The sequence below is a fragment of the Stegostoma tigrinum genome, chromosome 19, assembly GCF_030684315.1.
Source record: "Stegostoma tigrinum isolate sSteTig4 chromosome 19, sSteTig4.hap1, whole genome shotgun sequence".
Lineage (NCBI taxonomy): Eukaryota > Metazoa > Chordata > Chondrichthyes > Orectolobiformes > Stegostomatidae > Stegostoma > Stegostoma tigrinum.
Window position 1 is genome coordinate 60994881 of NC_081372.1, and position 144179 is coordinate 61139059.

Genomic DNA, 144179 nt, shown 5'->3' on the forward strand with positions numbered 1-144179 from the left:
CCAAGACAAAGTATAAATAATGCTTCTGGACCATTCCCCCACGGTAAACCATCGAGGTCTAGCTGTCATTCTTGCATAAAGCAGACCATTACATACATCTGTCACCCACATGACCAACTGAAACCTTCTCATGTAAAGACACTCCTTCAATGCATTTAGCAATGATTATTGCAATAGGTCAAGCTATAGAGATCTCTGTAGACCCTCCTTCAGTCAGCCCCATTCCCTAGGTCTGTAGTCCTGAAAGTGTTTTCTTTTCAATCTGTTTAGTCCTGACTCAACTCATCCTTCATAGTCCTGTCCCTCAGATTCTGTGAACTTGGAATCATTCCAAACTCTGTTGCCAGTATCTTCTCTTCCATCAAATCCTGTTCAGTCACTGCTCCTGTATTCAAACAGAGTTGGAGAAACTCAGGTCTGGCAACATCTGAACAGGCAGGAAAAAAGTTAACATTTTGCCTTTTCTAGCGTTTTGTGATTGTTTCAAAGTTCCCACAGCCTCCCTTTCAACTTTATTAGTCCTGTATTTCACTAATCTATAATAGTTCCCATTCAAGCAATGCTGGGTTGGGGCGGGGGGGCAGGCACTGTTGTCACAGATGAGGAGGAATTTCTTTACAGGGACAGAGAGGGACAACTGAGAACTCTCCGCCTTTGGAAACTGTGCAGGCCAAAATACTGAAGGCCTTTCAAGAAATACGTAGCTGAAGCTCAGGTGAAAAGGGATAAAAGGTTATTGAGAGAAAGCAAGAACTGCATGGTGGCGGAAAGTTGAAGGCTGAATGGCCCACCTCTGCTCCAGTTTTCTGTTTCTATATAACTCCACTGTCTGCGGAAGGGCTGGGAGGGTACATGGAATAGATACCTAAAAAGAGAGCCCACACTGTTTTGAATGTACAGCTAAGAGTTTCAATCTGGTATCACAGTCACTTCGTTGGCACCTGGTGTCTCGATTGTACATTACAGCTCGATTGAAAAATCTTGGAAACAGCTATTTTCCAGGAGTTTTTATATAAAACAGATCAAGCCAAACAGTATTCCAAAAACAATTAAAACATTCTGGTGAAAGGTTATCAACCTGAAGCAATAAAATCAAAAAAACTTCAGATGTCAGATATTTGAAATACAAAACAGAAAATTCTGAACAGTTAGTTCTATTTCAAGTCATTGAGTCATACAGCAAGGAAACAGGTCCTTTGGTCCAACTGATACTATAACTCAACCTGGATCTACCACTTTCTCTGGCAGTTCATTTAACATACAAATATCCGTCTATGAAAAAAAGTTGTCCCTCAGATCCCTCAAATTTTTCTCCTCTCACCTTAAAAATATGCTCCATAAGTCACACTGAATTCGATGATAACTCACTTGCTCTCTCCAAAAATGCTGCTTGACCGAATCAGTCTCTCCAAAAACTTATTTTTATTTCTAAAACATTTTTAGTTTAATTATGCAAATCTAGATGAATATTGTTAAGGAACAGCAGATCAATGAATTGGTGTTCAGATTTTCTGAAATGGAGCTTTTATCAATGAACATTCAAAAGGTTGCTGGCCAAGTGTGACTTAGATATACATACGGCTGCCCTGGAGGACAGCATTATTGACCATCTTCTCCACATCTTGAACAGTATATGTCACAAACATCAAAGATTAAGGAAAGATTCAAAAGGAAAGATAGCCAAATCCATAAGAACTTATTGCAATATTGTGAATGTTGTACAGCACAATTTCAAATCACAGAAAAAAATTTATTGTCATGAAGAACAGACTCAAATGAGAAAATGTGGAAGAAGTAAAAAGATTTTTCTTTCACTGGGTTTATGAAAAGTCTCTGTGCCCCACATCCAGTTTTGACCTTGAAAACCCCCTTAAAAACGAGGATCACTGTATTCACGAAGGACACTAACCTTGAATGGAGAGACATTTCCTTAGTTTCAAACACCGAGTTAACTGAACGAGGCAAGTGGTTGAAGTAGAAACATATTTGAGAAGAAAAAAGCCAAAATATAATATTTTGCATAAAAACGGTTTGCTATGGCCAATTTTAAAAGTCATGTGGAAAGTCATCTCTCAAAACCTAATGGAGAACAAGCCTTTTGAGTACTGACTGAGTTGCAGCTAAAACCACTAGCATCATTGAGCAGGTAATACACAGATGATTAAAAAATGCTTTGACAATTACAAAGTTAGTCAATACAATCTTCTGGCCATTTCATCTGACTTAGAAAGCTCCACTTTCCTCTTTTGGGACCTTTGTATTGCTCCAGACTCAAACCTGGTATAGCAGACCGCCAGCCAATTAATCCTTGGGTTGTCTTTGGAACAGGAGGTGATGCTCCTACCTGTGGAAAGCCAGATCCAAAACAGGTCAGGAGTCGAGACAATATTAGACTTCATACTGAAATAGAAATCAAGAACGAGAGACAGCCCCAGGTAGGCAGCAACAAGCACTGTGTTCAGGTTCTGGTCATCTCACTTCAGAAAGGATATTAACATATTTAAGTGGCTGCATTATGTGCAGTTCAGTTATAAGGAGAGATTATACAAATTAGATATGTTTTCTCCAGAATTTCGAAGGTTAAGGGCTAATTTTTTAAAAAATTAATTCATAGGATTCACAGGGCAGCGCAGTGGTTAGCACTGTTGCCTCAGAGTGCCGGGAACCCGAGTTTATTAGATTAGATTAGATTCCTTACAGTGTGCAAACAGTTCCTTCCGCCCAACAAGTCCACACCGACACACAAAGCATCCCACCCAGACCCATCCCCCTATAACCCATACACCCCTGAACACTACGGGCAATTTAGCATGGCCGATCCACCTAGCCTGCAAATCTTTGGACTGCGAGGGGAAACCGGAGCACTGGGAGAAAACCTATGCAGACACTGGGGGAATGTGCAAACTCCACACAGACCGTTGCCTGAGACTCGAATCAACCCTGGGTCCCTGGCGGTTCAATTCCGCCCTCGGGCGACTGTCTGTGCGGAGTTCACACATTCTCCTTGTGTCTGTGAGGGTTTCCTCTGGGCGCTCAGGTTTCCTCCTACAGTCCAAAGGTAGGCAGGTTAGTTTGATTGGCCTTGCTAAATTGCCCATGGTGTTCAGGGATGTGTAGGTTAGGTGGGTTATAGGGGGATGGGTTTGGGTGGGTTCTCTGCGGGTTTGTGTGGACTTGTTGGCCGAAGGGCCTGTTTTCACACTGTTGAGATTCCATGAATGATCTACGAAAAGGGGGGAGGTGGGGGGTGCGTGCCTCTTTGCCCAGAGGGCAGAGGTTAAGAGTCAACCACGTTGCTGTGGATTTAGAATCACACGTAGGCCAGACCTGGTAAGGATTGGAGTTTTCTTCCCTAAAGGACATTAGTGAATCAGATGAATTTCTCTGACAATGGATACATGATCATCAGACTCTTAATTCTAGATTTTTACTGAATTCAAATTCAACATCTGTCACAGCAGGATTTGAACCCAGGCCCCCAGAACATTATCTGGATTTCTGGATTAAAAGTCGTGATAATATCACTAGGCCATCACTTCTGATCAAAGGCTTCAAGATATTAACAGGAAAAGATAGGGGAGATAAAGATAAACTATTTCCACAGGTTGGGGATTCTAGAACTAGGCTACATAGGGTATAGAGAGAAATAGGCACTGACCATTCAGAAGAGATGTTAGGAAGCACATCTACACAGAATGAACGGCAGATGTTTGGAAATCTCCTCCACAATGGCAGTGGATGCAGGATCTAATTTAAAACCTAATAGACACTTTTTTGCTAAGCAAAGAGATTAATGGACATGGGCCAAAGGAAGGTACATGGGTTACAAATCTGCCATGATCTCACTGAATGATGGAGCAGACGTAAGGGACTGAATGGCCTACTCGTGTTCCTACATTCCCAACAGAACCAGTGTAGGCTCAATGGGTGGAATAGCCTTCTTCTGCAATGTAACAATTCTACATTGTTCTCCATACCCAAGAAAAGTTATACTTGCCCTAAGTTCACTCAGCTAATACTGTGGCTAGCAGGAGAGACTGGATCAATTGGGTCTGTACTCACTAGCGTTCAGCGAAATCTGATTAAAACATAAAATTCTAACAGGGCTGGACAGATTTGATGCAAGGAGGATGTTTTCCCAGGTTGGTAAGTCTAGAACTGGGCACACAGACTCAGGATACAGGATTGATCCGTTAGGACTGAGTTGAGGAAAAGCTTCTTCACTTAAAAGGATAGTGAACGAGTGGAACCTCCTTTGCAACCACAGGAGGCCATGTCATTGAATATGTTTGAGAAAGAGAGATAAATTTTTAGACTTTAAAGGCAATGGGAGAAAGGCATGGAGCTGAAGATCAACCATGATCCTACTGAATGGCAAGCCACTTGAAAGGCTGAATGACCTACTCCTGATTTTTATGTTTCAATGTGAAGATCCTGGGCAAGATGCAGAGGAAAGTTACCTGCTCAATTCCAAGAATGAGGGATTTCAGGGACAGGACTTGGTTGGAAATTATTCTCACTGGCAGATCTGATGGAGCTGTTACAAGATTGTGAAAGGTTTAGATAAGGTGAACAAAAAACCTTGTCCAGTGAATTGATGGTATAATGACGAGGGATCATAGAGTTTTTGTTTGAGCAAGAGATACTGCAGGTATTGGAGGAAGAACTGGAGTCCTTGAACTTTCTGCCTGTGGTGGTGGTAGTGGTGGTAGAAGTGGAAGTGGTGACAATAATTCAAAATAAAGTTGGATGGAACAAACTGAATAAAATGAGCAGGACTCCGGCCAAATGAGACTGACTGTTTTATTGAACAGAGAGCTGGGCTGAACTGCCTGGGTCAAATGGCCTTCTTCCCTGCTAGAATGCCCCTCTGTCTGCAACATTGATTAGATTGAGAGATGAAGATGGTTAGAGATAAAGGATAGAGAAATCAATCACAAATGCACAGGTGATGTAAACAGATAAAAACGGTAAAACACAAGTATCTGTACACATGGTACAACTGCAGGGATAGAGAGTTACAGACATAAAATAATGAGGCTTTAGAGTGATACAGGGATGACAGCATTATGGAAATGAGGAGCAGGCATTGTTGTACTGTCAGATTGGTAAGAAGAGCTGGGTTTAGTGCATGGGGCTTGGAGCAAGATATGGTGCAGGTGGCAGGAATTTGACTTGTTTGCCACTGGGTGCATTGTGCAATGAGAATGACAAATTCAAACTCTTGCATAAGTAAACCACAGCATTAATGTAAATTTGTAGTCATTCACACCCTTTCATATTTCATTGCCACATGTTCTTTGTTTCGCCTCAAAGAAAGTGCTCTTTTTATTTGTGATCTCAGGGTACAGCTGGCATTCACCGGATGTAATCTGTATCCCCAGAGTTGGGAGTATATCCTTACAGTGTAGTAGTTATGGGCAGGGTGCACTCTGCCAGCTCTGGATTAATTCTCACTTTACAGGATTGCCACCTGCACAACTCCACCTTCCTTAACCCAGTTTTTGTGACTTTACCTCTCTAGAAGAGATATATATGGAATGGGCTAGGAATCACAGATGATACAATAATGGAGAAGGATACATTAATATTACAACAGGCTACAGATGGGATGGCCAAATGTACTGAGCAGTGGGAAATGGAATTCAATCTGGATAACTGAAATAGTGCACTTCAATACAACAAACAGGCAAGGAAATACATCATGAATAGTAGGATCCTCAGTATGCATGTAGACAAGTCCCTTAAGTTATTAGGACACGTTGATAAAAAAGTGAAGAGGGCATTTGGGATTCTTACCTTTATCAACTGAAGAATAGGGTTTAAGAACAGGGAGGTTATGCAGGAACTGTAATAACAGTTGGTTATGCCAAAACTAGAGTACTGTATGCAGTTCCCAGAGGGTGGGTGGGAATCCGGAACTCGGTTTGTAAAAGGTGATAAAGGCAGAAAGCCTCAAATAGTGAAGTAGTATTTAAGAAGTACACTTGCGATGCCAAGCATAAAGGGCTATGGGCTAAGTGCTGGAAAAAGGGATTAGAATAGTTCGGTGGTTGGTTTTGAATGGCGAGGAAACAATGGGCTGAAGAGCCTTTTTCTGTGCCATGACTTTATAGCAAGGCAACATTATATGTAACAGGTGCTCATGGGAGTGGATTAGGCAACTGCCTCATTGTCCAGCCCCTAGTGGAGATTGTAGCACTGTAGGTCAGACCTGCCTTCAGGTTGCCTTTTGGATCCACTGCAATCTGTATGGAAAAGATACTCATGGGATTTCTAGGATTTTAACCCACTGACATGACGAATGGCTTTTAACAGAAGTGTGGTGAAGAAGCTGTAATCTGCATGACAAAGATACTGTTTATCAACATAGCAGATCCAAAACTCATTGTTTGAATAAAAGGCACTTTTAACCTGGATATACTTGCTGATGGGTGATGCAGGTCGAACCTTCAGGTGATCTGGTGTATGCAGTCGACATTTATTTCTCAATTTTTCCTGATCAGCCTCAATCTGAAAGGAAAGTAAAAAAAAGTGTTCATTATGGTTAGTGTCTTAAAATTTTAGATTTTAAAAAAGTTAACATCCTCAGAGTTAGGTCGTGCATGCAAGGCAAGTTTGGCCAGTTTTCATCCCCATCCTTCTTGCTCCTTGGCTATCCTGATCTAATGGAGCATTTGTCAAGTCTGAACTAGTGTGGCATGTTGATAGACTATTTATTCACAGAGGGGTTAGGTGGGGCAGCACAGCACAATGCCACAATGGCCACCCTCTTACATATTTCCAAGCAGGAGGCCAATGGATGGTCAGGAGAGAAATACAGATCAGTTTCCTGTTCCTGTGGAAACGGGGAGACCAACCATGACATCCTAGCAAATCCCTGTCTGTAACAGAGCTGAACATCCTATGAATTCAGAAGGCACACAACACCAGGTTATAGTCTAACAGGCTTATTTGAAGTCACAACTTTAAGGAGCAGTGCTCCAAAAGCTTGTGATTCCAAGTAAGCCTGTTAAGACTACAACCTGGTGTTGTGCAACTTCTAAATTTGTCCTCTGCAGCCCAATACCAGCACCTCCACATCCTATGAATGTCACTTCTAAGTGGAACAAAGAGCAGAAAGAAAGTTGATGCCATTTCCAAGTGACAGAAAGCAGTTGTCTAAAGCTGCACCTGTAAGGAGTAAAACAAAAGTTGCCTACAAAACAGAGTTTACTTTCAGGCAGCCCCCTCTCTCTACCATTCCCCCTGCAGCCTTCCAATCTCCTGCCTTAACCTTCCCTCACTCGCACACAGAAAGAAGGCAAGCTCCCGATTGATGCCTCACACCTGCTCCCAGTGCAACAGACATTGTAACTGCTTCACCCTCCCTGTGTCGGCTGCCCTCTGCTAGAGCAGGCCATCACCACCTACTCCTTCCAGGGCGTTACGACCTATTTCCACTCACATACCCACTTCTCCCAGCCTGTGAGCTGAGGCATCCACCCACCTCTTCTCTTTCTGCTTTTAACCCTGCTCCTGCTGGGGTCCCAGCCTTTTCACTTCTGAAGCCTCCTCAGCAGCATTTCTGCTGATGATTATTAGAGCAAGCATTTTTTGCACTGTCAGAGTCATAGAGACCTTAAAAAAAGCCCTTCAGCCCATTGCATCTGCATCAAAAACTGCCTTTCTATCCTAATCCAATCTTCCTGCACCTGGCCCATTGCCTTGAAATTTTTGGAATCTCAAGTACACATTAAATATTTCTTCAAACATATGAGAATTTCTGCCTCCATCACCCTTACAGGCATAGTTCAGTTGAGGAAGGGTCACCAGACCGAAAACATTAACTATGATTTTCTATTCACAGACGCTGCCAGACCTGCTGAGCTTTTCCAGCAACTTGTTTTTTTGTTCCTGGTTTACAGCATCGGTTGTTCTTTTGGTTTTTAATAAGGAACCCAATGCTGATCCCTGTGGAACTGAACACAGGCTTCCAGTCAGTCATCGAAGCACCCATTTGACCATTATCCTACTTCCTGCCACACAGCTAACTGTGGATCCAGTTGGTTCTTGCTTTCAAAATCAGCATCCCATACAGGACCTTATCGAAAGCCTTCCTGAAGAAGGCTATGTCAAATGCATTGCCCTCGTCTACACACCTGGTCACCTCTTCGAAAAATTCAACCAAGTTGGTGAGGTGTGATCTTAACAAAACCATGCTGCCTGTTTTTGAATAATCCCCGTCTCTCCAAATGCAAATTCTGTCCCTCAGAACTGCATTCAATAACTTCCTCACCACTCACTATCGTCTCTTGGTTTATCCCTTCCTCCCTTTGTGAAAAGTGGTACCATGCTGGCTTTCCTCCAGTGCTGTCGCCTGATGAGAATTGAAAGTTATTGCCAAGTAGTTCTTCCCTTGCCTTGTTCAACAATCTAGGTCACACTTCATTCAGCCCTGATTTTTTTATCCACTTCTAAGCCTGCCAGACTGCTCAGAACATCCTCTCTCTATGCTAAATTTCTTAATTATAACAATTATAACAATCCTTCTTCTCCCTGACTTCTATACCTATATTGCCCCTGTCACTGGTGAGCACCAACACACTGTATTAATTTAAAACCCTACCTACATCGTCTGGCTCCATGTACAAATTGTCACTGAGGTCCTTAATGGGCCCTACACTTTCCTGTAATTTACTTGTAAAATAGCTTAGGATTTTACCTGCCATTATCCTTTTGCTTTTTCCAAATTCCTTCTTGCATATTCTGTACTTCTGCCGTTTTAAACCTTTGGTATCTGCCAGAAGCCTCCTCTTTTCTCTTTAATCAATCCTGTATATCACTTGGTATCCAGAGTTCACAGGATTTGTTGTACCCATCCTCCTCCTTTATTTGACGATGTTGTTCTATACTCTTCCTATTTCGTTCTTAAATGTTACCCACTGCCCTGATACAGATTTACCTAAAAGTGAAACAAAGAACTACGAAAGGTGGTAATCTAAACAAAGTGTTGAAGAAACTCAGCAGGTCTGATAGCATCTGTAGAGAAAAAAATAAGTTAATATTTTGACCCTAGTGACCAGTGATCCATTCTAGTGAATGCTGAGGTTCCACTTTTGTGAACCTAAAAAGCATTACTCCTAGACCACTCTGGCCAAATCATATCTGCTCTTATTAAGATTAGCTTTCCTCTAGTTTAGAACATGGATTTCAGGCCCATGATCACTATTTGCAAAATGGGCCCCGCACGGATACTTCAACCACTTGTCTGGTTTCATTACCTGCAGCTAAGACCAGGACTGCTCTTCTCTTGTAAGGCCTTTTCACAGACTAGCTAAAAAAGCTGCCCAGGATGCAGTTTGAGAATGCCATTCTCTAAACCTTTCACACTACGACCACCCCAGTTTATACTTGTCTGAAACTTACCTGCATGTCTGCCTTTCCATTTCTCTGGAATGTTAAGGGGTCTACGGTACACTCCTCCAGCAATGTCTTTGCTTCTTTTTGGTTTAAGTTCTACAGATTTATCACAGCCAAAGATGCCACTAACTGCCAATGTGGTCATATTGCAGAGTGAAAGTGATCTTTCCCTGCTGGAGTCGGAATAATCAAAACTGGGATCTCATAACTAACCAGTAGGTAATGCAATCTCAGCAGGTTGCAGTAAGAAGTCAGTTCTACCACCAGCTAGATCATGGTCAATCAATCCAATTTACCCTTATTTCCACACCCGGCTCTGAAAAATCCATCAATTGCAGATTTGAGATTTTCATTTGACCTTACCCAGCAGTTTTAGAAGAATATTCCTTCCACTCCTTTTGGCGGAAAGAAATCTCCCAAAACTATTTTTTGTGTAGATATCACAAGATCACCTGATAATGGTCCATTTACCACATCTGCTGAGAGATACCAATTATTTCTGAAATAATCCCTGGGTTTATTGTCCATTACTCCATTCAGCAGTTTGAACAATTAGCTGAGTTTACACATGTTTAGATCAGAACATTCTTGTCAACTCATTATGTCTATACCGACCAACAAAGCAGCACATCGGACAATGGGTCGACCCATTGTCTCAGCCTGTTCCTGCCCCACCGAACTCATCTCCACCTATCTGAACTCCATTTTCTCCCCTTTGGTCCAGGACCTCCCCACCTACGTCCGTGACACCACCCACGCCCTCCACCTCCTCCAGGACTTCCAATTCCCCGGTCCCCAACACCTCATTTTCACCATGGACGTCCAGTCCCTATACACCTGTATTCCTCGTGCAGATGGCCTCAAGGCCCTCCGCTTCTTTCTGTCACGCAGGCCCGACCAATCCCCCTCCACTGACACCCTCATCCGCCTAGCCGAACTCGTCCTCACCCTCAACAACTTCTCTTTTGATTCCTCCCACTTCCTACAGACCGGGGTGGGGGGGGGGCATGAGTACTCGCATGGGTCCAAGCTATGCCTGCCTCTTTGTCGGTTACGTGGAACAGTCCCTCTTCTGCACCTACACAGGCACCAAACCCCACCTCTTCCTCCGTTACATTGATGACTGTATTGGTGCCACCTCTTGCTCCCCAGAGGAGCTTGAATAGTTCATCCACTTTACCAACACCTTCCATTCCAACCTCAAGTTCACCTGGGCCATCTCCAACGCATCCCTCACCTTCCTGGACCTCTCAGTCTCCAGCTCAGGTAACCAGCTAGAAACTGATATCCATTTCAAGCCCACTGACTCCCACAGCTACCTAGGATACACCTCCTCCCACCCACCCTCCTGCAAAAACTCTATCCCCTGTTTCCAATTCCTCCGCCTTCACCGCATCTGCTCCCAGGATGAGGCATTCCACTCCCGCACATCCCAGATGTCCATGCTCTTCCAGGACCGCAACTTTCCCACCGCAGTGGTCAAGAACGCCCTTGACCGCGTCTCCAGCATTTCCCGCAGTACATCCCTCACACCCCGCCCCTGCCACAGCCACCCCCAGAGGATCCCCCTTGTCCTCACATACCACCCCACCAACCTCCGGACACAACGTATCATCCTCCGACACTTCCGCCATCTACAATCTGACCCCACCACCCAAGACATTTTTCCATCCCCACCATTGTCTGCCTTCTAGAGAGACCACTCTCTCCGCGACTCCCTTGTCCACTCCACACTCCCCTCCAACCCCACCACACCCGGCACCTTCCCCTGCAACCGCAGAAGTGCTACACTTGCCCTCACCCCCATCCCAGGCCCCAGGATGACCCTCCATATCAAAAAGATGTTCACCTGCACATCTGCCAATGTGGTATATTGTATCCAATGCACCCGGTGTGGCTTCCTCTACATTGGGGAAACCAAGCGGAGGCTTGGGGACCGCTTTGCAGAACACCTCCGCTCGGTTCGCAACAAACAACTGCACCTCCCAGTTGCGAACCATTTCAACTCCCCCTCCCATTCCTCAGACAACATGTATATCATGGGCCTCCTGCAGTGCCACAATGATGCCACCTGAAGGTTGCAGGAACAGCAACTCATATTTCGCTTGGGAACCCTGCAGCCCAATGGTATCAACGTGAACTTCACAAGCTTCAAAATCTCCCCTTCCCCTACTGCATCCCAAAACCAGCCCAGATCTTCCCCTCCCCCCACTGCATCCCAAAACCAGCCCAGCCTGTCTCTGCTTCCCTAACCTGTTCTTCCTCTCAGCCATCCCTTCCTCCCATCTCAAGCCGCACCTCCATTTCCTACCTACCACCTCATCCCGCCTCCTTGACCTGTCCATCTTCCCTGGACTGACCTATCCCCTCCCTACCTCCCCACCTATCTTGTTTTCTCTCCATCTTCGGTCCGCCTCCCCCTCTCTCCCTATTTATTCCAGTTCCCTCTCCCCATCCCCATCTCTGAAGAAGGGTCTTGGCCCGAAACGTCAGCTTTTGTGCTCCTGAGATGCTGCTTGACCTGCTGTGTTCGTCCAGCTCCACACTTCGTTATCTTGGATTCTCCAGCATCTGCAGTTCCCATTATCACTAAAGCAGCACATCCTTCTGAGTGAGGCGACCAGAATTGCACATGGTATTCCGTCTGTGGCCTAACCAATATTTCACAGTTATAAAAAGACTTCCTTGTGCCTAAATTCTCCACCCCAACTAAAGGAAGCAAGCATCTCATATGCCTTCTTCACCACTTTGTCTACCTGTACTGACACCTTAGCAATCTGTGGACTTGTACACTTAGGTCCCTTTGTTTCTCAGTGTTTCCTGGGACCTACCATCCATTGTGTATGTTCTTCCCATATTACACCTCCCTAAATACATCACTTCACACTTACCAGGATTAACTTCTATCTGTCATTTCTCTGTCCAATTTACCCGATCAACATCAGACTATTGCCAGAGATCATCCTCCTCACTATAAACATCAATTTTTGTGTCATCTGCAAACTTACTCATTAAACCTTCTACATTCACATACAAATTGTTAATGTACATAATAGTAGTGATGGCCCCAGCATCAACCCCTGCAGTATATCACTGGTCACAGGCTTCCAATCACAAAAACAACCCTTCAACATCACCCTTTGCCTCCTATTTGTAACCAGTTTGCTAACTTGCCTTGGCTCCCATTGGCCTAGGCTTTTGGACCAGCCTTCCATGTGAGACCTTGTCAAATGTCTTAGTGAAGTCCATTAAATCTCATCAGTTCCTCAAGCCTCATCAATAAATTTAGTCACTTTTTCAAAAACTCAATTAGTCAGGCAGGATCTCCCTCTAACAAAATTTACATGCTGGCTATCTCTGATAAATTCCTGCCTTTCCAAGTCTTACTTAATCCTGTCCATTAGAATTTTTTTCCAATAATAATTTCCCTAATACTGATGTCAGACTAACTAGTCTCTAATTACCTGGACAATTCCTGCTGACCTTTTCTGAACAAAAAAAAACCACAATAGCTATTCTCCAGTCTGACACTTCACCTACAACCAGCAAATATTAAATATCTCCACCAGGGCCCCAGAAATCTCTTCCCTTGTTCCCCCATAGCATCCAGTTATATATCTCATCAGGCACTGGCGATTTATGCACCTTAATTCCTGCTAAAAATCTTAGCATGTTCTAGAACTACTTCATCCCAGATGAAAATCCCAGCTACAAATGTCTTTCTCCTCTGTGAATACAGATGAGAAATATTAAGACCACACCCACATCTCTGGCTCCACGTGCAATTGCTCTTCTTCTGGTGTCTAATAGGCTGCACTCCTTCCACTTAACATATTTATAAAATGCTTTGAGAGAGTTTTCCTTAACCCTATCTGCCAAAGATAGTGGCCGCACTTTGCCCTCTACATTTTTTTTTTACAAGCGCTCCCTACACACTTTTTTAAAACAAAAAGGGCCCACCCTATTTATGATGCTCTTTACCCAACACTACCTTCCTTCCCTTTTTTTTCATCAAACTCTCGGTATCCCTTGACATCCAGGGTTCTCTGGACTTGCTGCCTTCAACTTTCACTCTGAGGAGGAGGCACGCGGCCCTGAATTCTTACTAAACCACTTTCCAAATTAACATTACTTGCAACGAACTGCTCCCAGTCTAATGTTTGCCAGATCCTGTCTAATGATATTGAAATTGGCCTTCCCCCAGTTTAGACAACTTCTGCACTGTCCTTGTCCTTTTTCACATTGGCTTTGAACCTTAGAATCATGGTCACTAGCCCCAAAAATGTTCACCCACAAACTTCAAACATTTGACTGGCTTCATTCCCTAGGATTAGGTCTAGCACTGCCCCATTTCTAACAGGGCTATGTACTGGCACAAATAGGTCCACTGATGTACTTTAAAAATTCCACCCTATCAAATCCTTTTCACATTCAGTTTTTTCCCCCCAGCTAATGTAAGCAAAACTAAAAATCCCTACAACTATAGCCCAACTCCTCTCACACCTTTCTATAATTTGCTTACATATCTGCTCTTCTATCACCCTTTGACTCTTGGGAGGCCTGTGGTAGAATCCCTGTAAAGTACTCCATATAAGAATTGTGTAAAATTATCCTACATTTGAAAAAGTAATTGCTAAAACTGATCCTAAAAATACTTGCCCCTCACTAGTTTTATCCAAGGTCCCAATGTCCCTATCTTGCAATTTAATGTGTATCAATATTTCAATCACCGCCCTAACAATTCCTGCACACATCTCTTCCACGTTCCCATTCAAGGCTGAAGAGGTCAAGATTCTCAAAACTCAATTCAAAATCCTTAACACCAGACGCTATCGGGGCTGCAGTGGTAATGTCACTGGGAGAGGAACCTGGATCCCCAGGCTAATGCTCAAATCCTAGGACAGTCACCTGTGGAACTAAAATTTAAATGAATTAGTTTGTAATATAAAGACAATTATTAAACTCTAATTGTTGTATTTTTCTTTAATTAGTTCACATGTGTCCTATCAGGGCACTAAGACAACATTCCATATGTAGTACTGAAGACGTTTGCTCCAGAACACCCCTAGCCAAGCTATTCCAGTACTAGCCATTTCAACACTGGTAGCTATCAGACAATGTGGAAAATTGCTCAGGTTTGTCATGTACACAAAAAGCAAGACAAATCCAACCGACTAATTACTACCCCAGTAAAGTGATCGAAAGTATCATCAACAGTGCTATTAAACAGCACATGCTTAGCTACAACCCACTCACTGGTGCTCAGTTTGAATTCAGCCAGGGCTTCTCAGCTTCTGACCTCATTTTAGCCTTGGTTTTAACATGGACAAAAGAGCTGAATTCCAGAGATGATGACAAAGTGACAGCCCATAACATCAAGACAAGGTTCAACAGAGTGTGGTATCAGGGAATCCTAGCAAAACTAGAGTCAATGGGAATCAGGAGGAAACTTCTCCACTGGTTGGGAGGCAAACCTGGCACATATGAAGATGGTTGTGGTTGCTGGAGGCCAGTCATCTCAGCTCCAGGGCATCTCTACAGGAATTCCTCAGGGCAGTGTCCAAGGCCCAATGATCTACAGCGATGATCTTCCCTCCAACACAAGGTCAAAAGTGGGGATGTTCAATGATGATTGCATAATTCAAAATGCTCAGTACCATTTACTACTCCACAGACACCAAAGCAGTCCATGTCCAAATGTAACAAGACCCAGACAATATCCAGGCTTGGGCTGAAAAATGGCTACTAACCTTCACACTACACAAATGTCAGGCGATGACCATCTCCAATAAGAGGTAAATCTAACCACCACCTCCTGACATTCAATAGCATTACCATCACTGAATTTCCACTATCAAAATCCTGGGGATCTGACTGGCCAGAAAATGACTGGACTCATCATACAAATACAGTGGCTGTAAGACCAGGTCAGAGGCCAAGAATACTGCAGCAAGTAATTCACCTGTCTCTCCAAAGCCTGTCCATCATCTACAAAGGCACAAGTCAGGAATGTGATGGAATAGTCCCCATTTATCTGGATAAGTGTAGCTCCAACTACATAAACAGCTCAACACCAACAAGTACAAAGCAGCCAGCTTGATTGACACCACATTCCCAAACATTCACTCCCTTCACCAGTGGCTGTCAGTAGCAAGTGTGTACAATCTACAGGAAGCATGACAGAAATTCAAAGATCCTTCGTCAGCATCTTCCAAACTCACAACCACTTCCCTCTAGAAGGGCAACAGCAACAGATACGTGGTACCACATCACTTGGAAGTTTTCCAAGTCATTGCCACCATGACTTGGAATTACATCACCATTCCTTAACTGTTGCTGGGTCAAAATCCTTCCTAACAGTATGGTGGGTTTACCTACAGCACATGGACTGCAATGGTTCAAGAAGCCAACTCATTACCATCTTCTCAATGACAACTAGGGATGGGCAATAAGCTCCAGTGCAGCCAGCGACACTCATGTCCCACAAACCGATTTTAAAAAGTAAATCTACCATCCTCACCCAGTCTGATTCATGTGGCTCTAGGCCCACACCAATGTGGTTGACTCTTAACTGGTTGAGAAGTGGCCCTAACAGTGATACTGATACCCCACAGAGAAAGAGAAAAAAAGTGAACCCTTCTTTGTTACGTGGTCATGAATTACATGAATGTTAGGAAAAGAAAAATCACAGATCCTTTACGCACTTCTTACAGGTCCCACTGACTTATCCTCTGCACCACTTCATGTCCTAAAAGGTGTCTCTCCACACTAAGATGCCACCTTTTTCCTTTAAATTGGTCTGGACATAGCATGTTAGCATGGTTTTCAATTTAGGGTTGTGTGTTGCTGTTAAATCCAGCATTACTGTTCAATACTAATTGCCCCCAAGGGAAAAATGGGAGGGAGACACCTTGAAGTGTCTAGTCTATAGGGTCTAAGTATGCCCAGAATCCTGCTGGCCTTGGAAGTCTCAGGATTTTAACCTACTGGCAGTGAAGGAGTGATCATACAAGTTCAAGTTTGGTTGGTGTGAGGTCTTAGTCATCAGAAGTGCAAGACATTCAGGCAACCTGTTCGTCGTGTAGCTATGTTCTCACATAGACAAGCCCTAGTAGTGAAGCAAATCTGAGAAACCCATCCAACCCAGAAAGGTGTCAACTTATCAAAAGCCAGAAACAGCAGCACACCACCAGGGAGGTAATGGCTGATGCTACCAATGCACCAGTGGAAGACAAGGATCATCAGCGTATCCCAGGCCAGGGTTAAGTGAGGGTAGGAGAGCAATCACAAGGTCAGGAGGAGAGTCACAGGAGAAAAGTGAGTGAAAAGTGAAACAGCTAGGCCAGTAGTGTGGCTTTCAACACGTTCTTTATTCCAAATATCACACTGCTTGATCAGGCCTTTTTATGTGGGACCTTTTTCCCCCATCCTCAATCCCCTCCCCCAGGGTAGCCTGTGTTTTCCCATCTTGGTGGGACCCTGTCCACTGCTGGGTTAATATCAGAGCAGTCATGAGGGGCATAGATAAGGTGAATAGCAAAGGTCTTGTCCCGAGAGTGAGGGAGCTCAAAACTAGCGACCATATGAAGGTGAGAGGAGAGAGATTTAAAAGAGACCTTTTCACGCAGAGGATGGTTCATATCTGAAATGAACTACGAGGAGTTGTAGATGCAGGTACAATTACAACACTTATAAGTCATTTGGACATGTACATGAATAGGAAAGGTTGAGAGGAATATAGGCCAAATGCAGCAATTGGGACTAGCTTAGTTTGGGAAATGTGGTTGGCATGGATGAGTTGGGCTGAAATGTCTGTTTCCTCTGACTCTACCCAGCTAAGCACTTCAATTGTTGGCAGATTGGGAAAGTGTGGAAGTGGAAGTGAGAGAAGATACCCACCTGCTGCCCTATGACCAAGCTTGCCATTGTGGGCAAGGCATAAATTTTGCCCGTTCACCCAAATTCCAATCCAATGGTCACACATGCGGGAGGGGCCGGGCCTCTGATTGTTCCAGCAGACAGGGGGAAAACAGCACTTCTCGATAATTAATAACCAATTGCCCCTCAATAGCTGCAGAGTCCCTAGTGGTGTCCCCACGTAAGCACTTTCGCAGGCTGGGAGAGGGGACAAACTGGGGCTACTCTGACCCCACCAAAAATAGTTTTATTTCTCCACCTTACTTTTAAGGACACTGACCACCTTGTAAAAATGTGTATAAACAATTCAAATCTCTAGACCTCTGGTAGCAAAGCCTAAATCTCTCAAATGTAACTCTAAAAATAATGAACAAAGTATTCACCTTCTAAACATAGTACAAAATATAAACTAAAAAGGTACATATTGTTCTCAACATCTTTACATCCCATTTGTCTCAGATTCCAGAGATTGGGAATGGCATTACCTTATCACGTTCAGTTACCAGAAATCCCCATCTGTTTACCCACTTTTTTGCTGCATCAGCTTCCAATAAAATTGCATTTGTCCTGAAACAAAATAGATTGAGATTTTCAGTCATTCCACTGCTAAACATTAAACATGGTTTTCTTTAACTTTGTTCTAAAACTTATTTATTTTTTCCCTGTGTAACTCCCAATCTGCACTATATATTTCTAAAGTGCTCTGCATTTTTGTTTTTTATACTGTCATTTGAGTGACACACACACACTGCAGTTATTCCCAATTTATGCTTTAGTTTACGTGTGGCTCCTTATATCGTACTCTGCACATTCATTCAACCATGTACATTGGTTATCAAATCCACTGCATCGGAGCCTGGCAAAATGAATTCAATGGGAATCAAGGGCAAATGCTCCATAAGTTGCAGTCATATCTAGCACAAAGGAAAACAGATAGAGGACAAATATCTCTGTCGTAGTCCCCAGAGTAGATACCTTCTAATCAATCTATTTATAGGTGTTATTGCACACCTCTGAGCAGGTAGGACTTGAATCTAGGCCACCTAGTCTGAAGGTAGGGACATCATCACTACATCACAAGAGCCCTCAAGTTCCTCAGGACAGCGTAGGCCCAATTATCGTCCCTCCATCATAAAAGGGGAGGATGTTGAATGATTATGCAATATTCAGCTCCATTCACAACTGCTTAGATACTTACGCAATATCCATTAGAGTCAAAGTCCCACAGCACATGAGGCCCTTGGGCCGATCAAATGCCTTTGACAAGTTGCTGCACAGGAGGCTGCAAAATACAAACCCGTGTGTTTGGGCAAGGCACTGGCATGGATACAGAATTGGCTCACTGGCAGAAGGCAGTGTCTGGGGATAAAGCGGTCTTTTACAGGATTGCAGCCGGTGACTAAGAGAGTTCTGCAAGGGTTATTTGCCGCCAGAGGCATGGACAAGAACAAGAACAAGATTTTTCTACTAGTAGGAAACACTAGGCCCCAAGGGCACAGCCTCAGAGTGATAAGATGGCCCTTTAGACAATGAGGGGGAGAAATTTCATCACAAAGAGGATGGTTAATTAGGGGAACTCATTATTGCAGAGGTCTGTTGAGACCAAGTCATCAAGTGCATTTAAGACAGAGATAGACAGATTCTAAAGGGATCAAGTGTTATGGGGAGAAGACAGGAGAACAGGGTTGAGAAACAAGTCTGCCAGGATCAAATGGTAGAGCGGATCTGATGGGTAAATGGCCTAATTCTGTTCCTATATCTTATAGGATGTGGACCTATCTATATTATTCCCACTTTCCAGCACTTGGCTGATTGTCTTGAATGTTAAGACATTTCAAATGCTCATCCACAAAAGATTTAAGTTCATTGTCCACAAATGCAGCACTGCACAAGCACATGGAATTCAGCATACTTTTGAAATTGGGCTCAGCAAAATGACTGAGTGGGGATGTGCAGGAACACTGGTCAGGGGCTACTCTCCCGAGGGAGGAGGGGAAAAGAAAGGTGGGGGGGGGGGGGGGGGGCCAGGCCCATCTGATCAATCTTCCATTTCAAGACCAGATCACCCCTTCTACCCCATGGATATGGGCCATGTCACTCAAAATACGCTTGCATTCACACACTTAAGACACACACGGTGGAGTCAGCAAACATGGCCTTCTTTTTCATTCTTTGATGGAAATGTCGGTGCATTTCTTGCCCTGAAATTAGATCTACCCTCTGTCAAGGATAGTACATCTGCAATGTGCAACAGTGCACCCACGATTAGGATGTCTTGCACAAGGCATCTACCTACAGGAATTTAACCACCCCCAATGACATACACAACACAAGCCCTGTGGTGAGTGACAAGCGGTGACAGGGACAGAGTTGAGAGAGTCTTAGATTGAGCTCACTGTTTTCAGACCAGCACATAGGCAGTAGTGTTTGATTCAGTTGTTTCACTCTTGGAACAAGAACAAGAATGGTCAGTGGCAGCTTTCTTCATGACCAAACAGCCCTCTTCAGCAACCACTATCCAATCTGCTCAGCTCACATGGGGAAGGAGCTTGAAAAGGTACCCTAAAAATAGCGTGCTTCATCTCCAACCCATTTGAAAAACCTCATCAGACAGTCTGCAAACAAAAAATTGAACCCAATCTCAGAACCCTCATGTACAACGAGCCAAACAGTCTTCCAGGATGAAGAACTGCCTTTGTTCCCTGAACTCAGACACTTCACACTGACATTGCTGCCTTGCAGGAGACTTAAGAGCAGGTGAAGGGTAGCTAAGGGAAGACAGCGGTGGTTGCATGCAAAGATCAACCCAGGATTCATAGAATGGGATTTACCATCATGAACAAACTTGCCAACCGACTCTGAGCTCCATACTGGTATGAACAGATTCTCTTTCTGCAAACTGCCAAGAGCCAACATGCAATGGTCATGAGTTCCTAAGCTCCAACCCTTGATTAGTCCAAGGTAGGCTTCTACTCTACCTTGGACACCATACACACCAATATCCTCCTTGGAGACTTCAACACCAGGTTGGAAAGGATTCCCAACTCTAGAAAGAAAACATTAAAAAAGGAAGGAGTTGGGGAATTGCAACATCATTGGAATTCTTCTGCTCATAAAATGTATGGAACACCAGCTAGTCGCCAGCAACACACTGTTTCACCAAAAAGATAAATTCAAGACTTCATGGAGGCATCCACGATCAAAGCACTGGCACATGATCGACGATACCACTGTTTGATCCCGAGGCCGAGAGGATGTTCCCTTATTACCAAAGTGATGACCAATGCAAACAACTGCTGGAGAGTCCACAGCCTCATCCTTCCCTCAACGTCTATCAAATTCCACCAGAAGCATGTGAAGACAAAGAAACAGTTCAGAAAAAGATTCAACAATGGGAAGCTTCAAAAGCAAGGCAGACTAGTGAACTTGCAAAGAAATCTTCACTAAATTTCCAAAGAGCTCATTTTAATGGTGTGAAGGAAATCTGGAAAGAGCTGAAGACATCAGTATCTCATGCTGTGAGGAAACCATTAACTACAACATCAGGAAACACCAAAAACTGATTCAATGAAAATGACCACAACATCCAAGATCTAAAAATACAGTCTGTGCCTGGCAAAGCATCACAACCATCGAGGCAGAGGTGAACTCATCAAGTAGCAAAGATGGAGTTACAAAGAAAAACTAGGGAAATCAAGAACCAATGGTGGACTGCACAAGGTAATGAGCTGCAAGTCCTTACTGAAAAGCACAATTTCAACATTTCTTCAGTGTCACCAAGGCAATATACAGACATGTTGAGTAAGGACAGCACCCTTTTGAGAGACAGAAAATGTCAAAGAACTCCTAAACCACAATAAAATCAGAAATCTTCTTGGTCATCAAAGATGATCTCAGACTCCCGTCTAGTGTGGCAGAAGTTAAAGGCAAGATTAGACAAACCAAGAGTGGAAAAATGGTAGGAGTAGACAAAATTCCAGAGATTTTCAAACTTGGACGAACAGAGCACTTGAGGTTGGAGGACTGGTTAGGGAAGTAGGGACTAGCTGGGCTGGTTTTGGGATGTGGTCGGGAGAGGGGAGATTTTGAAGCTTGTGAAGTCCATATTTATAACATTGGGCTGCAGGGTTCCCAAGCGACATATGGGATGCTGTTCCTGAATCTTTCGGTGGTGTCATCGTGGCAATGCAGGAGGCCCAGGATGGACACGTTGTCTGAGGTGTGTATGTGTACGTACGTGTGTCTGTGTCTGTGTGCATGCGTGGGTGTGGGGGAGGAGGAGTTGAAATGGCTCGCGATTGGGAGATGTAGTTGATTGTTGCGAATTGAGCATAGGTGTTCCCGCAAGGTGGTCCCCAAGCTGCAGCTTGGTTTCCCCGATGTAGAGGAGGCCACAACAGGAACAGTGAATACAGTATATCACATTAGCAGATGTGCAGGGGAACATCTGTTTGATGTGGAAGGTCTTCTTAGGGACTGGGATGGGGATTGGTGGTGGGTGGGGGATGGAGGCACAGTGGCAGGTGTAACAGTTGCTTCGGTTTGCAGGGAAAAGGGCCCGGGGTGGTGGGGCAGGAGGGGAGCGTGGAGGGAATAAGGGAGTCATGGAGAGATGGGTCCCTCCGGAAATCACTTAAGGGTGGGGAGGGAAAAATGTCTTTCAAAGACACCCTTAAGTGCTTTCTAGAGGGACCACTCTCTCCATGACTCCCTTGTCCGCTCCACACTCCCCTCCAGCCTCACCACCCCGGCACTTTTCCCTGCAACTGAAGCAAGTGCCAAACCTGCCCCTATACCTGCCATCTCACCCCCATCCCAGGCCCACGAAGAGCTTCCACATCAAACAGATGTTCACCAGCACATCTGCTAATGTGATATACTGTATCCACTGTTCCCATGTGGCCTCTACATTAGGGAAGCCAAGCGGAGGTTTGGGGACTGCTTTGCGGAACACCTACGCTCAGTTTGCAACAAACTACATCTCCCAGTCGTGAACCACTTCAATTCCCCCCCACCACCCCTCGAATGACACGTCCATCCTGGGCCTTCTGCATTGCCACAACGACACCACCCGAAAGATGCAGGAACAGCATCTCATATTTTGCTTGGGAACCCTGCCGCCCAAGAGCTTGTGGGCTTCACAAGCTTCAAAATCTCCCCTCCCCAGACCGCATTCCAAAACCAGCCCACCTAGTCCCCCCCTCCCTAACTATTCCTCCTCCCTCAGGCCCCACCCCCATCTCCTACCCACTAACTGCATCTCGCCTCCTTGACCTGTCCTTCCTCCCTGGACTGACCTATCCCCTCCCTACATTCACCTTCACTGGCTCTAACCCCGGTTCTTTGACCTGTCTGTCTCCTCTCACCCTATCTTCTCCTTTACCCATCTGCTATCCGCATCTCCCCCTCTCCCTATTTATTTCAGAATCCCCTTCCCCTCCCCCATTTCTGAAAAAGGGTCTCGACCCGAAACGTCAGCTTTCCTGCTCTTCTGATGCTGCTTGGCCTGCTGTGTTCATCCAACTTCACACCATGTTATCTAATACTCATATAGCCTTGCCTTGGACAATCAAAACCCCGTCCAAGTCAGAGATGGTAGGAACTGCAGATGCTGGACAATCTGAGATGACAAGGTGTAGGGCTGGATGAACAGAGCAGGCCAAGCAGCAGAGGAGAAAGAAAGAAGGGTATAGGCCTGAAACGTCAGCTTTCCTGCTCCTCTAATGCTGCTTGACCTGCTTTATTCATCCAGCTCTACACCTTGTTACCCCCGTCAAAGTCAAACAGGCCTGGGACCGTCTGGCCAGGTGCTAATGGACACGTCGTATATACCTGCAGTGAACCTACATTGCTAGAAAAACAGCAGTTGGCAGTTAAAAGCTCAAACAATGATTTGTGACCTCTAAATACAGAAGTATTCACCTCATTGGGTCTTCCTGCCCCTGCACAACGCTAGAACTGGACACTGACCATAACAACTTTCAGAAGTACATGAAGAGACGGATAAAACAGGCAACCTAGAGCTCCAGTTCTCATTTCTCCAAAAAGAGCATCTTGAACAGTCAGCTGAGCTGCACAGCATCTTTGGTTCCTTGTACCCCGTTGCATCATTAGATTCAGAAGATGACCACAGGGAGATGACCAGAACAATCCCAAGACAAGAGAAGGCCAGACTGATGATTCAGATCCCGAAACATCAGCCAACCTTCAAAGACAGAGGAACAGAATGGCACAGCCTTACTGAATGGTCATTACCAGTCTTTTTGGACAAACAGTTCACATACTGTGATGGGGGGGCGCAGGGGGGAGAAGAAGAGAAGAACCTTTGGACAGGATGTAGTGAATCCTCAGAAGCACACATCAGAGGTAGATAGCTAGTGTAGATTTAAGACTATTTAATGAAGAGTCCTTCAAAGGAATTGATGGAGTTTAACTGAAGTACAATGATAGATTGCTTTTGCTTTATGAAAAAGTCCCCTTGACTCGTCCCTTTTGTCAATCTCACTGCGTAACACATTTAAACTAAAAGATTATTGTAAACTGGTCGAGGCTAGTCAGGGCAGATTTAGCCATCTTAGACTTTACAACAATGGCCTTTGCCAATCTGACTAAAGTTTTTGACTCATTCTGGAAGTGCTATGGAAGACCTTGTCAAAGGCCAGCTGTCCAGAAATATTCGTCAACATCTTCAGTCTCCCCAATGAAGAGATGTTGGCGATGGTCATCCCCAATGCTAATGTGGCAGAATCTTTTGTGGTCAAGGCAGGAGTCAGCAGTGGTGTATCATCGCACTCACCCTTTTCTCCACTGTCATTGCCACCATTCTTCACTTTATCAGGAACAGGCTTCCCAGTGGTGTGGGCATTGTCTGCAAGACGGAAGGAAAATTTTTCATCCTGAACTGCATGAAATCAAAGACGAAAATGACACCCAACTTGTTTCTGGAACTTCAGTCTGCAGATGACAATATGGTCTCTGCTCTCTAAGGAGAATCTTCAAGCCTTGCTTAATGCCTTTGCAGAAGCATACTGAACAATCAGTCTCAGCTTCAAGCTCAAAACACAAGTCAACCTGTCCAAAACATGAAACATCTCCCCTACGTGGGGAGCCAACTCATATTTAAGGCTGACATGGATGTGGAGATCCAACACTCCATCCAATGTGCAAGTGCCACTTTGAAGACTGTCATCCTTGGGCATCCAATGGCCGTGTCAACCATGCTGTTTACCAAGAACCTTGTGTATAAAGCAGTCATCTTTCTGGCTCTTCTATATGGCTCCAGAGCTGAACTGTATAGACACTTGAAGGCCATGGAGATATACCATCTACGCTCCTCATCAGCTGGTACATCAGTACTAATATCCGCATCCGAACATAAAAGCCACTAAACATCTTAAACCAATTCTGCTGGACCAGCAACGTGCTTAGGATGTCCAAGTTCCAGCTACCAAAGCAAAGCTTCTTTACCCAGCTTAAGGAAGACACTTGAACAAGAGGAGTACTTCACAGACTCCCTGAAGACTTACCTCAAGAAATGCAATATAGACATCAATACCTAGGAGATCCTCATCCAGTTTTTGAAGGATCTCAATGTTCTGAATGCAGACACTGTCTCTGACACTGCCCACCCACCGAGGAGGGTCTAGGCCCGAAATGTCAGCCTTCCCGCTCCTCTGATGCTGCTTGGCCTACAGCTCTACACCTGTTATCTCAGATTCTCCAGCAACTGCAGTTCCTACTATCGCTAAAGGAATTTAGATTTCCTTCCCTGAAGGACAGTAGTGAAGAAGATGGTATCAATTGTAGTTGAAACTCTCACCATTTATTAAGTGAATTTAAATTTTACCAGCTACTGTAGCAAGATTTCATTCCATATCCTCAGAACACAAGCCTGATTTCTGATGAACTCATTTTTCCCCCAGACACTAAGGTTTGAAGAAGGGCCACTGGACTTAAGTTAACTCTTCTCTATCTAAAGCTGCTGCCGGACCTGCTGAGCTTCTTCAGCAAGCTGTGGTTTTGTTTCAGATTTCCAACATCCATTTTTTTCCGTTTTACTCTGGTTTACTAGTCTAGAAACATTACCATTTGGCCACTGTTTCCCCAAAACTAGTATGTCACCTACAAGGCGCAAGTCAGGAGTGGGATGTTACACCACCATCTGCACAATCTCCTCCACAGAACATATCACCATGACTTGGAACTATAGCAGCATTCAGTGTTGCTGGATCAAACTCCTGGAAGTCCCTCTCAGAAAGCATTGTGGATCTACCTACAGGACACAGGCCGCAGCAGGTTATGAAGGCACCACTTTCTCATGGGCATCAAATGCTGACCAGGTAGAAATACCCACATCCCATAAATTAGTCAAAATCAGCTCATTATGTTAGAAGTACCACCCTACACAGTCATCCACTCCTATTCCAACATTGGACTCCAAATCCATTGTGTTTTTCCTAACAGCTCTACATTTCCACACTTTTACCCTACACTGTCATTCACACAAGTGCATCTGCTCCAAATCCACACTACAATTCTGACTCTAAATTCAATGAAAGGTATTGTTATTCAAGGAACAAGAAACAGTACAGCACAGGACCAAGCCCTTCAGTCCTCCAAGCCTGCGCTGATACATTTTGCGCTTCCATACTAAAACTGTCCTTCTTGCATGCTGCTATTATGATTGCTGGAGGAGCTGGTAGAAACAATGTACTCCACACACCCACCAGCCTTTGTGTATCAAAAATTTGCTTAGCAGATCTCTTTTAAACCCCCCTCCCACCCCATCAACACTTTGAACTTGTGTCCCCTAGCAACTGACCCCTCCACTCTGGGGGGGGAAAAAACCTCATACTTTCCACTCTATTCATGCATTCATAATCTCAAACCTCTATCAGGTTGCCACTCAACCTCCCGCATTCCAGTAAAAACAAACCCAGTCTATCCAGCTAACAAAGTGTGAAGGTGGATGAACACAGCAGGCCAAGCAGCATCTCAGGAGTACAAAAGCTGACGTTTCAGGCCTAGACCCTTCATCAGAGAGGGGGATGGGGAGAGGGTTCTGGAATAAATAGGGAGAGAGGGGAGGCGGACCGAAGATGGAGAGAAAAGATGACTGGTGGAGAGGAGAGTATAGGTGGGGAGGTAGGGAGGGGATAGGTCAGTTCAGGGAAGACGGACAGGTCAAGGAGGCGGGATGAGGTAGTAGGTAGGAAATGGAGGTGCAGCTTGAGGTGGGAGGAAGGGATGGGTAAGAGGAAGAACAGGTTAGGAAAGCGGAGACAGGCTGGGCTGGTTTTGGGATGCAGTGGAGGGAGGGGACGAGCTGGGCTGGTTGTGTGGTGCAGTGGGGGAAGGGGAGATTTTGAAGCTGGTGAAGTCCACATTGATACCATTGGGCTGCAGGGTTCCCAAGCGAAATATGAGTTGCTGTTCCTGCAACCTTCGGGTGGCATCATTGTGGCACTGCAGGAGGCCCATGATGGACATGTCGTCTGAGGAATGGGAGGAGGAGTTAAAATGGTTCGCGACTGGGAGGTGCAGTTGTTTGTTGCGAACTGAGCGGAGGTGTTCTGCAAAGCGGTCCCCAGCCTCCGCTTGGTTTCCCCAATGTAGAGGAAGCCTCACCGGGTACAATGGATGCAATATACCACATTGGCAGATGTGCAGGTGAACAACTGCTTAATATGGAAAGTCATCTTGGGGCCTGGGATGGGGGTGAGGGAGGAGGTTTGCGGGCAAGTGTAGCACTTCCTGTGGTTGCAGGGGAAGGTGCCGGGTGTGATGGGGTTGGAGGGGAGTGTGGAGCAGACAAGGGAGTCACGGAGAGAGTGATCTCTCCGGAAGGCAGACAAGGGTGGGGATGGAAAAATGTCTTGGGCGGTGGGATCAGATTGTAGATGGCGGAAGTGTCGGAGGATAATGTGTTATATCCAGGGGTTGGTGGGGTGGTATGTGAGAACGAGGGGGATCCATTTGGGGCGGATGTGGCCGGGGTGCGGTGTGAAGAATGTGTTGCGGGAAACGCGGGAGACACAGTCAAGGGCGTTCTCGACCACTGCAGGGGGAAAGTTGCAGTCCTTGAAGAACGTGGACATCTGGGATGTGCGGGAGTGGAATGCCTCATCCTGGGAGCAGATGCGGTGGAGGCGGAGGAATTGGGAATAGGGGATGGAATTTTTGCAGGAGGGTGGGTGGGAGGAGGTGATTCCTAGGTAGCTGTGGGAGTCAGTGGACTTGAAATGGACATCAGTTTCTAGCTGTTTACCTGAGATGGAGACTGAGAGGTCCAGGAAGGTGAGGGATGTGTTGGAGATGGCCCAGGTGAACTGAAGGTTGGGGTGGAAGATGTTGGTGAAGTGGATGAACTGTTCGAGCTCCTCTTGCGAGCAAGAGGCAGCGCCGATACAGTCATCAATGTAACGGAGGAAGAGGTGGGGTTTGGGGCCTGTGTAGGTGCGTAAGAGGGACTGTTCCACGTAACCTACAAAGAGGCAGGCATAGCTTTGGCCCATGCGGGTACCCATGGCCACCCACTTAGTCTGTAGGAAGTGGGAGGAATCGAAAGAGAAGTTGTTGAGGGTGAGGACGAGTTCAGCTAGGCGGATGAGGGTGTCGGTGGAGGGGGATTGGTCGGGCCTGCGGGACAGCAAGAAGCGAAGGGCCTTGAGGCCATCTGCAGGTGCATAGGGACTGGACGTCCATGGTGAAAATGAGGTATTGGGGGCTGGGGAATTGGAAGTCCTGGAGGAGGTGGAGGGCGTGGGTGGTGTCACGGATGTAGGTAGGGAGTTCCTGGACCGAAGGGGGAAAAAAATGGAGTCCAGATGGGTGGAGATGAGTTCGGTGGGGCAGGAACAGGCTGAGACAATGGGTTGACCAGGGTAGGCAGGTTTGCGGATTTTGGGAAGGAGATAGAAACGGGCCGTGTGGGGTTGGGGAACAATGAGGTTGGAGACTATGGGTGGGAGGTCCCCTGAGGTGATGAGATCATGGATGGTGTTGGAGATGATGGTTTGGTGCTCGGGGTGGGGTCATGATCTAGGGCGCGGTAGGAGGTGGTGTCGGAGAGTTGGCGTTTGGCCTCGGCGATGTAGAGGTCAGTGCGCCATACTACCACTGCGCCACCCTTGTCTGCAGGTTTGATGGTGAGGTTGGGGTTGGAGCGGAGGGCTGCCCGTTCTGCAAGGGAGAGGTTGGAGTGGGTGAGAGGGGTGGAGAGGTTGAGGCAGTTGATGTCTCGACGGCAGTTAGAGATGAAGAGGTCAAGGGAGGGTAGGAGGCCTGGGGGTGGTGTCCAGGAAGAGGACTTGTGTTGGAGGCGGGCGAAGGGGTCAGTGGAGGGAGGGTTAGGCTCCCGGTTAAAGAAACCTTTCCCCCCGCAGTGGTCGAGAACGCCCTTGACCGTGTCTCCCGCGTTTCCCACAACACACCCCTCGCACCGCACCCCCGCCACAACCGCCCCCAGAGGATCCCCCTCGTTCTCACATACCACCCCACCAACCTCCGGATACAACGCATCATCCTCCGACACTTCCGCCATCTACAATCCGACCCCACCACCCAAGACATTTTTCCATCCCCACCCTTGTCTGCCTTCTGGAGACCACTCTCTCCGCGACTCCCTTGTCTGCTCCACACTCCCGTCCAACCCCACCACACCCGGCACCTTCCCCTGCAACCGCAGGAAGTGCTAGACTTGCCCCCAAACCTCCTCCCTCACCCCTATCCCAGGCCCAAGATGACCTTCCATATCAAGCAGATGTTCACCTGCACATCTGCCAATGTGGTATATTGCATCCATTGTACCCAGTGAGGCTTCCTCTACATTGGGGAAACCAAGCGGAGGCTTGGGGACCGCTTTGCAGAACACCACCTCTTGCTTCGCAATAAACAACTGCACCTCCCAGTCGCAAACCATTTTAACTCCTCCACCCATTCCTCAGACGACATGTCCATCATGGGTCTCCTGCAGTGCCACAATGATGCCACCCGAAGGTTGCAGGAACAGCAACTCATATTCCACTTGGGAACCCGGCAGCCCAATGGTAGCAATGTGGACTTCACAAACTTCAAAATCTCCCCTCCCCCCCACTGCATCACAGAACCAGCCCAGCCCAGCCCGTCCCCTCCACTGCCACCCGAAGGTTGCAGGAACAGCAACTCATATTCCGCCTGGGAACCCTGCAGCCTAATGGTATCAACGTGAACTTCACCAGTTTCAAAATCTCCCCTTCCCCTACTGCATCCCTAAACCAGCCCAGTTCGTCCCTTCCCCCCACTGCACCACACAACCAGCCCAGCTCTTCCCCTCCACCCACTGCATCCCAAAACCAGTCCAACCTGTCTCTGCCTCCCTACCCTGTTCTTCCTCTCACCCATCCCTTCCTCCCACCCCAAGCCGCACCCCCATCTACCTACTAACCTCATCCCACCTCCTTGACCTGTCCGTCTTCCCTGGACTGACCTATCCCCTCCCCAATCTTCTTTTCTCTCCATCTTCGGTCCGCCTCCCCCTCTCTCCCTATTTATTCCAGAACCCTCAACCCATCCCCCTCTCTGATGAAGGGTCTAGGCCCGAAACGTCAGCTTTTGTGCTCCTGAGATGCTGCTGGGCCTGCTGTGTTCATCCAGCCTCACATTTTATTATCTTGGATTCTCCAGCATCTGCAGTTCCCATTATCTCTAGTCCTCTGTAATCTGCGTTTGCCCTTGTGGTTACTCTTCTGTAAACTCAGCTCAGCCCTTTTGGGTTCAAACTGCGGGCTCACCCCTCACTAACTCAGGTTTGCCCTGTGTTTTAACCCTCTCTAACCCAGATTTCTCCTCTCTCACTCAGGTTACCCTTAACAGTTACCTCTGCAGGATTACACCTGGGTTTACATTAATGGGTTACCCCCGTGGGCTTATCCCCTCACCAAACCAAGGTCTCTCCCCCCACCCCCCCCCAAAGAGTACCCCCTTTCCAAACCAAGGTGTTTCCCCCCCCCCGGTTCCCCCTTTCCAAACCAAGGTGTTCCCCCCCCCCCCCCCGCCACCCCGGTTCCCCCTTTCCAAACCAAGGTCTCCCCCACCCCCCCGCCAAAGGGTTCCCCCTTTCCAAACCAAGGTCTCCCCCACCCCCTGCCAAGGCTTCCCCCTTTCCAAACCAAGGTATCCCCTCCCCCCTCAAGGGTTCCCCCTTTCCAAACCAAGGTCTCCCCTCCCCGGCCAAGGCTTCCCCCTTTCCAAACCTAGGTCTTCTTCCCCCCCCCCGCCTCCATCCCAGGGTTCCCCCTTTACAAACCAAGGTCTGCCCCCTGGGTTACCACTCTTTACCATGTCTTTGCCAATTTCTAACCTGATTGCCCATCTCTAACTAGAGTTTCCCTTCTGGATCTGTCCCTCTGGGCACCACTCCTATATTTACCAACCTCTCCTCTATGGTTATCCTCAAGGTTTCCATCTCCCAACTCCTCTGGGTTTTCCCCCTATACTTACCCCATTTTCTCCCTTGGGTTTACCCCTTATAATTACTCCCAAATTAACCACATCAAGTTTACTCCCAGCATTTCCCAAACCTGTTTAACCTCTTTTTGTCTACACCTTGGGTTTACCATCACTGTATTTGCTTCATTTACATTCTGCAGTTACCAGCTTGTTTTTACCCCATGGATTAACCCCCCTGAATACTAACCCACTTGTATTTACCCCACTGTAATTATTGCCTATTTTGTCTCCTATGTAACTTCCACATTTAAGTCCAGTATAATCATACCAAGGAATGATTACAATGTAATCATTCCTTGGTATGATTATCTTATGCAATTATCCCCTGAATTTACCCCTTGTGTATTTACCCAATTTACCTTGTGTAATCACCCGAACATAATTAACACCCATTATTTCTCCATGTAATTACACCCAGGTGCTTAGTACTTAGATAATTACCCACTTTATCTACATCCTGTATCTTACCCCAAGTATTTAGTCCTCTTTATATTTACACTGCCTTACACCCGGCATCTACCCCGAATGTAGTTAGCCTTGTTACTTGTATATTGAGTCTACCACAGCTATATTTACCCGCTGTACGTTCACACCCTGCACTAATACCGTGTATTCACCCCAATTATTTTTATTACCACTGTCTGTCGAGTGCCACAAAATCCACATCAGAACCACGGCCGGTCATGTTGCTGTGGCAAACCCTGCGCCTGCGCCTCGCGGTCCCGGCGCTAATAACCGCCCATTGTCCGTCGCACGTGACCTCGCGCCGTTCCCATGGCAACGGGACACTCACCCACGCACCATTATCCCCATCCCCGCGCGCACACCCCATCCCCCCACATGGACATCCCCATCCCCAAACACACAACCCACCCCCACACAAACCTTCACACACGCATCAACATCCCCACTCCCACCCCACACATACACACATCCCATCTCCACACTAACACCCACCACACATGGACATCCCCATACACACACATCCCACCTCCACTCTAACACCCACCACACACACATCCTACCTCCACACTAACACCCCCCACACATGGACATTCCCACACACACACATCCCACCTCCACACTAACACCCCCCACACACACATCCTACCTCCACACTAACACCCCCCACACATGGACATTCCCACACACACACATCCCACCTCCACACTAACACCCCCCACACATACATCCTACCTCCACACTAACACCCCCCACACATGGACATCCCCACACACACACATCCCACCTCCACACTAACACTCCCCACCTCCACACTAATACCACACGCACGGACATCCCCCCACACACACATCCCACCTCCACACTAACACCCAACACACACACCCCACCCCCACACTAACCGGCCCGCCCACTGACATCCCCTCCCCCATGCACCAACATCCCCCCAATTCACCAACACCCTGCCCTCCCCACACAAAGTTGTACACAATCCTCTCCCATCTCTGTCCCGCCACACCCTTTCCCATGACCAGTTTCTGCCCCAAATGTAACAGAGCCTGTGGAATGCACCTTGGTCTGTGCAATCACCTACAGACTCACCCAAAGTTCTGACACCTAGTTCTCAAGAATGTTCACTGGACCCAAAACTTGAACTCAGTTCTGTCTCCACAGATGCTGCCAGACCTGCTGTGTTTCTCCAGCAATTTCTGTTTTTGTTTCAGGCTGAGGAGAGTCCTTGGGTGAATAAGATTATGAGGGGCATGGACAGGGAAGAAAGGAAGTAGCTGCTTCCCTTACTTGAAAGATCATCAATATCAATAATTTTAATTTGAAAGCAGGAGGTTTAGAACAGACTTGAGGAAAAGTATTTTCACCCACAGGATGTTGGGGTTCTGGAATGCGCTGCCTGGGAGGGTAGTTTAGGTACTTGGACGAGCACTCGAAATACTGTAACATCCAAGGCTGTGGGCCAAGTATTGGAAATTAATCTCAATTAATTTCACCTGGGTAGATAGGTCAGCACAGACCCAATGCTCCAAAGAACCTCCCCTATGTTGTGTGTCACTAAATTAGCCCCTCACCTTCAGACCAAGTCCCTGTGTTTTAGATTTACCTATGTGCGGAAGCAATCTTTCACTGTGTTGATTATTGTTGGAACGGAAGGGGGAGTTAGCTCCTTTGGGTGACCCTCCTACCCATTGTTGGCATTTAACCTTAGATCAGATCACTCACCATGAACGCTCTCCCACCCTCTAAATCACATCCCCACGCCATCATCCTCTACATTGTTTAGTCTGCCAGGCAGGCCCATACAAAATCCCAGATTCACTCGAAGCACATGCTCCAACTTCCTTCAGGACTGTTTCCAATCCCAGCTGTGGCACTACATGATTCCGGCACTGCTAAGGCTACAGAACCACCAGCCACAGATTATCTGTTCATTTCATTTGTAGTTTTTGCATTGTCTACTCTGAACTCCCCATTCACTTTCTGTAAGGACCAACACCCTACTTACAAAATCCCTTTTTAAATCCCTACAGAAACTTCTGTCAGATAAAGGAAAAGTGAATGCTGTCTGAAAACTATACTTGGTGGTACAGAACTGTTACGGTGCAGAAAGAGGTCATTAGGCCCCATCATACCTGCACTTCTTCTGTTCCATTGTGCCAATATCCTGCCTTTTCCCCATATCCCTGTGCACCATTTTAACCAAATCCCTCTTAAATGCCTCAAATGAACATGCCTTCACCACAATTCCAGGCAGTGCAATCTGTACCCTCACTACTCCATGTGTGAGAAGAACTTTTTCTCTCACATCTGCCTTGGTTCATTTACAGACCACTTTGAATTTATGCCTTGGAGATCGTTTTTTTTTAACGAGTGGGAACAGTTTCTCCCTATTTACTCTGTCCAACCTACTCATGATTTTGCAAACCTCTCCCAAGTCTCCTATCAGTCTTCCTTCCAAGGTGAACAATCCCAATTTCTTTGATGTTTCCTCATAGCTTAAGTTTCTAATTGCTGGAACCATTCTTGTAAATTGCTTCTGTGATTTTCTGGTTGCAGTATTCAATGATTTTATTGATGATGTTAACTGTTTCTCTGATCAATGTAACTTCTTCATTGCTTAAGCCGGTGGGTGAAGCTAGAGAGCTAATAAACCAGCTAAGCTTCTAGAAAAGGCCTGGATTCTAGCTGAGACCATGTGTGTACACAAAATCCTATTCTTTCTCAGAAATTTGTAAATATTGTGATTTAACCTCTTGCAGATACGGAACTAGTGACATCCCTGCATTGCTTTGATATAAATCAAGAATCTAAAATATATAGTGAATATAAAATAGTAGGAAAATGACATATAAGTGAAGAAAGACAAAATTTGATTGTGCTGGTCAGTGAAAGTGTGACGCTGTTAAGTGTGCAGTGAATTGAGGATGATTTATTAATTTATTCATGGTAGGGGATTGGAACCTATGCAAAGAATCAGAAGAAGGGGAACCAAAGACAAAAACAAAAGGCAGAAAGGAGAATAAGAAGAGACGAGCAGGGAATCAAAGGCCAAGATCAAACAGATTTGCCGTGAAAAACAAGGGGAACAGGGCAAGTAATGTAAAAAGGTAAGTCTTAGGGCAGTGTTCCTTAATGAGTGGAGGTATTGCATTAGAGTGCATATATTAATTGTGTAAAATAGATGAAAACAGGTCTGATACAGTTGAAATTACAGAGACATGACTGCAGGGTGACGAGGGATAAGATCTGGATATCCAGGAGTATTCAGTATTTAGGAATTTGTGTTGTTGGTTAAAGAGGAAATTAACATAATAGTGATAAAAGGATATCACCTTTGACAATGTATAATCTGAAATAGGAACAGCTGAGAAACACCAAGGGGGAAAGAAAAATCATTAGTGGGAGCTGTATACAGATTCCAAACTCTGGGGCTGATGTTGGGAATGACATGAAACAGGAACTTAGAAATATATGCAATAAAGGAACATCTGTAATTATGGGTGACTTTAATTTGCATATAGGTTAGGCAAATCAAATTAGTAACAATAGAGAAGGAATTCCTGGAGTGTAGACGGGATTGTTTTCTGGACCAATAAGTTAAGGAACCAACTCAAGAACAGGCCATCCTAGACTGGGTATTGTGTAATCGGATAGCAATAATTGGTAATCTAGTTGCAACAGACCCCTTGGGGATAAGTGACGAGAATATGAAAGAATTCCTAAACAAGCTAGAGAGCGATGTAGTTGATTCTGAGGCTAGGGTCCTGAGTCTAAATAAAGGAAACAATGATGGTACGATCTGGCTACAGTAGATCGGGGAACATTAACTAAAGAGATGGTGGTGGAAAGGCAATGGCAAACATTCAAAGCGCACTTGGGTGAGCCGCAACAATCATTCTTTCTGTCTGGTGCAAGGTGGCTGAACAGGGGAAGTTAGATATAGTATTAGATCCAAGGGAGTAGCATACAAATTGGCCAGAAAAAAAACAGACCTGAGGAATGAGAGCAGTTTAGAATTCAGCAAAGGAGGATGAAGGAATTGATTAAGAAAGGGAAAATAGAGTATAAGAGCAAGCTTGCAGGGAATATAAGACTGCCAAAGTTTTTATGGCTATGTAAAGACTAAAAGCTTGGTGAGACAAATGCAGGCCCTTACAAGTTGAAATAGGGAATTTATAACAGGAAACAAAAAAAATCGCTGACCAATTCAATACATACTTTTGTTCTGTGTTCAGGATCAGCAGGAACAGTTGGATGATAAGCATGATGTAATGAGTGATGGACTAGTTCGAAGGCTGAATGGCCTACTCCTGGTTCCATATTCTACATTTCCATGTCATGGGATGACAAATCTGATATGATTTGATTTGATTTATTTATTGTCATGTGCACCAAAGAACAGTGAAAAGCTTTGTTTGCAAGCAGTACAGGCAGATCACAGTAAGCAAGAACATACAGATCATAGGTCTTCATAAAAAAGATACCTCTCTTGAGATGTTAATGTGATAACATCCCATTGATTTCTATTCTTCTAGAAATTAAAGTCTTTTATCTACCGACACATAGGTATGCAGGCACTGCCCTGAAGCTTCCTGCCCAGCTAGGAATTCAGTGTAGCTAGTGTAAAACTTTTGTAACTCCTTATCTTCCCACACATTGGTATGCAGACACTGTCTTAAGCTTCCTGACTGAATAAAATTAGAATTAAACTGTTTCAAATAGGGTTAGTTGGGGAACATTTGTAAAGGTGTGAGACCTCTAAAGCATGTAACTTCTGTCGCTGACAAAGGGGCCAGGGCACTGACTTTGTTCTAGCCAGACACATTGGCAACTTGAAATCACAATCTGTCCCAATAACAACTTGAAATCGCCTCCTGCCATTAGCAGCCACTTCACTAGCAATTGATACCATATCCTGGTCTTTTATGTTCTGGATGTAATAATTGTTTGGTATCCTGTCTTTGTCTGTTGTAGTAATTATTTTATGTATCATGTCATTGTAATGTGTGAAATCGTTTTATGTACCATGTCTTTTGTAAAGTATAAAAAGTGGGGTCCGCTGCTCGGGAAGAATTACTTGTGAGACTCTGCACTCTGTGCCGGGTTAAGTACAGTGATTCTCCACAGCTTGTACTTGCTTGGTAATAAAAGGATTTGTGTTTTTTTAAGCAGGTCAGTGTCTTGTTATTGCATCAGTCCGTGAGGGTCTCCGAAAACGAACCTGACACTCTCACCCAGAAGATGTGCCAGGCTCAAATGCATTTGGAACAGCAAATTGCCACAGAACAAGGGCATTATAATTGCTGCTGGGACACTGAACATTGAACTTTCTGACTTCTGAAATGGCTACTCTCCTGCATCCCCCTCACCTGCAACCAGACTCACTTTGAGGGAGGGCATTTGATTCTGATTGCTGAGTGCAAAGACTGTGGAAAACTGCAGCACAGAGGGATTTGAGAGTCCTTGTGCATGAATTATGAAAAGCTAAGCAGCCAAGTTCAGCTGGTATTCAGTGATTGAGGATCATTGGATTAGTCATGATCTCATGAATGGCAGAGCAGCCTTAATGGTCTGAACAGCCTACTTCTGCTCCTATATCTTCCAGCCTTAAAAACAGAAAGTACTCAGCAGATTTGGCAATATCTGAAGAAAATATGAGTTTATGCACCTTGGCAGGAAGAATAGAGGAGCTGAACATTATTTAAATGCAGAAAACTACAGTGCAGAGGAATCTGGGATCCCTGCCCATGAATCACAAAAAGCTAGCATCTAGTTCAATGGGCAATAGGAAAGACAAATGGACTTTATTTCAAAAAGAATGGAGTACAAAAGCTAAAACTGAACAAGGCAATAGTTAGACCACAGCTGAAATACTATAAACTGTTTTGGTTGCCATATCTAAAGAAAGATATACTGGCATTGAATGCAGACCAGGTATGGAGGGGCTGTCTTATGAAGAGGATAAGTAGGTTCATTCCAGTATCCATGGAATTTAGAAGAATGAGAGGTGAGTTTATTGAAACAAGCAAACTTCTTAGGGAACCTGACAAGTTAGATGTGGTAAGGAATAAAAACAAAGTTGCTGGAGAAGCTTACCAGGTCTAGCAGCACCTGTGAAGGAAAAAACAGACTTAACATTTTGGGTCCGGTGATCCTTTCTTTCTGAGGAAGGGTCATCGGACCCAAAACGTTAACTCTGTTTTTTACTTCACAAATGCTGCCAGACCTGCTGAGCTCTTCCAGCAACTTTGTTTTTGGTCCTGATTTACAGCATCCCTAGTTCTTTTGGTTTTTATTTAGATGTGGTAAGATTGTTTCCCCTTGTAGGGCATGATCTCAGAATAAAAGGGTCACACATTTATGATAGAGGTGAGGAGGAATTCCTCTCAGGGGATGGTGAATCTGTGGAATTTTCTACTGCAAAGGTCTGTCAAGGTTGGGGTCAGTAAGTATATTCAAGGCTGAGATAGATTTTTAATCAGTAAGGGAATCATGTGTCATGGGGAAAAGTCAGGAACGTGGACCCAAGGATGTTCAAAGCAGCTATGATCTAATTGAATGGTGGAGCAGACAAAATGGGCTGAATGGCCTGCTTCTGCTCTGATGTCATATGGTCTTAAAGGATTCAAAGTGACCCTGATGCTTAGTGAGATCAGAATAGACTTTATCATTGACCATGAAGTTATCTCCACAGCGTTGAATATTTCAGTGCTACATGTGTTTGATTGGCAATTATTGTAGTAGGCATTCCTGAAAGTAGGTGACACAGAGATGTCCTTGACTCTCCAGCCTGAGACCCTGGTCGTCTAAATTAAATAGTGGCCTACATTTTCAGACAACGCCCACCAAGACCTGAAGTCAAGACCTGACCATTGGGGCTAATCTTTTTCTGGTTACACCCTCTCTTTATAATCTCAATGCTGAAATCTTAGAAATCTGGAGCCAAGCTGTGGGTAAAGGAAAGAATGAAGTGATATGGTCTGACTTGTCGTGTGTGGCCACAGTGCAGCCGTCTGTTTCTCAGACTGAATCTCCTGTAAAACTCAACAATCTTGACAGAGCAGTCAAGCTAAGATTATTTGTTCTAGCAAATGCTTCAGCCATTTTCTGTCTCAGACTTATTGCTTTATTTAATGTCACTAAACAGATGTCTGGTTAGGTGCTTTAGATCCTTCAGTGAATGTAAATTTGCACAGTCTATCACAATAAGGATAATGGGATGTGCTCCAATTTGGCGCGATTTGACCAGTGATATTCCTCAGGGATCAGTTCTGGAGCCTTAGCCTCTGACTGTATTTATTGATTCTTTACATGAAGGAATCCTGAATGATGTAGAAATTTTTTTTGCTCATTCTCATGGTTGGATTTTTGTTACCAAGCAAGGGAGCTCAAGTTGGGAAATTACCTGACATGACATACCCAGTTTGGTTTAAAGCCCCCTTTTACACCTATTTTTCAGAGTTTAAATAGGGTGAGGCCCATCGACTCCAGAAGCAGACTGCAGGCAGCAATAAGAGTGGTTGGTTGGAAGCCCTGGCATGGTTCTCCTTATCACAGTTGTATGGTAAAACAGAACTTGAGTATTGCTGAGTATGTCAAACTTTGTCAAAGCATTTCATCTTGCACTCATCAGGGCAGTTCACAAGAATACGAATGTAAGGGGAAATGAACATTTATATTGCAGGAGGGGTGAGTATTGATTGATTGCAAAGTGGACTCTCAATTGGTAGATGTGTTGCCATAAGTCTGCTTGCCATTAAAGCTCACTTTCTGACCAATCTGTACTCTCCTCTCATTCAGTAAATATGTTGTTATCCCTTTCCAAATTCTGTCATGTTATGAATCGTAGAATCGTAGAATCCCTACAGTGTGGAAACAGGCCTTTCGGCCCAACAAGTCCACACCGACCCTCAAAGCATCCCACCCAGACCCAGCCCCCTATAACCCAACTAATCTATGCATCCCTGAAACACCACAGGCAATTTCCCATGGTCTATCCACCTAACCTGCATATCTTTGGACTGTGGGAGGAAACCAGAGCACCCGGAGGAAACCCATGCAGACACGGTGAGAATGTGCAATCTCCACACAGACAGTCACTCAAGGCTGGAATCGAACCTTGGTGCTTGGTGCTGTGATCACTACTACCCATGGAATCTTTTACTATGAGGCCATTAATTGATTGGGCTCATTTTACATTACCAGGTCAAAAGTAGCCAGCCTCCTGGTTGGTTCGAGGACATATTGTTCTAGAAACTGTCTCAAATACACTCTATCAACACATCCTTCAAGCTATCTTTACAGTAAAGATTTGTACACTCTGTACGAAGATTAAAATCTCCTGGTATTATCGTATTACCAATCAAATTCCCTTTTGTTAAAAATTATCTTCTCACCTACTGTGTTGCTACAGTCAGAGCGTCTATTAATTATCCATATTGGTGATCTCACTTCTTTGCTATGTCCTAACTCTCTTCAAACAGATCCTACATCATGATCCTTTAAACCATACCATACTAACAGAGACATGTTAACTACTTTGCCTTTTTATCAATCATAGAGTCACACAGCACGGAAACAGACCTTTCAATCAAACTTGTTCATGGTGACCAAGTTTCCCAAACTCATTTAGTCCCACTTGCCTACATATGGCACGTATCCCTTTTTTATTTGTGTAAATTCTCTTAAATGTTGTAACTGTACCTGCGTCTACTACTTCATCTCGTAGACCATTTTACACACGACCCGCCCTCTGTAAAAATGTGGCCTCTCAGATCCCATTTAAATTTTTCTCCTCTCACCTTAAAAATATGCTCCCTTGTTTTGAACTACCCCATCCTAGTGAAAAGGCTTTTGCTATTTACATGATTTATGTCCTATATGATTTTATAAGCCTCTATAAGGTCTCTCCTCAACTTCCTACACTCCAGTGAAAGAAATCCCAGACTGCCCAGTCTCTCCTTATGACTCAAACATTCAAGTCCCTGCAATATCTGGATAAAGCTTTTCTGAACCTTCTCCAATTTAAAAATATCCTTCCTATAGCAAGGTGACCAGGACTGGACACAATACCCCAAAAGTGGCCTCACTAATGTCCTGTACAACCTCAACATGATGTCCCAACTCCTAAATTCAGTGATCTGAGCAATGAAGGCAAGTGTGCTAAATGCTTTCTTAACCAACTTGTCTACCTGTGATGCAACTTTCTAAAGAACTATGTAGGGGCGGCACGGTGGCTCAGTGGTTAGCACTGCAGCCTCATGGCACCAGGGGCCCAGGTTCAATTCCAGCCTCAGGTGACTGTCTGTGTGGAGTTTGCACATTCTCCCCGTGTCTGCGTGGGTTTGCTCCGGTTGCCTCCCACAGTCCAAAGATGTGCAGGCTAGGTGGATTGGCCATGTTAAATTGCCCATAGTGTTCAGGGGTGTGTGGGTTGTGCGGGAATGGGTCTGGGTGGGATGCGTCACGGGGCGGTGTGGACTTGTTGTACCGAAGGGCCTGTTTCAACACTGTAGGGAATCTAAACTGAACTCCTAGGTCTCTCTCTGTTTGACAAGACTATGCAGGGCCCTACCATTAACTGTCTAAGTCCTGCCCTTGATCATTTTACCAAAATGCAAAACTTCATAGTTATCCAAACTAAATGCCATCTGCCACTCCTCAGCCCATCGCCCCAATTGATCAAGATCTCCCGGTCATCTTAGATAACCTTCTTCAGTGAGAATAGACCAGAATTTTGGTGTCATCCACAAACATACTAACCAAATTCTTATCCAAATCATTTACATAAATGACAAACAACAGTGGACCCAGCACTGATCCCTGTGGAACACCGCTGGTCTAAGGCAGCTCATCCGAGAAACAACCCCCCACTGCTACTCTGTTTCCTTCCGTCAATCCAATTTTGTATCTGTTGGCAGTCTCTCCATGAACCCCGTGTGATCTAACTTTACTAATTAGTCTACTATGAGGAACCTTGTCAAAGGCTTTATCATAGTCCATGTAGATAATGCCTACTGCTCCTCCCTCATCAATCTTTCTGGTTACATCCTCAAAAAGCTTGTCAAGTTTGTGAAACTCGGTTTCCCATGCACAAAGCCATGCTGACTGTCCCTAATTAGTCCTTGCCTCTCCAAATGCATGTAAATCCGATCTCTCAGAATCCCTGCCAACCACTTAACCCCTATTGATGTCAGACTAACTGATTTATAGTTCCCAGCCTTCTTCTTACTGCCTTTCTTAAATAAGGGACAAGAGTAGCCACTGTCCAGTCCTCTGGCACCTCATCCATGGCTTTAGATGGTACAAATATTTGCTAGGGGCCCTGTACTTTCTTTCCTAACTTTCTATAATGTCCTTGGCCATTCACCTTTATGTTTTTTAAGACCCAAGCACCTCGTCTTTTGTCATGTGGACTGTTTTAAATTCCCCAAGTTTCCTAGTTTCCATGTCTTTATCCACTGTAAACCTGACCTGAAATATTTATTTAGTATCTTTCTATCTCCTTGATTCCATGCATACATGCCTTTGTTGATTTTTAAGGGGCTGTATTCATTCTGAAGAAGGTTTAGGCCCGAAACGTTAGCTTTCCTGCTCCTCTGATGATGCTTGGCCTACTGTGTTCATTCAGCTCTCTCCCTTGTTAACTCAGATTCTCCGACATCTGTAGTTCCTACTATCTCTGTATTCATTCCCTAGTTGCTCTTTTGCTCTCAATGCACTTGTAGAATCTCTTTGGATTATCCTTAACCTTATCTGTGAAGGCTATCTCATTATCACCTTTTTGCCCCTGATTGCTCTCTTAAAAATGCCCCTACATCTCTTATGCACTTCAAGAGATCCTTCTGAAGTGTCAAGCATCCTTGAATATTTAGATGCCAGTCATGGCTAGCTTACAAGGTATAGCAGGTAATCAAGAAAGCCAATGGGGGTTGGAGTATAAGAGTAGGAAAGTCTTTCTGCAACTGTAAAGGTGTTGATCAGACCACATCTGGAGTACTGTGAGCAGTCTTTGCCCTCTTACTTAAGGAAAAATACTGTTTCACTGGAGGCAGTTCAGAGAAGCTTCACTATGACCAAATGCTGAACAGGTTGGAACTCTACTCTCCGGAGTTCAGAAGACTGAGAGGTGATCTTGTTGAATTATATAGGATTATCAAGTGTCTTTGCAGACTGAAAGCTGAGGAGATGTTTCCCCTCATAGGAAAGTCTAGGATTAGAGGGCTTAGCCTCAGAATAAAGAGTGCCTATTTATGACTGAGATGAGGAGAAATTTCTTCTTGTCACAGAAAGTTGTGGGGCTGAGTCCTTGAATATATTTAAGGCTGCGATAGATAGATTCTTGATCAGTAGGGGGATAAAGAATTCTCGGAAAATGGCAGGATAATGGATGACGAGTGTTGGATAGTAAAGCAGTTTCAAGGGGCCAAACAACCTACTCCTGTTCTGATTTCTTATGATCTTATTGCAAACATGTCTATGTAGCGACTATCGTATATTCATTTATTTCTATTTGTGGTGGAACTGCCTTTCTAACAGTACTAAGGGTGTTCCTACCCACTGTAGACCGCACTTGTTCAAGAAGGTAGTCTAATATTGCTTTCTTCAGCAAAATTAGGGATGGACAATAATTATTGGCCTAGCCAGTGATGCCAATATCCTGTGAATGAGTTTTTTAAAAAGTTTAACTTGCTGCAAATGTTGAGAGCATTCAGAGAAAGAAACCTAATTCCATCTTTTTGCTGTTCTTGGCTACTTTTTAAAAACTCATTCATGGGACATGACCATTGCTGACTGACCAGCATTTATTGCCCATCCCTAGTTGCCCTTGAGAAAATGGTGGTAAGCTGCCATCTCAAAATGCCATGGTCCACATGTGGTAGGTTGACTCACAATATCCTTAGATTTTGACCCTGCAAACGGGAAAGAGGAGCGATATATTTCCAAGTCAGGATGATGAGTGGCTCGGAGGGAAACTTGCAGTTGGTGGTGCTCCTATGTGTTTGCTGCCCTTGTCCTTCTAGATAGATGTGGTTGTGGATATGAAGGAGCTGTCTAAGGATCTTTGGTGAAATTCTGCAGTGCCATCTTATAGATCATACACATTACTGCTGCAGAGTGTGAATGGTAGAAGGAGTTTGTGGATGTGTGCCAATCTATTGGACTGTTTTGTCCTGAATGGCATCAAGCTTTTTGAATGTTGTTGGAGCTGTGCCCATTCAGGCAAGTAGGAAATATTTCATTACACTTCTAACTTGTGTCACTGTGCCTCCACCTCTGCTGAGACATTGTAAGAGGCACAGCAGTATACAGTAGGAGGGAGTTAGCTAGGGAGTCCTTAACATTGACTGATGGTTTCAGGTTAAACATGGGCAAGGAAATCTCCTGCTGATGAATCAGTAAGGTATGATTCGTGAATATGACTGTGTCAAGCTGTTGCTTGGCTAATCTTTTAGGAAGCTCTCCCAATTTTTGCACTAACCGCCTGATGTTGGTAAGGAGGACTTTGCAGGGTTGACAGGGTTGAACCTGCTATTCCCTTTTCTAGTGCCTAGGTTGAAGCCTTGTGGTCCACCCAGTTTTATTTATTTGTTGAAACTTTGTTGCGATTGATACAACTGAATAGCTTGCTAGGCCATTTCAGAGGGCAGTTGAGAGTCAACCACATTGCTGTGGGTTTGGAACCACATGTAGGCTAGGCTAGGTGAGACTGCAGACTTTCGTGAGCCAGAGGTTTCTTTTCTTACCATTGACAATGTTTTCATGGTTATCAAGAGATTCTTAATTCCAGATTTTTTTTATTGAATTCAAATTCCACTATCTGCCGTGGCAGGATTCAAAATTCATACATCTATGATTTATGATGATTCAAAATTCTCCAGAACATTAGTGATAATACCAGTTGGTAATTGCCTCCTCATTACTCCAATGTTATTTCCTGCTACAATCTTTGGTTTTTACACTCTATCTCTTTTGACACATTTCTACATCCCTATCCGTTCTACTGCCTTATCGTTTTTGTTTAACTTTCCAATCTCACATCAAGTTAACCCATCTTCCTCCCCTCTCCTTCTATTTACTTTAAATTCTCACTATAACCCTAGCTATGTGACTCACCAGTTCATTGATCCCAGCTTAGTTCAGGTGAAGCCCATCCCAAGTATACGGCTCCTTACCACACCAGTGTTTGAATCAGACATCGAAATCTGTGAACTAAAAAAACCAAAGGATTTCAAATGCTGGAAATTAGAAACAAAACCTTCTTTTGATAGAAGAAGCCATTCTGAGGAGGGTCACTGGACTGAAAATGTTAACTTTGCTTTCTCTCCACAGATGCTGCCAGATCTGCTGAGATTTTCCAACAATTTCTGATTTTGTATCTAACTTACTGTTCTTCATGACTCATGACAATTTGCATGTCGTTTTGATAGTAACCCAGAGATTACTGCCTTTCAGGACGACATTGACTACAACACTATACAACGCTGTTATGGTAACCTCTGCAAGACATGTCATATCTTCGACATGGGCATTACCATCGCACGTGGGAACACCACCCACCATGTGCATGGCAAATACTCATGTGACTCAGCCAATGTTGTCTATCTCGTACACTGCAGGCAGGATGCCCCGAGACATGATATATTGGTGACACCATGCAGACGGTACAACAATGGATGAATGGAGGCTGTGCAACAATTGCCAAAGAGGGATGTTCCCTCCAAGGGGGTGCACTTCGGTGATATTTGGCCTCAGATCTTCAGGTAAACATCGCCTAAGGCGGACTCTGGGATATAAAATAGTGCAGAGTCACTGGGCAGAGGCTGAGAGCAAAGCTCAGTATTCACAATGGTGGCCTCAAACGGGATGTCACACAACAAGTGACCCCATCACACAATATACACACACACACACTCACGTACACACACACATTCACTCGCCCACACACACACATTCACTCACACACTGTCTCTCACATATACAGACACATTCACACACATTCACTCACACACTCACATACACACACTCACAATCACACACACTAACTCTCACACACTCACTCAGACACACGCAAACACACACACACTCACTCAGACACACACACACATTCACTCACACACACTAACAGACACACTCATTCAAACATATACACTCACACACACACATACACGCACACATTTACTCCCATACACTCACTCACACACATACACACATTCACTCACACACACATACTCACAACACATTCACTCAGACACACTCACATACACACACACACAAAACACACACACACACTCACACACACACATTCACTCAAACGCACTCACACATACACACTCACACACATACTCACTTACACATATTCACTCAAACACACTGACATATACTCACACATATACACACACACTCACTCACATACATTCATTCACACACACACTCACCTACACACTCACTCATACACACACACTCATTTACACACACTCTCACACACACTCACACACATTCATTGACACACATTCACTTGCATACATTCACTCGCACACACTCACTCAGACATACAGACACATTTACTCACACACACTAACATACACACTCACTCTCATACAAACACACTCACTCACACACGCACACACACATTCATTCATTCACACACACTCACACACAAACCCACTCACTCACACACATTCACTCACATGTACTGACATACACACACACTCACTCACACATACATTCATTCACACACTCACCCACACACACTCACTCGCATACACACATTCACCCACATACATTCATTCGCACACACTCACTCACACACACATTCATTCATACACTCTCTCTCACATACACACACGCTTCACTATCACACACTCATACACACACTCACAATCATACACAATAACTCTCACACACTCACTCAGACACAAACACACACATTCACTCATACACACTAACTCACACCCAGTCACACACATACAGTTACACATTCACTCACACAGTCTCACACGCACTCACTCTCTCACACACACATACACACACACACTCTCTCTCACACATATACTCTCTCCCTCACACACTCACACACATACAGACTCACACATACACATACACATTCACTCACACACACATACACATTCAGTCACACACACTCTCTCTCACAAACATGCACGCACTCACAACACATTCACTCACACACACACTCAGACACACACACACACACACGCACTTACTCTCACACACACACTGAGGCTGAAAGCAAAGTTCAGTACCCACAATGGCAGCCTCAAACGGGATGTTGCATGACAAATGACCCGACCACACAATAGACACACACACACACACACACACACACACACACACACTCACTCTCACACAAACACACTCACTCACACACACACACACATTCATTCACACACACTCACACACAAACCCACTCACTCACACACATTCACTCACACATACTGACACACACACACTCACTCACACATACATTCATTCACACACTCACCCACACACACTCACTCGCATACATACACAAACACTCACATACACACACATTCATTCACACACACTCACTTACACATGTACACACACACTCTCTCTCTTCCCACCCCACACTCACACACACAGACACACACACTCTCTCTCTGTCTCACACACACTCTCTCTCTCACACACACACACACACACACACACACACACACACACACACACACAGTTACACATACATATGTGAATCTATGGGGTGAATTTTTATTTGCAGATATGTTCTTTTTTTTCAAAAAGCTCACAATTTATAGACAGTCAGTCAATGTGGTGTTTTATGAATTCCTACTTTAGACATAAAACCAGTCTGACTCTAAACCAAAACACCAAACAGATTCTAAACAAGGCCTCATACCTAAAATGTATTGTCTGACCTAAAATGTCACCTCTTCTTTACACTGATAAAACCTTTAGTTCGCTCAGGACAGGACTCTGGATTGAAAGAAATTTGGGGATTTACGTATACAAATTAATCAATTAAAACCTTGTAACTGATTAAAGTTTTAACAGCATCTTAGGTTAGTTTAATACATCCTCATCAGTTGTGTGACCCTTTGACCTTTCAGCTATAAATTCAGTGTCTGAAATTTCTTCTCTCACTAACACCTTAAGAAGGAGTAATACTCTGAAAGCTTGTGTTTCCAAATAAACTTGTTGGACTATAGCTCTCTGATGAAGGGTCTGGGCCCGAAACGTCAGCTTTTGTGCTCCTGAGATGCTGCTTGGCCTGCTGTGTTCATCCAGCCTCACATTTTATTATATTGTTGGACTATAACTTGGGGCTGTGTGATTTCTGACCTTGTCCACCCGAGTGCAACACCAGCACCTCCACATCAAGTGAAAGAAGAAGTACATGAGAGGCTAATATACAAAAAACCAGTTATTAATCTTTGGTATTTGCTCCAGAGGAGGAAATGGTTCCTGTGAAATTTGCGGGAATACATAGAGGAATACACGGATATAGCATATTGAAGAGGGATAGAAAAAAACAAGAAAGGAGAAAACAGCTCAATATTCATTAAAGTAGCAACTTGTGCGGTACAGTGGGAGATTTAGATAAAGTGAACAACAGAGAGTGGGAGATCAAAGTGTTCTGTTATTAGTGTGCAGGAAGGAAATCTGCGATTAGATCAACGAGGGAATAGAGGTAAAGGTTAAAGTCTGCAATGAAGGAAGAAATTACCACTTACCTGTATAACAAAGAAAATGTTTAACAGGTTTTTTTAGGAATGCTTGTGTTGCACAAAACCGACAGAATTAATTCTTTCAAGGTACAACACTGACCTACATAAACCGGGAGGGAGAGTTTAAGGACACAAACTGTGAAACAAGACCTCTATTTTAGCTAATAAAATGTGAGGCTGGATGAACACATTTTATTTTATTATCTTGGAATCTCCAGCATCTGCAGTTCCCATTACCTCTATTTTAGCCTCCATTTGAAATAAAGGGCATGGTCAACTGAAGGACACGCTCCTTGGAGAACGCATGAGATATCAAAAGGCAGCCTGATCCTTGAAGAATATTAAACAACGGAAATCAAACGTAAGGATTTAAAAGTTCAAGAGGGGTGTTGTGTCTGGTCCTGTAGTTCAGCAAGAGGGAACTGATGATCCTGTGGGAAAGAGTAGGGATTCCCACACTAATATCACACAAACAGCAAGTCTGACAGGGAAGTTAGGAGCTGGGATGAGACATTAGTCGCAGAAGAATGAACCAACTGATTAAACAGGATCACGTTGGAACTGAGGACTCTGAAGAAAGCAGAAACCAGAGTCGGACCTCGCAGTTGAAACGAGGCATTCTCCAAAAACACAGCAGGTGATTCTGGGAATGCAGTTTCATGGGATTGTCCATGATGTTCAGAGTTGAAGAAGTTAAGAGAATCTGACCGTAGCCTCTGAGTGACAACATCCAAAATTGCAACACCAACTTCCATACCTGGAGTGGGCATGTCTTCAGTAGCTCTCCTCTAAACTCAACACTCTCCAATTTGTCAGACTGCTTATCTGACATCCAGTATTGGATAAACAGATACTTTGGAATATTTGCAGCCCAATCTTTAATACAAATGGTGTTCACCACCTAACAACTTCACCTTAATCTCCAAAAGTAAGTGACGTTGAACCAACTTGTTCACAACTTCAGTGTCAGAGCTGACTCTGAGGTGAACTTTTGATTGCGTATCTACACCATCACAAAGGCTATCTATTTCCACCCTGATAACGCCATTGATTTTGCTCAAACTTGACACTAATGGGTTGCTGAAACCCTCACTCATGCCTTTCTTACCTCCAGTCTTCACTATTCCAACACACTCCTGGCCACTGTCCATATTATGCTTCCGTAAATTTCAGCTCATCCAAAACTGCTGATCTTGTTCTGACTCATCCCATCCACGTATCCCATCCACCTATCACTCACGTGTGTTCACTGATTAATGGACCCCAGTCTAACAAAATCTCTCATTCTTGTTTTAAATTCCCTCCATGTCCTCCTGGTAACAAGACAAAGAAGTATGTAGTGAATGGGAAGTTCAAAGGAACATAGGGATTTTGAGGAGCACGTCCACTGATCCCGGAACATGTAAATAGGGTGGTTAAAAAGGAATGTGTAGATTACAACAGCAGGAAGGTTATGTTGGAACTTAGGAAATAGAAAAATCCCATTTTGGTTAGAAAATAGGTGCAGGAGGAGACCATTCAGCCCTTTGAACCTGCACCACCACTCAACATGATCATGGCTGATAATGCAATTTCAGTATTTCACTCCCTCTTACTCTTCATAGCCCTTAATCCCTTTCACCACAAAAGCCACGTCCAACTCCCATTTGAACATATTTAACAAACTGGCCCCAACAAATTTCCGTGGCAATGAATTCCACAGGTTCACAACTCTCTGAAAGAAGAAATTCTTCCCCATCTTTTTGAGCCACGGTTGAGCCAATTTTCCTGTTCAATTTTATGTCAGATTGGAATTTATGTGCACATTCCTCAAATATTAGCCACTGCCTATCCACTGTCCACCTTTTTAGTAAGGTTCCCCAATCCAGTATTGCTAACTCACACCTCATATCTCCTTCTATGTAGATTCAGGGCTCTAGTTTTGGATTCAATTTCTTTATTATCCATCTTAATGAAAAATTCTAGCATTTCGTGGTTACTGTTCTCCTACGGGCCCTACGCAACAAGATTGCTAATTCTTTATCATCACACAATATCTACTCTAGTACTATCTGTTCTCTCTAGTTGGTTCCTCAACATATTGGTCTAAAGAAAATCAAGTATACACTCCAGGAACTCCTCCTCCACGGTGTTACTGCTAGTTTGGTTTGTCCAATCTATGCCAAGATTGAAGTAATCCGTGTTTACAGTTACACACTAAATGCACGCGTCTGTAATTTCCTATTTAATGCCTTAAAGCCTGACATCTCATTTACTGTTTGAGGGCCCATAAACAAAACCACCAACATTTTCTGCCCCTTGGTGGTGCTTCTCTCCATCCATACAGATTCCATATCATAATTGTCCAAGCTAATATCTTCCATCACTATTGCATTTATTTACTCCTAAACTAACAGTGCTACCCCACCACCTTTTCGTATTTGTCTGTCCTTCTCAAATATTAAATACTGCTGGATGTTCAGTTCCCATTTCACCAATCAGCTACGTCTCCATAATCACAACTATACCATAACTGTGTATGTCTATTTTCACAGTTCCATGCATTATGACAGAATGTTTTTAGACTTGTCCTTTAATTAACCATCTTATTAGTCATTTTAGCTTTATTTTGCATTATGGTCCCAATCATTTCTCATCCATGCTTTTTCTTCTGCCTTCCAGTTTTGCTTCTTATTTTTCTATTTTTAGTTTCTGTGCTTGTTTCCTGCTCAGGTGCCCATCAGTCTACCACTCTAGTCAAAACCTCATGTGCACTTTGGCATCAGACCTCGTCAAACTCATCAGATGTAGTTGTCCCTCAAACTCTTCTCTTCGAAGTCCTGGCAGAGGACAGGCATTTCCTTCGCCAGACTGCTTTTTATGTCCACAGTGTAGAGATGTAAATAACAGGAGATAGTTCTGGTTCATGCATCGTATATATTCCTTTGAGGGGGTTCTGTGAAATTCCTTGTCATCCTTCCAAGTGCAATATTCTATGGTCTCTCTGGCTTCTATGTTTTCTCTTTATAATGAAATCCTGCCATACATAAAGTTTTATATCTCTGTAAGAAATTCAGGGCTATGATCTATTCTGATAAGAATATATTGTTATGAAATCTGTTTTCTGTCATATTTATCTATGCTGTGTAAGCTTGTGAGCTTTGAGTATGTTAACATTTAGGTAACTTTGTGTTCCAGTATACAATCTGAAATACAGTCTTAAATGTTAAATCTGTTTCTTAACAGTCTTAAATGTTAATTCTGTTTCTCTCGCTACAGATACTGCCAGACCTGAGTTTCTCCTGCGTTTCCATAATCCATTGTAATTTGTTTTTATATTAGTTACAATCTGCCTTGCAATTGGAGTGGAGCTTGTTGTAAGATTTTCAATAGGTCACAAAAATATTCCTCAAAACTGAACAGTTCATGGGTTAGAATCAAGAGTTGGAAAGACAACAGAAGATATGGGATAAGAGACAAAAGAATAAGCTCCATACAGGAAAGCTCTGGGAATCACTGAGGACTAGAGGGACTTTGGGTGTATATGTATAGTAGTCTCTTGTTATCAGAACAGATGGATAGAATTGTGAAGCAAGCATATGGAATACTTATCATCATTAGTCTGAAGACAAAGCAACCCTCTAGAGCTATGGTGACTTTACCTTTAATGATAAAACCAGCTTTGTATTCTGAACTCCGGCTAACTGAATTTAAATTACACCAGCCACTATAGTGGAATTTGAACCACATTGCTTTAAACACAGAATTAGCCTTCGCCTCTGGATTACTGATCCAGTAACATTACCATTCTGGCATGCTTCCACGTAGCAACAAACATTCATACTTGGGCACCCACCCCTTGCAACTCTGAGAAAAGAAATTCCTCCTCATCTTGGTCTTAAATTAGTGTCACTTTATTCTGAGATTATGCCCTCTGGTCCTAGACACTTCCAGGAGAGGAAGCATCTTCTTAGCATTTACCTTGTCAAGCCTCTTAAGAATATTTCAATGAGAAGTTGCATTCCAGCTCTGATCCCTGTGGAATCCCTCTGGTTACAGGTTGCCAACCTGAAAAGGAACCCCTTATTCCCAACAACTGTTTCCTGCCCATTAGCCAATTCTTTATCCATGCCATTATTCTACTTCTAACACCGTGGGCTCTTGTCTTATTATTTAACCCATTTGTGAGGTATCTTGTTAAATGCCTCCTGGAAGTCCAAACACAATATATCTTCTGGCTCGCCTTTAACCACCTTTAGTTGAGACTTCCTCAAAAAACAACACTGTCTGTGTTTGAGTGATAATGGGAACTGCAGATGCTGGAGACTCCAAGATAACAAAGTGTGGAGCTGGATGAACACAGCAGGCCAAGCAGCATCTCTGGAGCACAAAAGCTGACATTTCGTGGCCTAGACCCTTCATCAGAGAGGAGGATGGGGCGAGGGAACTGGAATAAATAGGGAGGGGGAGGCGGACCGAAGATGGAGAGAAAAGAAGATAAGTGGAGAGGAGAGTAGAGGTGGGGAGGGAGGGAGGGGACAGGTCAAGGAGGCGGGATGAGGTGGTAGGTAGGAAATGGAGGTGCTGCTTGAGGTAACACTGTCTGTGTTTGATTAGATTATGACTTCCCCAATATGTTATTACTTTCTTAATTAATGATTCCAATACTAATCCATCAAAAGATGTTAGGTTAATTGGTTTACAGTTCTCCACTTCTTGCCTCCCTCTCTTTCAATTTGGGGTTGTTGGCCATTGTTCAATCCTCAACTTCTCCAGAATTCAAAGATTTTTGGAAAATTATAATTAATGCATCATAGCTACTTCCTCTAGACCATAGGATGCATGTCATCAGAGCTTGGGGGTCTATCTGCCTTTCACCCTATCAGTCTGTTTAATATTACTTCTCTAGCGATGGTGATGGTATTTAATTCTTTCCCCCTATTCTTTAGTATTAATGAGATATTCAAAGTATCTTCTACCATAAAAACTGCTGCAGCATATATGTAAGAATTGGGCATTGGATGCACCATCTGAAAGAAACAAATTCAGTTGCTGGCTTTGCTTTTGCTGTGAAACTGACATAGTTATCTTGTACTGGACATAAAGCATTGCATATTTGAGACATTGGACTAGGTTTGGGACTCAGCCAGTTATTAATTTCAGGCTACAGTAATTTGTAAATTTGTGCTGGTTGTATCATGTTTTGTTCATCAAGTACTGTTCAGAGATTTGCCACCTTGCTCTTTATATAAAGTTTGAAGGAGTCTTTGAGTGCATAATATTCAGCATTTATATTAACACATTGTAAGAAGTAAATTTTTCTGTAAAGGCAGGCAATTATACTTGGGCAGCACAGTCGCTCAGTGGTTAGCACTGTTACCTCACAGCACCAGGAGCCTTTACTGGTGTCAATATCCTATGACTTTAAACCCATCTCTTGCACACCAATCTTTGAGCCACATGTTTATCTATTTAATCTTGTTGACTCTGCTGCAAATAGCATGTGGCTCAGGTAGTAATCAGACATTATAACTGTAATGATAGCAAGCTCAGCCCACTGGAACTCATGGAATACAAGTTTCCTGGTTGAGGCTGTTAATCTGATCCAAATCAAGTGATAAAGAAAGGTTAGGTTGGGACATTTTTCATTGGAGTGTAGGAGGTTGAGAGGTGACCTATATTAGTTTATAATGAGGGGTATAGGTATAGTTAATGATAGTTTTCCATTCCTTAGGATGAGGAATTTCAAGACTAGGGACCCTATTTTTAATGGGAGAGAAGGAAGATTTTTAAAAAGACAGGAGTAAATTTTTTTTTTTTTTACACACAAGGCGGTTCACACGTGGAATAACTTCCTGAGGAAGTGGTGGATGTGGGTGCAATTATCATGTTTAAAAGACATTTGGATAAGTACATGATTAGGAAAGGTTTGGAGGGATATGGGCCAGGAACAGGCAGATGGGAGTAGTTTAACTTAGGACTAATTTTGGCATGGGCTGGTTGGGCTGAAGGGTCTGTTTCCACACTGTATGACTATGACCTGGCTGATAGATAAGGATAAATGTCAGGGATATTAAGTCTTTCAAAGCCTGAGTCAGTGAGAGGTAGTGCTAACGTCAAGAGCTATACATTTGTAAATAAAGCACGAGTGGGACAGGACACTCGACTCTGACGAGTTATTGCAATTACTTTTTCGGTTCTGCCAAAGTTAGCCCCCGGCAGCTTGTATTCTCTCAGTATAACATCTTTTCTTGTTCTATCTATTTTGTTGTTACTTATGTGGTCAACAGCTGGATCCTTCCCCTCCCAGTCCGTGTTCCTCTGCTGCCCAGATGTGATACGCTGAACTCATGCACCAGGCAGGCATGTAGCCTTTTAGACTCTCGTTCCTGGCCACAAAATACAGTGTCTATTCCCCTGGCTATACTATCCTGGATTACTACTACATTTCTTTTTTGCCCTAAATGGCTCTCTTCCATGGTGCTGTTTTCAGTTTGCTCATCTTCCCTACAGGCCCCACTGTCTTACAAAGTTCCTGCAGCACTACCTTCAGGATCCCTCTACCCGCCAATCTCATAGTCACATCCTTCTGTCCCTGATGATGGTCTGAATTTGAGGTAGATAATCTAAAAAGAGACTGCCGCATGAAATATGACATCCAATTAGATGGCCCCTTTTTTCAAATTTTGAACATGTATTTTATTCATAGGAGAACATCTCTTTGTATATATACACACATTGACACAAAAACAGTTTGGTTTTCCACAATTGCCTATCAGGTAAATACACGAAACACTGGTGTGTAACTATCCAAAAAACCAAAGACCTCTCTTATACCAACAATACAGGGCATCACAGCAATTCGCATCTTGGACTCCAGCTCATCAACTCTGAGATGGATTTCCTTAAGCCAAGTTTCTCAAGCTCAAGGAACTTACTACAGATGTGGTTACTACAAACCACAATGGAGACGACCAGTTCCCATTGCCTGACATTGGATTTTATTTGATTAGTATTTTGTTTCTTTTTTAAAAAAATTCCCTACCGATCTTTTCATTTTTAATCTGTAAAATATTTGTGCTATATACCTTTAATCAGAAAGCAACTTAGAATAGATAGTCAATTTAGTAGCTATATCAACCAATGGATTTATGGTTTTACTGTGATGTCACTCTTTGTTTTCTGCTGGGCCCCCAAACCTGCTCCTCAACTTATCCTGTTAAAGAGACCTTAGAAACTATGAACCAAAAAATTAAGCACAAAGGACCTGTTGCCCTCCGCACTGAATTCCCACGCTGCTTTAAAATACCAGAAATATATACTCATTTGAACTGTGTCTCTCTCCAGAAATGATCTCCTCTTCCTTTTTGTGCCAAGCTCACTGATCCTGCTTAAGGAGGCAGTAAAGGTCATTGAGAAAGCCACAATATAATCAGGGAGCAACAACACAGTATTGTGAAAAGGGTAATCATGTTTGACAAATTTATTAATATTATTTGAGGATACAATAAGCAGGGAGACAAAGCAGAACCAGGAGATGTAGTGCATTTTCATTTTCAAAAGACTTTCAATAAGGTCCCACAAAAAGAAAAAAAAATCACTGCACAGGATAAGAGTTCATGATATTGGACTGGAGCTCGGATAGAGGACTAGACAACTAACAGGAAACAGAGAGCTGGAAAAAATGGATCAGTATCAGATTGGCAAACTAGTGTACTGCTGCATGTACCTGTACTAGTCTTTAACATTTACGATCTATATTAATGATTTGTAGCCAAATTTGCTGATGTTACAAAGATGGGTAGTAAAGCAAACTGTGAAGACGATACGAAGAGTCTACAACGGAACACAGAATGGTTAAGTGTGCAGGCAAAATTTGGCAGATGGAATGTGTGAAAATATGAGGCTGTCCGATTTGTCAGGAAGAATTCAAAATGCTGCAGTACAGAGGGCTTGGGTGTCTTTGCACATGAAACACTGGAGGCTAGTAGGCTGGCAAGGGAAGTAACGACAAAGGCAACTGAAATCCTGGCCTTTGTTTGCAAGGGAAACGGAAGATAAAAGTCAGGAAGTCTTGGTCCAACTGCACACGTTATTGATTAGATCACACCTGGAATACTGTGTACAGTTTTGGCTTCCTGTTTAAAGGATAAACTTGGTATGAAGGCAGTTCAAAGAAGTCTTGCTTCATGAAATCCTGAGATGAAAAAGTTTATTTTCTTGAATCTTTCATGCAATGTGAGCATTGTCAACAAGGTCAGTATTTGTTCCCACATCTAGCGGCCTTTGAACTGTGCGATTTGCTAGGTCCATTTCAGAGGTCAGTTAAAAGTCAACTACATTGCTGTGGGTCAGGCAACACATGTAGCCCAGGCCAGGTAAGGACAGCAGATTTCCTTACCAAAAAGGACAGCAGCGAACCTAATTAGTTTTTACAACAATAAATGATAGTTGTCACAGTCACCATTACAGAGCCTAACTTTCAATTCCACCAGCTCCCACGTGCCGAGAGCAGCCTGGGCCTCCAATTATCCAGTAACATTACCACTATACCATCATCTCGAAGTACGAAGGTTGGCCGAAACTCACTGGAGATTAGAAGAATGAAATGTGCTATTTTTAAGAAAAAGAGGCTTGACAGGAGGGATGCTAAGAGGATTCTAGAACTAGGGATGCAGTTTGAGAATAAGTCTTCTATTTAAGGGGTTTTTCTTCTCCGAGGGTTGTTTCTCCCCCAACAGAGCAGTAGTGGCTGAGTCACTGAAAATATTCAAAACTAAGGTACACAGACTTTTGACCACAATGCAGTAAAGCATCTTGGGCCTCAAACAGGAAAGGTAAGGTCATTATTAAATCAACCAATGATCAAGGTGCCAAATGACCTCTTAATCGTGTCCCCAGGATAGGAGTGAGTTTTGGATTTTTAAACAAAAGAGTAATTCTGGTTTTTCTTTTTCCAATCACCAGGTCCTCAGTGAGTTTAGGTATGAATAGCTTAGAGTTCGGAATAGAACAGGCTGTATCTCAGCTGGAATAGCCCTTGTGTGAGCAGAATGCACACATTCTCCAGAGCTGAGATGTGTTCTTTACTCGATCGTGTATAAGGCATGACTGCTGCCAATTAATGGGTCTAGAAATTTGATTAACGTTATCACATAAGCTCAGTAGAAAACTGCAAGGCTTCTACAGAGACTGCAGCTCAACAGAGAATCACCAGGCAAGCAGAGGCTGAGGCCTGACAGAGGCTTAATGCTGCCAGTTACTGATTATGTCACCAGCTGCATTATCATGTGTCTGATAATGGTGCTTTGATTGGGGTGGGGTGGGGCACACTTAATAACAATGCACATAAATTTAATAGGTACTTCTCTTGGAATTCCATCTTATCGGAGATTAACCAGAAGTATATATATCTGAGAAAGAAAGGATATTTCACTGTGAACACAGCTACTGTTGGTGATCCTTACATTAAGTGATCATGGGCTCAAAATTATGATGTCACAATTTTTCCACCAGCCATCATGGTATTCAAATCCAAATAGCCACCACCTCACTTTGATTTTCTCATGGATTCCACACTTTCTGAAATAAAGCAACACAAAAACAGTCAGAATTACAGAAAGTATTTGCACTAGAGAGGCTAGGATCTAAATCATACACAATAGGTTACATATAAAGTTTCCTCAAAACTGTCCCATCAAACATTACCAGGACAAGTCCAATGTAAGATTAGATAGAGTAGAGCTTCCTTGAAACTTTTAAACTGAAAATAAAATTCTTTCTATAGTGTCACCATTAAACACTCTCAAGGACAGATACAGCATGGAGATAGGTAAGGGCTGAAGCTCTCTCTACATCCCCATCAAATGCAGCTAGGACAAATCAGCACAGAGTTAGATACAGAGTAAAAGGTACCTGTACTCTTCTGAACAAAGTAAACAAAAAGCTTCCTCAACACTGTCCGCAAAGAACCCCGGGACAGGGACAGCATGGGATTAAAATAAAGTAAGTCTCTCTCTACTCTTTTAAACTGAAAGTTCTTGTCTATGTTGTCCCCCAAAGATTCCCAGGACACTCAAAAGGAGCAGGTGACAAAGAATACAGAATCTCTCTCTCTCTATTCTTTTACACTGCAAGTGAAGTTCCCTCAACACTGACCCCATCAAACAGTCCCTGGACAGTGGCTGCATGGGATTACACACAGAGTAAAGCTCCCTTGACACTGTGTCTCCAACAAACACTACCAGGACAGGTATTTCACAGAACTAGAGTACAGCTCCAGCTAATCTTTTAAACAGAAAGCAAAGCCATCATGACACTGTCCCCACCAAATACACCCAGGACAGGGACTGCATGGGGCCAGACACAAAGCAAAGCTCCCTCCAGTCTTTCCAAACTGAATGTAAAAGGTGCTTCTCCCCTTTTAAAATGAAATTAATGCTTTCTCAACACTGTCCCCAACAAACACTTCCACAACAGGATCAGCACTGGATTAGATAAAAAGTGAGGCTTCTTTTATGCTTTTACTACTTCCTTGACACTGCTTCCTTCAAACAATTCCAGGACAGGTACAGCATGGTAACAGAAACACAGTAAAGCTCTCGCTATTCTTTTAAACTGAAAATAAAACTCCCTTGATTCTTTTGAACAGGAAGTTCCTTCCACACCAAATAATCCGAGGACAGGTGCAGCACAGGGTGAGACTACACAATCCTAAATATTACTCTACACTCACAGGAACGTAAGCAATGCGACTGACTCTTCTTGTTTGTGAAAATCCAACTAAGTGCTGTGGTATAAGTTACAATTAAGTAATGTCAAACAACATTGTCATGGGTGTAAAATCTTCTTTACTGACAGCTAGGGGTTGACATTTCACTTAAGCTGCTTGCAGGTGTCTGTGCACCAGGAATCTGGAGTTTGTGCAAACCCTGTAACAGTCTCGCAGTGGACAGATGCACACATACAGGCAATGAAGGAATCCTCCAGACCTCCATGCAACACCTTCCTGACAGCTATGAAGAGGTGGCCAATGGAGGATTCTCAGATTCAACGTACCATAACAAACCCAAGCCTTCCGAATTTCTACTCGGACACACACCCACTCCCAGCTTCAGACTAATTGTAAAAACTTTTGATCGTCAAAGCAGGCACTGGGAAGGTGAAGAAGACAGGTCACATCATTTACAGTCAGGGACTGGGGTCAAAAACTGTAAAATGGGTGAGAAGCTCCTGGTATGTTCAGCCTTCCCAGCAGTGACTAGGGAGTTTCGGTACAAGATCTGTGAAGCAGCAGCCATTCCCTTAAGGATGTAAAATGTGATGCAAACATCAAGTAATTTAGCTTTCATATTTTAAAGCTTTTTTTTCTTGACATGTCTAAAATATATCCAAAGCTAAAGGAAATGAGTCATCAAACACCAAAACCACCAGGGTATTGAGAGATGAAGGTGATATACAGACAGCACAAAAGACCAATCCCAACATGGTGAAACTTCTCATTGCTAATGTCATTCTTGCAGCAAAGACGAAGGTGTCTATGCTTTAAGTGCAAGACATTCATGATCCTGTGGTGAAGTAATCAACAACTACTGAGGGCTGGCACAGCAAGCATTACACCGCGTAGAATGCATTGGGTTGGTCATACAGGGACAGTTGTTAGATGAATTCTGCAAGTCAATACTTACACTTTGAGAGTGGACAAAAGGTATGGACATTTCAGTACAAAAAATTACTTTGTGCATCAACATTTTGTTTTTCAACCAGAATCTGAATTTGTTTACAAGACTGTCCTTGCAGAAACCTTGAACTACTTGCAACAGTTCCTCCTTTGTGGCAACAATCAAGCAATTTTATGTTAACAGTCACCCTGATTTATAGAAGATGATGCTTATATCAAATGGAGTTTGTTATATTGGGAAAGAAAAAGAGTTGTGTGACAAAATTATGTTGATCACAGGAAAATCTGGGAATATTTATCTAACATACCAAAATACTTCCAAGAATAATTTATGCAACTTGCAGCAGATCATCACTGAAGATTGGAGAATTTGAAAATTTTGCAAATGTCACAGCATATGATTTGGTGGCATTTCAACCCCAGAATGAAGTGTGTTGACTATCAAGATGTTTTAGAGCATTAAACAAATATTGCATGAAAATATTGTGGCTTTGTGAACGTTATGTTGCATTGATATCTCTGAATGGTGCTCAGTGAACTGGCAAATTCTTACAGAGAAGCTGTTCAACAAATGATTTAAGCTATGCAATTCACAATGGCCAAGAATGAATAAACTGAAGACTCAGTATCTAGGTGAACAGATTTGAGGGATACAGTTAAGGTGGTTATGGTTGCTCTCAATTGTGACATGGACGACTGCAGCAGTCATCCAATTTATTCAACTATGATGTACCCACCTGGAAACCAGATTTCCAGATCAGGAATTACAAGAAAAGCTTGCAATTGATGAAGATGCAACCACCAAGATAACTGATCGTGAATTTGGAAAAGACAGTATTGTGCAATCAGTATCAAAAATACCAAGCTATGACAAAAGTCAAGACAGGTTTTAGTCAAACATTAAGTGATTTAGTGACATATGCTCTAAAAGAGAAGCAACTTCAAAAAAAAGTCCATTCTCCTGGATATTTGTACAACATTTCAGGCATCAAGTGCTGACTGAATGTGGATTTAGCCTCAAACTTGATTGAGTATATCCAGAAACAGATCAACTGGACAACTTGATGCAAATTAAATCATAAATTTCACCTGGACAAAATATCAAGCTAAACATAGCATGCCATCATTTGGCAGCAATTAAAGATGTGTGCAAAGGAATGAATAAATTACTCGTGCCCTCTTTTGGTCACATAGCTAATTTGGTGTTCAACCATGAAACAGGGCCAAGGCTTTTGAGTCCAGCAAAAGTTTGCTTATTTTAGCAGGATGAATATCTGTCACAGTAAAATAATACATGTGCACCTAACAGTAAACAGTGGAAGAAAAACTGCAATACATCTCTCAATGGATGCAATATGCTGCTCAGACTATCCGGGATTCAACACAGACCCTGGAAACAACAGGAAATACTGTTGGGGGTGAGTATCAAAACTGAGGGCTGCCCCATAGACAAGCAACAGCCTGTCATAGTCACTTACATGGAATCAGATCAAACATCAACATCATTGGAGACATCCTGAGGTGGCAGCACACAAAAAAGGAGCAATTACCCTGGGAGTTTTGAGGAAGTGGCACTTGATGCAAAACGTTAACTGATTTCATTCAACGGGTGTTGCCATACTTGCTGAGCTTTTCCAGCAATTTGTTTTTGTTATCCTGGAACTTCTCAACTTTTGTTACAGGAGCCACAAAATCTCCTGAACCAAGTCAACATGGAACAATAAACTTGGTAGTTCCACTATCAGAGGATTGTGTCCTAGAAGACTGCAAGAGGCAGGTAGTGAGAACCAAAAAAAAGGAAAACCTTGGTGACCTTGTCTTCAAACTACCTGCCACAGATGAGTATATCCATGACAGGATTAATTGGATTGATCACCACAAAGTCATTGCTGTGCAAAGTCCTGCCTAGCAACTCAACAGGGCATCCGAGACACAACATGGACCATCAACAACAGCACTGCGTTCAACCACAAACTGTAACTTCAATCTAGCATATCCACACTCTACCATTTCCATCAAACCAGGAGATCAGCCTGGTTCAATGAGTACAGGAGGTTACGCTAGGAGTAATGTCTGGTGCACTAAATATGAGGTGCCAACTTCTGAAGTTATGACAAACTAGTTATTTGCAAGTTGAACAGTGGAAGCAGCATGCAACAGACAGGGCTATGCAACCTTTCAACCATATTTAAGCTCTGATCTGGTGGATAATTAACCAACTCACTGGAGGTGGAGACTCCACAAATATTCCTATCCCTTATGAACAGGAGCCTAGAACAGGAATGCCAAAGTCAAGGCTGAAATATTTGTATCCAACCTCAGGCGGAAGTGCTGAATTGATGAAACATCTCACCGTTCTTCAGAAATCCCCAGGGACAAAGATATCAGTTTTCAACCAATTCAATTCAGTCCATGCAGTATCTAGAAATGGCAGAGAGCTCTGACAATATTCTGGCAAACGCATGGCAGACTTCTGCTTCCCAACTAGCCAAGCTGTTCAACTGCAGCAATAACCCTGACAAAATGTCCTGGGCACAAAAAGCAAAAAATCTGGCCAATTACTGCCTTATCAGTCTACTCTTGACCAAAGTGACAGAAGGGGTGGTCAACAGTACTATCTAGTGACATTTGCAAAGAAGTAATCTACTCAGTAATGGGCAGTTTGCATTCTGTCAGGGCCAATCAGCCATTCCTGAACGCACTGTAGCCTTGAAATCAATTGGGAACAGAACAGTTGGACTCTCAGGAAGTGAGCCAAGAATGATAACACTTGACATTAAAGCCGCATTTGGTTGGGTGTGGCATCAAGAAGTCCCAGCAAAACAGGTAATGATTGGAATCAATAGAAAATACTCTGCATAAAATATTCCCTCAGGACAAATTAGATCCCTAGCTGTGACTGATGTTTCAACATCACTTATTGTCGGTATGGGAAGATCTGGTGCTCAGATAGAATCCCCTCTACAATGAGCCAATGTATTAAACACAGAAATGAAGTTTTAAAAGATGTTGTGTTGCTGATCATTTTATTTCAAAGTTTTACAACTTTTAAAAATAAAGAAGTGCAAACTTTTCCCTGTGGCAGCTGCTGACTTGACACAAACAGTAAATGCAACTCGAACAACATAGGACCAAGAGCTTGGATACATGTTCCTGGGGAATGCTGCCCACACCATTAACCGCAAAATTCACCATGCCTGAGTGAACACAGCACTATTTTGGGAAAATTTGTATCCTTTGGAACTTCATCTCAAACATTCAAAAGCAGATTGCTGCTGAGAACTGGAGCAGGGCAATGGTTACGGACCTTCCACGTGTGCGGACAGTGCGCTGGTAGGCCAGGACTGTTACAGGGGTTCCTTAGGATTTCAGCTCGCTGTGCAGTCTCAGTAAGTTCCAGTCTGGGCTGTCAGCTTTCAGGAAAGTAAAGGAAACACATTTGTCTTTGAAAGTTCAGTTTTAATCAATTTAAACTTGAATCCCAATGAAGGCAGGCAGGCAAAGATTATTTCCCTTCCTTGAGCAAAGAAGCTGACAAGTGTTGAAACAACTTCTCTTCCTCCACGGTCAGGATGACATATTTGTGACCCACTGCCCCAGTCGAGGACAGTCGTGATGCCTTCTCTTTTGGAGTCGCGTATACTCAGTATCACACCATCAGCATCACTGAGTCACTAACTCTGGCTATATCAAGTTATCAGCATTTCCCAGCTCCAAACATCATTCCTTGTTTACACATCTCAAATATCCTTTTAACTAATGAAGAATTGCTGTAATGAATTTTTCCTATGGTTGAAACTGCAGCCAAAAACAAAAAGCACAGTCTGCAGTCATGGACAGGTCTAGGCCTTATCTCACTGATCAGAAACAGCAAACCTGAATGAATCCTCACCCCACATCCCTCTCCTCCACTCCACAATCACCCCCCTGCACCCCCGACCCAAACTCACTCACTCCCCAACCCCCAAATTATCTGGTGGTGCTAAGGTCAATTTGTACCTTTCAGTGAGACATCACAGATTGGGAATCAAGCTGGAAGATCCCTGTCCTGCCTGTTTCAGTTCCACACTTGATACTGCATTTACTCCTGAACTCACTGAGGAGGTAGGTTTCATTGTCCTTCGGAGACTGGGCAGCTGACTTTTTAAGGGGAGGCGAACAGGTTTTTGATAGTCAATCTCTTTTTGAGTGTCGGTGTCCAGCTCAGGGTCCCCAGAGGGGTCAATGGTTGACTCACTCTGTTCAGGAGTGGATGGCTTTGCTCTGTGACTAACTGTAGCGGGAGACGGACAGTGAATCACAGGAACAGATGGCTCGGCCTGGATGAGAGGCAGTGCGCTCAAACTCTGGGCAATATTTCCCATTAGGTCAATCATCTGGTCCAGCTTTACTGCCAAATGTTCAAACCCCTCCTTTTGAAGATCTAGAAGCTTCTGCTGGAAAGGGTCTGGGAATGGGGTGGGATTCCCACAGGACTCCGAGACAGTTGGTGCAGTGGATGGAGATGCAGAGTGAGGAATGTCAGGATTGCTGTGTTTCTCACTTGCAGCCTTGCCGGCCGAGTTCAACCTGCACTCTTGTGACGGATCTCGATCAAAGTAGCAAGATTTCTTCCCACACTGATCCGGGAGACCTGTTGATATATAATTCAACTTTACCAATAAACATCTGTAGCAGTTCATAAAAAAGCTGATGAAACAGATACCAACACACTCTCACCGTTTCAGACTGATCTTGTACACAACACTGACTAATCAGACAAATGGTCACTATTGCGGTCTTTATCTAGAAGGAACTAATGTCTACTTGTATTTAACAAACTTTCAGTTGATGAGCATTTTGGGGATAGTAACCATGACAAACTTTCAAAGTCGTTATGGAAAGGGATAAGGATAGTGAAAAAGTCAAGTGTCTAAATTGAAGGTTGGGGGCAATTTCAATATCGTTAGACAGGATCTGGCAAACGTAGACTGGAGCAGTACCTTTTGGAAGGCTGGAGTCTTTTTAAAGTAGTAGAGTGAAAATTCAGAGCCAACGTGTCCCTCTAAGGGAGAAGGCAAGGACATAAAGTCCAATGAACCCTGGTTGTCAAGGGAGAGAGAGTTTGATAAAGAAAAAGAAGGAAGCATATGTTAAGTAGTGCATTACAAACAGGGGAGGTATTTCAGAAGTATACAGGATAGGAGGTTGCCTAAAAAACAAATTAAGAGGGCAAAACAGTACCATGAAATATCTTTGGCAGATGAGTTCAAGGAAAACCCTAAGGCTCCTTATAATTATATTAAGAGTAAGAGGATTACCAAAGAAATAATGGGACCTAATAGAAAATAAAGGGGCAATCTACACACGGACCGAGTGGACTTGGGTAAGATCTTAAATGAATACTTGCATGCATTCACGAAGGAGAAAGACATCGTAGTTGGGGATATTAGTTGTGATGGTGAGGTTCTAGAACACTGAGGAAATCATCAGATGTTTTAGCAGACATAAGATGCATAAAGCCCCAGGACATGACGAGATGAATCCCAGGTTGCTACGGGAAGCAAGGAAGGAGATTGCTGGGGCCTCTCGGTGATATATTCAATACTTCACTGGCCATAGTTGAGGAACCAGATGACTGGAGGTTAGCTAATATGGCTCCTCTGTTCAAAAAGGGTATCAGGGATGAGTTGGGTAATTACCGATCAGTTAGTTTGACGTCAATGGTAGGGAAATTATTGCAAAATTCTGAAGGACAGGATTATTCAACACTTGAAAGGCAGGGGTGGATCAGATATAGTCAACATGGATTTGTTAAGAGGGAGATCCTGTCTGACTATATTAAGATTTTTGAGAAAAATGACTAAATATATTGATGGGGGTATTGCAGTTGGTGTGATTGATATGGACTTAGAAAGGCCTTTTGACAAGGTTCCATATGGGGGGTTGGTCCAAAAAAAAAACAGCACATGGGATCTAAGGTAAATTGGCAAACTGGGTCCTAAAACAGGCCCACAAATAGAAGGTAAAAGGTTATTGAGGAGTGTTATTTTCTAAGTGGAAGCCTATAACCGGCAGTACCACAGGGATCAATGCTGGGAACCCTGCTATTTTGTTATGTAGGTTAATGACTCGGTGTGAATTTACAACATTTAATTATTAAGTTTCCAGATGATAAAAATTAGTGGTGTTTGAAAGAGAGGCTGATGTCTCAGGCTTCAGTCTGAAATCGATCAGGTGGTAAATTGGGCAGAGTAATGACAACTGGAATTTAATCCTGATAAGTACAAGGCAATGCTATTTGAGGTCTAATTAGGGTATACACAATGAATGGTAGGTCCCGAGCCCTGATGAACACCTTGGTGTCAGAGTCCCTTCGATCCCTGAAGGTGTCAGCACAGGTCAACAGGGTGGTGAATAATTTGTACAGAATACTTGCCTTCATTAGCCAGGAAAGAAAACACTGGTTAGGCTACAGATGGAATATTGTGTGGCGTTCTGGTCACCACACTATCAGCACCATTGGAAAAGGCGCTGAGGCGATTCAGCAGGATGTTGCCTGGGATGAAAAGTTTCAGTTATGAGGGAATCTGGACAGGCAAAGTTTGTTTTCCTTCGAACAAAGGCAGCAGAGGGTGCGAGGAATCTGATTCAGATATACAAAACTGACAGGTTTCGATCATAAGAATCTCTTCCTCATGGCAGGCATGTCTAAGACCAGAGGGCATAACTTTAGAGTGAGGAGAAAATGGTTTATAGGAGATATGAAAAAATACGTTTCACCCAGAGGGTGGTAGCAACATTTAAGCAGCACCTGGATCAGCGTTTAAGATACCAGGGCACAGACGACTGTGGACCAAGTGTGCGCAAATGTGATCACTGCGGCTTGGTGTTTGTTAGTCAGCACAGACATGGTGGACCAAATGGTTTGTTTCTTTGCTGTATGATTCTGATTGGTTCCCTGGCTTCACTTCTGCATGATCCAGTAACTATCCAAGTCACATGACTCCCCCAGTCACACACCTCATTCGTGGACCCTTGGCCCTCTGCCCCCACATTCCCTGAACGCCAGCTACATGCTCCTCATGCCCAATCCTCAACATCCATGGTGTTCAATCGTGTTGCTTGTTGTTGACCTGAATACTGACACAGGTCATGCCAAGTTAGCGATGGGCAGTTGGGAAAGCTTCTCAGCCAATGTCTGCATTCAGAGGATAGAAGTGGACTCCTCCAAATCACCTGGCTTGTGACTCTTCACTCCCCTTCCGCCACAGCCCACAGCAACTCTGATCTTTACCACAGCCTCCCCATCACCAACGTAATTCCCCTGCTCCCCAAATATCCTGGCAGTCAGAGCACAACACAGATACTTAGGTAATCACACACTGTGCCACAGAACATAAATACTGATGGCAGAGTACTGGAAGATTAGTAGATCCTGCTGGGACCATTACAGACATGTGCAAATTCAGACAGCACAGCACAAACAAAATCAGGGTTAGCATGAATATGGGATTGGGTGGAGATCAGAGAGAGAGGAGAGGGGTCAGATAGGTGCTTACCTTGACTGGAGTTGCTTGTTGCAAGCATGGCTGGCTGCACACCAGATTCTGCAGTGCTGCTAACTCTTATTCAGGCTGACAGGACACATTCACAATCTGTGTCACAAATAAGCTCAGCACGAAAGCACATTTTCTACAATAAGCAGCAAGAGCAATTAGCAGAACTGATGAGAGAGCAGAGATCACTGAGTAACAAAAACTATACGGAATCCCCACAGCATCACCGGGTACCTGCCAAAACTCAGTACTGAGGGCTTAGAGAATCACTTCCCCAGTCCACTTGCCTCTTTCTGAAACTCGCTCATCCATTTCCGTAAATGAAAACTATACTGAGAATGCCAATATACTGGAGTCTGGTTGAGTCGTGACTGCTCACATATGGTCTTCCTTTTAAAAAAAAAAGTGTCTCCATGTCAATCTACATTATATCACAATCTCAGAGCTACACACCTCGCAGTTGAACACAGAACAGTAAATCACAGGAGTGGCCCACAATGTTATGCCGAACATAATGCTAAATTAAACTAATCCCTTCTGCCCTTGGTCTATATCCCTCCATTCCTTGCATATTCATGTGTTTATTTAAAAGTATCATATCACACTCCACTGCCAACCCTGGAAGCGCATTCTAGACTCCTACCACTAAAAACAAACCTTGCCCCTCACATCACCTCTGAATTTCATACCTTCTCCTCAAATGCATGCCCCCTAGTTTTGGATATTTCATCTCTGGGAAAAAGATTCTGACCCTAACCGTAACCCTATGCATCTCAATTTTATACACTTATATCAAGTCTCTTCTTTGTCTACACTGCTCCAGAGAAAACAACCTGAGTTTTCATTATTGTTCAAACACTTTTCCAGGATTTGACTGAGTAGGCTTCTTCTGCACCCTTTCCAAAACCTCCACACCCTACCTGCAACATGGCAGCCAAAGTGAACACAATACTCTAGGTGTGGCCTACCCAAAGTCTTATAAAGCTGCAACATGACATCCTGATTCTTGTACTCAATTCCCTGACCAATAAAGGCAAGTATGCCTGACTCTTTCTTCACCACTCTATCTACTTGCGGGAATAGAGGGAGCTATGGACTTGAAACCCAAGATTCGTCTGTACATTAATGCTATGCCAGAGACCAGAGACCAGAGACCACTACAGGGCAGTACAGGACCTTCAGCCTTCGACGTTGTGCCGACCTGTGAAACCAAACTGAAGCCCATCTAACCTACACTATTCCATTATTATCCATATGTTTATCCAATGACCATTTAAATGCCCTTGAACTTGGTGAGTCTCTTCAGGATCCTGCCATTAACTGTATACTTTTCCTCAAAATTAGATCTCCCAGGTGCCTCACATTTACCCAGATTAAACTCCATTCATCATTTCTGCACCCATATCCGCAACGGATCTCTATCCCCCTCTAACCTTTGACAACCTTTTACACTATCCACAACACCCCTGATCTAAGTATCATCTGCAAACTTATTAACACCGCACCTATATTTTCATCCAGGTCATTTATATGTGGATGAGTGTTTGCTCGCTGAGCTAGAAGGTTCGTTTTCAGACGTTTCGTCACCATTCTAGGTAACACCATCAGTGAGCCTCCGGTGAAGCGCCGGTGTTGTCACCAACCCAAGGAAACCTAAACAGATAAATAGAAAGCAGGACATAACACCACCGCTTCTCCGGAGGCTCAGTGATGATGTTACCTAGAATGGTGACAAAACGTCTGAAAACGAACCTTCCAGCTCAGCGAGCAAACTCACATCCAGAACCTCAACCTGAGCTACAAATCTTCTCAAAACTCATTTACATGTGTCATAAGCAGATGTCCAAGTATGAATCCCTGTGGAACATCACTAGTCATGGACCTCCAGCTTGAAAAAAAACAACCTTCCACTTGGTGCCTTCTATGGGCAGACCAATTCGGAATCCACATGGCCAAATCACTGTGGATTCCATGCATCTTAATCTTCTGGATGAGCCTACCAGGCCTTACTAAAATTCACATAGACAACATCCAATGCTCCAACCTCAATCGATCACCTTCGCCACCTCCTCAAACAATTCAAGTGAGCTTGTAAGACATGACCTGTCCTGCACAATGCTGACTGTCCCTAACTAGGCTGTGCTTTTCCAAATGTGGAAAAATCATATCCCCAAGAATTGTCTCCACTAGCTTCCCAACAGACAAAGACTCATTAGTCTACAGTTTCCTGGATTATCCTTATTTCCCTTCTTGGGGTTGAGGTTTAATCTCGAACATCGAGCCTCCTTAGAGTAGCACACACTCATTAACCAACAGTTGTGCCTAGTACCAATTTTTATTCCTGCTTTCTCTCGATGGAATGTAAAGTTTACCTTCTTGCATACCCATATACTAAAATAGTGCTGCACAGCCCTGCGAGTGTATAATGGTAAAGTGCGGAGGTAGCTTTATTTTCAATTGAGGAGAGTAGAAGGAACTGTACTCTGTACCTAACGTTAGGTCCCAATCCAATAGGTGGTTTTAAATAATAACAGTACAATAGATAATAAAAAAGTTTGATGAGCACTTCTACTGATAGCAACACAGCATTTTATAAATCAGATTATATATCATAAAGTGAGATGCGCAGACAATGCAGAGAAACCAGTGTCACAGAGGGTAATGGATGTGTCTGGATTTGTGCACCGAGACAGATGGTTGAGATTGAAACAAGGGTAAAATCTGCTATTGAATTTGTGTGAAAATGAGAGAGATAGAAACTCTGCCCTCCTGCCATCAACATTCCAGCATTGACAGTCACATCATCTTTCACGATTACTCTCAATTATTGAAATCTCAGCTTCGAGACCCACAAGCAAATCATTGCTTAGGAGATCCACTTGATTGTCAGTTCTGAGATCAAGCTAGGTCATGGAGAAATAATTCAGTAAAATTGTTTACTTTGAACATGAATTTCAATTTAATTTTTGGAGCAAATCCACAACCTCAAACTAACCACACCCAGAATGACCACCTAAGCCCTCTCTTTTTGCCTTTTCCTATATTTGAATAATAACAGGCTCAGTGGTTAGCACTGCTGCCTCAGAGCACCAGGGACCCGGGTTCAATTCCACCCTGTGCAACTGTCTGTGTGGAGTTTGCACATTCTCCCCATGTACTGCGGTTTCCTTCGGGTGCTCCAGTCCCCTCCCACAGTCCAAAGATGTGCAGGCTAGGTGGATTGGCCATGCCAAATTGCCCGTGCTCAGGGATGTGTAGATTAGGTGAGTTTTCGGTGGCAGGTCTGGGTGGGATGTTCGGACGGTCAGTGTGGACTTGTTGGGTCAAAGGGCCTGTTTCCATACTCTAGGGATTTTATGATTCAGTTGCTTAGGGCAAACAGTTACACTTTCACATGAATACAAATAGGAGATCAACACGAGGCCCAAATAAGTCAGTGTGTACAGAGTTTGCACTGGGGTTGAATAAGGACAGGGCTCTGCTCAGTTGAGCTGGACTTACCCCATTTCCAGCGATGCAGTTTCTCACCAACAACATACAAACAGACAGTTACAAGGACAGCTGCTGTCAGGAAGATACACAGGCCAATGGGACTGAGCGCCTCCAGAATGGGGTAGACCCAAATAGACGACCTGTGCCGAATCCAAAGTACCCTGAGGGAAAAGAAAATGATAGCGAAACTTATGCACTTTTTGTACTCATTATATGGTATCACATGGAAGGTGAAATAAGAATACACACAACCCCTCCCAAAGGAGGAAGGGAGATGGTATGTGAGAAGAGGTCAGGTGGGGGGGGGACCACAGGAGGGAAGGGAGGTAGGGCAACGCAAGACAGGGGAAATAAAAGAGACGGAGGTCACAGGTTCGTGCATTGGTCAGTCAGACAGCAGGGGGAAAAGAAAGACTGGATCAACATCGACAGGGTATGGAGCGTTGTCCAATGGAATGTGTTTGAAGTTGGCACCTGTTAGTGCATAATCCCAATTCCTGGAAATCTGAAAGGAACTCACCAGAGCAAATAGGAACTGCAGAAGGTGACAAGAACAACCAGACATCCTTTGCGATTGGGCCAGCGATGTTGCACCACAAACAGCTCCAACATGAGCAGCACCAAGACCACTGTGTGCTGCAAAGAACAGAAATACAGTGTGAGCAGTTCAGACTGGAGGGTGGGGGATTGGGTGCAGAGTATGGGTGTGTCACAGGTAGTCAGTGGGAGAGGCAAGGCAAAGCACAGATTGGTCAGGAGCACAAAGTGCAAGGGCACCCAGTCTGACTGCAAGAGGCCAAAAAATGGCAAAGCATACTGATTTCACCTGGCAGTATCAAGCTGAGGGTTTCAGACACACTCTCACTCACCATTGCATGATTCAGCCAGGTTGGGATGATTTTGTCAAGTTGCTCTGGGTAAACAAGTTCCCGGTCATAGGCATAAAGAATCCAGAAACTCACAACGACAAACTGACAGAGAAAGAAGAGGATCAGTCAGCAATCCAACACAATCCATTTGAATTAGTCAGTGCTAGGGATCCCCGCACATCCCAGTACCAGTGACATATCTTCGTGTCAATGAACGCTGTACTTACAAAGCCAATGGGAAGGGCTAGAGCTGAGAACAGCCAGTCCTGGAGAGCATTCATCCTCAACAACAATCGCTGCATACGTTTATCAGCCTGAGAAAGGCGCCACACTAGGTCTGTGAGGACACACACTCCAAAAAATGTAGTCTGCAGGACCTAGAGAGGAATGAGATCAATAACACCATCTTTCTACATGGATCCAACAACCACCTGACTGGGGAGAACTGGACAGTGCTGAAGCAACAAGCCCAGTAGACAAAGTGTGCAAAACAGAGTGACAGCAATTCTGGTACAACATGGCAACCAGAGAGACAACATTACAGGTGCTGGGGTGAGGAGAAAAGGAGCCTGGGAATATCCATTCCGATTGGAGCCAAGTGCACAAACCTGTTGCTGCTAATTTATTGCAGATTCAATGACAGGATATTGTAGTGTTACGAACATTGCATGAAATGAAAACAGAGTTACATTTGCAATTATATAACTCCACTAATTACCTCAAAATACCCAAAGCACAACAGCCAGAGATATTTTGGAAACAATCATTATAAAGAGTCATTTACAGCATGAGGGCCATTCAGCCCCTTAAATGCGCGTCAATTTGCTGCAAAGCAATCCATTAGTCCCTTTCCCCTGCTTGATTCCCAGAGTCCTGCAAGGTTATTTGCTTTAAAATTGCCTCCAATTTCCTTTTGAAATCATTGATCATCTCCACTTTCCACTAATCTCATGAAAAGCAGCAGGTTCCATTTTATTATCACGATGCTTAAAAAAAAATCTTGATCACCTGTGCAAACCTTACCCAAAACCTTAAGTGTCATTTTTATACTATCAGCTAATGGGAGGAGTTTTTCCTCTTTCTACTTCTCTTATATGTACTTAACATAACCATATACAGCTTTATCAAATTACTCATTGATCAGGAGAGCAACCCCAGCCTTTCCAACCTAGCCCTGCAACGAAATTGATAATCACAAAAACAATTTCTGCACTCTCTTAAGGTTACAATGCAAGAAACAATCACAGAATAGTAACAGCACTGTAAAATTATTAGGTTAATTCAGAATATTAGTTGACAAAATAATTAAAGCAATCTACATGTTAAATCCTTAACAACACAGAGAGCTGGAAGAACACAGCAGGCCAAGCATCATCTTAGGATCAGGAAAGCTTAGCCTGCTTTCCAGCTCTACACATTGCTATCTCGGATTCTCCAGCATCCAGTTCCTATTATCTCTGACTAAATCCTTGAAACAGTTTTATTAAAAAAAACCTTGTTAAACAGCAAAGCTGTAAATCTTTGAAGTAGGACACAATATAGAAACATGCCAAAGTAGATGGGTTTTGGGAGTTTGTGACAAGTTGTGAAAAAGCAAAGACTTCAAGATTGTCTGAGAAACTGGTTGCGTGCAAGAAACCACAGAATTGGAATGACTCCACCCTCCAGGAGATAACGTTTTGACATCAAGACAACAGACAGAGCAAGTTGTGAAAACCATTGTGCAATGTGTGACAAAATTATTTTCATTTCACGCACTTTTTTTAATCATTACTCATTCATGGGATATGGGCACTGTTAGCTAGGCTGAAAACAATTGCCCAGAGGATCATTAACAGTCAATCATTTTGCTGTGGATCTGGATTCACATGTAGATGCTGAGCGTAGGTGTTCTGCAAAGCCGTCCCCAAGCCTCCGCTCGGTTTCTTTGCAGAGCACTTATGCTTGGTTTGCCCTAAACAATGGCACCTACCAGTTGTGAACCATTTCAACTCCCCCCTCCCATTCCTCAGACATGTCCATCCTGGGCCTCCTGCAGTGCCACAACGATGCTACCCGAAGGTTACAGGAACAGCAACTCATATTCCGCTTGGGAACCCTGCAGCCCAATGGTATCAAAGTGGACTTCACAAGCTTCAAAATCTCCCCTCTCCCAACTGCATCCTAAAACCAGCCCAGCTCATCCCCTCCTCCCCAATCTGTCCTTCCTCCCATCTCAAGGCCCACCCCCATCTCCTACCGACAAACCACATTCCACCCCCTCAGCCTGTCCATCCTCCCTGGACTGACCTACCTCCTCCCTAACTCCCCATATACACTCACTTTTACTGGCTCCATCCCTGCTTCTTTGACCTGTCTGTCTCCTCGCCACTTATCTTCTCCTCTATTCATCTTCTATCCACCTCCCACTCTCTCTCCTATTTATTTCAGAACACCCTTCTCCTCCGCCATTTCTGAAGAAGGGTCTAGGCCCCTAAATGTCAGCCTTCCTGCTTGGCTTGCTGTGCTCATCCAGCTCTACACCATGTTTTCTCCTTAGAACTTGAGCTGGTGTACTCAATTAGTAATCCACCGATTCTTCACACTACATTTGATTCCAGCTTAGCATCTGGGTGCTGTTTGTTGCAACGATTAAAAAGATCATCCATAAAAGTTCAAGGGTCACCAAAAGATAGTCCATCAGAGAAGACAGGAGCAAGTCTCATGCAGAAAATAAGTTATGCTGTTTTATTTATACGACATTTGAATTGCCTTGGTTCTAAGCATTTCAGACTTAATATAAACAATTGGATGAACAGTTAGGATTCAGGAAGTAGTTCTAGGAGTGAAAAGATATGAAAGTGTTCAAGTTTAGGTCTGAAAAGAGCGAGGGAATTGGGATGGGGAGGTGTGTGTAGAAACTGTCAAGTAATAATTGCTTGGTACAACTGAACCAGATTAAAACTCCAGAAACAAACAAGGACAGTGCTGCCTTGGTGTCTACAAAAAGCTGTAGTTGTGCTACAAGTAAATGGAGGAATGCAATTTCTAGAATCCAGGGAACTGTAGTCCAAGGAAGGGATAGTAAACTAGCAGTAGCTCAAGGAAGTTTCAAATTTTCTTGCAGCCTTTGAAGCTTCAATGAGATTTGGTTACCCATAGCATCAATTTTTTTTATACCCGGACCAGACGGTATCACTAAAGTCTGGAGGAGGGGCACAAGTGAGAAACCCACAAGATCTTTCTAACTGCAACTGATTTTTGCTGTGTTCTGTCGAGTCTTTGGCCAGGGTTAGTCATTCACCCACATTTGCCCTGTGTTAACTCCGGCATGTAAGAACACAAGTCATACCTATGTTGTTAGAGTTCAAATCTGTTGTTAATCTTTCCATGTGTATCTGTCTAAGTTTTTTTTATAACAAAAAGTTGTTTCACTTTGTTAAAAACCTTGGCTAACTTGTTTGTAAACCAGAAAGTCTACAGCTGTTTCTAATTGGCACCCTGGTTAAATTTTAAAATGTGATCAGTGGAGGTGTGGGATCAGTTCATCTCCCCTCCCCGCGTTAAGTCATAACAAGTAATTCACACGAAAAAAACCTTGGTGACAAGGGAAAATAGCTGTATAGAGATAAAGACAGATGTAGGTGGGCTGGCAAGCAAAGGGTTGGAGGTTGGTCAAGAGAACAGCGCAGGTGCATGAGAGGTGACAGCAAGAAAGCATTAGAAACACAACGGCTCCGATTACTCATGGCAGCAGACAATTTGTACACACCAAGTTTCCAAAAACGGCACTGAAAAACGACTAGATGATCTGTTTATATACGGGAGGAGAATTCTCCTGCCCTTCAGTCAGGGTCCGATTGTTCAAGTTCCCACAGTACCCAGAAACACCCTTTACAAATTAATTCATCAGAAACTAATCCAACACATCCTTTAGTCTTTTGAAACAATCTAGTTGTCGTTGCTCTGGCTTCTCCACGTGACACCGCACATTCTCCAACTGCAGATAGGCTCGATTCAATGCCGCAGTTGAACCTGCCTTTCACATTCTCAAGCAGCATATTCAAGATCCGTTAAAAACGATGTTTTTTTTTGTTTCCCAATGCTGTCGTTGCATCAGCCTGGATTAGCCACAAATTACAAGACAAGACACTTTCCCCATTTTAGCCGTTTCCGAAACATTCCCAGGATGGATACAACACAGGGTTAGATACAGTAAAACACTCTCGACCCTTTTGCACCGAAACCATTTTTATACTGTACACCCCAAAAAGTCTAAACGAGAGAAAAAAAACACTGCGGGTGCTGGAAATCCTAAACAAAAAACAGAAATCGAGCGTCACCGGACCCGAAACCTTAACTCTGACTTTTCCCTACAGATAATACCAAACCTGATTTGGTTTGCTTTATTATTGACACGCGAACCTAAGTTTTATTCAGAGGTAATGGGAACTGCAAATGCTGGAGAATCCAAGATAACAAAGTGTGGAGCTGGATGAACACAACAGGCCAAGCAGCATCTCAGGAGCACAAAAGCTGACGTTTCGGGCCTAGACCCTTCATCAGCCCGAAACGTCAGCTTTTGTACTCCTGAGATGCTGCTTGGCCTGCTGTGTTCATCCAGCTTCACACTTTGTTACCCAAGCTTTATTTTGCGGGCAGTTTTTTTTTGCAGCAAATTCGGTTTATGCTGTAAACGTTTCTAGTGAAGGTGAAAACCCCGGTCTGCACTCTAACACTAGTTACCCCCACCCCCCGCCCCAGATCTAGATCTTTTACCATGTTGATGAAGGTCAGGTACTTCCAGCGGCCTCCGTAAGTGCCGGCACCGAGGAGGCGGCCTCCGCTTGTCAGTAGCGTGTCCTGGTGAAGGACGAAAATATACCAGAGGAACGCAGGCAGATGGAAGATGAGGGGGACCCGTCGAGACACCATGGTAGCAGGTCACAGTGACGGTGATGGATAAGATGTCCGTCCCCCGGGTCGAGAATGAAGGGGCTCTGCCCCCGACCCCCGGGGTTTCCCGAAGTGTCCGCCGCGGACACGGGTCCACTCCCGAGACACACTAACCGACTTAGGAGTGGCGAGGAGGAAACTGGTGGGTTCGGGGGTCACTCAACCGCAACAGGTACCCTGGTCCAGGCGCAAACAGATCTGGTGAACAATCACAACCCGATTACTGAAACCCTTCGCCCTCCCCTCTCGCGGTTTAAGTCCGTCAAAACATAGCAAACGTCCCTCCCTGCCCCCGGGCGAGTGGTACAACCCAACCGCCACGGAGGGTAACCCGCATGCGCACACACGTCCCAGTAAAATTCGAATTGACCGGCAGTGTTGGTCCTATGCCCAGTGTGCACTGCCATCCCCGTCATTGCCACCCCATTCTCATGTTGGAACCGGAACCACCCTGGACACTTTAGGCAATTTTAGCATAGCAGATCCAAATAACCTGAGATAACAAGGTGTAGAGCTGGATGAACACAGCAGGCCAAGCAGCATCAGCGGAACAGGAAAGCTGACGTTTCGGGCCTAGACCCTGCACATCTTTGGACTGTGGGAGGAAACCCACGCAGACACGGGGAGAACGTGCAAACTCCACACAGACAGTCACCCGAGGCTGGAATCGAACCCGGGTCCCTAGCGCTGTGAGGCAGCTTTCTCTGTTCTACTCCATCCCATTCCCAAACGTGACCCATCCTTAATCCCAAACTCTCATTCCTGAACTTGTATCCACAATCCCATACCTGCATGCCTGACCCCAGATCAACACTCCCAACTATATCCTCCATTCATAGAACCAATAACCAACTCCAAGCTGATCTTCGTCACCCCCAGTGCAAGCCCTACATCATCATCTTCCTCAAGCCAAACCCTGATTCTTGACCCTAAAACCGTATTCCCAACCACAACACCTATTTCCCATTTTCTGTGTCCCATCCTCAGTCCCCAGACCAAACCCCTGTCTGTAACACACTACCATGGTGTTTTCTGATGCAGGGTCTAGGCCAGAAACGTTAGCTTTTGTGCTCCTGAGATGCTGCTTGGCCTGCTGCGTTCATCCAGCTCCACATTTTGTTATCATGGTGTTTTAGGCTTGCCTGAACATTATGGGCTATGGTAAGATTAGTGGCAGGGTCACTGGGAGAAATCTGATGAGAGATCTGGGAGAAGTCAATGTTAGTAGCGGTTTTCTACAGTGTTTGTGCATCTGGCAGGTGGTGAGCAACAGCAAGTTGCCAATTAAGGAGAATTATAGCTCATTAAGCTCCTTAATTAATGGCATAACTTGCCTGGTTAATGTTCAGCTTCCTATCCTACCAAAGGCGACCAAGAAACAAGATGATGGAAATTCTCAATGTTAGGGTCAAAGTGGATGACTTCAATTTTTCGCTGGCTGCGAGGAGCCTTTATATTGCCGAGCACAAAAATGCATCTCAGGCATGATCCATAGATACCCTTGACCATGGATGTTGGAATCTGACATATTTCAAAGCTTCACAATCATGATGGCACCTCTCTGATGCACTTGCACAATGTTTAGGAGGCACATATGTACACTGTAAGGCACACCAGTAACCAGCATTGAAAGGTTGCTGAAAGGCTCTCAGTTGTTGGATTGGACCAAGTTACGTCTCAGGGCTGCTCAGCTGTTTTATTGCCTTCATGCTCACTCAGAATCTACCTGCATGCTTGTAATCTGGGGCTCAGGTGCAGGAAGTAAAGTTGGAGGCTAAGTTCAGTGTAGCAGGGGGATGGGTGGAAATGGGCTGTTGGCATAGTGTGAGGAAATAGGGGACATGCAGCCTCTGGGTCGATACTTGGCAATCAGGTGGAGTCCAATGGTGACAGTGTCCATCGCAAGCTGGCATCATTTTTCTCGTTTGTAGATACAAAGTGCTACTAGAAAATGGCTACAACAATATGATGAAAACTCACTAGGCATTGAGGCAAAAAATACTCCAAAAATGTTGACATAACCGGCACTTAATCCAAACAAAACAAATATTACTACTGTAGAACAAGAACACCTTTCATGTTCAGACATGAAAAAAAAGTTATGTATGTCGTAAAAGTTCACTTAGGATGTCTTGAAATCAGAAATAGTTCCAGACAATTTAAGTTTAAATTTAAACAGATTCACAATGCTTCTAGCAAGGGTGTTTCAGGACTTTGGCGCAGTGACAATGAAGGAAGGACAATATATTTTTAAGTCAAGATGGTGATATTCTGAAGCGATTCTATAAATACATTAAGAACAAGGGAGCAACTAGAGTGAGAGTAGGTCCTCTTAAAGATCAAAGAGTTTGTCCTTGTATGAACCTCAGCAGATGGGAGACATATTAAATGGATATTTTGTGCCAGGTTTTACTATGAAGAAAGAAATGGAGGCTAGAAGACTCAGGGAAATAAATACTGATGTTTTGAAAACAATTCACATGACAGAAGAGGAAGTGTTGGAAGTCTTAGAAAAAAGAGTTGGATAAATCTCTAGGACCTGATCTAGTATATCCCAGGACTTTGTGGGAGATTATGGACATAACTGTGGGCCCCTTGCAGAAATATTTGTATCATCTATAACTTTAGGTGAGGTGCTAAATGACTGGAGAGCAGCTAATGTTTTGCCTTTGTTTAAGAAAGAATGTAAGGAGAAGCCTGGGAACTAGGCCTATGAGTGTGACTTTAGTACTGAGTAGGAAGTTGGAATTGATCCTGAAAGATAGGATTTATATGCATTTGAAATAAAAAATGAAGGAACTGTAGATGCTGTAAATCAGGAAACAAATCAGAAATTGCTGGAAAAGCTCAGCAGGTCTGGCAGTATCACTGAAGGGAAAACACAGAGTTAACATTTCAGGTCTGGTTCTGAGGAAGGGTCACCGGACCTGAAGCGTTAACTCTGTTTTTTCCAACACAGATGCTGCCAGACCTGCTGAGCTTTTCCAGCAATTTCTGTTTTGTTTCTTTATAGGCATTTGGATAGGCAAGAAATGAATAGGAATAGTCAGCATGGTTTTATCTGAAGGAAATCGTTTCATGAGGAAGCAACCAAAAGATTGATGAGGGCAGAACAGTAGATATTGTTTACTATGACTTTAGTAAAGCTTTTGACAAGGTCCCACATGGTAGGATAATTAGTAAAGTTAGATCACATGAGATTCAGGGTGAGCTTGCCAGTTAGATACAAAATTGGCTTAGTGGCAGTTGTCAGAGAATGATGGTGGAGTGTTATTTTTTGGACTGGAGACCTGTGACCAGCAGTGCTCCACAGGGATTGGCACTGAGTCCACTTTTGTTTGTCATTTCTATAAATAATTTAGATGAGAATAAAGAAGGCATGGTTAGGAGGTTTGCAGATGACACCAAGTTTGGTGGTATAGTGGACAGTGAAGACAGTTTTCTAAGATTACAAAGATTTTGATCAGTTGGGTCAATTGGTTGAAGAGTGGTAGATGGAATTTAATTTGGATAAATGCGAAGTATTGCATTTTGGTTAAATAAACAAGGGCAGGACTTCTACAATTAAAAGTAGAGCCTTGGGTAGTGTTGTAAATCAGAGAGACCCAGGGGTTGAGGTATATAATTCTTTGAAGTTTGCATCACAAATAGATAAGGTGGTTAAGAATATGTTTAGCACACTTGCTTTTAGTGTTCAGATCTTTGAGTATAGACAGCTGGGATCAAGTGAATCCCCTAAGGAGTATAGACAGTGTAGGAGTACAGTTAAGAGGGAAATCAGGAGGACAAGAAGGGACATGAAATGGTTTTAGCAGATAAGGCTTAGGAGAATCCAGAGAGACAATAAGTTATTAAGGGCAAAAGAGTAACTAAGGAGAGAATAGGATCCCTAAAGAGCAGTGGGGCCATCTATATATAGACCCTCTGGAGATGGGTGAGATCCTAAACAAATATTTCATGTCGGTATTTACCGTGGAGAAAGACATAGAAGCTAGGGAACTCAGGGAGGTAACTACTGAGGTAAATGCTGCACACATTACAGAAAAAGAGATGTTGGAAATCTTAAAATGCATAAAGGTAGATAAATCCGTGACACCTGATCAAGTGAAACCCTGGAACTGTGGTGAAGCCAGGGAAGAAATTGTGGGGCCCCTAGCAGAGATATTTGAATCATTGACAGCCAGGGGTGGGGTGCTGGAACACTGGAGGGTGGCTAATGTTATGCCATTATTTTAAAAAGACTGCCCATGAAAAGGTTATCTAAGAGTACAAGGGGATCTCGATCAACTGGGCCAGTGGATGAGGAATGCTGGATGGGAGTTTAATTTAAATAAATGTGAGATATTACAATTTGGTAAGACTAACCAGGACAAGACTTAAATAGTTAATATGAGGGCCCAGGGGAGAGTTGTTGAACAGAGATATCTAGGGTGCAGGTACATAGTTCTTTGAAAGTGGCATCACAGATAGACAGGGTGGTGAAGAATGCTTTTGGCACGCTTTCCTTCATCAGTCAGAGAATTGAGTACAGGAGTTGGCACATCATGTTATGGCTGTACAAAACATTGGTGTGGCCAGATTTGCAGTACTGAGTTCAATTCTGGTTACCCTGCTATGGGTAGAATGTAATTAATCTGGAAAGGGTGCAAAAAGATTTACAAGCATGTTACTAAGACTGGAAGGTTTGTGTTATAATGAGAAGTTGGATAAACTGGGAAATTTTCCCTGGAGGCTAAGGGATAACCTTCTTGAGGTTTACAAAATCATAAAGGGCATAGATAAGGTGAGTAGCCAAAGTATTATCATCAGGGTAGGGGTGTCCGAAACCAGAGGGCATATGTTTAACGTGAGAGAAGAAAGATTTAAGAGGGACATGAGGGGCAATTTTTTCACAATGTGGGAAGGCAATGGCTGAGTGATATTATCGCTGGACTGTTAATCCAAAGACCCAGGTAATGTTCTGGGCTTGGAGGTGGTCACAAAAGCTGACGTTTCGGGCCTAGACCCTTCATCAGAGAGGGGGATGGGGGGAGGGAACTGGAATAAATAGGGAGAGAGGGGGAGGCGGACCGAAGATGGAGAGTAAAGAAGATAGGTGGAGAGGGTGTAGGTGGGGAGGTAGGGAGGGGATAGGTCAGTCCAGGGAAGACGGACAGGTCAAGGAGGTGGGATGAGGTTAGTAGGTAGCTGGGGGTGCGGCTTGGGTCACAAAAGCTGACGTTCTGGGCTTCCAGGTTTGAATCCTGCTGTGGAAGGTGGTTGAATTTGAATTCAATTAAAAAATCTGGAATTTGTAGTCTAAAGATGACCATGTCAATTGTTGGGAGTAACTCAGCTGGTTCACTAAAGCCCTTTAGGGAAGGAAACAGCCATGCTTACCTGGTCTGGTCGACACATGACTCCAGACCCACAGCAATGTGGTTGACTCTTAACTGCTCTCCAGATGATAATGGGAACTGCAGATGCTGGAGCATCCAAGATAATAAAATGTGAGGCTGGATGAACACAGCAGGCCCAGCAGCATCTCAGGAGCACAAAAGCTGACGTTTCGAGCCTAGACCCTTCATCAGAGAGGGGGATGGGGTGAGGGTTCTGGAATAAATAGGGAGAGAGGGGGAGGCGGACCGTAGATGGAGAGAAAAGAAGATAGGTGGAGAGGAGAGTATAAGTGGGGAGGTAGGGAGGGGATAGGTCAGTCCAGGGAAGACGGACAGGTCAAGGAGGTGGGATGAGGTTAGAAGGTAGGAGATGGAGGTGCGGCTTGGGGTGGGAGGAAGGGATGGGTGAGAGGATGAACAGGTTAGGGAGGCAGAGACAGGTTGGACTGGTTTTGGGATGCAGTGGGTGGAGGGGAAGAGCTGGGCTGGTTGTGTGGTATATTGGCGGGAGGGGACGAACTGGGCTGGTTTTGGGATGCGGTGGGGGAAGGGGAGATTTTGAAGCTGGTGAAGTCCACATTGATACCATTGGGCTGCAGGGCTCCCAAGCGGAATATGAGTTGCTGTTCCTGCAACTTTCGGATGGCATCATTGTGGCACTGCAGGAGGCCCATGATGGACATGTCATCTAAAGAATGGGAGGGGGAGTGGCATCCTCTACATTGGGGAAACCAAGCGGAGGCTTGGGGACCGCTTTGCAGAACGCCTCCGCTCGGTTCGCAATAAACAACTGCACCTCTGAGTCGCGAACCATTTCCACTCCCCCCTCCCATTCTTTAGATGGCATGTCCAACATGGGCCTCCTGCAGTGCCACAATGATGCCACCCGAAGGTTGCAGGAACAGCAACTCATATTCCGCTTGGGAACCCTGCAGCCCAATGGTATCAATGTGGACTTCACCAGCTTCAAAATCTCCCCTTGCCCCACCGCAGCCTAAAACCAGCCCAGTTCGTCCCGTCCCCCCACCGCACCACACAACCAGCCCAGCTCTTCCCCTTCACCCACTGCATCCCAAAACCAGTCCAGCCTGTCTCTGCCTCCCTAACCTGTTCTCCCTCTCACCCATCCCTTCCTCCCACCCCAAGCCGCACCTCCACTTCCCTGGACTGACCTATCCCCTCCTACCTCCCCACCTATACTCTCTCCACCTATCTTCTTTTCTCTCCATCTTCGGTCCGCCTCCCCCTCTCTCCCTATTTATTCCAGAACCCTCACCCCATCCCCCTCTCTGATGAAGGGTCTAGGCCCGAAACGTCAGCTTTTGTGTTCCTGAGATGCTGCTGGGCCTGCTGTGTTCATCCAGCTTCACATTTTATTACCTTGCTGTCCAGATGAAGCGAATGCTGACCTAGCTAGTGACGCCTTCATCCAATGAATGAATAAAAAAATACAGAGGGTGGTTCATGTATGGAACGAGCTGCCAGAGGAAGCAGTTGAGGCAAATATAATTACAACATTTTAAAGACATTTAGACAGTACGTGGATTGGAAAGATTTACAGAGATATGGGTCAAATACAGGCAAATGGGACTAGTTCAGTTTAGGAAACCTGGTTAGCATGGAAGAGTTGGGCTTAAGGGACTGTACCATTCCATCAGGTCCAAGGGACTTATTAGTCTTTAGTCCCATTAGTTTCCCTGGCAGTTTTTCTCTATTGATAATTATTGTGGTTATCTCCCCTCCTCAGTCTACCCCTTGATTATTTCATAATTTTGGAATGTTGTCAGTGTCTTCCACTGTGAAAACTCATGCAAAGTATTTATTCAAATTCTCTGCCATTTCCTGGTTCACCATTTTTGTTTCTCCAGTCTCATTCTTTAAGGTACCTCTGTTCACTTTGGTCTTTTCTTCCTTTTTTATATAGTTAAAGAAGCTTTTACTATCCGTCTTGATCTTACTAGTAAGTTCTTTTCTCCCTTTTTTTGCTTGTCAACAGTTTTTGCTGCTAAACCTATTTCCCAGTCGACTCTAGTCAGCTTTGCCCTCATTCCTTTGTAAATTACCTTTACATAAAAGTTAGAACAGTTGATTCTGGTGGAGGTTCCTCCCTCTCATGCTGAATGCTAAATTCTACTGTGTTGTAGTCACTGTTTCTGAGGACATCTTTTACTCTGACTTACATTTATTAAACCTATCTCATTGAATATCACCAGTTCCAAAACACCCTAATCCCTGGTTGGATCCACAATATGTTGTTCCATGAAATTGCCCCAGTCACACTCTGAGTTCTTCCTCATAGCATCCTCTGCTAATTTGACTATCCAAATCTATGTAAAGATTAAAATGACCCTTGATTTTTGTATTGTCAGTGTTACATGCGCTTATTATGTCCTTATTATCTCTGGATTTATCTTTTGTCCCACTGTATAATTATTGTTAGGGGGCCTTTAGACCACTCCTACTAGTGTCTTCTTTCCCTTTTTAAGTGTTACGTCCACCCATATGGGTTCTATTTCTTCTGGTTCAAGATCATGTCTCGTTATCATACTTATTCCATCCAGTACCAAGAATGCTACTCTGCTATCCTTTCCTTCCTGCCTGAACTTTCAAATCGTCACATATCCCTGAAAATTTAATTCCTAGCTTTGATCTCCCTGTAAGCGTGTCTCTACAATAGCTATAAGATCATACCTATCACTCTCTATTTGAGGCATTTTCCATTTATTTTGTTCCAAATACAATAATGCATTCAAGTAAAGAACATTAATTTTGCCTTTTCATAATTTCCCCCCCCCCACCTTTGACCCTATTTACACTGTTTTACTATGTTTGTACACTCAGTCTCTTCCTGTCCTACCTGGGGTATTGTTATCTAAGTATTTGCTCTGCACTGCTTCCATATCCTCTTGCTTTGTAAAACCTACATTTCCCCGTACCAAACCCACATGGTTCAAGTGAAGGTCCTTGCATTTGAATAGCTCCTTTCTACCCCGATACTAGTGCCTCATTAACTGAAAGCTATTCTGCCCATACCAATACTTAAGTAACACATTCAACACTTTGCCATTATTTACCTTATGCCAATTTACCTGTGGCTAAAGTCCTACTCCAGAGATTGTTACCTTGGACGTTCTGTTTTTTTTAAATTTAGCCTCGAACTGTTCAAAAACTTTCATCAGAAACTTCTTTCTGGCCCTACCAATGTCATTGTTACCAAATGAAAACCAAAAGAACTGCAGATGCTGTAAACCAGGAACAAAAATAGAAATTACTGGAACGCTCAGCAGGTCTGGTAGCATTTGTGAAGAAAAAAATCTGAGTTCTGAGGAAGGGTCACCAGGCCTGAAACGTTAATTCAGATTTTTTCTTCACAGACCTACTGAGCTTTTCCAGCAACTTCTGTTTGTGCTCATTGGTACTAACTTGGATGACAGCATCTGGATCTCTTCCCTCCCTCTCCAGGTTCATCTCCAGCCCTGAGGGGACGTCGTTAGCTCTGGCACCAGGTCGACAATACAGCCTTCAGCACTCCCATTCACACCTGCAGAGAAAAGAATCCATTCCCCCTAATTATACTATTCCCTCCCACAATGACATTCCTAACTCCTTATCTCACTTGAATCGCTTTCTGTACCAAAGCAGTTTGTTCATGCTCCCTGTAGTCTCCATTCTGACCTGCACAGCTTGCAGGTGTCTTGTAACTGTTGGACAATTGCAGTGGCTGATGCTTCTCAATTGTAATTCCCAGTTTCTCATTCTTGCCTCACCAGCAGTCACAACACCTGCCCTGATCACAGACCAATTTTGAATTGCCTAATCTGAGAAGTGTGACCGCTATCTGGAGCAAAGTGACCAGGTAGATTTCCTGTAGCCAGCTGTAGTACAATGTCTGCAGCTCAGACTCCAGTTCCTCAACTAAAATCTGAAGTTCCTCGACTTGCGCATACTTATTACAGATATGTTCTGTCTGGATCACGTTAGTGTTGAGCAGCTTCTGCATTTTGCAGTAATAACACACCCCCCATCCTGCCATCAGTGTCATATTTGATTTAACTTATAAATTAATTACTTGAATTGTCTGTCTTTACTGCAGTGACATATTGTTTTTATGAACTTGAGAGAAGTACCCATCTAGTACTTAAGTTGTTGTAAAATTTTGTGTTTAAAATGTTGTGTCAGTTGCATGTGAAGTCACTGAAACTCAAAGCGATTTTGATTAATTAGATACAAGGGGAATGTTTCCTCCTATGGGGAGGAGTGTAACGATTTGGTACCAATACGGGATTAGATTCCCTACAGTGTAGAAACAGGCCCTTTGGCCCAACAAGTCCACACCGCCCCTTGGAGCATCCCACCCAGACCTACCTCCCTAAAACCCACACACCCCTGAACACTACGGGCAATTCAGCATGGCCGATCCACCTAGCCTGCACATCTTTGGACTGTGGGAGGAAACCAGAGCACCCGGATGAAACCCACACAGACACGGGGAGAATGTGCAAACTCCGCAGACACAGTTACCCGAGGCTGGATTGAACTGGGGTCCCTGGTGCTATGAGGCTGCAGTGCTAACCACTGAGCCACTGTGCCGCCCCCAAAGAAATGGTCACCAAGAAATCCAGTCAGGAATTCAAAAGCAAGTTTTGCAGAGAGTGGTGAGAATGTGAAACTCATTATCACGTGGAAGCATTACAGAGATAGTAGGAACTGCCGATGCTGGAGAATCTGAGATAACACGGTGTGAAACTGGATGAACACAGCAGGCCAAGCAGCATCAGAGGAGCAGGAAAGTTGATGTTTCGGGTCAAGACCCTTCTTTGGAAATGGGGGAAGGGAAGGAGATTCTGAAATAAATAGGGAGCGAGGGGGAGGCGGATAGTAGATGGATAAAGGAGAAGATAGGGTGAGAGGAGACAGACAGGTCAAAGAGGTGGGGTTAGAGCCAGTGAAGATCCATGTAGGTGGGGAGTTAGGGAGGGGATAGGTCAGTCCAGGGAAGATGGACAGGTCAAGGAGGCGGGATGAGGTTAAATGGGCAGGAGGTGGGCGTGGGGCTTGAGGTGGGAGGAATGTTTAGGGAGGCGGGGACTAGCTAGTCAGGTTTTGAGATATCATCGGGGGAGGGGAGATTTTGAAACTTGCGAAGTCCACATTGACACCCTTGGGCTGCAGGGTTCCCAAGTGAAATATGGGATGCTGTTCCTGCATCTTTCGGGTGGCGTCGTCATGGCAATGCAGAATGCCCAGGATGGGCATATCGTCCGAGGATTTGGGGGAGGAGGAGTTGAAATGGTTCATGACTGGGAGGTGCAGTTGTTTAGTGCAAACTGCGCGTAGGTGTTCCGTGAAGCACTCCCCAAGCATCCGCTTGGTTTCCCTGATGTAGAGGAGGCCACAACGGGAACAGCGGATACAGTATATCACATTAACAGATGCGCAGGTGAACATCTGTTTGATGTAGAAGGTCTTCTTAGGGCCTGGGATGGGGGTGAGGTGGTGGCAGAGGGACAGGTGTAGCACTTGCTTCGGCTGCAGGGAAAAGTGCCGGGGCAGTGGGGCTGGAGGGGCATGTGGAGCGGACAAGGGAGTCACGGAGAGAGTCGTCTCTCTGGAAAGGAGATAAGGGTGGGGAGGGAAAAATGTCTTTGGTAGTGGGGTCAGATAGCAGAAATGTCAGAGGATGAGCGTTGGATTTGGACATTGGTGGGGTGGTACGTGAGGATGAGGGGGATTCTGTTTTGGTTATTATTGCGGATAGATGGTGTGAGGGATGGGTTGCGGGAAATGCGGGAAACACGGTCAAGGGCATTTTCGATCGCTGTGGAGGGGAAGTTGCGGCCCTTGAAAAAAGAGGATGTTTGGGAGTGGAATGCCTCATCTCGGGAGCAGATGTGGCGGAGGCGAAGGAATTGGGAATAGGGGGTGGCCTTTTTACAGGAAGGTGGGTGAGAGGAGGAGTATTCTAGGTAGTTGTGGGGGCTGGTAGGCTTAAAATGGATATTGGTTTCCAGGTGGATGCCAGAAATGGAGACAGCGAGGTCCAGGAAGGAGAGAGAGGTGTCAGAGATGGTCCAGGTAAATTTAAGGTTGGGGTGGAAGGTGTTAGTGAAGTGGATGAACTGTTTGAGCTCCATTTGGGAACACGAGGCGGAGCCGCAACAGTCATGAATGTTACGGAGGAAGAGTTGGGGATAGGGCCAGTGTAGGTACGGAAGAGGGATTGTTCCACGTACCCTACAAAGAGACAGGTATAGCTTGGGCCCATGCGGGTACCCATGCCCCCCACTTTGTCTGTAGGAAGTGGAAGGAATTGAAGGAGAAGTTGTTGAGTGTGACGTCGAGTTAGGATAAGCAGATGAAGGTGTCAGTGGAGGGGGACTGTTTGGGCCTGTGGGACAGGAATAAGCGGAGGGCCTTTAGGCCATCTGCATGGGGAATGCAGGCGTATAGCGACTGGACATTCATGCTAAAAGTGAGGTGTTGGGGACTGGGGAATTGGAAGTCCTGGAGGAGGAGGAGAGCATGGGTGATGTCACAGACGTAGTAGGGAGTTCCTGGACCAAGTGGGAGAAAATGGATCCCCCCAGACCTCCCCCTTACTGAGGACAAACAGTCAGTCCTCAATAAAGGACTCACCTTTGTCCCCCTCCATGCGTGTATCGACGAATACAATTCTCGTTTGGACATTGAACAGTTTTTCTGCCGCTTATTTCTTTAACCGTGAGCCTAACCCTCCCTCTACTGACCCCCTCTCCCGCCTCCAAAGCACACCCTCCTCCTGGATACCAGCCCAAGACCTCCGACCCTCCCTTGACGTCTTCATCTCTAATTGTCATCAAGCATCAATCGCTTCAACCTCTCCACCCCTCTCACCCACTCCAACTTCTCCCCCACAGAATGTGCAGCTCTCTGCTCCAATCCCAACCTCACCATAAAACCCGCAGATAAGGGAGGCGCAGTAGTAGTGTAGCGCACTGACCTCTACATCGCCGAAGCCAGATGCCAGCTCTGACCCCTCCTCCTTGATCATGACCCCATCCCCGAGCACCAAACCATCATCTCCCAAACCATCCACAACCTCATCACCTCAGGTGACCTCTCACCCACAGCGTCTAACCTCAACATTCCCCAACCCCGCACCGCCCGCTTCTATCTCCTTCCCAAAATCCACAAACCTGCCTGCTGTGGTTGACACATTTTCTCCGCCTGCTTCTGCCCCACCGAATGTATCTCCACCTATCTGGATTCCATTTTCTCCCACTTGGTCCAGGAACTCCCCACGTACATCCGTGAAACCACCCAAGCTCTCCTCCTCCTCCAGAACTTCCAATTCCCTGACCCCCAACCCCTCATTTTTACCATGCACGTCCAGTCCCTATGCACATGCATTCCCCATGCAGATGGCCTAAAGGCCCTCTGCTTCTTCCTGTCCAGGCCCAAACAGTCCCCCTCCACTGACACCTTCATCTGCTTATCCTAACTCATCCTCAACCTCAAAACTTCTCCTTCAATTCCTTCCACTTCCTACAGACAAAGGGGGTGGCCATGGTTACCCACACGTGCCCAAGCTATGTCTACCTCTTTGTAGGGTACGAGGAACAATCCCTCTTCCGTACCTACACTGGCCCTATCTCCCATCTCTTCCTCCGTAACATTCATGACTGTTTCGGCGCTGCTTCGTGTACCCAAAAGGAGCTTGAACAGTTCATCCACTTCACTAACATCTTCCACCCCAACCTTAAATTTACCTGAACCATTTCTGACACCTCTCTCTCCTTCCTGGACCTCTCTGTCTCCATTTCTGGCATCCACCTGGAAACCAATATCCATTTTAAGCCTACCAACTCCCACAACTACCTAGAATACTCCTCCTCTCACCCACCTTCCTGTAAAAAGGCCACCCCCATTCCCAATTCCTTCGCCTCTGCCACATCTGCTCCCGAGATGAGGCATTCGACTCCCGAACATCCTCTTTTTTCAAGGGCCGCAACTTCCCCTCCACAGTGATCGAAAATGCCCTCGACTGTGTCTCCCGCATTTCCCGCAACCCATCCCTCACACCACCTATCCGCAATAATAACCAAAACAGATTCCCCTCATCCTCACGTACCACCCCACCAACCTCCAAATCCAATGCTCATCCTCCGACATTTCTGCAATCTGACCCCACTACCAAAGACATTTTCCCTTCCCACCCTTATCTCCTTTACGGAGAGACGACTCTCTCCGTGACTCCCTTGTCCGCTCCACACGCCCCTCCAGCCCCACCGCCCCGGCACTTTTCCCTGCAACCGAAGCAAGTGCTACACCTGTCCCTCTACCACCCCCTAACCCTCATCCCAGGCCCTAAAACTAAAATAACCTAACCTACATTCCCCTCAATTCACTGCTGTCCATGTGCATGTCCAGCAGTCGCTTAAATGTCACTAATGACTCTGCTTCCACAACTACCACTACCACTACCATGTGCTCGCAACTCTCTGGGTGAAGAACCTCCCTCTGACATCTCCTCTATACCTTCCTCCTAACACCTTAAAACTGTGACCCCTCGTGGCAGTCAATCCTGCCCTGCGGAAAAGTCTCTGGCTATCGACTATATTCATGCCTCTCATTACCTTGTATACCTCGATCAGGTCACCTCCCTTCCTCCTTCTCTCCAGAGAGAAAAGTCCGAGCTCACCTCTCCTCGTAAGTCAAGCCCTCCAGTCCAGGCAGCATCCTGATAAACCTCCTTTGCACCCTCTCCAAAGCCTCCACATCTTTCCTATAATAGGGTGACCAGAACTGGACACAATATTCCAAGTGTGGTCTCACCAGGGTTTTGTAGAGCTGCAGCATAACCTCGCAGCTCTTAAACTTGATCCCCCTGTTAATGAAAGCCAAAACACCATATGCTTTCTTAACAACCTTATCCACTGGGATGGCAACTTTGATGCAGGAACAGCATCCCATATTCTACTTGGGAACCCGGCAGCCCAAGGGTAGAAATGTGTACTTCACAAGCTTCAAAAACCAGCCCAGCTAGTGCCCACCTCCCAAACCGTTCCACCCACCTCAGGCCCCACCCCTATCTCCTACCCACTAACGTCATCCCGCTTCCTTGACCTGCCCATTCTCCCTGGACTGACCTATCCCCTCCTTAACTCCCCACTTAACATTCACCTTCACTGGCTCTAATCCCGCCTCTTTGACCTGCTTGCCTCCTCATACCCTACTTTCTCCTTTATCCATCTTCTATCCGCCTCCCCCCTCTCCCTAGTTATTCAGAATCCTCTTCACTTCCCCCATTTCTGAAGAAGGGTCTCAACCCGAAACGTCAAACTTTCCTGCTCCTCTGATGCTGCTTGGCCTGCTGTGTTCATCCAGCTTCACTTTGTGTTATCACATGGAAGTGAATTATTTTGATGTATCTCAGGAGAAACATAAAATTTGGGAGCAGGAGAATGCCATCCAGCCCTTTAAGCCTTCTCCCCCTTTCAATATAATCATGGCTTATCATTCAGCTCAGTATCCTGTTCATGCATTTTCTGTACACCTTTTAATCCCTTTTGCCCTAAAAACTATATCTAACTCCTTCTTGAAAATATTAATGTTTTGGCTTCAACCACTTTCTGTGGTAGATGATCCCACAAGCTCACCACCGTCTGAGTGAAGTAGTTTCTCTTCATCTCAGTCCTAAATGGCCGAAATAGAAGGATAGATAAGTCCCCAGGGCCAGATATGATATACCCAAGGTTACTACAGGAAGCAAGGGAAGAGATTGCTGCCCCTTTGGTAATGATCTTTGCATCCTCACTGTCCACTGGAGTAGTCTCAGATGATTGGAGGGTGTCAAATGTCATTCCCTTGTTCAAGAAAGAGAATAAGGATAAACCTGGCAATTCTGCAAATCTTGGAGAGGCATATGGAGGATAGTAAAATTTAGGTCATGCAGGGTAGGTTGATCTTAGTAGGATAATAGGTTGGCACAACATCATGGGCTGAAGGGGCTGTACTGTGCTGTACTGTTCGGTGTTCTATGTTCTATGTTGTTTATTCTATGTTCTAACTTGTATTCTTAAACTGTGACTCCAGTTTTTGACTCCCTTGCAGTTGGGAACATCCTTCCTGCATTTAGCCAAATTATGCTGTAAATCAGAAACAAAAACAGAAATTTTTGGAAAATGTCAGCATGTCTGGCATATCTCTGGAAAGAAATCAGAGTTAAAGTTGTGATTCTGTGTCCAGGTCCTTCTGTGGAAGTGTCACCAGCACCTGTACTCCTCTCGCTTTGAAAGCCAACACCCCATTTGCCTCTTCTACCTCTGCAGCACCTGCTTTTGCTGATTTTCAGTGACTGGTGTACAAAGTCAGCCAGGTCTTGATGAACCTCCTCCTCTTCCAATCTATCATCATTCAGATTTGATCCAGATTTGATTCAGATCTGCTTTCCCTTTCTTGCTACCAAAGTGGATAACCTCATATTTATCCACATCATACTTCATCTGCAATGTATTTGCCTATTGTTCAACTTGACCAAATCTCACTGAAGCATCTCTGCATCCTCTTTACAGCTTACCCTCCCACTTAGCTTTGTGATTTCTGCAAACTTGGAGATAATACATTTAATTTCATAATCTAAATCATTAATACAAAAATGTGACTAGCTAGGTTCCCATTACTGGTCCATGCAATACCTGACTAGCCACTGTCTGCCATTCAGAAAAAGACTCATTTATTCTCACTGTTGTCTGCCAAACAGCTCTCTATCCACGATGTGATAATGGGAACTGCAGATGCTGGAGAATCCAAGATAATAAAATGTGGGGCTGGATGAACACAGCAGGCCCAGCAGCATCTCAGGAGCACAAAAGCTGACGTTTCGGGCCTAGACCCTTCTTCCAGGCCTGAAACGTCACCTTTTGTGCTCCTGAGATGCCGCTGGGCCTGCTGTGTTCATCCAGCCTCACATTTTATTAGCCCTCTATCCACATCAGTTCACAACCCCCAGTCCCATGTGCTTGAAGTTTACATGTTAATCTTTTATAGAATCTTATTGAAACTCTTCTGAAAGTTCAAGTAAACCACACTTAGTTGCTCCCCAATATCAACTCTATCAGTTGCACCCTCAAATAAATTCATGTAAGCGTTATAAAATTTGGTTTCATATTTGTAAATCCATGCTGACTCTGTGCATTGCTGTCAGTTTTCCACGCGCTCTGCTATTAAATCTTTTATCATGGATCCCAGTATTTTTCCTATTGGCAATGTCTGGCTAAACAGTCTGTAATTTCCTGATTTACCTATACCCCCTTTTGTAAAATGGTGGAGTTATATTTAGCTACCTTTCAATTCATGGGAACTGGTCCAGAATCTACACAATTTTGAAAGATGAACAGCAAAGAATCCACTATTTCTAGGGCCATTTCCTTAAGTGTTTAGGTATGAAAATTATTGGGCCATGGGAATTTATTGGCCTTTAATCCCATTCATTTCCCAATGCCATTTCCCTACTAATACTGCTTTCCTTCAGTGCCTCCCTGATACTTGACCCTTTCTTCTCCAATGTTTTTGGAACCTTATTTGGGTCCTCCTTTGTGGTGACAGAACCAGAATGGGCAATAGGTAAAGCCAATGAGTAAAGCCAGTGCGTGGCACAATGGCATACTTGTTGCCTCACAGTGCTAAGGACCCAGGTTTGATTCCTCCCTTGGCATCTGTCTATGTCTGAGTGGGTTTCCCCCAGGTGTTTCAGTTTCCTTCCGCAGTCCAGTAATGTACAGGTTAGGTGGATTGGCCATGCCAAATTTCCTATAGTGTCCAGGGATTAATCAGGCAGGTGGATTAGCTGTGGAAAATGCAGGGTTACAGGGATAGATTATGGGGATGGGTGTGGGTGGGATGCTGTTTAGAGGGTTTGTGGGGACTCAATGAGTCAAATATCTTGCTTCTACGTTGTAGGCATTGTTTGAAAATATGCATTAATTGGCATGCCATGTCTTTGTTCCCCATCATAACTTCTTGATTGCAAGGAACTTACATTTGTCTTCACTAATCTAACGCTCTTCACAAGCCTTTAGAACATTTTCTTTTCCTCACATGCTATAGAAGCTTTTACAATCAATTGCTATGCTCCTTGTAACCTTTCTCTCATACTCATTTATCCCCCATTTGTCCTCCTTTGCTGAAATCTAAACTGCTCCCAGAACTCCTGCTGTTTTGTTTGGTTAATTTGTATGTCCCATCCTTTGATATAATCCTAACCTTAAATTCCCTTGTTAGCCATGGATGGAGCACCTTTCCCATGTCATTTTTGTGTCAGACAGGCATGAACAATTATAAAAATTGTTGGAAAATCTCAGGAGGTCTGACAGCATCTATGGAGAGAAATCAGAGTTAGTGTTTCAGGTCCAGTGACGCTTCCTGAGGAATGGAGTTTCTGAAGAGTGGGTGTGAGGAAAGGTCACTGAATCGGAAATGTTAACTCGGATTTCTCTCCACAGATGCTGCCAGACATGCTGAGATTTTCCAGTAATTTCTTTTTTTAATTTCAGATTTCTAGCATCTGCAGTTCTTTTAGTTTTTTGAGGAATGAACAATTGTTGTAGTTCATCCATAAATTTTTAAAGTGTTTTCTATTTCCTATCCACTGACATCCCTCTGAGCAATATTCCTCAATTTATCACAGCCAGCTTGTACCTCATATCATTGTAGTTTCCTTTATTTAGGCTCAGGACGCTTGTTTCAGAATCAACAAAATCATTCATCATCTTAATGAGGAATTTCATCATGTTGTGGCCACTTTTCCTCAAAGAGCCCAGTTGGATTGCTAATGATTCCTTTCTTAATTAACAATCTCCTGTTAACGATGGCCTGTTTCTTAATTGATTCCTCAACTTCTTGAGGTTCAGAGAATGAGTGCATATTCCAGGGATTCCTCCTCTGTGGTATTGTTACTGATTTGATTTGTCCAATCTAAATGCAGATTTAAGGTATCCATAATTATAACTGCACCTTTATTGCTTGCAAAATTAATTTTGTATTTAATGCCTTCCCTAACATTCCACCACAGTTTGGATGTCCATATATAAACCCCACTACAGTTTTCAGCCCCTTGGTGTTTGTGAGCTCTACCCATTGGATTTCACTTCACCAGAGCTAATATACTTCCTCACTTTGTGTTAATGGCTTATTTAATTAGCAGTGCTACCCCACGTCCTTTTCCTTTTTTTCCTTTCCTAAAAACCAAATTACCGTAGATATTCAGTTCCCATCCCCGGTTGCCCTGTAGCCATGTGTCTCTGTATTCCAAATTATATCATACCCATTTATATCTAGGTACGTGACTAATTCATCTGCTTTATTGTGAATCACAGATTATCATGGAATTACTACAGTGTGGAAACAGGCCCTTTTGCCCAACAAGCCCACACTAACCCTCAGAGCATCCCAGCGAGACCTGTGCCCGTACTCTACACATCCCTGACTCCTATGGGCAACTTACCATGGCCAATCCACCTAGCCTGCACATCCTTGGACTGTGGGAAGAAAACAGAGCACCTGGAGGAAACCCATGCAGACACGGGGAGAATGTGCAAACTCCACACAGACAGTAGCCCGAGGGCGGAATCGAACCCAGGCTCCTGGCACTGTGAAGCAGCAGTGCTAACCACGAAGATACCATTTCACCCCAAATCTGAGCATGTTATGAGGGAGAAGGCGCTAGATTGTTATCATGGTAGATTTAGATGGGAAAGATGGGAAGAGGCTCTAGTGGAGCATGGACCACACTAGTATGGTCTTTTGGGCCGAATGGCCTGTTTCTGTGCTGTATAAACAAAGTAGTCCTATGTAAAACCTTTTTTTTGGACTCACCACTCCCCAATATTTTCATCACCATTGCAGGAACCTTTGATTCTCAGCAGTCCACTAGTTCCTGTATACTTGCTGCTGGGAGAACAACTTTGTGGAAATAACAATAAGAAAGACAGAGAGCACTGATGCCAGGCAAAACAAGACTGTAAGTGATATTAAGGCACGAATGTTGGCCAAAGGAATGATTGACAATTCATTTCTGTGACAGGAAGACAACTGCGGTTAGTTTAAGTCGCCAGCTGAGGCGAATCAAATTGTCCGCAGGCACATAAACAATACAAATTGCTCAAGTTGTGGAACATAGACCTCTCTGTGGAAAGATGATAGGTCTATGTTGGGTTGGTTCATCACACCTGGTTTGCATGTGACATACAGAGTTCCCACTTCTGGCCATTGGCCTGTGACTGACTGGGAGAAACAAGTGTGGACGGAGGGTGAAAGAGTCTGTTAGCTCGAGATGAATTGCTGCTTGAATGAGCTACTGGAGAAGCTGTCATTTCCGTGTGGATCCCCAAACATAAAGTTTTACAGCATGGAAAGATGCTGCTCAGCCATCATGCCCATCGCTGGTCATCAAGTACATATGTAATCTAGTCCCATTTTCCATCACTTGGCCCATGACCTTGTGGTATAACGCTTCATAAATGCTTCTTAAATGTTATGATGGCTCCTGCCTCATTCACTCATTCAGGCAGTGAATTTCAGATACCCACCACCCTCTGGGTGAAAAAAAAATCTCTCCTTAAATCCCTTTTAAACCTCTTATTCTTTTCCTTAAATCTATGCTCCCAATCATTGACTCTTTTACTAAGGGGAAATGTTTCTTATATCCTATCTATGCCTCTCGTAACTTTGTATACCTCAAAGTCCCTCTTCTTCCTTTCCTGTTTGAAAGAAAACAAACACAGCCTAACCAGCCTCTGACTTGCTCCAGCCCAGGCAACGTCCTGGTGAATCTTTTTTGCACCGTTGCAGTCTAATTGCATCCATGTGGTGTGATAACCAGAGCTGCAGACAGTACTCCAGCTGCAGCCTAATTTGTGTTGTATACATCTACATCATACCCTACCCACTCTTAAATTCAACACCTCAACTTCAAGTATTCCATATGTCTTCTTAAATAACTTATTGACTTGACCTGTTGCCATCGTGGGTTTGTGGACACACACACACCAATGTCCCTCTGGTACTTCTTGCTTCCTACCATTCATTGTGTACACCATTGCCTTGTTACTCCTCCCAAAATGTAAGGCCTAACATTTTCCAGGATTACACTCCATTTGCCACTGTCCAGCCCAGCTGACCAGCCAATATATATTAGTCTCTAGTCTAAGGTTTTCTTCCTCGCTACCACTCGTAGATCTCAAACCGAGCATCAGTGAGCAAGTTACTGCAAAGTAAATGGTGTTTGATAGCACTGTCTTCCATTATTTTGCCGATGATTGAGAAGAAGTATAGGGCAGTAATTGGTCGGGATGGATTTTTCCTGATTTTTTTTTAATGTGCGACTGATTGGACAGTAACCAGGATCATGAGCACAAAAGCTGATGTTTCGGGCCTAGACCCTTCATCAGATAGGGTCTAGGCCCGAAACGTCAGCTTTTGTGCTCCTAAGATGCTGCTTGGCCTGCTGTGTTCATCCAGCTCCACACTTTGTTATCTCGGATTCTCCAACATTTGCAGTTCCCATTAACTCAGGATCATGAGCCTTGGCTGATTTCTCCATTCTCACAGCTGAATTCATTGGACAATGATCAGAAGGAGGTCAAATAAAAACTGGTTCTGAAGATGAGTCATTTTGGACTTGAAATGTTAACTCTGCTTCCCTCTTTGTAGGTTTTGCCATGCCTGTTGAGTTTTGTTTGGAAGGAAATGGCCTTGCAAATTATCATTATTTGATGTTCAGGAACGGCAATCATGGCTGAATTTCAAATTTCTTTAAACTTGAGCTCTTTGCACAGCGATCAGGAGCAGGGATTCTCCCTGAATCAGTCTAACACCTGCACAATGATCAGGATCAGGAATCCTGGGTGATGTCCTGTCCCTTTAACCCAGATTTCAACACTAGCTGTTCAGGATTTGCCTTCTCTCTCTCTCTCATGAGGTGCTCATTGGACAGTGAATAGGAGCAGTAGTCCAGGGTGATTTCCTTTCTCTGAAACCAGGGATTCAAAGGCTAGATTTACTGCTTGTATTGCCGATGAGCTGAGTGGGGAGTGAACGTCATAGATCTGGATCTGCCTCCTCTTGTTCCGACATTCTGATCAGATTCCTGAAATATCGCAGTTTCTGCTTTATTTGGGTTCTTGACTCACTGCAAAGTCCTCTGTTGGAGCTACTCCCTGTTGGTGATGTGAAGCTCCGTTAGTAACTTGGAGACTGTTTTCACAGTTCGGTTGAGATTGTCAGTATATTTCCCCATCGAATCTGGGAGCGCGGGAGCATGGTGGGCTGATCGGTGCTGTGCTATATTTCACAGAATGTGGTGATGATTCCCTCAGCCCTTGCCGTAGGTTTAAAGCCAGGCCTGTCATTATGTACACCCACACAACCCCTGCTGGAAAATACTGAGTGATCCAAGACTCCAGTCTGCTCGGCTTAGCTTTGAAAACACTTCCCACACTTGTGTGGGCAGCAGTGCTGCGGACATATGAATAGACGACAACCTTCATCAATGTGAAGAGTGAGTAGGAAGTGGCTGTGCTCCAGATTAACCGTGAAGCATCCGTTCCCCTCAGCAGCAAAGCAGCACCCAGCATCAGCAGGTTAGAGGCATTGTAAGTGGGTCTCTCCAGTCTCAGCTTAAATTGCTGCTATCCTTCAGCATCCCTTACCATGTTCTGATCTCAGCCTTTGCAATTTCTTGTGTAAGAGACTAAAAGGTAGAATGTGGTCCTGATTCTTTCAGGCTATGGAGATTGCAACCGGGTCTGTTTGTGGGGGTAGACTCTGAGGGGCAGGAGAATTCACCAGATAACATTACTGCAGAAATTGCAACAGGCAGCCTCCCACTCCCACTTTGTTGATGAAACATTTTCTCTCAGTATTACATGTTCTGTATCAGAAATCTCTAATATAAAACGTTTTTCAAATTTCCAGAAACCTAGTGACAAACTGATGTGGCTTGAAAGGTAAGGGAGAATGAGAGATTGTGGGCAGGAAAGAGAGAATAAGATATAGAAGGAGAGAGGAAAGGCAGGCAGAGAGAACGATGAGATGGAGAGAGATAAGGCAAAGGGAGAGAGAGAGACAATATCTGTCGGGGGAGGGAGGGACGTACACAGAGGTGGGGAAGTAAGGAGAAGCATGGTGGAAAAAAGCAACGAGAGAGAGCCAGAGTGTGGGAGAGGGACAAACATATATATTTTAGTGTAGGAGGCAGAGGGAGGGAAGCAGAGAAAGGGCAGACAGAAAGAGAGGGCCAGGGAAAGGAAGCAAGTAAGCAAAATTGAGAAAGCTGTGCAGCACAAGGCACTGGGAGAGAGGTACAGTGTGAGACACTGATAGAGGCACATCAGAGAAAGGCATTTTAGTAAAAAAGTTAAGAGCAGGACTTATACAATTAATGGTAGGACCTGGGTAGTGTTGTAGAACAGAAAGACTTAGGGGTTCCAGTACATAGTTCTTTGAAATTTGTATCGCAGGTGGATAGGTTGGATAAGAAGAGGTACGGATAAAGAGAGATACAGCATAATACATTGATAGAGAGAGATACAGATTGAGAGAGGTACAGAATGAGACATTGATAGAGAGAGGTACAGACAGAGAGAGGTACAGAGTGAGACATTGACAAAGGTACAAACAGAGAAAAGTACATATAGAGAGGTACAGTGAGGCATTGATAGAGAGAGGTACAGAGTGAGACTGTTAGAAAGAGGTACAGACAGAGCGAGGAATAGAATGAGACATTAATAGGGAGAGGTATAGAGGTATGGAGTGAGACATTGGTAGAGAGAGGTGCAGTGTGAGATACCAATTGACAGAGGTGCAGACAGATAGAGGCACAAACAGAAGTAAAGACAGAGAAAGGTACAAAGTGAGACTTTGATAAAGAGACATATGGAGTGAGACAATAAAGAAAGGTATAGACAGTTAGAGGTACAGGCAGTGAGAGAGGTACAGGCAGTGAGAGAGGTACAGAGGAGACATTGATAAAGAAAGGCATAGACAGAACGAGGCCCGGAACAGACATTATTAGAGAGGTACAAATGGAAAGAGGATTAGTGCGAGATGGCATTGTGGCTCAGTGATTAGCAATGCTGCCTCACAGTGCCAGGAACTTGGGTTTGATTCCACCCTTGAGTGACTATGCGGAGCTCTCCCCATGTCTGCATGGGTTTCTTCCGGGTGCTCTGGTTTCCTCCCACAGTCTAAACAAGGTAGATTGGCATTGTTAAATTGCCTGTAATGTTCTGCGATGTATAAATTAGGTGCATTACAAGGAGGGCCTCTGGGTGGGTTACCCTGAGGGTCGGTGTGGACTTGTTGGGCTGAGGGGCCTATTTTCACACTGTAGGGATTCTATGATTCTTTCTATGAGATGGTGTGGCAGAGAGAGGTACAGAATCAGCCTCGTATCTATTGTTGGAAAATGTTAGAATCAATTATTAAGGAAGTAATAGCAGCACGTTTGGAAAATCATAATCTAATGATGCAGGTTCAGCATAGCTTCATGAAAGGGAAATTGTGCTTGATTAATTTATTTGAGATTTTCTTTGAAGAAGTCTGAACCAGAAAGAGACAGTGACACAGAGAGATACTGAATGAGAGGTAAATAGCATGACAGAGAGAGTGAGAGAGACAGTCGGAGAGATACAGACCATGACAATGAAAGGTGTACAGCAGGGCAGTGACAGAAAAAATAACGAATGAGAAAGGCAGAGGTATGCAGTGGGATAGAGTGAGGGAGATACAGAGGGAGACAGAGAGAGAGAGAAGTACAGAGTGAGACATTGAGGTACACAGTGAGATAGTAACTGAAAGAGATACAGAGCAAGGCAAGAAGAGACACATACAGAATGAGTCAGTAAGAGAGAGAAGTATAAAGTGAGACAGTCATAGATACAGACTGACTGACAGAGGTACAGAATGAGATGAAGATCCAGGGTGAGACTGGCAGAGAGAGCACAGAACGGGACAGAGAGGGACTCAAAGTTGGAGAAAATCAAAGAGTTATGGACAGAGAGAGTGAAATATAAAGAGAAAAAGGGAACTGTATAAGAAGTATCCCCTGTTCAAGTTTACCCCGTTTAATTCATATTTCATTTATGTTTCTACTGAAGCAAAAATAGGAATATATGCAACATGAGAAATTAATAGTCAGCACATAAAGACAAAAAGTGGTAATGTTTCAGGTCTGTGACCTGTCATCACTGGAGATAGCATCACTGTTCTTCTCCAAATTAAGGCGTCAATTATATCCATCATCAGAAAGGTAGGTGACATAACCATACAAGCCAGTATCCCGACACCTAGTGACCTTTTATTTACTAGTGGAGAGTCCTTGGCAATGGTCCAGCTCCCTCAGAGCCAGCTCTCAAGAGTACCAACATCTCTGACAATCTTCTTTTAATCTGTCTGCCCAGGGCTCTCTGATTGATCCAGATTAACAGCCCCAATCAGGGACCTCACACTCTATTAGATCCACCTGGCTGACCTTGTTACAATCACGACATCCGTCCCTTTTAATTCGGAGGACAGCGGCCAGCTCTTTTTCTTGTAGCTCCTCCTGAGGTGTTTTAGCACCGGGTCAGGTCCTCTGTCTCTGCCCTGGATACGGGCATCGTGCAACACGCAGTAGCTTGCCTCCTGCGCACAGAGCGTCTCTGAAAAAATTCATTCTGTTCTTCTGGCGGCAAAAGAGTCAATCAGTCGACATCAGCCATGCCCATCTCAGATTTTGAGATCTCTTTAACGCTTGATGGAGAGGGAGAACGCATGAGTTCTGACAGCCTTTCCAACTGTTCCGAAGAGCAGGACATGTTTTGTTCGCCCATCATTTGAGAGTTTGCAGCTTGCATATAGTCCATGTGCAGGACCATTGCTCTTACCTGAAATTTATATGTCACTAGACCTGACCTTGTGTTGACCAAGCCTCTTATTCATGCAGGGCCATTCCCATGATTCTTTCACCAAACTATTTCCCCTGCAGTATACCGTCTGCCTAGCTTGGCAAAGGTCTGTTGTCTGTGATCTACTCTTCTGGGAGTCTGTACATTGCAAAAGATGCATGCAGATTTTTTGCCATTGTCCCCATGTTTAACAAATGAACTTTGTACGCATCCAACCATTTTGACTGGGCATGCACAATGACTAAGAACATTAGGCCCATGAAAGGACCTGCATTGTCTGTGTGTCGCCAAATCCAGGGCTTACTTGGCCATTCCCATGAATGTGGGGAAGCTGCTGGCAGTATTATATTGACCTTGTTGGCACCCTGAGCACTGCCCCACCAACATGGCTATGTCTACATTCAATCCTGGCCACAAGATGTAAATAACTTCTCACTAACATCTTCATTTTGGAGACCCTGGATGACCCTAGTAGAGGTCAGGCTGTATCTAGTAGTGACCTTTGCTGGGAGCAATCACTCTTGCTCCCTGTGAAAATACACCATCGTCAATAGTGATCTGGTCTCTCTAGGTTCAAAAAGGTTTTATTTCTGGTTGTGATGGCCCTTTGCGTTCCCCCATCACTACCAGCTGTTTCAGTTTTGCCAGCTATGTCCAAAGTCTGATACTGTCGGCTGTGACTGGAAGAGTGTCCAGAAATTTAAAACCATTATGGATGGTTTCAGTGGCAATACCACTGGTGGTGTATCTGCCAGCAGGCTGTAGCTCAATGCATCTGTATTTGCAACTTGACCTCCCGGGCGGTGTTCCAGCTTGTAATTGTACACACTTAGTATTAGAGCCCATTGCTGAATTCAGCCTGAAGCTATGGGCAGGAGAATCTTGCCCTCTTTAAGTAGACCGAGCAGAGGTTTGTGGACCATTATTATTACAAATTTACATTCATAAAGAAATTGGTGGAACTTCCTGACTCCAAACATGACCACCAAAATGTCCTTCTCTATCTGGGCGTAATTACCCTTTGCATTATCCTAAATCCTGATGCATAAGCTTTTGAATGTTCCTCTCCATTGCGCCACCTATGAGCTAATACTACCCCAGTGCCTGTCAGGAGGCATCACCTGTCAATACCAGTTCTCACTTGTGACAATAGTGTGCCAACACCTTAGAGGATGATAGCTGTCTCTTCACTTCCCTGAAAGTGATGGCTGGGCTACATAATTTTTTTGGAATTGATGCAAAGGAGCCAGGATGAAGGCCAGATCGTATATAAACTTTCTTGAATAATTCACCAGCTAAAGGAAAGATCTGAGCGCTGGTACAGATGTGGGAACTGGACACCTTTGACCACGCTCACTTTATCTTCCAATGGGTGTGACTCGGTTTTGTTGACTCTTTATCCCATGCAGGTCACTTGACATGCCTGGAACACACACTTTTCCCTTCTGAGGCACGTGCATCCCTGGGAGAAACTACTAAGAACTACGTCCAAGTGCTCTCTTTATTGGTCTTCCCTGTTACTAGCAAGTTATCTAGTTGAATGGTGACTTGGGGTATATCTTGTAAAATGTCCTCTGTTGTCTGCTGAAAAGTTGATGATACCCCAAATAGTAGTCACGTATATTGGTACGAACCTTTTTGGGTATTATTAATGCTAGCATGCATCTAGGAATCTTCATTTAACCCTAGTTGCAAGCATGCATAGCTTTGTGAGGGACAGCCCCCTTGCAAGCTATGCGTATAAATCCTCTGTGCAAAGAATTGCATGTATATCCAGCTGCAAAAACGGTTTACCTTGCGTTTAAAATCTCCACAATGATGAACTGAACTGTTGGGCTTCACAACTGGTAGAGCTGATAGAACATAGAACATAGAACATAGAACAGTACAGCACAGAACAGGCCCTTCAGCCCACAATGTTGTGCCGACCATTGATCCTCATGTATGCACCCTCAAATTTCTGTGACCATATGCATGTCCAGCAGTCTCTTAAATGACCCCAATGACCTTGCTTCCACAACTGCTGCTGGCAACGCATTCCATGCTCTCACAACTCTCTGCCCATTTTGCAATCTGGACTGGTTTGATGATTCATTCATTTTCTAGCTTTCTGATTTCTGCCTCTCCTTTTGCCTGTAAGACAAAGGGCACTGGGTGGGCCTTGCAGAAATGCTTCCTGGTCAACATGTAAGGTGGCCTTGGCTCCTTTGATAGTCACTAGACCTTCCTGAAAAATGTCCAGGTATTTAATTAGGACTTCACTCAGGCAGCCCTTTTCTAATTGAAAAATGTTAAAACAATCCAGGTAAATTTTTCTCAACTAATTTTGTCACTTCAAGCTTTGGTCTGAGCCTTTTACTATAATCAGTGATAGCTGAACCAGTTGCGTCTCACAAGAAACCAGAACCGAAGTTGCACCCTTAATCTGTAAGGTTCTCCAGTATAAAATCATGGAATCCTTCCAGTGTGGAACCAGTCCATTTGGCCTATCAAGTCAAAACCACCCTCTGAAGAGCATCCCATCTAGATTTATCCCATCCCTCCAACCCTGCATTTCCCACGGCTAATCCATCAAACCATTCAACCTCCATTAGAACCAGGTGACCATTTCACCAGACATTTATTTTGATTGGTTCTGATTTGGCAGTTGCTAAGAAATTTAATTATTCCAAATCAGATGCGGGTAGACTTTCCAGGGTGTTCACTTGCCTGGATATTGGCCCATGAGATCTCTTATTCAATTTAAGTCTGGTGGGACTCTTTTGCTGTCTCATGTCTGCATACCGGCAGCAATTACAATGGCTTGCTGGTCTGGATCCTGAAGGAACTTTTAGCAATTTGGCCACGGTTTTGTTTTGTTTTGATGTTTTGCTGTGGGCTGACCTAGGGTCCCTCTGTTCAGGATGTGCCCTAAGTGAGCTATGCAATTGCCCTCACTTAAATGGTGTTCCCCAGCCTCAGTCAGACTGATGAGGTTGTCCACTTTCAGCAGAATACCCTGCAACTCAAATGCTTCACTTGCAACATTTTCCAATGATAAAGACAGTTATAGTGTTTGTTTGAAGTCCAGTTTGGCTAAAGCCTGTAAGCACTTTTACATGGCTACGACATTAATCCCATATACCAACTGGTCTGTCAGTATCTCATTAAAGGGTGAAACCAAAGTCACATGCCTCTGCTAGTCTTGTTAACTTTCTAAAACACCCCAAAATGGATTCCTCTGGTTCTTGAATTACTGAGTGAAAATGATAACTGCTCAGAATTAGAGGAGGCTTGGGATTGTAATGTTCCTTAACTAAATCCATCAACTCTTGAAACATTTTAGTATCTGGTGCCTCAGGGAAGGTCAGACTTCTAACAGCTGAAAAATGTGCAGGTGCACAAACTTTCAGGAGAATTATTCCTTGTTTTTTTATCACCACCAGTACCATTTGCCTGGAAACAGTAACACATTCTTTGCACATACTGGGCCCAGCATTTGACAGCATGATTAAATGACTCAAGCTTCCCAAATAATGGCATGATGCCAGAAATATTTATCCCAACGCAAAAGATGACTGTTGCAAACAAACTTCTTCAGGAGCATGCTTTTCTCTTGTTGCCACTGCAATAAGTCTACAGATGCCTGTATCCCGTCACCAAATCACCTGTTATTTACACATGGAAAGTCCTTGACATTGATCCAGCTCTGTCAGAACTAGTTCTCAGACTGCCAGAATGTCTGACACTCCTGTTTATTTGTCAGCCACAGTTTCCTAATTGGACAAGATTAACAGCCCAAACCAGGGAACTCATATTCTATGAAGTCCAACTGACTGACCTCTTTACAATCACAAAAACAGGTAGTGTTGAGGATACTGTCAGGGTGCAGAAGGACTTTGACAGGCTCGGAGAGTGGACAAAGTGTGGCAGATGGAATGCAATGTGGGAAAGTGTGAGTTTATGCAGTTTGGTAGGAAGAATAAAAATATAGATTATTTTTTAAATGAGGGAAGACCAAGCAAATGTGAAGCACAAAGAGACTTAGGAGTCTTGGTAAAATAGCTGCACGTAGGCCAGTATCCCATCACCTAATCACCCTTTATTTACTTGTGCCAGTACACTGGCTTTGGCCTGCCAGCTCGGAGTCCCCTAAACTGAGGAGATTTTAAATCACCTGTGTTTTTTTTCTTATTTTCCCCAGCACTCTTGTTGTGCGTGTGTAGGCATGACACACAGTAAAAAAAAAATCACCAGGTGTACAAATAACTTTATTAACATACCACCACTGAAAAAACACCCATGTGACCAAAGAATCGGTATCAAACAGAGCCCCTCGGGATAAAGCCTACGTGAAAGAAAATGTGAGGGGGAGGGTAGGGATTAAATTAAAATAGAATTGGAGGGGGAGATGAAGCACTCCACACTCTGTGGAGTGCCCACCTCTCCCAAAAGGCACGGAGAATCTCCTGGTTATATTTTTTTTCACTTTATTTATTCTGCTGGGATATCAGCTCGCCATAATTTACGTGACCTTTACCACCTAAAACACAATTTCTGAAATTGCAGATGACACCAATTTTGAAGGCCAGCTTAGAGTCAGTCCTCAACTAACATGATTCTCATCTCCTGGTTATATATTTTCCCCCTACACCACTGCCATACAGCAGTAGTGCTCATTCACCTCAGCACCCTTGCTGTGCGTGTGCAGGTGTGAGACACAGTGAAAAAACACCAGGTGTACAAATAACTTTAGATTCCACCACAGGGAAAACCACCCATGTGGCCAAAGAATCAGTATCTAGCAGAGCCCCTGGGGCAATGCCTACATGAAAGAAAAAGAGGTTGGGGAAATCAAATTAGAGGAGGAAATAAAGCACTCCACATCTTGCAGTGCCCACCTCTCCTGAAAGGCATCGAGAATCTCCTGCTTATGTTGGTCTGCCAGGGCTTTCCTGACAGGCCCAGATAACAACTTTAATCAAGGATCTGTAGTCAACTAGATCCAGGTGGTTTCTGTCACTACATCCCACTTCCAATCTCCTTAAGTCCAGAGATGTAAGCCTGGTCTTTTTCTTGTAGCTTTTCTTTTGATATTTTCACTCCAGGTCCACTTCTCTGACTTGTACAGTGACATGAGTAGTGTGTACGGGCTGTAGCTGATCTCTTGCATCTGGACCTACTTGGAAGGGTTTCCTCCTTCTTCAGGTGGTAATGTATTGAGGCTGCATCAATCTCAGACTCTGAGGTTCCCTCGAAACTAGATGAAGGAGGAGAACCAACTGGTTCTGACAGGTCTTCTGGCTGTTCTGAGGGACTGGGTATGTTTTACTCCTGCCCTGTTTGCAAGTTAACAGCCTTCAGGTGATCCACGTGTTTGTTCAGGACTGTATCACCTACTGAACTTTGTAAGTCATGGGACCTGATCTCACATCAACTCCACCTCATACCCATACAGGGCTATTTCCATTGCTCCAGCACCAAACGTTGGCAGTGAATGAAATTCTCTCTGGCTTAGAAGAGGCATATGGCCAGCATTGGTGTCCCTGCTGCCATTTCACCCTCCCCCCAGGTCTGGAAATATCAGGTTTAACCTGGTGTGGAATCTTTTCCCCAAGAGCAACTCTGCTGGAGCCAACCCTGTCATTGCATGCGGGATAGTCCTATAATTGTACAGGAGTCAGGACAGTTTGGTATCAGCCAAAATCTGGGAACTATTGGGTGTTTCTCTCCGTTGGGCTACCAGTGGCCAAACACTACACAATATCAAACAGGGAGGCATTGCATGTCAGCCCTACCTCTCACTTCAATCATAGTAGGCCAGCACCTTAGATGATGATAGCAGCATTTTCACTTCCCTAAAGGCTACTTCTTGGCTATGTGACCATTTCCAAGGTTGATCCTTTTTAAACAGCAGGTGTTTGTGCCCCAAGATGGAGACCAGGTTATGGATAGATTTTTTGGTATAATTCACTACCCCAAGGAAAGACCAAAGCTTTGGTACAGGCATGGGAGTCGGGCACCTTTGATCACCCTCACTTTATCTTCCATTGGATGTAATCCAGTTATGATTAGATTAGATTCCCTACACAGTGTGGAAACAGGCCCTTTGGCCCCACAAGTACACACCGCCCCTTGAAGCATCCCACCCAGACCCATCCCCCTATAACCCACACACTCGTGAACACTATGGGCAATTCAGCATGGCCAATCCACCTAGCCTGCACATCTTTGGACTGTGGGAGGAAGCCAGAGCACCCGGAGGAAACCTACAGAGACACGGGGAGAATGTGCAAACTCCGCTCAGAAAATTGCTTGACTTCTAACCCAAGTAGGTCACTTGGGTGCTTGGAAGACACATTTTACCTTCTACGGTGTACAGCCCCTGGGAGAAACATTTAAGCACTATATCAAAGTTATTTTTATTGATACTGTTGTTAGTACGTAATCCAGATAAATGACAAATGGGATAGCCCTTGTAAAATGTTCTCCATGGTCTTCATTCTTGTGCATTGACATAAATCCTGATGGGGATTAATTGTATTTCTGGGATTCCTCATCCAGTCACAGTTGCAGGCAGGCATGGTTCATGGCCAGCTTCAAAAAGCACAGTTTGTTCACCAACTTTGAGTTCATGTCTATGTGAGGGATCAAGTATTTATCCACGTTAGAAGCAATTTACTGTTTGCTAAAAATCCCCACGAAGACAAAAAGAACCACCAGACTTCACAATTGTTGCAACTGGTGCTGCCTATTCCATAAACTACATGGTTGATGATTCCTTTGCTGCCCAGCGTCCTGATTTCTACTTTTGCCTGCAAGGCAAATGGCATTGGGCAGGCCTTGCAAAATCTTGGGATTGCTTCCTGGTCAACATGTAAAGTAACTTTAGCCTCTGATTGTCCCAAGCCCTTCCTGAAATTGTCCTGGGTATTTCACTAAGGCAGTCATTTTCTAATTGAGAAATGTTGAGCCAGTCGAGGTGAATCTTTCTCAACCAATTCCACACCAATAGGGTTGTGTCCGAGCCTTTAATTGCCATCAGTGGTACCTGGACCAATTTCTTCTCATAGGAGACTGGAACTGAAGTTGTGCCCTTAATCTGCGACAGCTGCCCAGTGTACATTCTCAGTCTGGCTGAGGCCTTGTGCAAACCTAAGGGCTGGAGTCCTGGGCAAATCTTATTAAAGACAGATTCTGCAACCACAGATACAGCTGCAATGGTATTGATCTCTGTGGCAACGGGGTGATCACTCAATCAAACTTCAATTTTGATTGGTTCAGATTTGGATATCACCAAGCAAACTAATTGTTTGAACCCACTTGTTGGGGGACTTTCCAGGTTGTGTAATCTCCTGGGTACTGGCCTATGAGTTTTTTTACTGAAGTCAAGTCTTGTAGGACTCTTGCTGTCTCAAGTCTGCGTACCAGTAGCAACTGGAATGGCTCAACGGCTCAGATCCACTTAGCCAAGGCACAACTTTGTTTGTGGGGTTCTGCCGTGGGCTGTCCTGGGGTGCCGCTATTCAGGATATGCCCTGTGTGAGGCTCTGCAATTGCTTACTCTCAAGTGGTGTTTGCCAAGCTCAGTTGGAGGTGCTAGGGAGTCCACTGTGATTGGTATGCCCTGTAGTTCCCTTGTTTCACTTGTTGCATCTTCTAATGACAGAGCCAGTTATGTGAAGTCCAGTTGGGCTTCAGCTTGTAGGCATTTCTACATGGTTACATCATTAATTCCACTTACCAAAAATTCTCTCATCAACTAGTTCAGGGTTAACCTGAAATCACATGCCTCTGCCAGTCGTCTCAAAAGTCCTGATTCCTCCAGTTCTCTAACAGCCAAATAAAAATGGATAGTGGCTCAGAATTAGAGGAGGTATTCCTTAACCAACTCGATCACCTCTTGGAAGATTTGTGTGACTGGTGCCTCTGGGAAAGTTAACCCCTTTATAACTGAAAACAGAGTCTGCAAGCAGTCAGAATGATTACTCATTGCTTTTCGTCTGCCCCAATGTCATTTGGCCAGAAAACATATTGCATTCTTTCCACATTCTGGGCCCAATCTTTGCCAGCAGGATCAAATGAGTCAAGCTTTCCAAATAAAGGCATGGTGCCAGAAGTGCTTACTCCAAATCCAAGATGGTTGTTGCAAGTGAATGTTCTTCAGGCATGTACTGTTTTCTCCTGTTGCCACTGAAATGACCGCAGAAGGGCCAGTACCCCATTTCCAAGTCACGCTTTGACAAAGTGTGGAGCTGGATGAACACAGCAGGCCAAGCAGCATCTAAGATTGGATTAGATTCCCTACAGTGTTGGAACAGGCCCTTTGGCCCAACAAGTCCACACCACCCCTTGAAGCATCCTACCCAGACCCATCCCCCTATAACTCACACACCTCTGAACACTACAGGCAATTTAGCATGGCTGATCCACCTAGCCCGCACATCTTTGGACTGTGGGAGGAAACCTGAGCACTCGGAGGAAACCCATGCAGACACAGGGAGAATGTGCAAACTCAACACAGACAGTTGCCTGAGGCTGGAATTGAACCTGGGTCCCTGGAGCTGTGAGTCTGCGGTGCTAACAATTGAGCCACCATGCCACCCAAAGCACAAAAGCTGATGTTTCGAGCCTGGACCCTTCATCAGAAAAAAGTGAAGGGTCCAGGCCCGAAACATCAGCTTTTGTGCTCCCAAGATGCTGCTTGCTGTGTTCAGACAGCTCCATGCTTTGTTATCTCGGATTCTCCAGCATCTGCAGTTCCCATTATCTCCAAGTCACGCTTTATTTACTTGTGCACAGTATACCGGCTGTGGCCAACCTGCTTGGAGTCAGTCCCCTGAACTGGCAGAGATTCTAAATCTCCTGGTTATAGATTTTTTTTTCCTCTTTTTGTTCATGTAACTTTAACATAACATCGATAAACTGCAAGGCAACTTAATTAATACCTCTGATCTAAACCCAATCTTCTTTGGTCACAAACCTCTATTCTCACATTGACAGATGGACAGACAGAAGTTCAGGGATAAATTGAAAAAGAAAAGAAAAGAAACAAACCATGATTTGCCAGTTTGATAATTGCTTTCATAGTCAATATCAGGCCTTTGTGAAATCCCTGGATGATGAGTTGCATAATAGACACATAGGCCTGTACATCTTAAATTCTGAAGTCATTGGCCAATGCAAACAACTTTAGCAGATTTCTAGAATTAGTCACCCACTTATTACAGACTGGAGTTCTCTGATCAGAACATTCAGCTTGTCAATAAGTAGAGTTGAAATAATTGCACAGAGGCTGGGATCCCATCACCAAGACACCTTTTACTTACTTGTGCACAGCACACTGGATGTGACCAGCCAGCTCAGACTTAGTGTCCAGGACAGAGGAGATTCTAAATCACCTAGTTATTTTTTTTTCTCTTGTTGTTTTTTCCCCTTTTCAGTAGTTGTAATAGCAGCAGCAGCAGAAGAAGAGGAAGAAGAAATGATGACTTAACCCAACCAAAAAGAGTTAGGTTGACAGTCCAGCAGGTACTGTTTCCCAGCAATATACTGACTATGGCTAGCCAGCTGTGAGTCAGTCCCTCAAATTGAGGAGATGCTAAATCTCCTGGTTATATTAGTCTGCCAGGGCTTTCCTGATTGGCCCAGTTTTATTTTCCCTTTATTCATTAATGGGACGAAGATGTCACTGGCTGTGCAGCATTTATTGTCCATCCCTAACTGCCCAGAGGACAATTCAGGGTTAACCACATTTCTGTGGGTCTGGAGTCACATGTTGGCCAAATCAGGTACGGATGGCAGTTTCCTTCCCTAAAAGACATTAGTGAACCAGTTGGGTTTAATCGACAATGGATTCATGGGCATCATTAGATTCTTAATTCCAGGTATTTTATTGAACTCAAATTCCACCATCTGCTCTGGCGGGATTCAAACCCAGGTCCCCAGAATGTTATTCTGGTCTCTGTATTAATGGTCCAGTGATAAAATCACTAGGCCGTTGCTTCCCATAATCAAGGATCTCATAGTCAACAATACTCAGCTGGTTCCAATCATATCACCTAGGTTCAGGATTTTCTTGAGGCTAACATGTAGGTTCAATTAGCAGTTAGGAGGCCAATGCAATGTTTACATTCATTTCAAGAGGGCTAGAATATAAGAGCTGAGATAGATGATGTTGGATAAGGCTCTGGTCTGACTGCTTTTGGAGTTTTTTGAGCAGTTTTGAGCCCCTTCTCTAAGGAAGCGGTAGATATGTATTGCAAGTGTATTACTCTTTAAGGGAATGGGTCAGGTAAGCCAGAGACAGGGATTAGAAGGGCAGTCTGGGACAAACTGTGGAGCTCAGAGGACACACAATAAAGTACTCCTTGTTTGAGTTTACTTTCCATCTAGCTCAGGTTCTACTTATGGTTCTAGTGAATAAAAAATATAACAATTGATGATGAGAATAGGATTTGAGTCACAAACAGTGTGCGAATGCTTTTTTCCTCCATCAGGATGAAGGATGTGGCCTGAAGGCCAAAAATGGCACAGGACTGTGAAGGTTAACAGTGAGGCAAACGGTCGTGAAGGTATTCTGGCTGTGGGCAATGCCAAGGAAGAATAGTGCACTGCACAGTCAATGAGGAAGTGGCTGGTGTAGACGGCGTTCATCAAGAGGACTTGGGCTGTGAATAGCTACTAGACTCGAATGGTGGGTAAAGAAAATGGTGGGCCAATTTGGAGCAATGGGACCATTTGAAAATGAGACAGAAAGTTGGATATTGTACACCGAGTGTCTTGATGTGTATTTAAAGGTGAATACAGTGGCTGAGGACACAGTGGTACTGGTTTAGTTGAGTACTGCTGGGATTAAGATCTACATGATTCTAAGGAGTTGAGTGTAAATAGAGGGGGCATACCAAAGATCTATATGAAATGTCGGGGAGTTATTTTGCACCAAAGCCACTGATGACCGAGGAGCATTTCTGTTTTTATAAACAGGTACAGTACAAAGGAGAATCCATCGCCCAATTTGTGATTGTCTTAAAGAGGTTCGCAGAACATTACAAATTCTAAGATGCCTCATAGAACTGTTTGGTTCAGGCATGGAACCGTCCAATGGAAACTATTGACAAGTACAGGCCTGGATTTTAAGGCAGCTTTTGAAATTGCCTTGATGGCATTGGCTGCCAGTGAAGCAGCACAGTTGAATGATGATGCCCAGGTGCACAGAGTAGCAGAAACTCAGCAGGGTGCAGTATTAACCATAGGGAGCTACTGATGTGGCATGAGTGGTGCATACCGATGTCTTCCAGGGAACCTTGGGGGAAATGAAAGTGGTAGAAATTAAACTTCAGTTGAAACAGGATGCTTGTCTGAGGAATCTGAAGGCACTTGCAGTATCATACACCATCCACCCTAAAGTGGAGGCAGAATTGACGCAGCTGGTGAACCTAGGAGTGTTGGAGCCAGTAAGTTGGAGCCAGGGGGTGGCATGGTGGCTCAGTGGTTAGCACTGCAGTCTCACAGCGCCAGGGACCCGGGTTCGATTCCAGCCTCAGGCGACCATCTGTGTGGAGTTTGCACATTCTCCCCGTGTCTGCGTGGGTTTCCTCCGGGTGCTCTGGTTTCCTCCCGCAGTACAAAGATGTGCAGGTTAGGTGGAGTGGCCATGCTAAGTTGCCCGTAGTGTTCAGGAGTGTATGGGTTATAGGTGGATGGGTCTGGGTGGGATGTTTCAAGGGGTGGTGTGGACTTGTTGGGCTGAAGGGCCTATTTCTGCACTGTTGGGGATCTAATCTAACCACCAGTGAATTGGCCACTCCAACATCCTGGTCTTAAAAACAAATGGCACAGCAAGGATTTGTGATGACTTTAAGGTCACAGTCAACCCAACACTGTGTGGAAAATCAATACCCACTTTTCACGCATTGAAGACCTGTTCAGTGGGCCAGCTGGGAGAAAGAAATTCTCCACAATGAACCTATCACAGAGCTACTTGTGCACATCAGTGTTGAAAAGGAGTCCCAGCCACTGCAAACCATAGTGATATACAGGGGGCTGTTCTGCTACAAGCAACTACATTTTGATATCACATCAGTGCTGATTATATGAAGAGGGCCAGGGACGAAATTTTGAATCGATTGCCAAAAGTACAGTGTTGTCTGGATGGTATTTTACTTATTGGATCCTCTGAAGTGGAGCATTTGTAAAACTTAGAAGAAACCCTGAAACGTTTGCAGCAAGAGGCCCTGCAAGTGAAAGGGAAGTACATGTTTCTTAAAGTCTCGATTGGATCCCTTGAAATAACTCTGCAAAGGCTAGTATTCCATCACCAAATCACCCTATATTTACATATGGAAAGTCCTTGACAATGATTCACCTTCCTCAGACTCAGGTCTCGGCCACTCCTGTTTATATTTATCAGCCAGGGCTCCCTGATTGGACTAGATTAACAGCCCAAATCAGGGAACTCATATTCTTTGTGGTGAACCTTGCTGATCTTATTATAATCACAACATACATATAATCGATGGTGAGAAACTATACAAGGTGCCCAAGAAGATGAAGGCTATCATGAAAGCCCCTAGATCAGAGAATGTACCTCAGTTGAGATCATTCTTGGGGTTTATAAATTGCAATGGCAAGTACTTGCCTGATCTGGCAGCTGTACTAAAACCCGTGCTTTGGTTGCTTGGTAAAAAGCAACCATGAAAATGGTCCCAGGGATGTGAGGAGGCTTACTGAGAGTTGAAGCGAGCCTTAAAAAGGTTGAAAATGTTGACTCATTTTGATGGCTATGATTGGTGGATACACCTCCTTTTTTGGAGCTGACAATGAAGAGTCATGCATCTTGCTGACTGAAGACGAAAGGCCCATTACGTTTGTATTGAGGTTACTAACAAAGATGGAGGAGGAGTATGCCCAAGTGGAAAAGCAAGGATTGGGCAATGTGTTTGATGTTAAGTTCACCCATTTTCTTTAGGGCAGGCACCTTGTGCTGTGACAGAACGCAGGCCACTAACCTCCACTTTTGCCCTGTATACCAGGATACTGTCAATGGTAGCAGCACACCAACAGAGATGGGCACTAACTCTGTCACTCTACTCAATTGAAATCAGATTCTGACAGCTGGTGAAGAATGGCAATACGGATGCTTTATCAAGGTTAACGTTGTCAGGAAATAAGATTGTTCCTGACTAGAACCTGAGAATTATGTTTTTTTCCCAGGAAGACATGGTGCCAGTGTCAGCGAGTCAGGTGCGGTATCATACCCAGAGTGACCTGGTTTTGAGTCTAGTGGTCCTGAGAGGAAGGACTTACCATAAAAGCTTCCCAGAATTATGCCCTTACCAGTCCAGGAGATGGGAGGTATCCGTACAGGGTGGGTGATTAATTTGGGGAATGAGAGTTGTTATCCCTCGCTCATTTTAAGAGAAAAGTTGTTGGAACAAGTGCACCAAGGGCACTCCGGCATAGTGTGAATGAAAGAAATTGCTGAGAGCTACTTATTGACACCAAATGTGGACTCCCAGATTGAGGAGAAAGTTGGACAATGTGAATTCTCCATATTAAAAATGAAAGTGTTGCCATTATTACCCCTTCACCATTGGTAGTGATCTGAAGCACTGTGGCAGTGGATTCACATTGACTTTGTCAGACTTGTAGACGGAAGATGTTACTAGTGATCATGGGTGCCCACTCCAAGGGGCCCAACATGGCGGTCATGAAGTCAGTATCAGCAGAAGCAACGATACGTCAACTGGATGAAATATTTGCCAGGAATGGGAATCCAAAATAGGTTGCAAGTGACAACGGTCCATAGTTTATGCCACTAGTGTTTGAGGAAACTCTGGAAAATCTGGAGTCAAACATGTGAAATTAGCTCAGCATCACTCTGCAATAAATGGCCAGGTGTAGAGATTTGTACAAACTTTGAATCAGGCCTCACAAGGAGAGGGCTCACTAGACTGGTGTCTCAATATGTTCTTCAGCATATACAGGAACATGCTACATGCTAGTGTCCTTAATATTCAACCACCACTGAGAATTATGTTTGCCTTACTGTGGCTGCAAGGGGCCAGTGTGGTGGGAGAGTGAAATCAAGAAGTAAAAATGGACGGAAGTACAGGAATCTCACAGTCAAATGTTCCAAAGAGGAGAGACTGTATTGGTCCGGAATTATACATCTGGGGAGAAATGGATTCCGTCAATGGTGCTGGCTCAGACAGGACCACTGTCATGTATGGTATGGACTGGAGGCATGTGGATCTGCTGGCCACTGCACCTCAGCAATGTGGGGAGATCCCTGAGAGTACCAAGCGGTCCAGATGGGATCAGTAGTGTCGGCTGAGTCATTTGTATCTGAGCTGGAGTTGGTCATACCTAGGGAGGAGACAACAGCAGTGTCACAGGGCAATAATGGCCAACCAGAGAGGGATGTATTTACAGAACAACAAGAGCTTCTGAAAGCCCAGGAAACAACAGTAGAAAGACATCCTGAAATGAGGAGAGAGTGTTCTAGGACCAATCTCCTCCTCAGAGACAAATGTAGTCTATGGCAAGGTTCTTCTTTTTTTCCACTTTTTTTTCTTTTTGTAAATATTCCTGATGATCTATATATGTTAGCTACAATGCTTGTATAATAGTTATAATTGTTGGATATATATGTATTGAAAAGGAGAGTATGGAAATTAAGGGGGAGGGTGTTATGTATGTAGTTGGATGTGTGTCACCCTTTAAAAGAGTGGGTCAGGTGTTAGAGGTGCAATCAAGGACCATCTGTAGAGCTCAGATAACAAACAATAAATTATTCCTTGTTCGAGTTTACTGTGCAGTCTGCCTCGTATTCTATTTATGGTTCTAGTGAACTGCAAACACAACAGGAAGGATGTACTGGCATTGGAGGGGGTCAGGAGGCGATTTGCCAGAGTATCCAGAGGATGATGAGCTTGTTGAAGATTCTGGGCTTGTACTCAGTGGCGTTTAGAAGGATGAGGAGGGAATACTGAGAGGCCGAGAAAGCGTAGACATGGAGAAGACTTTTCCTCGAGTCAGAGAGTCTATGATCTGAGGGCACTGCCTCAGAATGAAGAGATGACCTTTGAGAACTGAGATGAGGCGGAATTTCTTCAGCCACAATGTGGTTAATCTGATGAACTCATTGCCACAGGAGGATGTGGAAGCCAATGAGTATATTTAAGACAGAGATAGATAAGTTCTGAATTAGTAAGGGGATCGAGGGTTACAAGGAAAAGGCAGGAGAATGGATTTGAAAAAAGAATCAGCCATGATCAAATGGCTGAACAAACTTGGTGAGCTGGATGGTCTAATTCTGCTCCTATATGTTATGATCTTATGGACAAGACCAACTGAATCTCAATTTAACTTGAACCTTTTGGAAATTAACAAAGGAGCATTTGAGGATCATGGAATACGAGACAAAACTAACAAGAAATATAAAATCAGACCATAAAAGTTTGAGTCATAAAAGGAAAAACAAAATCTAAAGTAAATGTTAGACCATCTGAGGATAGACTGGGATATTAACAATGGGAAGGAAGCAAACGGCAGGGAATTTGGATTTTGTATCTGGCTTCACATGAGCTGACTCTAAAGGCTTCCCAAGAATAGTGAATCAATAGGCAAAAAGGAGGAAAGATGAAACCTAAAATAAACCCTATTACCAGGGAAAACTGACAGGACTAAAGGCTATAATTCCACTGACGTTGATAGCCTGCATCCTAGGGTTTTAAAAGAGGTGGCTGCAGAGACAATATAACATATAATTATAAAATATAACTGCAAAACTAGCTATAATCTTCCAAAAATTTCTAGATTCAGGAAAGCTCTTTGCAGATTGGAAAAATACAAAGATAGAATCTCTGTTCAAGAAAAGAGGGAACCTGAAAACAGGATACTGTCGGCCAGCTAACATAATATCTGTCTTTGGGAAAATGCAAGAATTCATGTTGGAACAGGATGCTCAGAAAATCCCAGTACCATCATTCAAAGCCAACATGATTTTCTGAAGGGGAAATCATAGTTGACAATTTTATTAGAGCTCTTTGAGGATATAACAAGGAGGGTGGATAAAGAGAAACTAGTAGATTTGATAAATTTGAATTTTTGGATACATTTGATAAGAGCCTCACAAAAAGTTACTGCACAAGTCAAGAACTTATGGTGTTATCGTTGATATAATTAAATGGATTGTGAATTGACAAATGCACATGAGTAACTGGTTATTTTCAGGTTAGCAAAAGGTAACTATCAAGTACCATAGGGATTCGGTGCTGAAGCTTCAACTATTTATGTTTTATTTATTCATTCATGGGATGAGGGCGTCGCTGGCTAGGCCAAAACAATGCCTACCCTAAGAGGGAGGGCAGCTAGTATAAGCATATTAATTATATCATGTTATTTTCCATTTTCCCAAGCCATCAGGACTTAACTGGTTGGTGGGCCAATTCCCTGAATGAGATATCACAAACTAAATTGAGGCAACTTCCGAGCAGATGTTAAGGTAGAGTCATCAGAGGGACTACCATTGGCTTGCATCCCCAATGATATCCCTGGATAAATTTCACATCAAATACTTAGCCCTGGAATTTTTTTTCACAAATATTTCTTTGGTGACCTGCTGCTGCCCCTTCCTGGTTCAGTAGATGCCACTGCTCTTGGAGGAGGGTATTTAAAGGACTAACCCTCCAAATTTCCCATCTGAAATGGGAGACCACTTACTTTGAAACCATGCCCATCAGTTTTGGATTCACCAGGAAGCAACATCCCTTCAATATTCAGTCTCTCACTTCTCTTCAGAATCATACTGCATTGAATGAGTTAACGCTCATACTTCAAAACATCAATGAGTTCAGGCCCAACCTGCTTAACAGTTCCTCATAAGACAAACACCTTCTTCCCATGAATCAGCCAAATGAATTCGTTCTGAATAGCCTTCAGTGCAACAACATCCCTCCTTAAGAAAGTAGAATCAAACTATCCAGTATTCCAGCTTTGGAAGCAATTCATAGGATATTCACTTAGCTCTTTTCTGAGGTGAAAGGATAAGGAAGATCAGGTAGCTCATACTAATTTTCATTGGTGTTGCAAGAATGCAAGGTCTTATTGAAGTTTGACAGGATGGATGCTGATGGACTGTCTCCCCTCCTGCTATTAATGAGGGGAGACAGTTTCAAGACATAGGATTTCCCAACTAATATAGAGACCAGGAGGTACTTTTTCTGTCCTAGAGTCACACAGCACAGAAGCAGATCTTCAGCCCAACCAGCCCATGCCAAGCATAATCCCAAACTAAACTACTCCCATCTGTCTGCGCCCAGCACATATCTCCCCAAATGTCTTTTAAAAGTTATCACTATACCCGGATCCATCAATTCCTCTGGAAGTTCATTCCACACACAAACCACTCTCTAGGTTAAAAAAATACTTTGCCCCTCATATCGTTTTTAAATCTTTTTCATCTCATCTTTAAAATATGCACCCTAGTATTGAAATCCCTCCTATGCTCTAGTGAAAATGTCTCAGCCTATCCAGCCTCTCCTTATTCAAACCCTCCACTCAGGCAACATCCCGGTAAATCTCATCTGAACCCTTTCCAACTTCATGATATCCTTCCGATAGCAGGGTGACTACAAATGGACGCGGTATTCTAGAAGAAACAGAAGGTAAGGAGGCATGGGATGGGGGAAATTTGGCAGATTGGATTCAGAATTGGCTGACCCTTAGAAGACAAAGAGTGGTAGTGGATGGAAAATATTCAACATGGTGCTCAGGTACGAGTGGTGTACCACAAGGATCTGTCCTGGATCCTCTTCTATTTGTGATTTTTGTAAATGATTTGGATGAAGGAGTGGAAGGGTGGATTAGCAAGTTCACGGATGATACAAATTTAGGTTGCATTCTGGACAGTGCGGAGGGCTGTTCTAGGTTACAAAGGGACATTGTTAAGATGAAGAGCTGGGCTGAGAAGTGACAGATGGACTATAACCCTGAAAAGTGTGAGGTGATTCATTTTGGAAGGACAAACTTGAAAGCAGAATACAGGGTTAATGGAAAGGTTCTTGGCAGTATGGAGGAGCAGAGGGATCTTGGGAATCATATCCACAGTTCCCTGAAAGCTGTCACCCAGGTGGATAGAATTGTTAAGAAGGCATATGGTGTGTTAGCTTTCATTAATAGAGGGATTGAGTTCAAGAGCTGTGAAGTTATGCTCCAGCTATACAAAACACTGGTTCAGTCACATCTGGAGTATCGTGTCCAGTTCTTGTCACCTCATTACAGGAAAGATGTGGAGCATTGGAAAAGGTGCAAAGGAGATTTACCAGGATGTTGCCTGGAATTGAGGGATGGTCTTATGAGGAATGAATGAGGGAGCTTTTCTCTTTAGAACGACGAATGATGAGAGGTGAATTGATAGAGGTGTACAAAATGATCAGAGGTATAGATAGAGTAGACAGCCAGAGACTTTTTCCTAGGGTGGAGGTTGCTATTACAAGGAGGCATAGTTTTAAAGTGAGTTGAGGTAGATACAGGGGGGACGTCAGAGGTAGATTCTTTACTCAGAGAGTGGTAGGGGTGTGGAATGCATTACTGGAGAGGTTAGTGGAGTTGGCCTCATTGAGGGCATTTAAGCAGCCATTAGATAGGCATATAGATGATAGTTTCAGGTAGGGTAGATGTTAGATAGATCTTAGGATTAGGGTAAGAGTTCTGCACAACATCGTGGGCTGAAGGGTCTATGTTCTATGTTCTAAGAGGCTTCACCAATGTCCTGAACAACCTCAACTTCGGCCCTACTTTCAACTGTAAAAGTTCTGCCCTTGTTTGTTTTATCAAAATGCAATACGTTGCATTTATCCAATTTAAACTCCATCTGCCACTCTTCAGCCCTTAACCCAATTGATCAAGGTGTCTTTGTAATCTTAGATAACCTTCGGCACTTTTTATTATACCATCAATTCTAGTGTCATCTGCAAACTTACTAACCATGCCTTCTTTATTCCCATCTAAATTATTTTTAGCAATGACAAACAAAAGTGGATCTAGCACTGATCCCTGTGAAACACCACCGATCACAGACCTCCAGTCCAAAAAAAACCCTCCACCATCACTCTCTGTTTCTTGCTTTTAAGCCAATTGTAAATGCAATAGCAACCTCACCCTGAGTCACATGTGATCTAACTTACTAATTAATCTACCATGTGGAACCCTGTCAAAGGCATTACTAAACAATGTTTATTTTGCCCTCATCAATCTTCTTGGTTACTTCCTCAAAAAACTCAATCAAGTTTGTGTGACACAATTTCCCTCACACAAAACCATACTGACTATCCTTAATCATTCCTTGCCTCTCCAAATGCATTTAAATCCTATCTTTCAGAATCACCTCCAGTATCAACAAGTCAGACTCACAGATCTGTAATTCCCAACCTTCTCCTTACATCGACATTAGGAGCATCTTTGGAATTCACACCACAAAAACCCTTTCCAGAGCCTCTAAACCCTTCCTACAGTGTGGTGACCAGAGCTGCATATAGTACAGTATTCTAAATGTGTCCTTGCTGCAGTTTTATACAATTGAACATGACTTGCCAACATTTATATTCAGTGCCCAAACGGCAAGCATGTAATATACTTTCTTTATCACCTTATCCATTTGTGTTACCATATTTAGGGACTTTCACTGTCAGATGTCTTTGCTTTTCAATTTTTTTTCTGTATTCATTCATGGGATGAAGGGCATTGCTAGCTGGACCAGCATTGACTGCCCATCCCTAATTACCCAGAGGTCAGTTAAGAGACAACTACATTGCTGTGGGTCTGGAGTCACATTTGGCCAGACCAGGTAAGGATGGCAGTTTCCTTCCTTAAATGACACTAGTAAACCAGATAAGCTTTTCCTGACAATTGACACTGGATTCAGGGTCACGATACTTAATTCCAGATAATTACTGAATTCAAATTCCACCATATGCCACAGCAGCATTTGAACCCAGGTCCCCAGAAGTGTCCCTGGATTAACAGTCCAGCGATAATACCACTAGGCCATTGCCTCCTCCAACTTCAATACTCCTAAGGGTCCTGCCATTCACTGCATAGTGACCTCATGTATTTGACCCTCCAAAATGCATCACCTCACACTTGTCTGGATTAAACTTCACCTGCCATTTCTCCATCCTCCTTTCCAGTGAGCTATATCTTCCTGTATCTTTTGACATCTTTCCTCAATATCTACAGCGCCATCAATTTTTGTGGAGTCTACAAACTTATTAATCAGGCCACATTCATTTTCATTCAAATCATTGATATATATTACAAACAATGGAGGTCCCAGAACTGATGCTCAGGGAACACTACTGGTCACAGACTACCAGTTAGAAAAAAAATCCTTCCACAAATCCCCCTGTCTTCCATACCATGCTAATTTGGATCCAATTTACCAACTCAGGGTGGATTCCATGAGACTTAATCTTCTGGAACAGCCCACCATGAGCAACCTTGTCAAATGCTTAAGTAAAGTCCGTGCAGATAATAACAACTGCCCTAGCCTCATCAATCATCTTAAACACTTCCCCAAAAATTTCAATCAAATTTCTGAGACAAGACCTTCAACTAACAAAGCCATGCTGACTATCCGAAACAAGTCTATTACCTTCCTAAATGCTATCTGTAAGAATCTTCTCTGAAAACTGCCCTCCAAAAATGTAAAGCTCACTGGCCTATAACGTACTGCAGTGTCGCTGTTGCCCTTCTCAAACAAAGGAACAACATTGGCTATTGTCCAGTCTTCTGGGACCTCGTCCAATAAGGGTATTTCAACTCTCCTCATCAATATTCAGCTTCCTATCTTGCCCAAATAGCCAAACAATTCAACATGGAAGCCAGAGTGGGTATTTGGCAGATTTAGTTTGCTGCTTGCTCGTCATGTTGTTCAGCACCAAACTGCAACTTGGGTCAATGTCCATAGGCATTAGCCACATGCGCCCCTCATCTAAAGACATTGGTATCCATAATCTGCCAACCCCTCAGGACCATCATGGCACCTCAGCAATACACTGGCAGGGTACTGGGAAGCACAGATTGGCATTGCAGTGTATCAGCGTGGAAAAGCTGCTGCAGGACACTTCGCCTTCAGGCTGAAGCAGCCAGTTCACAGACTGGTGTTGCATCTCAGGGCTGATTGCTTGCTCTCTCAGTGTTCCCTCACTTAGTGCCTGGCTGCACACTCGCTGCTCCCCTACCTTAACATACCTGACTTTGCTGTGCCTCTTAGCGCAGACACAAACCTGGCAGCTTGTCTCACTAATTATCAGTCATCAGTCAAGGGGGTGGCCATCTTGCTGTAGGGCAGTGTGCTGCATCAATCTCACACCAGCACCATGTTACAGCAGCTTACATGATAAACCACACAGCACATGTAGTGAGCAGGGAGCTGTGTCACAAAATCGTAAGGGAGAATTCCTCACTGAAGACCACAGAGGTACCTGTCAATCAGGGGCTCATGACACCATAGGTCATGGGCACCCTCCATCCCAGTCCAGGGGATTGGACGTAGTCAAGTGTCTGCTCAGGGTGATCTTGGTCGGGGGAGCTCGATACCTCAGCAGTCCTGTGGCTTCACAGTGGCCAGTCCAGGGAGTGGGGCTAAAGCAGACAGGGCTTATTACCCAGGGCGCTCCAATGAGATTGCTTGAGGGTTGGACTACAATCAGTCCATCAGCTCCATCCATAAATACTAAGGGTAAAGGCGGTTGGAGGAGGGGCACAGAGTCAACATATTACAACACTGCAAGACATTGGAGCAAACATTGGCCATTCAATGTGATAATGGGTGATCTGAACATCCTCAACCCACCTTCCCTGCCTTTCCCCACCCTTTGCTTCTCTTATTGATTAAAAATTTCACCCTTGAAGATAGTTAATGACCCAGCTCGGAATTGGGGCCTGCAGGTAATAAGGGGGTGATGACAATTGTGAAGGAGGCCAACGGTATCTCCTAAAGTTGGTGGAGAGAGGAATATGGCAAAGCACGGCTGGGAATGAGGTCTTGGCGATGTCATGGTAGTGGTGATGTTGGGATGGTTAGTTGTCCACAATTAGGATCAGCCTGGCTTCAAAGGGATGGCAGTGTATGAGTACACTTGGCATGGTCACCTTATATACCAGGGGGCAAGGAGGGGGTAGGTGCAACCACATGTAGACTGGTTGAGTGCAGACCTTGGGAAGGCTTTCAACACCTTGAAACATCTTCTGGGAAATGGAAAGTTCACGATGGGGAAGAACAGGTGGAGATAAGTGTTTTGACTATAAGGGATGGATTTGTAGGACGCACTGAGGTGCTGCCCCTTGGAGGGAAACAACACACACTGACCCATGCACTGCACAGGAAACAGACTTGCGGGGTCCCAGCCCGATATGATCACTGTCCACCTCATTCACACTTTAATACACAGAGGCTGGGAAAGAATAGTGACATTGTAGGATGACAGCCAATGGTATACCTCTTGCTCAGAGATAGTAGGAACTGCAGATGGTGGAGAATCTGAGATACCAAGGTATAGAGCTGGATGAACTCAGCAGGCCAAGCAGCATCAGAGGAGCAGGAAGATTGACGTTTCAGGCCTTCTTTCTGAAGAAGGGTCAAGGCCCGAAATGTCAGCTTTCCTGCTCCTCTGATGCTGCTCAGTCTGCTGTGTTGCTTCCACTTGCCAAGGCAAGTTCTCAAAGCAGACATTGATCCATCGATCCATCTCCATTCCTGGACACTTCACTGACACATGTAGCAATCTCAAACTAGGCCACCATAGTTTTGTCACATGGGTGCCTCTACTGATCCTCTGGGAAGATGACTCCTCTCCTTTGCATCACCCTGTCGAACTGGATCTCCAGGTCCCATTCACAGAACCATGGTGCCACCTTCCTCTACTCTGACGTGTTCAGACTCTGTCCTTGAACAAGGAAAGTGGTTTCAGACTCTCAATGCTCGACCAGGTACGTAATGACTTTTTTAAGGACGGCACTGGTCTTTCAGCAGATATCCATTGAATGGCAAGTTGTTCCATGAATGACGCATGATAAAATGGAAGCAGAATCAGATATTTAATATGCCATAGAGGTGGGGCAAGTAATTAATGAGGTGAATTTGCTAAGCTATGGCAAGAAATATCACTGGGCATTGGAACAGAAAGCCCTCCAAAAAATGTGATGCAACTCACATTTAGCCAAAAGAATGTAAGAAGCATTCGCAGCAATCTTCAGCCAGAAACGCCAAGTGGATTATCCATCTTGGCTCCTCCAGTGGTCCCAGCATCACAGATACCAGTCTTCAGCAAATTCGATTCGCTCCAAATGATATCAAGAAATGGTTGGGCCCTGATAACATTCTGGCAATAGCTCTGAAGATTTGTGCTCCAGCATTTGCTGCTTCCCTAACCAGGTTCATCCAGTACATTTACAACAGTGGCATTTACCCGACAATGAGGAATATTGCCCAAGTAAGTCCTGTACACAAAAAGCAGGACAAGCCCAGCCCGGCTAATTACCACCCCATCAGCCTACCCTCAATCATCAGTAAAGTGATAGAAGGCGTCATCAACAGTGCTATTAAGCAGCACCTGCTCAGCTATAACCTGCTCAATGACTCCCAGTTTGGGTTCCGCCAGGACCACTCACCCCCCCAACCTGACCTCTATCATGGTTCCTTTGTATCAACTCTTATAAAAACATTAGCCTTGGAAATGGTAATGTAGCCAAGTCACAGCTTTCAGTGAAATGAAGAGACAGTGATCATCCTCTCAGGTGTGTGAACACTATGATTCCAAATAATGAATGAGATCTGATGCAATGCCTCCCTGTAGGACATCAGGGTAGTATTAGCTCATAGGTGGCCCAATGAAGAAGCACCCCAGTAGTTTATGCATCCAGTACTTTAGCTAATGCAGTGTGTAAATGAACTCAGATAGAGAAGGACATTTTGGCAGTCATTTCTGGAGTCAAGAAGTTGTGCCATTACCTTTATGCACATAAATTTGCAATAATAACAAACCACAAACCCCTACTAAGTCTACTTAAAGAGGACAATTTTGTGCTGCCCATAGCTTCAGGCTGAATTCAGCAATGGGCACTAATACTAAGTGTGTACAATTACAAGCTGGAACACCGCCCGGGAGGTCAAGTTGCAAATACAGATGCATTGAGCTACAGCCTGCTGGCAGATACACCACCCGTGATACTGCCACTGAAACCATCCATAATGGTTTTAAATTTTCTGGACACTCTTCCAGTCACAGCCGACAGTATCAGACTTTGGACACAGCTGGTAAAACTGAAATAGCTGATCGTGATGGGAGAACCCAAAGGGCCATCACAACCAGAAATAAAACCTTTTTGGATCTAGAGAGACCAGATCACTATTGACGATGGTGTATTTTCACAGGGAGCAAGAGTGATTGCTCCCAGCAAAGGTCACTGCTAGATACAACCTGAACTCCACCAGGGTCATCCAGGGTCTCCAAAATGAAGATGTTAGTGAGAAGTTAGTTACCTCTTGTGGCCAGGATTGAATGTAGACATAGCCATGTTGGTGGGGCAGTGCCCAGAGAGTCAACAAGCTGCTCCTCCACATTCGTGGGAATTGCTGGGTAAACCCTGGACTTCGTTACACATTGACTATGCAGGTCCTTTCATGGGATCAATGTCCTCAGTCATTGTGGGAACCCACAAAATGTATCTAGACATGCATAGAGTTCATTTGTGAAACATGGGCACGATGATGGAAAAACTGAGTGTAATTTCTCAATTCATAGACTGCCAGAAGTGCTGATCACAGATATCACTGGCCATCATTTACCAGCATGGAATTTGAGTATTTCCTAAAGTTGAATAGCATTTGACATATAAGGACAGCTCTATAACATCCATCATTCAATGGTCTAACAGAAAAAAACAGTCCAAATTTTGAAGGCAGGCTGACAGAAACAGCCTACAGCTTCACTAATATACTAAACCATCCCAGTTCCTACTAGATAGTAGGACCATTCCTGATGCAACTCACGGATAGTTCCAGCAGATTTTTTAGGGAAGAAGACGCCGCACCACTTTAAATCTGATCTTCCCAGATCTGGCGGAGAGGGTAAAACAGCATCAGAAATGCCAATGCCAGACACAAGACTCTGCTAAACAACAGAGGCAGTTGATTTCAGGGGATAAAGTTTTGTGTTGGAACCAGGGGAATTGTCCTATATGGGTAAGAGGCATAGTTGATGCAAGGTCAGGTCGAGCGCGGTATAAACTTTGGGTAGATGTGATGGTCCTGAACAAGCATGTGGACTGTAGGAAAGCTACAAACTTGCAAATGGTGCCGGAGTAACATGTGTCTGGCTTCTCAACAGTCTTTCTGATTGTTTTTCCTTTATTCATTCATGGGATGTGGGTGTTGCTGACCAGGCAGCATTTATTGTACATCCCTAATTTCCCAGAGGATAGTTAAGAGACAAGCACTTTGCTGTGGATCTGGAGTCACATGTAGACCAGGCCAGATAAGGATGGTAGTTTCCTTCCCTAAAGGGCATTAGTGAACCAGAGGAGTTTTCCCCCAACAGTTGACAATGGATTCATGGTCATCATTAGATTCATAACTCCAGATATTTATTGAATTCAAATTCCACCATCTGCCATTGTGGGATTTGAACCTGGGTGCCTGGATCATTATCTGTGTTTCTGGAATAACAACCCAGCAATAATACCACTAGGCCATTGCCTCCCCATTGTTCTGGAACCTGTGGATTCTTCCCATTCCATCAAGTGTTGAAGATACCTTGGAATCTGAGATGGACATGGCAGATGTCACTACTTCAATGCCTTTGCCTTCTGAAGAGAATGAACTTCTTCTGAGATACCAGAGCGTGTGCCAGAGGCAAGTTACTGTGTGTTGCTGACCCACCCACCCCTGTATTAGAAGGAGAGTTGGAGGAATGTGACCTGGTGCGAAAATACCCTCGGAGAAGATACAAAAACAAAAGCACGAGGCTGTGTCCTTGGACTTTAGAGAGGGAGACATGCAGTGATTTTAATGAGGTCAGCCAGGTGGATGACATGGAATATGAGTTCCTGATTGTGGCCATTAATTTCATCCAGTCAGGGAGCCCTGGTTGACCGATATAAACAGAATGGCAGTTATCCTGCTCACTCTGAGAGCTGGGTCTGTGGGAGCTTGATCAGTGTCAAGGTCTCTCCAGGTATGAATAAACAGCACCAGGAACTTGACTTCAATTCCAACCTTGGGAAACTGCTTAGTATTTGTATGTTCTCCCTGTGTGTCTTTGTGAGTTTCCTTCCTCATTCTGATGGTGTGTATTTTAGGTGGATTGGCCATGCTAAATTATCCATAGTGGCCAGGGATGGGTAGGCTAAGTGGATGAGCCTTGGGAAATGCAAGATTACAAGAGTTGGAGGATGGGCCGAAGTGGGATACTCTTTGGAGGGTTGGTGTGGACCTAATGGGCTCAGTGGCGCAGACAGGAAATTAAATGCCTTCCTGTCTCCAAACTTCCAAGGGGAAGAATGTAAATTCCCACGTAACATTGCAGACACATTATAATGTTGAGAAGTGAAAGCAGAATTATTTTTCCCAAGGTGTGAAATTTGTAAATGTTAACGCTGAGAAGGATATTGTGTTTCAAAGAGCATGGTAGGTTAACCTCAAGTACAGCAAGAAACTGGGAAGCCATGTAACTGCTGGATTTATATCATATTTGGATTGGGTACAGAGCTTGACTATAAATGGGTTCTGTTGAGACCACATCTGGAATGCTGTGTGAAATTTGGTCTCTGTATTGACTAGACTGATCCCAGGAATGACAGTGATGTGCTGAGTAAATTGGGTTGATATTCTCTGGTATTTTGAATCATACAATCTCTACAGTTTGAAATAGGCCATTCAGCCCATTGAGTCCACACCAAACCTCTTAAGAGAGAACCAACAGTAACCCTGCATTTCCCATGGCTAATCCACCTAGCCTGAACATCCCAGCGTGGCCAGTCCACTGATCTTTGGACTGTGGGAGGAAACCCACACAGACACAAGGAGAATGTGCAAACTCCACGCTGATAGTTGCCAGAAAATGGAATCAAACCCAGGTCCCCGGCACTGTGAGGCAGCAGTGCTAATCACTAATCCACTGTAAAAATGAGAGGTGATCTCAGTGAGGCATAAAAGATTCTGAAGGAGCTAGACAAAGTTCCTACAGATGTCAATAAACTATAAAATACAAATAGCGGAATGATCCTAACAAGAAAACTAAAGGACAATCATAAGATCTCTACTGTGCAGAAAGAGACAACTTGGCCTATCAATTCTGCACCAACCCTCCAAACAGCATTTCACCCAGACCTGTACCCCTGCATTTATCATGGCTAATCCATGTAACCTGCTTGTCTTTGGGCTTTGGGAGGAAACTTGTTGGGAACCTACCCAGACACAGGGGAACGTACAAACTCCACACAGGCAGTCACCTGAGGCTGGAATCAAACCTGAATCCCTGGTGCTGTAAGACAGCAGTGCTAACCACTGAGCCACCACAGCAGCCTAGATTTACATTTATACTAAAACCAACATCAATGAAACATGAAATAAAAGGCAAATGCTGATTGCTATGAGCTGGAATCGGCAATTAAATAGCGGATACATGAAGTAAAGAGGTCACTGATTTACTGGATGGCCCCCTCATTATTCACATAACTAATGTCAGCCACAAAATCTTTCAAAGCTCTGGCACTCCACAGATTTTCGGCTCTTTTTCTCCGTAAGCTTAGCCGCCAGGTCCAGCTAAACAGCGGTTGCATCCAATTTTCCAATTTTTGATTAAAATGCACATTTCTCCAGATGTCTCTCAGCTCAGTTCCAGAATCACAGAAACATCTTGGTGCGAAAGGAGGGCATTTGGCTCATTGAGCCTTCATCAGTTATCTGTACATCTTAATTTAACACCATTTCCCCACATTATCCCCCTAAACGTGCACATATCTTTATTTAAATGACCATCCAATGCCCTCTTGAAAGCCTCAATCGAACCTGCCTCCACTACATTTCCAGGCAGTGCATTTCATATCCTATCAATTCACTGTGTGAAATTGGTTTTTGCCTCACATCACCATAATATCTTCTGCAAAACACTTTAAAAGTGCCTTCTGGTTTTCAATTCTTCTATACGAGCAAGAACAGATTCTCCCTATGCTCTCTGTTCATGGTTTTGAAAAAATTCTAACTAATCTGCCCCTCAGCCTCTGAGCTCTGAGGAAAAATGTTCCAACTACTCCAATCTATGCTCATAACTGAATTTTCAAATCCCTGTAACATTCTTGTAAACTATTGCTGCACTCTCTCCAATGTGCTCACATCCTTCCTAAAGTGTGGTGCCCAGAACTGTACACAACGCTGCAGCTGAGGGCTAACCAGTGTCTTAGACTGATTCTGCATAACCTGTCTGCTGTTGTACTCTATGCCCCTAATAATGAAGCCTAGAATATTGAAGGTTTGTTAGATGCTCAGTCTACCTGCCCTGCCACCTTTAATTACTTAAACACACACACACACACACACACACACACACACACACACACACACACACACACACACATGTTTCTAGAAAAGAATCATAGAGATCTATAGCTTAGGAAAAGGCTATTCGGCCATTGTTATTGTGGACTTGAGCAAGGCATTTGGCAATGTTCCGCATAATAGACTGATTAGCAAGGTTGGATCACATGCAATTCAAGGGGAGCTAGGCATTTGGATACAAAAGTAACTTGAAGATAGGAGACAGAGGGTGGTGGTGGAGGGTTGCTTTTCAGACCAAAGGTCTGTGACAAGTGGTGTGCTGAAAGGATTGGAGATAATGGGAACTGCAGATGCTGGAGACTCCAAGATAATAAAATGTGAGGCTGGATGAACACAGCAGGCCAAGCAGCATCCCAGGAGCACAAAAGCTGACGTTTCGGGCCTAGACCCTTCATCAGAGAGGGGGATGGGGGGATGTTTATAAAATCATGAGAGTTATGGATAGGGTCAATAGCCAAGATCTTTTCCCCGGGATAGGAGAGTCCAAAACTGGAGGGCATAGGTTTAGGGCGAGAGGGGTAAGATTTAAAAGGAACTAAAGGAGGTGGTGTGTGCGTGGAATAAGCTACCAGAGGAGGTGGTAGAGGCTGGTACAATTACAAAATTTAAAAGGCATCTGGATGGGTAGATGAATAGGAAGGGTCAAGAGGGATATGGGCCAAATGCTGGCCTTTATCCCTATTTATTCCAGTTCCCTCCCCCCATCCCCCTCTCTGATGAAGGGTCTAGGCCCGAAACGTCAGCTTTTGTGCTCCTGGGATGCTGCTTGGCCTGCTGTGTTCATCCAGCCTCACATTTTATTATGCTGAAAGGATTGGTACTGTTTTTTGTCATTTATATAAATGACTTGGATGTGAATATAGCAGGTCTAGTTCGGAAGTTTGCAGATGACACCAACATTGGTGGTATAGTGGGCAGTGAAGAAGATTTACCTCAGTGTACAACAGGATCTTGATCAGATGGGCCAATGGACCAAGAACTGGCAGATAAAGTTTAATCTAGATAAATGTGAGGTGCTGCGTTTTGGAAAGGCATGTCAGGGCAGGACTTATACATTTAATGGCAAGGTCCTGGGGAGCTTTGCCAATTAAAGAGACCTTGATGTGCAGGTTCATAGTTCCCAGAATGTGAAATCACATGTAGACAGAGCAGTGAAGGAGCTGCTTGCCTTTGCTGGTCAGTACATTTGATATAGGAGCTGGGAGGTCATGTTGCATCTGTATAGGACATTGGTCAGGCCACTTCTGGAATACTGCATTCAGTTCTGGTCTCCCAGCTGTAGGAAGGATGTTGTGAAACTTGAAAGTGTTCAGAAGAGATTTGCAAGGATGTTGCCAGGTTTGGAAGGTTTGAGCCATAGGGATAGGTTGAATAGGCTGGGGCTATTTTCCCTGGAGCATTGGAGGCTGAAGGGTGACCTTACAGATGTTTATAAAATCATGAGAGTTATGGATAGGGTCAATAGCCAAGATCTTTTCCCCGGGATAGGAGAGTCCAAAACTGGAGGGCATAGGTTTAGGGCGAGAGGGGTAAGATTTAAAAGGAACTAAAGGAGGTGGTGTGTGCGTGGAATAAGCTACCAGAGGAGGTGGTAGAGGCTGGTACAATTACAAAATTTAAAAGGCATCTGGATGGGTAGATGAATAGGAAGGGTCAAGAGGGATATGGGCCAAATGCTGGCAACTGGTGCTAGATTAATTTAGGATATCTGGTTGGCATGGACGAGTTGAACCAAAGGGCCTGTTTACATGTTATACATCTGTAGGACTCTATGACTTGCATGCTGCTCAAAAAGAACAGCCTAACTATTGTAATCCCATTCATACACAGTTCTGAGGAAGGGTCACCGGACTCAAAACATTAACTCTGTTTTTGTTTTCACTGATGCTGTCAGACCTGCTGAGCTTTTCCAGCAACTTTGTTTTTGTTCCTGATTTACAGCATCAGCAGTTTTTTCATTTTTCCTATTGTAATCCCATTTTTCAGCTTGGCCATTAGGTTTGTACGCCTTGGCATCGCAAATGCCCATCTAAATAATTATTAAATGTTATAAGAGTTTCTGCCACTACCACTTTTATGGGCAATAAGTTCCATAATAAATTACACATCTGGGTGAAAACATGTTTCCATATATTTCCTCTAAACCTTCTGTTCCTTACCTTGAATATATGCCACCCTGGTTATTCATCCATCCATCACAAGGAAAAGCCTCTTTCTGTCTACCCTATCTATGCTCCTCATAATTTTATACATGTCAATCATGTCGTCTTCTCTATCTCCTCTGCTTTATGGGAAACAATGCCAGTCTATCTAATCTCTCTTCATAACTGAAACTCTGCAGCCCAGGCAACATCCTGATGAGTCTCCTCTACATCTTCCCCAGGGCTATTACAGCCTTCCTATAAAGTGAATTCCAGAACTGAACACAATATTCTCGCTGCAGCCTAACCAACATTTTATACTATTCTAGCATCACCTCCCAGCTCCTGAACTCTCTGCATCAGCTGATAACAGCAATTATACCATATGTTTTCTTAACTACTTTATTCACCTGTCCTGCTACCTGAAGGGATCACTCTCCATGTCCCTCTGATCTCACAGTGCTTCCCATGGTCCTACTATTCATGTATTCCCTGCACTTGTCTGCCCTGCCCAAATGCATAGAACATGGAACATTACAGCACAGTACAGGCCTTCGGCCCTCACTGTTGTGCCGACCTGTCATACCAATCTCAAGCCCATCTAACCTACACTATTCCATGTACGTCCATATGCTTATCCAATGACGACTTAAATGTACCTAAAGTTGGCGAATCTGCTACCGTCGCAGGCAAAGCGTTCCATTCCCTTACTACTCTCTGAATAAAGAAACTACCTCTGACATCTGTCCTATATCTTTCACCCCTCAATTTAAAGCTATGCCCCCTCGTGCTCGCCGTCACCATCCTAGGAAAAAGGCTCTCCCTATCCACCCTATCTAACCCTCTGATTATTTTATATGTTTCAATTAAGTCACCTCTCAACCTTCTTCTCTCCAACTAAAACAGCCTCAAGTCCCTCAGCCTTTCCTCATAAGACCTTCGCTCCATACCAGGCAACATCCTAGTAAATCTCCTCTGCACCCTTTCCAAAGCTTCTACATCCTTCTAATAATGCGGTGACCAGAACTGTACACAATACTCCAAGTGCGGCCGCACCAGAGTTTTGTACAGCTTCAGCATAACCTCTTGGTTCCGGAACTCGATCCCTCTATTAATAAAAGCTAAAACACTGTATGCCTTCTTAACAGCCCTGTCAACCTGGGTGGCAACTTTCAAGGATCTGTGTACATGGACACCGAGATCTCTCTGCTCATCTATACTACTAAGAATCTTACCATTCGCCCAGTACTTTGCCTTCCAGTTACTCCTACCAAAGTGCATCACCTCACACTTGTCTGCATTAAATTCCATTTGCCACCTCTCAGCCCAGCTCTGCAGCTTATCTATGTCTCTCTGCAACCTACAGCATCCTTCGTCACTATCCACAACTCCACCGACCTTAGTGTCGTCTGCAAATTTACGAACCCATCCTTCTACGCCCTCATCCAGGTCATTTATGAAAATGACAAACAGCAGTGGACCCAACACCGACCCTGGCGGTACACCACTTGTAACCGGTCTCCAGGATGAACATTTCCCATCAACTACCACCCTCTGTCATCTTTCAGCAAGCCAATTTCCGATCCAAACTGTTATATCTCCCACAATTCCATTCCTCCGCATTTTGTCACATTTATCCACATTGAATTCTATTTGCCACTGATCAGCCCATCTGACAAGCCCATCTTTATTTTCCTGTAATCTAAGTCTCTCACTATTTACCAATCCACCACCATTATTATTAATATTTGCAAACTTATCGATCAACCATCCACATTCAAGTATAAATCGCACATAAAATCACAACAGCAAGGGCTCCAACACTGACCCCGTGAGACGCTACTGGGCACAGACTTCCAGTCAGAAACCATCCGTCAACCATCACCCTCTGTTTTCAATTGTGGATCCAATTTGCCAAATTTCTTTGGATCCATGGGGTCATTGTACTCATGTACACACCTGGTCACTGCTTGGAAAAATTGAATCAAGTTGGAGAAGCACCCTAAGATCGCTCTGTTCCTCTGAGCTTTGCAATGTCTTTCACTGAATAATAAAAGAGGACTGGCTGACAGGCAATGTGACACTGTTATTCAACTATGGAGCAAGGAATAAAGCAGGAAACTGTGGATCAGACAGTTTAGCATTTGTGGAGGGGAAACTAATCAAAGTAATTCTGAGGGACAGAGTTAATTTGCGTTTGAAGAGGCAGGGATTAATCAAGAATAAGTTTGTTTTAAGAGGGTATGGTGGGTCGTGTCTGAACGACTTGATTAAATTTTTCAAAGAAATGACCAGGTGTGAAAATGAGGTCATTTCTATCCCTCCAATGTAGACCGTGCCATGTGGTTGTTGCTAAACTGAAACTTGTTAACTTTAAACTTTAAAAAGCAAGAGGGAGGAGTTCAGATGGTTCATTTTGAATTTTCACAAACACGAAATGCAACATTTGAGTTGAAAATCTTGCTTTGCAATGCGACCTGCAGTTTCTGCAGCAGTTTCCCATTTAATGATACTGAGGTTAGCTCACTTCCTTAATATCTCATGTCACTTCTGCTCACCGCCTACACATCATCATTTCACAGTGATACGCAGTAACCACTTTTTAGAAATGATATTCTACAGTGAGGATTTACAAAAAGTCCTTTGGGGGGTCTCCCCAGCAGCAGCCTTTCATGTCTCACTGACAACAGCGTTTGTGTTTCAGTGAGGGTCCAGGATGAAGCTTTGTTGATCTGCTGTAGCTGGTGTCACTGTTCTGGCAGGTGGCAAACAGAGCTTTGTTTCTATGTAACTGGATGCAGCTAAACTACTTCCTCACTGACTTTATCTGTACGAGGGACATGAACTCGGACTGCAGCACGGCTTTCAGTATTAAGGTAGGTCATTACTAAATGCAAGAAAATCTTGGCAAAAGCCTATCACACAATCCATGACAACCCTAACTGACCCTAAGGAGCAATAGGTGAGAGCTTGTGTGACATAGCAAGAATGGATTTATGGCAGTTTATTGTGACCAGTCTGAAAGTGAGAAATATAGAACTGATAGACAATGGGTAATTTTCAGATCACTTCACTTTAACCTGTTGGAACAGGGTTCGATCCTCTATTAGGTCTGACAGGGTGATTTCTGAGTTAAGGCCTGTACTATAATGGAACTCAGATCTACCCTGATAGGGGGACATATTCCTGTAAAAACTGCTGCAAACTCGGGCGAGAGTGAAATGGGATGCGATCTCATTTTCAAACAAAGCAAGTTACTTTCATATGAACAATCAAGTGACACCTGATTACCAAACCCAGTGATCCTAAAAATACAAAACCCAGTGACCCCCCCAAAAAAATCCAGTGACCCCATTACACAAAACCCAGTGATACCTATTAGATAAAACTTAATGATTCTCAAAATAAAAAATCCAGTTATCACCATTGTGTAAATCCCAGTGATCCTCATTGTACAGAAATATATGATTACCATTACTGTACATACTACCTACTGAGCCCCCATTATGCACAGCTGAAGTGAACAAGACTATATGCAACTCCAATGAATAGGATAACACAGCTCCAGTGAATAGATTTCACACAGCACATGTGAACATAAGTGAATAGGTATACACACAGCTCCAGTGAATGGGAATGTACACAACCCTGTCGGATGCGCGCAACCCGCGTTACACAACCCTAGGGAGCTGATTGATACAAAATCCCAATGAACATAACTCCAGCCATACATAATTTCAGTGATTGGAGCATTCTCTGTAGACTCCAGTACGTACCGACCAGTATACCCCAGTTTAACATACCAATGAACCCCATCAGAAATAACTCCATGTAAACCACATCTAGTGTGTCACCTCTTAACCAGGTGATAAATGTTGTGGTGAATGTTGATAATTAGTGAACCCCTGTAATAAGCAGCAGTTTAAACTTCATGTAGGAAGTCCAGTGACCTTTTTTTATTCATTCATGGGATGAGGGCATCACTGGCTGGACTACCTTTTATTGCCCATCTGTAATTGCCCAGGGGGTAGTTAAGAGTCAACCTTATTGCTGTAGGACTTGAGTCACACGTAGGCCAGACCAGATAAGGATGATGGTTTTCTTCCCTAAAAAACATTATTGAGCCTGATGGTTTTTTCTCCCCCAACAATCAATAATGGTTTCATGGTCACCATTAGACTCTTTATTCCAGATTTTTACTGAATTCAAATCCACTCTCTGCCGCGGCAGGATTCAAACTGGGGTTTGCAGGACATTACCTAGGTCTCTAGATTAACTGTCCAACAAATAATACCTCTAGGCCATTGCCTTCCCATGATGGCTCACAACAGACCTTATCATAGTATCAAATAGAGCAGAAGACATAGGAGTGGAAGTAAGTCCATTCGGCCCATCGAGTCCACTCTGCCATTTAATCATGGCTGATGGGCATTTCAACTCCACTCCCCTGCACTCTCCCCGTAGCCCTTAATTCCTTCTAAGATCAAGAAATTATCAATCTCTGCCTTGAAGACATTTAACGTCCCGGCCTCCACTGTGCTCTGTGGCAATGAATTCCACAAGCCCTCCACACTCTGGCTGAAGAACTGTCTCCTCATTTAAATTTAAATTTACCCCCTCTAATTCTAAGGCTGTGCCCACAGGTCCTAGTCTCCCCGCCTAACGGAAACAACTTTCCAGCATGCACCCTTTCTAGGCCATACATTATCTTGTAAGTTTCTATTAGATCTCTCCTCAACCTTCCAAACTCTGATGAATACAATCCCAAGATCCTCAGCCATTCATCGTACATGAAACCTACCATTCCAGGGTTCATCCGTGTGAATCTCTGCTGGACACACTCCAGAGCCAGTATATCCTTCCTGAGGTGTGGGGCTCAAAATTGGACACAGTATTCTAAATGGGGCCTAACTAGAGCTTTATAAAGCCTCAGAAGTACATTGCTGCTTTTATATTCCAACCCTCTTGAGATAAACGACAATATCACATCAGCTTTCTTAATTACGGACTCCACCTGCAAGTTAACCTTTAGAGAATCCTGGACCAACACTCCCAGATCCCTTTGTACTGCTGCTTTATAAATTTTCTCACCGTTTAGAAAATAGTCCATGCCTGTATTCTTTTTTCCAAAGTGCAAAACCTCACATTTGCTCACGTTGAATTTCATCAGCCATTTCCTGGACCACTCTCCTAAACTGTCTAAATTTTTCTGCAGCCTCCCCACCTCCTCAGTACTACCTGCCTGTCCACCTATCTTCTTATCATCGGCAAACTTCGCCAGAATGCCCCCAGTCCCTTCATCCAGATCATTAATGTATAAAGTGGACAACTGCAGCCCCAACACTGAACCCTATGGGACACCACATGCCACCGGTTGTCATTCCGAAAATGAGCCTTTTATCCCAACTCTCTGCCTTCTGTCAGATAGCAATCCTCAATCCAAGCCAGTAGCTCACCTCGAACACCAATGGCCCTCACCTTACTCAGCAGCCTCCCGTGTGGCACCTTATCAAAGGCCTTTTGGAAGCCTAGATAGATAACATCCTCTGGGTTTCCCTGACCTAACTTACTTGTTACCTCTTCAAAGAATTCTAACAGGTTTGTCAGGCACAACCTCCCCTTACTAAATCCATGCTGAATGGATCCATCTATCCATATAGTACCCCTGAAAACTTTACAATTCACTACCACCATTATATATCCACCAAGTGAGTAACAATCTATAAAATCAGGTAAAAAATATATCAGACAATCCTTGAACCCTTTAAGAACTGGTTGAATTTGTGGGAGTTGAGCAACTGAGCAGTATGGCAATAGGTAAAGAAGAGGGGCTAAAAAAAAAGGCTGTGAGTGCTCCAAGTAGAGATGTTGCCAGGTTCAGGTGGGATGCATCTTAGATTACAGAGTGAGCAAATCATGGAGCCATTGACAGAAATGCTCCAGGTATCTCTGAATACAGGATTAGTCCCATGGGGCTCAAGAATAGCAAATGTGACATTGCTTTTTGAGAAAGAGTCAAAGGATAAAGCAGAAAATTACAAACGTATCAGCTTGGCATCAGTAGTGGGAAAACTGATGAGGCCATAATACAGGATAAGATAGATACACAAAAATATGGTAATACTGCTTTGTCAAGTGAAGGTCATGTCATACAAACTTAACTGATTTCTTTGATGAAATCCTTTGGTGACACAGGCAGTGAATGTTCATAGAATTGCAACAGTGTGAAAAGAGGCCATTCAGTCTGTTGAGTCTGCATTAACTCTCCAAAGATCATCCCACCCTATCCCCACATATACCATGGCTTACCGACCTCACCTGCACAAACTTGGACTATACAGAGCAATTTAGCATGTCCAATCCACCTAGCCTGCACATCTTTGGACTGCAGGAGCAAACCAGAGCAAACCCATGCAGACACAGGGAAGAATGTGTTAACTCCACACATGGCTGAAATCGAACTATGGCACTGTGCCACCTTGTTGGATACTTGGACTTTCAGAAAACATTTGATATGATGCCACATAGCAGGTTGGTTTGCAAATCAGAAATGTTTAGGATTGAAGAATCCTTGTCAGCATGGATTCAAAGTTGTCTAAAAGATGACAAACGAGAGGTGTCGATGGGCATTTCTCAGATTGGAGACAAGTTGAAAAAGGGGCAGCACAGTGGCTCAGTGGTTAGCACTGCTGCCTCACAGCACTGGGAACCCAGGTTTAATTTCAGCCTCAGGCTGTGTGGAGTTTGCACATAGTCCTTGTGTCTGTGTGGTTTCCTCCAGAGACTTTGGTTTCCTCCCACAGCCCAAAGCTATGCAGGCTAGGTGAATTGGCCATGCTAAATTGCCCAGGGATGTGCAGGCTAGTTAGATTAGCAGGGCTACAGGGATGGGGTGCATCTGGGTGAGATGCTCTTTGGAGTGCTGGCGTGGACTTGATGGGCTGAATGTCCTGCTTCCACTCTGTAGGGATTCGATGATTCTGAGATGTCGCCCAGGGACTGGTTTAAGGACCTTTGCTTTTTCTGATTGGTATAAATGATTTGGAGATGGGTGATGAGGGCGAAATCTCTAAATTTGCAGATGATATTAAGATAGGGAGAATAGTGAAATACGAGGATGATGCTGAGCAACTTTAGAGGGACTAAATAGGTAGGCACCTGGCAGATGACTTTCAATGCAAAGAAATTTTGTAGAAAAAACACAGACAAACAACACAGACTCAATGTTGCAACTTTAAGTGGAGTACAGGATCAGAGGGACCCAAAGATTCAAGTGAGTGATTCTCTGAAAGTTGTCAGGCAAATTGAAACAGTTGTTAAGAAGGTTTATAGGATCTTGAGGTTTATAAATAGAGGCACGGAGTGTAAAAGCTAGCTGCTACACCTCTATAAGTCATTGGTCAGCAACACATTGTCTCTACATTGTGTTTGCTGGCGCTGTTGGGTCAGAATGAGGAAGCAGTGGGCATTTATGCAGAGACAGTGATGACTTTTGGAGTAGGTGTGTCCAGTTCTGGACAGCTTGTTTAAGGAAAGATACTAAAGATCTGGAGAGAGTTTAAAGGTGATTTATTAGAATGGTAGTAGGAAAAAAGGTTTTCAGTTACAAGGAAAGATGAAAGAAATTGGACTTATTCTCCTCTGGCTAGAAAAGATTAAAAGGTGACCTTTCATGAAGTGTTCAAAATTGTGAACAACTTTGACAGGGTAAAGAGGGATATTTTGTTTCCACTAGATGGTAAGTCATTAACTGGGGGTCACAACTTCAAGAAAGTCAGCAAGTGAGATGAGGAGAAATGTTTTTACTCAGAAATTTGAAACACGTTGCCTGGGAGGGTGGTGGAGGTAGATTCCATAGTTAGGTTCAAAAGAGACCTGGATATATATTTGAAAGTGATTGTTTAGAGGGCTAGGGAGATAGGGCAGGAGAATGGGACTAGCTGAGTAGCTCTTTCAGGAGTTGACCCAGAAATGATGGATTGAATGGCCTCCTTCTGGACTGTAAAATTCTATGATTCTGTAACCACAGTACCAGAAAGGTCCAGCGAGCCTGTTGCCAATCAATAGCATTTAGCCCATCATCATTTGTTTTTGTTCAATTATGGAATGTGGATTTCACTGTCGGAGCCCATTTCAAATGGTCCCATTTATTGCCCATTCCTAGCTGCCCTTGAGAAGGTGGTGGTGAGCTGCCTTCTTGAACCGCTGTTGTCCATGTGCTGCGGGTTGACCTACAATGCCGTTAAGGAGGGAATTCCAGGATTTTGACTTGGCAATACAAAAGAAATAATGATATATATCCAAGTCATGATGTCCCTCAGTATCTGCTGCGGCTGTCCTTCAAAGTAGCAAAAATTCGAGGTTTAAAAGATCCTGTCAGAGGAACCTTGATGAGTTACTATAGCATCTGTTGAAGTGATGATGGTGTGTCATTCAAGCAGGGTCCTTTGGTCTTGATGGCAATAGTGTCGTAGATTCATACAGCATGGAAACACACCCTTTGGCCTGCCATGTCTATCCAACCAGCAAATACCAAACTGTACTAAAAACCAAAGAACTTTCGGATGCTGGAAATCAGAAACAAAACTATTACTTTCTGAGGAGAGAATCAAAAATTAACATTTTGAGTGCAGTGACCCATTCTGAAGAAGGGTCACTAGACCCACAATGTTAATTCTGTCTTCTCTCCACAGATGCTGTCTGATCTGCTGAAGTTTTCCAGCAATTTCTGATTTTGTGAACAGATTGTTCTAATCCCATAGCTTACCATGCCTTGGCAATTTAAGTGCTTGTCCAGATGCTTCTTAAATGTTGTGACAGTACTTGCCTCTATGACCCTCTGAGACAGCATGTTTCAGCTGCACTCATCCAGTGGCCAGTATTCCATCACACTCCTAACTTGTGCCTTGTAGATGGTGGGCTGCATCTGGGGAGTCAGGAGGTAAGTTACTCGCCACAGAATTCTTAATCACAGCTCTCCTCTTGTAGTGAGTGTGCATTGCTAATCCAGTTCAGTTCCAAGTCAATGGGATTCCCAGGATGCTGATAGTGTGGGAATTCAGTGATGGTAATGTTATTTAATGTTAAGGGGACATGGTTAAATTCTCTCTTGTTGGTGATGGTCATTGCCGGACACTTGTATGGTATGGATGTTACTTGTCATTTATTGGGTCGAGCCTGGATGTTGTTCAGGTCCTGCTGCATTTTGATATGGCCTGCTTCCGTATCTGAGGATTCAAGACTGGTACTGAACATTGTGCAGTCATCAATGAACATCCCCACTTCTGACCTGATGATGGAGGGAAGGTCATTGATGAGTAGCTTTGGTTGATGGTTGGGCCTAAGACACTATGCTAGGGAGCTCCTGCAGAGTTCTCCTAGAGCAGTCACGACTAATGCTCAACAACCACAGATATCTTCCTTTGTGCTAGGCTAGGATGGAGAGTTTTCCCAATTCCTATTGACTCCAGTTTTGCTGGATGTCAAAGGCAATACCACCCCCCTCATCTCTGGAATTCAGCTGTTTCATCCATGTTTGAGACAAGACTGTAATGTGGTCAGGAACAAGGTGGTACTGGCAAAACATGAACTGGGTGTACTGTGCAGGTTATTGTGGAGCAGGGACAGTCAGAACTGCAGATGCTGGAGAATCTGAGATAACAAGGTGTAGAGCTGGAAGAACGCAGCAGCATCAGTGGAGCAGAAAAGCTGATGTTTCTGAAGAACGGTCCAGACACGAATCGTCAGCCTTCCTGCTCCTCTGATGTTGCTTGGCCTGCTGTCTCCATCCAGCTCTACACCTTGTTACCTCTATTGCTGAGCGGCTGCTGCTTGTTAGAACTGTCAGGTATAGAAGGAGTGAAGGACAAGGCATTTATACAGGGACAGTGATGACGACAATAACTATTCAGAGGAGTTGGTGAAGAAGAAATTTAGAGTGGATGTTGGAGGGTGATTGTGGAATAGGTATTTATTAAGAGGGAGAGATGGTGAGGGTATTTATTCAGAGAGGTGATGAACATGGTAGTTACTCAAATGGGGACATGGAGAAGGTATTTTTTGAGAGGGGGCTACAGAGGGTATTTATTTATTCCAAAGAGTGAAGGAGAGGATGTTCATTCAGAGGAGTGAACGGTTGGGTATTTAATCAGAAGCAAAGCAATGGACAGGATATTTGTTGCATGGGGGTAGTCCAAGAAAGCATTTATTTAGAGCAGGTGAGCGAGAGCGTGTTAGTTTTGGGGAGAGACTGAGAGGGCATTTATTCAGAGGATATGATGAAAAGGGTATTTACTTAGTTGCTGGGGCTCTGTGAATCAGCCTCTCTGATATGAGTCAGATGGAATCATATTTTGCATGCCTGACAACTCAGATTCGAGCTCTGAAAATTACTCATAATGCATTGAAGGGAGAGTCACTCTGCACAGGCTTTCTACCTACTTCCTTTTTAGTTATTTTAAAGATAGTATCACAACTCACGAGCGTTGCAAGCTGGATATCAAGCCCTACAATCCCTGGATTCATCAAAAATTTAAAAATTGTATCAAAATATGCAAAGTCCCCGGTATTCACCGGATGAATATGTTCAGATTAATAGAAACATGAGCCAGTTTGCTGTGTGAAATAACTTCACTGAGGCCAACATCCTGTCACCAAATCACACTTTACTTACTTGACACCGGCCCAGCTTCCTCAGAGCCAGCTCTCGGGCCCTCGATGTTGTGCCAGCTCTCAGACTGAACAGGACCTCTGACACTGCTATTTATATCTGTTAGCTAGGATTAACAGCCCCTTTCAGGGAACTCATTTTCTATGAGGGCCCACCTAGCTAACCTGGTTATAATCACTACATCCCGCCTGCTCTAGGTCCAGGATATAGGCCTATTCTTTCTCTTGCAGCCTCTCCTGGGACGTTTTCACACTGGGTCCGGCTCCTTCAACTTGGCCTCTGGCACGATTGGTGCGTACTGGACCACAGGCCACCTCCTGCACCTGGAAAGTCTGAAGAAAATCATCCTTTTCTTCAGGCAGTAACATTGCAGCTCCGAGGTTTCTATGACACTAGATGGAGTTGGAGCACCCATGGGTCCGAAAACGTTTCCAGCTGTTCTGTGGGGCCTGGTATGTTTAGATCCTGCTGTTTGTGAGTTTGAAGTTTTGGTATGGTCCCACATGTTTGTTCAGGACCACCTCGCCTACCCAAACTCTATACGTCATGGGACCTGACCTTGTGCCAACCATGGCCTCTTACCATGCAGGACCAGGTCCATGGTTTCAACACCAAACTTTGTCCCCTGAGATAAACCTATCTCTCACTGAGAGGAATCTTGTGTCTGGCAGCTGTGCTCCCCCTCAACCCCCCAAAAACCAGTAAGATCAGGTTTAACCTGGTGCAGAGTCTTCTCCCCATTAGTAACTCTGCTGGAGGTACTCTTACAGTTGCATGAGGGGTGGTCCTATAATCAAACAGGAACCAGGACAGTTTCATGTCTAGTGAACCTGTAGGATGTTTCTTTAAGCCTAACTTCAAAGTTTGGGCTGCACTTTCTGCTAGGCCATTGGACGATGGATGGTATGGAACTTTCCTTTCATGCTGAAAGCCATTTGACTTTACGAAATACTCAAATTGCCTGC

The 144179-nt window shown here is 44.1% G+C and overlaps 2 protein-coding genes across 7 annotated transcripts; both read right to left on the bottom strand.

Annotated features, from left to right (window-relative positions):
* Positions 1-992: 992 nt before the first annotated feature.
* Positions 993-44493, bottom strand: LOC125461604 (uncharacterized protein C20orf85-like). Of its 2 annotated transcripts, none has more exons than XM_048550530.2 (4): positions 44398-44493; positions 17805-17886; positions 6415-6513; positions 993-2344 (listed from the first exon to the last, which is right to left on the bottom strand). In XM_048550530.2, exons 1-4 carry the CDS (start codon positions 44403-44405, stop codon positions 2189-2191), a joined length of 345 nt encoding a protein of 114 aa, XP_048406487.1. In that variant the 5' UTR covers positions 44406-44493; the 3' UTR covers positions 993-2188. The 2 variants fall into 2 exon arrangements, with proteins under 2 accessions (XP_048406487.1, XP_048406486.1); XM_048550529.2 differs by lacking the exon at positions 44398-44493 and adding an exon at positions 31443-31534.
* adtrp1 (androgen dependent TFPI regulating protein 1) lies at positions 44416-76797 on the bottom strand. Of its 5 annotated transcripts, XR_007249514.2 has the most exons (8): positions 76322-76792; positions 71791-71940; positions 71564-71665; positions 71215-71330; positions 70704-70855; positions 64208-64297; positions 57452-57566; positions 44416-44493 (listed from the first exon to the last, which is right to left on the bottom strand). XR_007249514.2 is itself a non-coding variant. In XM_048550523.2 (7 exons), exons 1-6 carry the CDS (start codon positions 76475-76477, stop codon positions 63678-63680), a joined length of 1296 nt encoding a protein of 431 aa, XP_048406480.2. In that variant the 5' UTR covers positions 76478-76794; the 3' UTR covers positions 55438-57566; positions 63664-63677. The 5 variants fall into 5 exon arrangements, 4 of the variants coding, with proteins under 4 accessions (XP_048406480.2, XP_048406482.2, XP_048406481.2 ...); XM_048550523.2 differs by lacking the exon at positions 44416-44493 and having other exon boundaries at positions 55438-57566; positions 63664-64297; positions 76322-76794; XM_048550525.2 differs by lacking the exon at positions 44416-44493 and having other exon boundaries at positions 55438-57566.
* Positions 76798-144179: the final 67382 nt, after the last annotated feature.

Coding starts and splice junctions, on each gene's coding strand:
- LOC125461604 (XM_048550529.2), bottom strand. CDS start 31,492: ATGACCGGCCGTGGTTCTGATGTGGATTTTGTGGCACTCGACAGACAG. Junction 6,514..17,804: donor TGGTAACTGAACGTGATAAG/GTAATGCCATTC, acceptor CTTTCCTTTCAG/ATTGAGGCTGATCAGGAAAA. Junction 2,345..6,414: donor CCATCAGCAAGTATATCCAG/GTTAAAAGTGCC, acceptor GGCTTTCCACAG/GTAGGAGCATCACCTCCTGT.
- adtrp1 (XM_048550523.2), bottom strand. CDS start 76,477: ATGGTGTCTCGACGGGTCCCCCTCATCTTCCATCTGCCTGCGTTCCTC. Junction 71,331..71,563: donor CCTGGCTGAATCATGCAATG/GTGAGTGAGAGT, acceptor TGTTCTTTGCAG/CACACAGTGGTCTTGGTGCT. Junction 64,298..70,703: donor ACTGCATCGCTGGAAATGGG/GTAAGTCCAGCT, acceptor ATATATCAACAG/GTCTCCCGGATCAGTGTGGG.